Source organism: Eschrichtius robustus, chromosome 15, assembly GCF_028021215.1.
Source record: "Eschrichtius robustus isolate mEscRob2 chromosome 15, mEscRob2.pri, whole genome shotgun sequence".
NCBI classification, from domain to species: domain Eukaryota; kingdom Metazoa; phylum Chordata; class Mammalia; order Artiodactyla; family Eschrichtiidae; genus Eschrichtius; species Eschrichtius robustus.
In genome coordinates, this window is record NC_090838.1 from 91120429 (window position 1) to 91264607 (window position 144179).

The window sequence follows — 144179 nt, forward strand, 5'->3', positions numbered from 1 at the left end:
ACGCCAGTAGGTGAGGGTATCATGGACAGAACATCTGACCACTCAAGGTTGGGACAGGAATTCCTGAGGCCTGGAGACTCCTGGGTGTCACAGTAAAAAATTTCCTATAGGCTTGGTAATTCAAACATGGAATCACAGAATGTTAGGGCTGAGATGATCCTAGAAATAATAAAGTCCCATGATTCTCAAGTCAGGGAGCTTTAAAAAAAAAATGCAGATTTTCCAGTTTAATCCCCAGAAGTTAGGACCCCCTAGCCCTAAGGTGGAGGAACAATTGATAACAGTCCAAATAATTTATTTTGCAGATAAAAAAACTGAAGTGCAGAGAGAGGCTAACTAGAGTCACACAGCAAGTTAATGGTTAAACTTAGGTTGATATGCATTTATTTTGACTTCTCCTGAGTTCTTTTGCATTTATTTGGACAACAGAATTGATACAATTTATGCATGAAGCTTTTCCTAGGATTTGGAGATAAGATTTCTGAAACAGGATCCCTTCTCTTAAGGAGCTCCCAACCTAGTGAGAGGACATGGTATGTGAAATAACAATTTCACTATGGTGTGGATAAATTCTGAACAAGGACTTACTGAACTCCTGTGTGAGTCACGCCCTATCCCTTGAGAGAGTGTGCAGGCTGCAAGACAAGCTCAGTTCTGCTGGCATGGAGCTTTGGTTCTAGTTAGGGGAGAAGTTTATAAAACAAGATATTTTCCAGACAGTTGTGTGTGCTAAGACAAAATAATTTAACATGAGTAATAAGAGAGATGGTTGCTGGCTGGTGCAGTGGTGAATCTATTCTCTCTAGAGGAGGAATGTCATTATGCACATGGTCAGTGGAGGTGTCTCTGAGGATGAGACACAAGATAAATCATGAGAGAGCCATATCGAGTCGTACGGGGTTTTGCATCTGATGCTTTGGAATGGACTCTTTATCTAGTGGGCAGTGGGGCTGGTGAGGTTATCAGCACAGACATGACATCCTCAGGCTTGATTTTTAGGAAGATGCTTCCAGTGGCCGGAGATGGGGAGATTGACCCTTCAGGGGCTTTGTGGGCAAAGGAAGGGGAAGCAGGGGGGAGGGGGAGGTAGACCACATCTGAAAGGCAGTTGCTTATCCTAGGTCCTTGTTCCTAGACCACAGTCTTGGAAAGAAGAGCTACCCATTGTCACCAATGGGGATAAGTGATGCAGTGTCTCTGGTCCCAGTCCGTGGCACTCTAGGTCCTCCACCATCTCATGAAGCCCTTTCTTGGCTGAGCACACCCTCCTCTCAGCGGGTCAGCAGCCAAGTGGAAACATCCTGTACTTCTGGTCCCACCTGGGTACACTGGTCTGGAGAGACCTCCCAGAGTGTATGACTCTGTCCGCCTCCGTCCAAGACAATGTCTCTGTGGTTTTCGGGGTTTGTCTTTTCCTGCCTCCTCAGAGAAGTTTGTCCACACACGCTCTTCTCACTCTCACTTGCATTTGGCCTGCTACCCTGCCAGCTCATTCCCCTCATGGTGGAATCAAGTCAGCACAGGAGGAAACACCTCCCCGTCTTGTCTTCCGTGTGCAGTGTAGCCTGGGGAGGGCATGGCTCGTCCCCACTCCCCACCTTCCTTCCCGAATCCCTCGTCTCCATCACCTTAAACCCTCTGCATGTGCTGATCTGATCTATCAGTGGCCAGACCTGATGGAAACTAAGTCCTTCTTGTGCCCGACTTCTCTGCTTAGTGTCAGGGTGGTCTCTCTGTTCTGTTTCTTCTCTTCCCTTTGGGTTTATCCTTTTAAATTTTCCCTTGGCCCTGACTCACTTTTCCAGGCTGGTGTTCCTCCGGGAAGTCTATCTGCTCTCTCCTCGCAGCCTCCTGACTTCTCTCGCTGGAACTCTCCCCTGTGGATCCCCAAAGGCACCTCAAGCTCAATGTTTCTGTTAGAGAAACATAATTGTTGATCATTTATAGATATTAAAATTACTCCTTTCTGCATCTGAAGATGTTGGAGACATGGGGTGCTGTGTGTGTGTGTGTGTGTGTGTAAAAATGTTTGGAAATGAAGAATTTTATAAGTTGAGGAAAGTAAAGTATTTATTTGTGATAAAAGATGGAAGTTCCTGAAGAGAATGGTCCTGGGAAAGTCTGGGCGGAAGGAGTGGTTGCAGGAATGGCCAGTGAGCACAGGGGGCAGTGAAGAGAGGAATGTGCATGATGGTTAGATGTGTGTGTGTGGGCGTTGAGAGCGAGAGAGAGACAGGCAGACAGAGACAGAGACAGAGAGACAGAGACAGAGGTTGAGAGAGAGAGAGAGGGAGAGATAGAGAGAGAGAGATTGATTTTTGTCAACTGCCCAAGAAACAGAGATGTTCTGGGAAGAAGACTTCTAAGGAGAACGTTCAGAGGGACCATATGATACTTAGTAAAATTTCTTTCTTTCTTTCTTTTTCTTTCTTTCTTTCTTTCTTTCTTTCTTTCTTTCTTTCTTTCTTTCTTTCTTTCTTTCTTTCTTTCTTTCTTTCTTTTTCTTTCTTTCTCTTTCTTTCTTTCTTTTTCTTTCTTTCTTTCTTTCTTTCTTTCTTTCTTTCTTTCTTTTCTTTCCTTCTTTCTTTCTTTCCTTCTTCCCATTCCTTTCCTTCTCCCTCCCTCCCTCCCTTTCTCTTTTTTCCTTACTTTCCCTCTTTAATTTTTTCTTTTCTGTTATCACTGCATTTGTTTCTTTGTCATATTTTCCTGTCACTGTTTATTTGCATGTTTCTATTGGCGAAGACTTTTTACTTCACCAAATTTTACTCAGGCTCCTTGAGACCTCCTCTCAAATGGGCCTCAACCTTGGTCCCCATCCTGCCATCAGCCTGCCCAGCTCAGTCTTAGCAAAGAATTCTGTTAAGTCATCCTCTCATCCTTGATATCTGATTAAGTTCCTCATCTCCCAGGTTTGATATCTAAGCCCTTAATCCACCTTTAGCAAGAATCTTGTTGGTCATTTTGGTAAGAATTCCCCTCCCCTTGATGGCTTCTCTTAGTAAATTTCCACCCCCTGATCCCTCACCCTCCTCCCTAGCTTTAAATCCTCACCTGTCCTTGTTGTATTCTGAGTTGAGCTTGATCTTTCTCCCCTGTTGCAATAGTCTTGAACAAAATATTTCTTACTGTTTTAACAGATGTTAGAATAGTTTTTTCTTTAACATTGTTCTCCACACTGTGTCAGACCCTTGAGGACAGAGACTATACCATTTATTTTTTCCCCTGCCCACCCATCCCACTTAAAGGGCTTAAGACAGTATGGGGGTGTTTTAGGAGAAATTTGTTTAAAGTTCAGGGGTTAAATAACTTTATTTCTACAACCCCAAGAATAATACCCAGGCTATTTTTATGACAGTGATAATAGTTCAGAACTCTAAGAGGCACAGATAAAGCTGTTCTATAGTGAAATTATTTGTATTTTCTGCTCAAAACAAAATTACGTAATAATTAAATATCACCCACTGCTATGGCTTGAATGTTTGTGTTTTCCCCAGATTTTTTTTTTTTTACCATCCAGAAATTTTATTTAATTCCATTTGAAATAGTTCAGATTGCTAAACTTTACCCCACAGCTGCTTCCCCTCCAGCTATTTACAATGACATTTGAGTGGAATAAAATATTTTGGACATTCATAGTTTGTGACAAAACTTACCTATGTTAACAACAAATCATGGTAATTACAGACCTCATATTATATTAAATTGCTGTAGTACTGTAACCAACAGCAATAAATTTGTATTTTAAAACATGTTTATAAGTTGTCTTTTCATTAACAAAAGAAAATATTCCAAGACACTGGTAAACTGCAGAAATAGCCTTCCTATCTTTGCAATTCAAGATTCTGAGTTTAGAAGTTATAGTTTAAAATTTTTTAACACAGTCAGAATAGTCTAGCTGTGTTTAAAGCGTCTGGTAAAAACCAATACGGTTTGTAGCATCCACACCCAGCTCTAGACCTTTTTTTTTTTCTTTAGCCCACTAATGATCACGTTTTTCCATACAGCATTGAGTAAAAAGTTAAACTGTCATGCACGTCAAATTGCACGACAAAGTGTAAGTCAGTCTGGTGATGTCATATTTTACCAAAGGACTCTCTCTCCCCAGATTTATATGCTGAGAATCTAACCCCAAAGAGAATGGCATTGAGAGGTGGGACATTTAGGGGCTGCTTAGGTCTTGAGGGAAGAGCCCTCACGAATGGGATTTAGGGCCTTATAAAACAGACCCCAGTAAGATGGGTAGCCCATTCCCCCAGGTGAGGACACAGTGAGAAGGTGCCAATTATGAACCAGGAAAAGAGCCCTCACCAGAAGGCAACCATGCTGGTGCCTTTATCTCGGGCTTCCTAGACCCCAGAACTTTGAGAAATACATTTCTGTTGGATATAAACCATCCAGTCTTTGGTTTTCTGTTATGGCAACCTGAATGGACTAGGACACCCACCCAGCAACCTTATCTCTCCTCTATTGTAAATAGTTTGAAAGTTCCAACAGCCACCCTGTCAACAAGAGGGACAGAACCACCATGAACACAGCCCAGGGTGACCTTTCTTCCCTTTTATACTTCAGAGAATTGGTAGAAACGCCATCCAGTGACAACTTCTCCTGTCTTGTTTGGGGCACAAAGAGTCAAGCATCCTCTATTCTCTAACAGTTACTACAAATTAGCAACGTGCAGACATTCTCAAGTTTACACATGAGCTACCGCACTAGTTTCCCTAACTGGGGAGAACCTGACATTTTCATTCAACTTGGATGATCTTTTCAGGAAAACTTTCACTTAACTCTTTGCAAATTACCCATGAAAATATATGTACTAGGTCAGAACCTTGGGAAAAGAAAAAAAGGATTCTATGAAGAAATGACATCAAAAGATCACACCGTACGGAGTGTAGGTGCAAGCAGTACCGTGAGTCTGAGATGTCCTTCCTCCTTTAGTTGTGTAAGAAGTGACATATGCAGGACCTGCCACACGCTGTTGAAAATACGACTCAAGTGTGGGCATGTGAAGGTTTTTGGGTAGGACCTGCCCTTTCAAAGCTTCCTGTGTGACTTGCGTTTTGATCACTGGTTCCGATTTCTTCATTTCCCATTTCTTGATTTACAGAAATGAAGATGATTCTCCGGGTGGAGCCCTGAATTACAATGTCCTCCACTCTGGCAACAGAACAAATGTCCTGAAGCAGTGACAAGACCCAGAGAGAACAATGCTTTATTTGAGCTGGATATTTCTTTGGCTTATCGCAGGAGGGAAAATTAAAGGATTTAATACTTCAGGTAGGGGTTTTTCACTTTTCATGCTAACCTTGTGAGTTTTATGGTCCAAGTTTAAAGTGACAGGTATTCTGTGATACATCGGCAGCATGGCATAATAATATAGAACATTGTCTTTCTACTTTTAAGATGGGGGTAGGAGGAGAAATTATTGGGGTGAACAGCTTTCAGTTGATACCACGCAACAATGTGGAACTCAGTTACTATATCTGGGTGTTCAGTGGAAGCAGCTGAAGAGGAATTAAAGGTGGGTTGGCATGTTTAACAGGAAACCTCCGTTGCTACTTGTGATGCTGAAGACCAGTGGGAGGGAATTAGAACATGAACTTCTTTTCCCCACAGAATGGGAACCGTGAAGGAGAAAGACACCCAAGGGAGCTTAATCCCTTGTGAAACCAAGTACTCTTTGTAAATATGTTAGAATTCATCTAATGTGTTTCTGTGTTCCTTTGTTTATTGTGGTTTTCAGATTGCTCCACTGGAAAACTTCTTAGAACTTACTCTGCAAGGTGTGGGGAGGAGTTTGTCTTATTTTGTGATTTTCCAGAGCCACAGAAATCCCATTTCTACCACAGAAGTCAACTCTCACCAACCCAAAGCTCTGAACACCTGCCCTGCAGTGGTAGTAGGAACCTATCTGATGTCCAATGGTACCTACAACCTCAAAACGGAGATCCGCTAGTAGAAATTACTCGAAACTATCCTCACATCATCCAGGACAAGAGCACCCTTCATTTTTTGACCACAGAGATGAATAATGCTGGGTCATATATTTGTAGACCTAGGATTAGGTAAGTCCCAAGTACATTTTTATCTGAAAACATTACCAAATCCTTTACTATCTGGATATAACATCTGTGTTCACAGGACCTTCTTAACTTTCCTAGGAGCCCCCAGGATGAGGCCTGTTGTGTCAAGATGATCTTAGAAGTTAAACCCAAGACAAATATGTCCTGTGGGAGCTCCATATCACATGAACAACTCCTTCTTCTTGGTAGCATGGGTTCCATTTATTGCCCCGGTCTCAGCCCCCAAAGTGATACACAAAGTCCAGAGGTGACCTGGTACCAGGTAAGAATGACTTCACTGAAACTGATGCCAGAGTTTAGTTTTTATGGTAGCATCTCCTTATGTAATTTATAGAAATGTGAGTCTGAATCTGAGCTCTAGAGTTTCCCAAACACTGGCCTCACGCCTGCAGAGAAGACCTGACTTTCTAAAGCAGCTTTCCCCTAGGTAGCCACAGAGTCTGATGTTCCAGTTATTAGAACCATCCTTTTGATCAGTGCCAGAAAAATTTCTAAAATTCAAGTACATTACATGTGAGGTTAAGACATAAACTTATGAACACCCACTCATGCAGAAGACCAGATTTGTTCAATTTTACTGCCTTTGGAAAGCAAAGGGCATTGCTAGGGTGAAAGGAACACCCAACAAGCATGTCTTGAAGGGTTTCTGAAAGAAGTAGGAGACTGGAGTACTTTCCAAAGAGGACACCTCTGGAAAGACAGTTAAGGCAAGCACCTGGTGGCCTGGGTGACATGTGTCTTGCACAGGTGAGTCAGTGGGGAGGGAGGGCAGTGCTAAGAGAAAAAGGGAACAGGAATCAGGAAAAGACAAGTTTCAGAATGATTCTGAGTTATGAACCACATGTGAGTAAACTTCATAACAAAATCATTTCACATTTCCATTGTATTTTATAGTTTTTCTAAGTCCTAACAGATATATAAATGCCGCGTAAGCATCTCTTCCAAAGTCTGGGAATGTCAGTTGACCCAGGGTGATGGAATCTGGGAATAGAGTTTAAATCGTCTCCTACATTTGGAATAATTGGCTTTTTAAATATTTATTTATTTATTTGGTAGTGTCAGGTCTTAGTTGCGGCAGGCAGGCTCCTTAGTTGCGGCTCACAGGCTCCTCAGTTGTGGCTCACCCCCTCCTTAGTTGTGGCACGTGAACTCTTAGTTGCGACATGCATGTAGGATCTAGTTCCTGGACCAGGGATCGAACCCAAGCCCCCTGTATTAGGAGGATGGAGTCTTAACCACTGCGCCACCAGGGAAGTCCCTATGATAATTGTTTGAAGTTCAATACTTTGTTTTAAGAAATCATGCAAAACTTTAAATTTGACTTCCAAAGATATCTATTAATATAAAAATATCATTTTAAATTGCCCCTGATCAAAGTCCAGAAAGTGGCCCATGTTTATCTGTTGGCTTTTTGTACCTCAAAACTTAGCAATCAGAGTCTCCTGGAGGTAAAATTACCAATGGGTGAGACAATATTTCCTCACTTGATTCTCTTGAGATTCAGTGACAACTGGTGTTACTATGTCCCTTGTAGAAAGAAGGGTACAGGGAGGGTGAGTGTGTACTTAAGGTCTCAATTTTATATTTTAAAATGACACTGAAATTGTGCTGCCCTCAATAAAATCCTAATTTAAGAAGCACCTTACTAATTATTAGAGAAGTGCAGTCAAAACCACAATGAGGTACCGCCTCACACTGGTCAGAATGGCCATCATAAAAACGTCTACAAATAACAAATGCTAGAGAGGGTGTGGAGAAAAGGGAACCCTCCACACTGTGAATGGGAATGTAAATTGGTGCAGCCACTATGGAGAACAGTATGGAGGTTCCTTAAAAAACTAAAAATAGAGTTGCCATATGATCCAGCAATCCCACTCTTGGGAAAGTCGGAAAAACCTCTAATTTGAAAAGATACATGCACCCCAATGTTCACTGCAGCACTATTTACAATAGCCAAGATATGGGAGCAACCTAAATGTCCATCAACAGATGAATGGATAAAGAAGGTGTGGTATATATATATACACAATGGAATATTACCGAGCCATAAAAAGAATGAAATATTGTCATTTGCAGCAACATGGATGGACCTAGAGGTTATCATACTAAGTGAAGTAAGTCAGACAAAGACAAATACCATATGGTATCACTTATATGTGGAAGCTAAAATATGACAAAAATGAACTTCTTTACAAAAAAGAAACAGACTCGCAGACATAGAAAACAAACTTATGACTACCAAAGGGGAAAAGAGGGGAGGGATAAATTAGGAGTTTGGGATTAGCAGATACACACTACTATATATAAAATAGATAGACGACAAGATCCTACTGTATAGCATAGGGAACTATATTCAATATCCTGTAATAAACTATGATGGAAAAGGATATGAAAAAGAACATATATATATGTAAAGTGAATCATTGTGCTGTATAGTAGAAACTAACACAACATAGTAAGTCAACATACTTCAATTAAAAAAAAAAGAAACACGTTAATTTCATAACCTCTAAAATGAGGTTGGTAAGAAGAGCCGATGGTTCTGTTCATTATTTTCAGTTCACTCTTAAGAACAAAACTTCCCATGGTTCAAAAATATTTGTAATCTGGGATGACAGATGCCTTACTACGTCAAGGTAGGCTGTTCCCAAACCAGGCTTGCCCTGTTACTTAAAATGAAAATGCATTTGAATTTTCAATGATTGTATCCCTGAAATGTAAGCTATTTTCACTTTCTGGTAAGCACAAGCCACACGGTAGTTGCCAGATTTCTGCATATACTGCTCTTATGAACTAAACCCTAATGTTGTATGACATTCACAAAAGGAAGCTTTATTTCTCTTCTCTGGGGCCTTGACTGCAAATGTCAGGATGTGTTTAATGGTGACTAGGCATCTGTCTTAAAAGTAGGCAAACGATGGCTGTTGTTAAAATTGTATCTTCTGACGGAGATTTGGACAGGTCATTATTTAGGTTATGTTTCATGAATTGCATGAAATGCATGAATTGCATGTGTGTGTACACGTGCTTACACACACACAGACAGTATCCTGGAAAGTCACGGACCCCATGGAAGTAGCATATCACTAAAAGTGATGACATTAGGCAGGAAATAATACCCAGCATTCCTTTTCTTCATGCTAAACCACAGGTACTCAAGTGGAGGGTGGCTCATACTTAACATTATTTCAAAACCGACAACACTAACACTGGCTGAGAGGATGAAAACAACGGTGGTACTGAATGCACATGAAACTGCTGACCAGGGATGAACCTGCCGGTTGTATAGAACAACCAAGCGAAATAAATCCATGTGCTGTAGTCTCTGGGGGGTTCCAAAATATTTTTAATAGACACCTCAAAAAATTTAGACTTGGAGATTCTTTTTTTTTTTTTTTCACACACACACACTGTATTTTATTTTTACAAGAGGTAAATAGACTGACACCAAGCATTGTACATGGATGACCACAGCAAAAGCAACAATGATTGCAATTACCAAACACGAAAGACACTCATGCTATGTCATAATATTGACATTCAGTCCAGTAATCCTCCACTGTAACAGCTCCTTTACTTTGCAGTGAAAATTGATTTGTATATTCTTTGCCTCTGAGTCCTTGTGGGAATTTTTTTTTTTAAATTCAAACAGAAATAGACTTGGAGATTCTTAACTGAAATATTGAACGATGAAGAAGTCAGAAGAAAGGGAATTATCTGTTCTTCATTCTAATAATATTTTCCTAATTCATAAAAATCTAATGGGAATTCCCTGGTGGTCCAGTGGTTAGGACTCTGCACTTCCACTGCAGGGGGCACGGGTTCCATCCCTGGTCGGGGAACTAAGATCCTGCAGCGCAGCCAAAAATAAATAAATAAATTAATTAATTAATTAATTAATTAAAATAAAAATATAATGAAAAATAGCTTTGGCATAAGCAGACTTCGTCTTAGATGATATTACATTAATGGGAGGGCGTTCTCGGTTTTTTAGCTAAACGAATCTTTGACACCAGGCAGAATTATAACACAGGGCAGTGGGAGAGGCTCTTCTGCAAGGGCCTGGGGCACCGAGACATGGGTGCCTGTGACATGGCTGTGACGTCCTGGCAGTAAGACTGTGCCTGAATGACTTTTCCACTGGTGGTTTAAGTCAACCTCATTCACACGCCACAATGCTGACGTGGCTGCTGGGTCATCTCTGAACCCTGAGTTCCATGGAATTTTCGCACATAGACCTGCCACTTCTTCTCATTTCCTTTGGCCTTGTTTTCCTTGTCCCCGGCACCTGGTGGCATCCTGCGAGCCCAGGGACATGGAGAGCCGGTGAGTATGGTGAGACTTGCCAGACCAAAGGTTGATGCAGTTCCTGGTAGGGAAGAGGTAAAGGTCATTTAGATTCGATTTTTTGGAAGCTGTTTCCAAGGTCCATACATTGGCCCATTCGATTGTTCTCGCTGTGAAATTTCAGAATCCTGGGCAACTTCCTACGGTGTGTACAATGCTACAATCCGCAGGTTGTCACATGTGTCAGTTCTCTCTGGGACTTACTGATTGATACTCCTCCTTCTGTAATTTGTTCTTGACTGTTTCACATCCGAGCAAAACAAAGAATTTCCTGTGTGGCCTCACTGGCACTTCTCTTTCCTACTAGGATCATTTGTGATTATGTTATTAGATCAGCTTCCCATCATTCTTTTTTTTTTTTTTACTGTTTTTTTTTTTTTTTTTTTTAAATTTATGGCTGTGTTGGGTCTTCGTTTCTGTGCGAGGGCTTTCTCCAGTTGCGGCAAGCGGGGGCCACTCTTCATCGCGGTGGGCGGGCCTCTCACTGTCGCGGCCTCTCTTGTTGCGGAGCACAGGCTCCAGACGCGCAGGCTCAGTAGTTGTGGCTCACGGACCTAGTTGCTCCGCGGCATGTGGGATCTTCCCAGACCAGGGCTCGAACCCGTGTCCCCTGCATTGGCAGGCAGATTCTCAAGCACTGCGCCACCAGGGAAACCCCCCATCATTCTTGACACAAATTTCTTGCCCCTTATCTCTTTGATGTTTTGTTTGAGTTCCATCCCATAAAGTCTTGGTGATACACACTAAGCCATATTTACCTTTTTATTAAAAAAAGTCAGGCCCACTTTGCAATTACGCACCCTCCCTATGGCCCAGCTGCAGTCTGGTTCCAACTCTGCATCCCCTCCTCTGCGTTAATTTCTCATGTGATTTACGACACACCTCCACTCCAATTTCTGTTCTTTGTATGTTATTACCATGTCCTCTAGAAGTTTCATCTCTGAATTTTACCCCGTGCCCTGAAGCTTCCTTTTAAAATGTTCTCGATAGATGTTTAACCTTGTCAGTCCCACCTCTTGGCCTTGTTTTACTTCCTACCTGCAGCTGCCCAGCTCTGACCAGTTCTGACCCTCTTCTCAGCTCCCTGCCAACCTACTGGAAATTCTTTCTTGGGCCACAGGAACCACACCAGAGACTTGGGGGAGGGGAATTTCTGCTTCTACGAGTCATCAGGCAAAGGGGAAGGGAAATTCCTCAATCAGAACATGAAACTCAGAATCAGAAAAACGTAGATAGATTCTCAGGCCTCTCACGAGCTATATGGTATAGAGCAAAACACAAACTTCAGAACCTTGGTTTTCCCATCTATAAAATGGAAGACATAGAATCTGTGCAAACCAAGTCAGAGAATCCTTTGAATGTTCATACGAGATACACATGAGAAATAACTTTGTAGTCTACATAGGTAATGAGTTCTTACTATTGATATTTTGTTACTTTTGTTGTTTATCTCTTTTCTTTTGACTGCAGTGGTGAAAGATATACCACTAGTACTCTTAGTAGGAAATTGGAAAGCCAGGTGCTACACGGAGGTTAGAGGATTAATGATTATAAGGTTAATGATACACTGATACCCCATCATTCAATAAATACTACTGTGCCCCTACCACTTCCTAGACCCTAAAGATACAAGGGTGATTATGATAGTCTTTGCTTAAATTTACAAGAGTTTCCACAGTCAAAAAAGAGCTGCCAGTCATTTTTCTAAAAATGTCTGATAATGTGACTCTTATGCTTCCAAACCTTTCTTCCAACTGACTTGCATTTATTCACCCCTTATTTACAAAGACCTTATTCTTGCTGGCATGCTTGCTGTATCCCGGAGATACAAAGATCAAACACATCTACTTGCGTCAGCGCTTTCACCTTGGCCTTGTTTCCTACATACAGGCTTTGCTTCAAGTGTTCCTAAAATGTCAATTACTTTCTTCTTTTTTTTTTTTCCTTTTTCAAATTCTTTTCCCATTTAGGTTGCCGCATAATATTCAGCAGAGGTCCCTGTGCTATGCAGTAGGTCCTTGTTGGTATTGACTGATTCCTGCATATCCTTCAAGTCTCGGATTAGACTGGGGGAAGAGTCCCTACTTCTCCTATGAGGCAGAGCCACCTGTGTGTGCCATACTCTGGCTTACTGCTCAGACATGCATCCTTAGGCTGAGAGCTCGCTCAGAGAAGGGATCTGTGTTCATTCCTCCCAGTGTGTCCAGGACCAGCTAAATGTCTTGGCACAAAGGCTGCCCTCGACAACTCACAGGAGGAGACACCCCAATGCATCATTACTATAAAAGGGCTATCGTGATGATGGGGCAGAAGTCACTGATCGTGCTCGGGGAGACTTGATAACTTCCCTCCGTGAGAGTCACCCCCTGAGTTGGATTTGAAGACTGAGCAACAGCCTTCCCAATGGGGAAAGGTGGTGGGAGACACGTTGATTGAGAAAGAACGTGGTTATGTAGGGAATGACAGGCGGGTAGAGGGGCAGAAGCAGGAAATGAGTTGGGGAAGGAATGGCAAGATTAGGCTGTGAAGAATTTTAGACTTTACCCTCAAGGCAAAGGAGTGTCAATGAGAGGTTCTAAGTAGGAGAGAGAAATGTTCATAATTGAATTTTAGTTCTCACTCAACTTTGAGTCCACTAGGAGTTAAATAATTGTTCCTGAATCCCAGTCCTTCTTTGTCAAATTTAGATACATCTGTTTAGTTATTTGCTTAATGTTTTCAATTTAACATTTTTTTCTTTTATTCGAGTGAAATTTATTTAAAGAAGAAACTTTATGTAAGCCCAATACACAGAAAATCTCTATCAATTTCCAGATATATAAGTATACGTGTTTTTAAAAAATTCATTTAGGTATCGACCACTTAGACCACTATGAGTTTTCTAGAGTCTAGGGGCCTGAATCACGCTTTGGGCTTTACCAGGTTAAACAGCTCTTGCTGGGCTGTCTTGATCTCCACATGTAATTGTCTTTGAAAATGCTTCTCGTTTCAAGTAAGAATCTTACAAATATAGTTTTGAGCAGAATCTTTTATAGCTTGGGGGTATTATGTTCTGCAATGTCCTTATATCAGACTAACCTTCCCCTTCCTTGGTTCAAATTTGTGAAGTTTTGCTATAGGTGAGCTTAATATTAATAGTAATTCTCTGGTTAAATTATTTAATTTTCTTGTCTCTTGGATTAGAATGGAAAACTACTCTCTGAAAAGAGGAGCAACCCAATTGAAGTGGATGAAGTTTATGACTATCACCAAGGCACATACGTGTGTGATTACACTCAGTCAGATAACTCAAGCTTATGGACAGCCAGAGCTGTTGCTCAAGTGAAAACCATTGGTAAGTGAGGTTTTTGGTTTCAGTATTTGAGATTTCAACCCCAATTACCCAGTTAAAGTTATCTTCTTTGGCTTAGTGATATTTTTCCTTTTTTTGTGGTGAGGAAGGAGACAGTCATAGCCTACCGTCATGTAAAGCCTGGAATGTTGGTGAACATCAATTTTCCATTAACCTAGATTCCATCCTCCAAGGAAGGCCTAGTTCTGGGTCATATTCAAGTTGTCACAAGTTGGGTTTTCCATGCATTGATTCTGGTTTGTTTTGTGATAAATTAAAAAACAATATCAAAGGTTCATGTAAAGAAATAAACAAGATTAAAGATTTCACACATAAGAGATAATAAATTAGAAAACAACGTTAAATATTTCACACCCAGAAATAAGTGACACTCATGTACCTATCACCAGCTTTAATAATGGTTTTTCCATCTCACGGTTTCTTTGTCGAAACAAAACAATACAGATACAACTTGAGGCCTTCCCACTTCCTCTCTTTGCAGATGTAGCCCACTCTTAGCTTATAATCCTTTCCATTTATGTTTTATGCTTTTTCTACATATGTATGTGTCCATTAATAAAACAGAATATTGTTTTATGTTATAAAATGTGTTTTGTGTTATAAACACATGGTATTGTTCATAGACATTGTTTTGCTAAATTTATACCCGCATCAGCAATGAACAGATTCCCATTATTCCCAAGTAATATTTGGTGGTTTCAGACTGTGGTGTCAAGTGGACTCTCTCTTCTTCATACTAATTTATGTTTCCCTGACTACTAATGAAGTTGAATATCTTGCCATTTGTTTATTGGCCCATTGAGCTTACTCTTCTGTGACTTGTCTGTTTTTGGCCCAGGCTTTCCCTTGGGTCATTCTTATTAGATTTACAAGTGTAAAGCATGGATAAACTGTATGATGTAATCAATTTAAGCGTGGCCTATATCAAAACATAACCATACAGAATGGTTGACTTTGCCCTTAGTAAATATAGTAATCAATTTTACTTCCTCTTCTTTCATTGCAAGATACAAACCACGTGGAGCTTCCTGAGACCAAGTCAAACTCCCCTGCTTACTTCCTGGCCCTTGCACTCTGCAGTACTTCAGACCTCATCGATTTACATTTATATTAGATTGTTGCTTGGATGAGGGGTTAGAAGGCAAATACCCAACTTGGACCACTTGCCCCTCCAAGCGTGGTTGCTCTCTCCCTCGGGCATGATAACTCGCCCATCAAATATTCAGTGGCAGAATCTGCTTTTCTCTCTCCCAGAGGATGCTTTGCAACCTCTGTCACATCTTTTTAAGTCTTCTCTGACATCATTCCTGTCTTCCTCATTTACTCATTCATTCTTCCATTTATTCATTCTTACACCAGTATTTGTGGAACATGTGATATGTGTCAGGCACTGGCCTTGGTGCTAAGGTTGTAAGAATGAGCGCCTGGACACTTTCTCTGGCCTCCCAGGACTTACCGTCTCATGGGGCAGACAGAGAGGAAACAGGCTACTACAGTTCAGTGTGATGAGTGGAGAGAAAGGGAAGCAGCAGGGCATGTGGGGGACACACAAACCCAGACCTGGGTACCCCGAGGCTGGGTGAGAACCGAGGAGTGAGGACAAACTAGCCCAGTGAAGGTGGAAAAGATGCCGTTCCAGGCAGAGGGAGCAGCATAGTTAACAACCAGGAGATGAGAGACAGCATGGTGCTTTCCAGGGAGAAAGAGAAGGTCAGTTGAGGGTATCTGGAAGGAGAACAGACATCACACTGTTCTAGTAAGTTTGGGCTTTATCCAAGGAAAAATGGGGAGCCATTGAGGGTTCTGTGTGGGAAAGTGTCATGAATAGATCTGGATTTGAGATAGATCGCTCTGCTTATTATGTAGAACATGGGTTTGGGGGGGCAACAAGGGAGACAGAGAGAAGAATTAGGAGGCTGCTGTGGGTCAAGCAGGCAACTGCTGATGGTGGCCTGAACTAGGAGGGGCAGTAGGGATGGAGAGAAGAGAGCAAACTCCAGAAATACTTAGGAAGTTACACGTGAAAGGGTTTGGGAATTGGGAGTGAAAAGAGGGAAAAGGAGGGGTCCAGTATGAGAGCCAGGTTTTATGCTGGGCAACGAGGTGGACTTTCTATAACATATTGAGAGAAGATGGGATGGGATGGGATGGAGTTGGATGGGATGGGATGGGATGGAGTTGGATGGGATGGGATGGGATGGGATGGGAAGGGGTGGTATGGGATGGGATGGGATGGGGTTGGATGGGATGGGATGGGATGGGATGGGATGGGAAGGGGTGGGATGGGATGGGAAGGGGTGGGATGGGATGGGATGGGATGGGAAGGGGTTGGATGGGAAGTGGTGGAATAGGATGGGATGGGATGGAAGTGGAAGGGGTAGGATGGGATACATAAGGGTGGGATGGGATTGGATGGGAAGGGGTGGAATAGGATGGGATGGGATGAGATGGGATAGGAAGGGGTGGGATGGGGTGGGATGGAGTTGGATGGGATGGGATGGGATGGGATGGGAAGGGGTGGGATGGGATGGGATTGGATGGGAAGGGGTGGGATGTGACGGGATGGAAGTGGAAGGGGTAGGATGGGATACATAAGGGTGGGATGGGATTGGATGGGAAGGGGTGTTATAAGATGGGATGGGATGGAAGTGGAGGGGGTAGGATGGGATACATAAGGGCCGGTGTAAGGCATGGGTGCGGGGAGCAGCAGGTTTGAATCATGTTCTAAAAAGATGTCTCTGGTCACTCTTTGAGTAGACTTAGCCGAGGTGATTAGAAATGGCTTTATGTGTGTGTCAACAGAACATGTTGATGGAGTTTATGTGCAAGATGAAAGAGGGAAATCAATGACGGATTACTTTTCTGGCATGATGAGTTGGTAAACAGTGGCACCGTGTAATGAGACAGAAAAAATACTGAAAGAGAAGCAGGTCTGAGGAAGAAATTCAGTGTTAGGCTTGAAAGGACTTTGATTCATCAAGTCACCATGACAAGTGGGTATTCGGATAAACCAGTCTGGGATACAGGCTACTACATCGGGAGATGTGAATGTGAGGGTGGCCGCCGGCACGATATCTAAAGCCGAGGGAGAGTGGGGTCACGTGGGGATTGAGTATAGAGAGGAGAGAGCCTAGAACATCCAGCACTGGGAGGCACGGGGGAGGAGAAGCATCCCCACGGGAGATGGAGAAGTGGTGTGAGAACAGAGAATAACTATCCCAGGGCTCAGCGATAAAGTGTCCCAAGAAAGAGGGAGTGATGCACGGCCTCATATGGTGAAGCCTGGAAACTGATCCTTGGATTTGGGAAGAGAGAGGTCATGATTTACATCAGCAAGAGGGTATCCGTGGAAAGGTGGGGAGGGAGCAGTAAAGGAAGTGAAATTGATGACGTAGGCGAGAGAGCACTTTGAGGGCCAAGAACTTTCGAAGGGAAGAGGCCTGGAGCGTGAGCTGCCCCACAAGGAGAGTAGGTGGAATGAAGACCACAAGGAGAGCCCGGGGAGAAGTGATACTCACAAGAGGCACAGAGGAGGAGGAGCCCGTAACACTCAGGGGAGTGAGCAGAGAGGGGGAAGGCGAACATCAGAGCACAGAAACGTGCACCCCGAAGAGGAGAGGAGAGCACGCCCAGCGGCATCCAATGCTACTGAGAGGGAAAGCAGATTAAAAACTCAGCCATGCCCAGTGGATTTAGGTGCAAGGAGGTCACTGGTGACTTTGGCCAAAGCGGTTTCAGTGGAGTGATGGGGGCAGAAATCAGACTGCAGGGCAGGGGAAGGGAGGGAGGAAACGAGCACACAGTGCTCTTTCAACAACTTGGCTGCGAACGAAGGAGAATGACTGGGGCGGGGGTGTAGGGTGAAGGGTTTTTTCTCTTTTTTTGTAAGATGGAGAGACTGAGCATGGATTAATGCTGACAGGAAGGAGAGAGAGAGAGAGAGTCAAAGATACAGGAGGAAGATGATGTAATTGAGGGAAGGAGGTCCCTGAGAAATAAGAGAGGACAATTCCAGAACAGAGGTGATGAAGTTTCCTTTCTTAGGAGATGGGACATCTTCAGGAGGGAGTTTGACAGTGGAGGCATATGTGAAAGTTTGTGTCAGGAAGTTGAGAGATAAAATGATTCATGAAGGGCTGAGCTCACCTTTATTTTGAAACAAACCATGAATTTGAGGATGGAGGGAGGGGTGGGCTTCGATCTGGCTGACCTGTGCATTCTCTCAGGTGCGTCCTCCTTCCTGTTGGGTTACTCAGCCGGATGCACCAAAAAACAATCTTGGAGGAGAAGATGGGGTGGGGTTTCACGTCTGCAATGGGCCCGCGGGGCTGGCCTGGAAGAAGGTTCCCCCCGGGCGGATACGGATTTATCAAGGACTCACGTTTTGCTACCACCTGCAACCTGATGTCACAGTCGTTTCTGGAGGCGTGATTTTCACACGGAAACTTGAGTCTCTAGCCTTGTACATTATGGATGAAATTTGGAAAGGAAGTTCCAAAACATTTAGATCAAAGTGTGACCGTGCATTCAGATCTTCAGGAAGCAGGCCTTCAGATTTCCCAGTGCAAATAATAATTTTTATTTTCATCTTTTAGTGAAAAACACTAATCTCAAACCGGATATTCTGGATCCCATCAAGGACACCCTGGAAGTAGAACTTGGTAAGCTGGGTGGTGTGATCACCCTTGAATGATATTTTGCTTCTGGGAGCAGGTCTAAGCGTGTTACAAGGAAGAGCATCGGGATTTCAAATTAAACAGAATTGGGGGTGAATCTAGACTCGGCCACTGACTAGGTTTGTGATCTTATACAGTTATTTAATCTTTTGAAGCCTCAGGTTATAAATCTGGAACTAGACAAAATAAAACTGACCTCACAAGGTTGCAATGAGAAATATGGGATGATGTATTGATATATTAGGTGACTTGTATGTTAGGCATGATCAATAGATTTTTTTTTTTTTTGTTAAGATTCTTCCTTACTCCACCCAGGAACAGTGGGTTACACAAATTGGTTAGGTTCATTGATTAAATCTATAAATTTAACCAGTTTACCAACTTAGGTAGCATTAACCTCTACAAATACAGTGTTTGGTCTAGACGTTAAGATAAATTGTAGGAGAATACTACAACCCTTGCTCAAATAAGTTGTATTCCAAAGTAGTGTCTTCTTTGGGGTAGAGGGGGAAAGCGACTTCTTGTGGTCCCCTTTGATTTTGTCAGCTTCAATTACATCTACATCGTCCCACACAGCCAAATAAGAACTGTTCTCTTCAAAACCAAGTGCTGGTTGTCTCAATAAAATAAGTGTTCTTTTAAGTGCTAATAAGATGTTTATCGTTGTAGAAAGAAAGGTAAAAGTAGATATTATGGTAAAAGACCACTGGGTGGCGGTTTCTTTTAAATGCTAATAAGATATTTATCATTATAGAAAGAAATGTAAAAGTAGATATTATGGCAAATCACCACTAGGTGACGGTAGCGGTGTATCCTGATTATGAAATAGAAATAACAGTACGGGCAAAAATCACAAGAATGAAAGGAAGGAGGAAAGAAGCAGGGAAAACATTAATTAATTCAAAAATAGCCAAGTTACACAAGGTACCAATGAATTTTAAAGTATTACTGTGGGGAAAGCACTATTAAGGTGCAAAGGTGAGTTTTCAAATGGAGTCCCTAAACATTTCACGGTTAAAATATTGAGTTTGAGGCAGAGCACATCTGGACACCCCTTACAGAGAAAATGGGCAGAAAGAGGGTAGCGTAGTAACATGCATGTCCGTCCACAGTGCATCGTTCAAAATACAGCTGAATATCTAAATACTTCCTTCTTTAAACTACATGCCGCCAAAACCTCAGGATTTTCATTTAATACGCAAATTCTAGTTAGTATTTCTTTACTGGCACCCTTGTACTACTTCAACAGCAGCGTCGGAAGACAGAGCTGGTCCCTGAAACTGCTCATTTTCCTGGTGTTTATCCTTAAACCACATCAGAACCCGTAGTGCTGTGACCATGCCAATCTTCATTTGCAGAAGTGTAGTCACAGGTTTGAGATCTAAGAGTTGCCCAGTAGAGACAAACATCCCTGGTTTTACCTGTTTCCGAATGAGAGACAGGTAGACGTTTGGCATTGTCTGGCACACCTGTTTTACCTGCGAACCTGACTGCCTCAGGGAACAGTTTCCAGGTGGTGTCTTCCTCCTGCACAGGACAAAGTGTTCTCACGGGCTTCCTTCCTGTGTTCTGTGGCCCCTTTTTTCAGGACAGCCTTTAACTCTTAACTGCACGGCCCGATTTGGCTTCGAAATAAACTTTAAGCCTGTGATAAGATGGTACGTCAAAGATTCTGACCAGGAGTGGGAAGTCCCAACACCTGAGGGGAGAAGGTAAGAAAGAAATTAGCGAACTTATTCTTCGCAACTCAAACTAAAAACTTTCACCTGTAGAACCCCCTGAAATGTACACACAGAGCTGAAGAAACAGATGGAGTTGGTGTGGCCACTAGCGCCAACTAGTGGCGCAAATAAAAGTATAGAAATGCAGAGTGTGAGTTAATTTTAAACTTGGGGGCCAAATGCAGTTTCAGAGAGGGCCATAGAATGAAATATTTCTGGGTTTTTTTAATTGTTATTTTTTATTTTTGGCCGCATGGCTTGTGGGATCTTACTTCCCCGAACAAGGATTGAACCCAGGTCCTAGTCAGTGAAAGTGGCGAGTCTTAACCACTGGACCACCGGGGAATTCCCCCCACCTTTTTCTAAAGTAATCTTTTTATTTTATTTTTTATCAATTGTTTTAAAGTTCAATTTGTAGTAACAATTTGATGCGGCTGCTTTGCCCACCAAACTAACAAGCAGGCATAACAACCCATGCTGCTTGAATAGCCTTGGCACATGGAACAAATGGGAAAGGATTCTGCACCCCAGTCAGCCACTCTCCATTCCCCTCTGTGCCGTCCATCCAGAGTGGGGTGAGTCAGAGCCCCAGTACTGGGGTCCTTAACAGTCCAGAGCGTATGCAGAGAAAATGGCACAATAATAAGCGATCTGACCGAAAATATGAGAAATGAGGAATAGATGATGCAATCCGATCTGGAAAAGGAGACCCAGAGGTGAGATAGCTGCCTTTTTTTGTTTGTTTGTTTTTGTTTTTTTTTAGGCATATCTACAGCAGCTTTATTTACAATAGTCAAAAATTAAAACACGGTTACATTCATTCATACAATGGATTATTATTCAGCAATAAAAAGAACAAACTAACTAGGGAAGGAAAAACTAATCTAAGGTGAAAAAAATCAGAAGAGTTATTCCTTCTGGTAGGCTAGGCATTGGCTGGAAAGGGATACAAGGGAACTTGCTGGGAAGTTGGAAATGTTCTATACCCTAATAACCATTTGTCAAAAGTATACAGCTAGGGACTTCCCTGGTGGCCCTGTGGTTAAGACTCCGCTTTCCACTGCAGGGGAACAAGTTCTATCCCTGGTCGGGGAACTAAGATCCCTCATGCCATGCATGAGGGGAAAAAAAAAAGTATACACCTAGACATTGTGCATTTCAATGTAGGTAAATATTACCAAAAAGAACCATATAATGACAATGGAGTAGGTGTAGGGAATTAGTGAAGGCTTAAATGATACAAAAATAGCAGGATATTGATAACTGAGGTATCATTTTATTGTTGTCTGCATATGTTAAACTATAACTTTTAAAGAAATTAAAGAAAGAAAAAATCGTCTTATACTTACCCAGACATTTGCCAATTACGGTCACCCTCATTCTTTCCCGTAGATCCAATTACTGTTGTAATGTGGGATCTCTGTCTTGAAGTACTTCGAAGCCATTAAGTTTTATGAGAAACTAGACTTAGTTTGCAACCCAGATTAGTGGGAAGAATTTACTGGGAAGACAGGTTGGCTCAATGGAAAGTAAAACTCTAGACATTTGGAGCTAGTGTCCCTCATTTTTCCAACATCTGTTTCAAAGTAATAGCCTCTGTATTAAGCACTTCCTCCTGGTTTTTAAAACATTTCAACAGACTAATGTAATATCACTTTGAAGAGTATACATCATTTAAAAAATAAAGGATGGGTTTTGGTAACAGTAATCAAATTTAGAAAGAACTTCTAAGACAAGGGAACTCATTGGGTCCCATATTAAGCTGATACTCAAACTTGAAGGTAGTCAAGCATGGTAAAGGGAGTATGCACTAAATTTATACGTTCTTGGGTTTGAACCTCTGTTTTCCACCCATTTAGCAATGTGCACCTTAACCTCTGCAAGCCTCCACCATGCCATCTATTATCTATGGATAGCAAACTTCACTTTGCAAGGTCCCTGTAAGGAGCAAATATGGTAGAGGTGATATGCTTATCACAGTCTCTGGCAGGCAGGAAGCATCCAGTGAATAAGAGTGGGTATTGTAGGCTCCCAACAAAACAGCCTGAAACATCATCCACAGAGACAATATTCTTTAATGTGAAGATAGACTGCAGACGGGCCACTTTAGAGAATCCAAACTGTGAATCAGTGCCGAGATTCACACTTCCTGGACAGGGCAGAATGACACAGGGCCAGGAATCACGCTGCCACTTCCCTGTGGTGTGACCTTGGATTGTCACCCACCTTCTTGCCTGTTCTGAGCTGCTCAAGTCAGGATGATCACACCATTACCTGGTGGGGCTCCTGTGAGGGGAGCCATGGAGGAGATTTGATCCTCTCCTCCACATTTAGCGCTCAGGGGACCAGAGGACCGTCTGATACACACAGCCCTCAGTAGAAGCTAGTCATTTCTAACATTATTCTTAAATTGTTGTATCTATGCTCAAGGGGAAATCTTAGAGTAAGGAAGATCAGATGAGCCTCGCAAGTAATTATCATCTAGTGTAAATGCTTAGAATGATGCTTAGCTGATTCAATCATTTAATAAAAAATGAGCCACCTCTGACCATCCTCTGTCTTTCCGGCATCGCCTTGTACTATCTGATCCCACAGCTCTTCTGAAAGCCAAACGGTTATCTACTTATACGTGTTCCAAACACTGCAAATGGGTGTCAATCTGTGTCACTAAAGGGGTGTGGTATTTTCCCTCCTTTCCTAGTGTTAAATCCACCTTAAAGGATGAAGTCGTCGAGCGTGTTGTCTTCCTGAAAGAAGTTACTTGGAGTGATCTTCGCAGGAAGTTCATTTGCTTTGCCCAGAACTCCATTGGGAACACTACCCAGTCCATCCAACTGAAAGAAAAGAAAGGAGGTGAGCCTGAAGGTGGCTGCAGAAGGCATGCAACTGCTTTCACCTGGGAGGAGAGGAACTTTCCTAAGGAAGTGGCCACAGTGATGATCGCCGCTAACATGCTCTAGATGCCAGACAGCATTCTAAGTAAGCGATGTGCTTGTGCTGATTCATTCAGTACCTTGACCGAGGCCACACAACTAGTAAGTTTCACATTGGTGATCCAGAGCTGGTCCTCTTACTAATATTCTGCATACGGGAGCTGTGCTGGAAAAGCCTATCATTCATTCATTCATTCATTCACTCCTTAGTTCATTCACTTACTCACTCATTCATTCTACAAAGACCTACAGAGCATGCCCTATGTGGCAGGTATCGTACTAGGACCTAGCTCCCTTTCCTATTTTCCTCCCCTGGCTTCCAGATCCAGAGAATGTGATGGTCTGGTATCGGAGAGTGAAGGAGAAAAAAGAGGGGAGAAAGAGTATTCTTGTTCAGTTTAGGGGCGATATGTGTATATCACAGATCATAGCCTTTTAAAGTCAGAGAGGAAATTCCTGGTAAGGAAGAGCTGTTAAATTTCTTCAAGAAGATGCTCAGAGATGGAGGTGATGTCATTCATTCATTCAGTTAATAGAGGTGAGAGAATAAGCAGGTTTTGAATGCTTGTGAGGCTTAAATAAGACACATTTGGTGCTCCTGGTGCATGCTCCATAGAGGTGGGTCAAAGGTGCCACGTGTTAGGTACGGTGGAGGTGAGAAAGTAAGTCAGATGTGGCTCTGGGCTTCAGGGAGTTTAGACTTCAGTAGGGTCGATAACACGTGAAAATAATTTACAGTATGCAATAAGAGGGACACAAATGGGTTGTGTGGAAGCTTATAGGAGAAAAAAATTTTAGAAAGTAGTTTTTGTCAGTTTCCCAGCCACCCCAATCAGAAACTACCCATTACCCTGGGTTTTCTTGAGTTCATTTTATGGCAATTCCCTCAAGATGTGATTTAAGATGTGTCCAGATTCAAGAGAAATGTTTCCAGTAGATTTTGATAAAAAAATAATAGGGCTGGAAAAGGTGCTGGGCAGGCCTGAATGTGGCCTTATAGGGGAGGCGGGTGTTGGAGGGGACTCAGCCCCTGTACCTGCTCACGGCGGCCGCGTCTCCGCAGTGGTGTTCCTCTACATCCTCCTCGGCACCGTCATGGCCCTGGCAGGTGTGCTGACCGCAGGTGCGCTCTTCTACATGTACTGGATTGAAATAGTGCTGCTGTACCGAACCTACCAAAACAAGGATGAGACCCTCGGGGGTAAGATGACCCAACTCGCCTCAGAACTGACTTAGAGGGAGGGGCTTGAGAACTGGATGTCCCACGATGGAGGAAGTCATGACCCTCAGGCTCTGAGACCCTCCTGCAGGTCTGGCGGCTTCACACCTGGGAAGGGCTGGGAGCCCAGGGGAGAAACAAATTCTCTTCATCCAAGTTACTAGGAATCTCGCCAACGATGTTATTGTAGGGCACATTGGACTTGAAAATAACTCTCCACTCACCAACCTGAAGCAAGATGGCGGATGACTTACCATCTCCATGCCTCAGTTTTCTCTTCTGTAAAGTAGGGTTGTAATCACAATCACAATGAATGCAATGTGGGTTCTTTGAGTTAAGACATATTGAGCATTTAGAACAGCATGTAGCACATAGTAAGCACTCAGTGATGCCAGCTCCAGCTCTCATTACCTCTTGAGGACTGAGTGCACGCCAGGCTTATGTATCAGCTGCAGTAATCGCCACTGAAATCCTACAAGCCAGGCAGAGGCGTGAAGTCTGTGCCCCCAGTGGAACTGCTAGGGGATGTTAGAGGTTGGGATGGAATCCAGGCAGTTTGGTTTAGAGCCCCCATTAGCTATTGCCTCAGTTAACTCCTTCTGTAAAGTGAGGGGCTTGGAGATGTGGAAATGTCCCTAAAAGAGTGAAGTTCTGTAAAATACTAGCACTAGCACTATCCATGAAGTCTCTGTCAGTTTTCCCATGAGACGGGTTAATAGCGTTTATTAACATTTGCTTCTTTAGACTAGAAGAGCTGCTGGCGTGTTTTTCTAGTCCCGGAAGGCTCAAAGGTTAGAACGTTGGCAGTTTTAGTGAATGATTCTATTGCTTGGAAAGAGCAGAATCCCTTCTGCTGGATTCCAGGGACAATTAAATACTTACCTGATTGGGATGCCTCTTTACACACACACCAGTGGTTTCCCCACACTAGGAACTCATTGAAGAGCTGGCAGATCACTGGGAAAAGGGGCAACAAAGAAATGCATCAATCACACTTTTCTTTAGACCGGTGATTGAACATACGCACTAGAAGTCCTTACGCCAAGAGGATTTTGAGGTTATTTTTTAAATAGCTTTTTAGCTTTTTTGAATTGAACAAATTATCTAATCACTGTCTTAATTGTTCTCCTAGACAACTTCATACTTCTTTTTCTAAAATGCTATTTTTCTTCAGATTCTAGAGCTTGTACAGAAGACTCAATCTACTGTGAAACATCTTATTTTTATTTTTTGGAGGGATGTTTTTTACCTTAATTTATTTTTTAATTGAAGTATAGTTGATTTACAATGTTGTGTGAGTTTCAGGTGTACAGCAAAGTGATTCAGTTATATATATATATATATATATATATATATATATATATATATATATATACACACATATACATATATGGATTCTTTTCCATTATAGGTTATTACAGAATATTGAGTAGAGGTCCCTGTGCTCTACAGTAGGCCCTTGTTGGTTGTCTGTTTTATATATAGCAGTGTGTATATGTTAACCCCAAACTGTGAAGTATTTTAAATGTGTCCCCTCTCGTTTGCACAGGCAACGTTTTAGTAATCTGACAGGGAGGCAGAACCCAGTTTTCAAGCACAGTGATTCAGTACACTCTGTGGCCAATCTAATGTTTTTCAGCAAAAAGACTGTTTCCTGTGAATATCCCAAAATTTAGAGAGGCATAGGATGTCAGAATTGTGGGGATCATCTAATTCTCCCACTCTCTAATATTATTACAAAAGAAATTTAACATTTTCAGGTTATAGAAAAATCCTAGTTTGCTGGAGTGTCACAGGGATGTGGAAAAAATCAGGGTGACTATGGTGTGTCACACAGGAACTGCACAGCATGTACCTGCTGGCCACGCCCCCTGAGCCACCGCCTCCCCACATGGCCAATGAGAAGCATCTTAGATGCACCTCCAGGACCTCGCTCTTCAGCATCCTCCTCTCTTGACGCCAGACCACCTGTGTTTCCCTCTTCCTTTTCTGTTGCTGACACTTCTGTCAGCTAAAGCCTCTTAGGTTCACGTTGAACAAACTGCCAAACTGCATCAGTAACAGCACTGCTGTTTACTACTTTGTAATAATACTATTTGTCAGGCATTGTGCAAAGTGCTGGAAGACGAGCCAGCTGTGTCCAACTCCAGAGCCCGTGGGTTAACTTTTGAGATTTTCTATGGCTTCCAGTTAGTTCTTTAGCACATCCCAGAGTCTATGTGCATTTATAATAGTTGAGTCAACAGAGGCATATGAGACCTTAAAAATACCCTAAAACAAGTTCCAAAATACAGTTTTCCATCTAAAAGGGAAAGGAATGAATATTATCTTGTGTCTGCTATAAGTCCGTCACCAAATCCTTCCTATACATTATCCCAGGCGACCCTGACAGAAGCATGCCGGGGAGCTATTATTATCTCATTTTACATATGGGGATTCAAACACAGATACATGTGCTGTCAGCTCGCTAATGCACTGGGTCTCTGCAGTGCTTTGCTCACTGGGTATTATCAGGCTTTGGTGGAGGAGACTCCACTTTGATGTGTGACTAATGAGACAGCAGCGCTGCAGAGCAGAAAAAGCTCAGAGGAACTCCTGAGAACATGTGATTTAATCAGAGAAGGCCCCAGCCGTTTGATCTGACGTCAGTGAAGGTGCAGGAGAGCCTCATCGATTAGAATCTGATTCCGGGTGAACAATCAATACCCCTCAGCAGTGTGATTCTGAAATGAACACAGATGCTGCTTTTCATTTAATAAATCAGCGCAGTAAGGATCCCAAATCTTAATTCTTATCCATTTACCATATGGTTCGAGCGTATGTAGGTATGCCACGGGAGTAAAAAATCTGTCAGTGGCTTGCATTCTTTATTGTGCTTCTTCCTCAGATAAAAAGGAGTTCGATGCTTTCATATCCTATGGGAAATGGAGCTCTCTTGAGAGTGAGGCCACTTCATCTCTGAGTGAGGAAAATTTGGCTCTGAGTCTATTCCCTGAAGTTTTGGAAAACAAATATGGATACACCTTGTGTTTGCTTGAAAGAGACGTGGCCCCAGGAGGAGGTAAGTCCTGCACGCCAACAGAAAACGTAGCACAAGAAGGAGAGTTACGTGCAAGCACTCTCTACGTTGTCTTGTCATTCTTTCTGTTGGGCTATTTATCTTCTGGAAGGTTTCATGAGCTTAGAACTTCTGGGGCAACAACACAGAAAAATGTGTGTTTCAGAGACACGCTCCATCATCAAAAAAATCCATCTTCAATGGATATATGCATATGTCTAACTGAACCACTTTGCTATACACCTGAAACTAACACAACATTGTAAATCAACTATACCCCAATATAAAATTAAAATTTTAAAATTTAAAAAATAAAAAAAATTGCCACAGGGGGAAAATAATCCATCTTCAGGAAAAAAAAATGTTGGAGCCCAGGGAGCCTTCCAGAATGAAGATCTCTTTTCTGGCTCCTCAGCAGGAAGTTATCTCTGTCCTCCCAAACGGGTGGTCCCCTGTTTTCTGGGACTGTGCCTGCCACAAACTCAGGACTGGGTCCAGCAGGTTCCCCAGGCCCGGGCCCAGTTCTGGGCGCGATCAGATATGCAGACCTCATCCTGTCCTGCTGACCTCCTCTGCCTGAGATGCCCCACCCAGGAGCCTGGGACATTCCATGCCCCTCTCTTATCCCAGCCAACCTTGTTCCAACGAGCTTTGCTCCTAGAGGAATTGGCAACTTGAGGAGACAGAACACAGGGAGGAATGTGAAACTGACAGTCACTAGACTCTGGAACATATCTTCAACTGTCCACAGAGTTGATTTAGTAGAAGTGATCAAGAAAACCAGGCTTCCTTTCCTCTTTGCCTAAGAGTGCCCATTGCAAGGAACCCGCTGGGTGGATCTGGGAGATTCAGGGTTATTGTGACTCAAGGTTTAACAACAACAATGTCATGTATACACTGATGTGTATAAAATTGATGATTAATAAGAACCTGCTGTATAAACAAACAAACAAACAAACAAAAAAAACAACTAATACTAAACTTTCTTTGGGTTATTTGTATGGAAATATGCTAATATAAATGTTTCAGACATTACATGAAATTTCTAAAAATCATATATGTTCTGGTATAATGTAATAAGTCATAATTCTAGTTATTACTTTAAAATGTATATCTCAGAAATAACTAAATTTCCTTGTCAATTGCATTATTATGAACTTTTATCAAATCTTTAACCGTGGTCATTAAAAAAAAAAAGCCAATAACAATGTCGAATAATTAAATCTTTTATTTCCAGTGTATGCGGAAGACATTGTGAGCATTATTAAGAAAAGTAGAAGAGGAATATTTATCTTGAGCCCCAGCTACGTCAACGGACCCAGTGTCTTTGAACTACAAGCAGCGGTGAACATTGCCTTGGAGGATCAAACACTGAAATTGATTTTAATTAAGTTCTCTTCCTTCCAAGAGCCGGAGTCTCTACCTCATCTAGTGAAAAAAGCTCTCAGGGTTTTGCCCACTGTCACTTGGAGAGGCTTCAAATCAGTTCCTCCCAATGCCAGATTCTGGACCCAAATACGCTACCACATGCCTGTGAAAAGCTCCAAAGGATTCACGTGGAATCATCTCAGAATTATCCCGAGGATTTTTTTCTCTAGAAAAGACTCAGTAAAACAGAAACCACTGGGAGGCGCTCCCAGCCTGAAGGACGGTGAAATGGGCCCTGAGCTTCCTCCTCCTACACCCCTCCCGTCCTGTCCCTGGTGAGTAGAGACAGACCCTGATGGATAGAACACACGGCGTGGATGAGGCTGATATAAAATAGGAAGCATTCTGCCAGCCCTGAGCAAGCGTGGCAGGCACGGGAATGACACGAAAACTATGGTGGGAGCCTCTGATTTCCTGGACAGAGGGAGAGCGAATTCAGCCCACACGGCCCCCAAGATTTTCCTAGTGGTCTCAGCGGAATCAGCAGATACAGCCACTTGGCTTTGTGGCTATGGACTGTCACATCTTCTACGTATTGTTCACATCACTTTATATATCTTTGCAGTCAAATAAATGTTATTTTATTAGAAACAAGTGATTTAAACTTTGCCTAAACCGTCTCTGTGAAGGAGATAGTTCTTATTCCGTGTTCACCCATTCACTGGAGCACAGAAAGCAAGTAGGAAAGGCAGAGACCAGGGGCCAAGGAGCAGACAGGGCCACGGTTCTTCTCTACTGTGTCCTCGTGAGAACTAGAAGGAAGAGCCCTTTCCTCGGGACCCGTGTAGCCCTGAGCCAGGACACAGGGCTTGGGGAGAAGAGTGGGGCTAATTTCAGCTCATCCTTGTCGCCTTGGCCTTTGCGCAGGGCATGAAGTACACAACCTTACTCTGGGCCACAGGAAGTAGGAACCAATTAGGCCAAAATGATTTGGAGGAGACAAGGAACAGACCAGCAGTTATGTGCAAAGTAGAAAGGCAGTGACAGGAGTCAGAAGCCAGGGCAAGAGTCTGGGAAATAAATGTCTACATTGGTTAAAGGACAGCAAGATTGGGGCTTGAACAGCGCTTAAGTCTGAGCCTTTGCCTCTCGAGGCTGGTGGTCCCCATGTGCTTCCTGACTCTCTGGTTTCGTTGAGTTCCTCCTAAGTGATGGGCCTTAGGCTAGAGGACCAAGTAGCTGTTCCACGTAGACGAGGCTCCTTTCATTCTCACCAGTGTGTTTTCCTGATGAGAGTTCAATGTGTGGTTAAAATGGTGTTCTAGTCTCATATGAAGGTACAACACTCATCTTCCCCGATAGAAGGGCGCGATTTATTTGAGCAATAAAGAAAAGCAATTTCTGGACTCATTCACATTTAATGTGTCCCATCCGCTTGTACGAATGTGATCCAGGTTTGGAGGGGCTCAGGGTCATTGCCATCTGGCCACTGCTGGGTGCCTATGTGAAAGGCTGTTGAGGTCTTTTTGCACGGAGACACCCACATCACAAAAACCACTGTGGTTTTGGCACCAAGCAACATCCTTGTTGGGAATTTCAGTGATAAAGTTAAAGATGAGTTAAAGGGTATAAATTATTCCTGGAGGAATTTTCTTGCGGGAAAGCTCATTGTAGGGTCTCAGAAGGGAAGGATCGACACTGTCATTGTGCCGTTGTGTCCTGGTGATGACTAGAATCCCTGGTTTTCCTGCCAATCACTCTCAGACATCTAAGACTCAGAAACCCCTTTTGGCCAGTTTGTCCAGATTTATTTTATTCTAAAATAAGGATGGCTGTAGCTGATATATCCAGAGGTCCAGAGTGGTGTTCTTAGCTTAACCAAAACTCAAAATGATCCCCAGATTTATGCATACACACAAAAAAGAAGCTATCTGGGTCTATCATTTACAGAATACACTCTTGCAGGTGAGTGGGTACGCTAAGGATGACAAATTAACATTTAGGATAAGGGTTTATTTACCATTTCTTACGTGTAAATCAGTCAAAACAAAGTGGACAACCAAAACAAGTTTTCTATGTACAGAAGACTGATGGTAATTAAACAATTGATCTCAGTAGAATACAATGAGAAGGAATAATGGATTCTCACCACACCTTCTAAATAAGGTGTCCATCTATTCTGCTTCCGGTTTTACACTGGTTGTCCGGGTATAATTTTCATAGACCAAGTATAATTTCTTACTCTGAAAATGTGCCCTACTTTGGATGGTGGTCATCTTACCTCTGGTGCACATTGTAGAGTAGTCCTTACTGACCCTGGATGATGTCTCAGGCGATCTCACAGCTTTCCTGGTCTCTTTTGGGTTTTAGTACCCACATTTACTATCTATATCATTTCCAGATTGCAGCTCCAGGTAACATGGAGTAAGCACACAGCCCCCTACCTTTCCCACTCATTGTAGCTATGAAACCTGAATAAAGTGCATATAAAAATCGGTTTGAGGATTTTGAAAAGTACATCAAAGCAGGAAGATTGGAGAAGACAGGAATTCAAAGTTCCACGATTTTATTTTCCTCCAATATCTCTTGGTTTAGATTCAGCGCAGTCCAAAACCCGGAAGTGGACATTAGTGTTAACACTAGTTCCAGAAGAAGCCCTCTAGTTCTGCCTTGAAGACTGGGAAAGGTGTTTCCTAACACTCCCGTATAGTTTCCTTTCTATGTTCTCTTACTTCCTAGCCCCTGTGCAATCCTGTGTTGGCATCAGTGACATCAACAAAAGCAGAGACAAGAGGGGTCCTCAAGAGCCTATATCTCTGTGGGAGGGAGAACTGTCCATTTTGATACAAGGAGCTGTGGTCTCAAGGTGTGGCAAATCTCTATTGATTTTTTGTGTGTGTTTCTCCTACCACTTGGCTGGGGAGGTGGAAGCAGTGGGGGGAAGTGCACCGCAGGGTGGAGTACTTAAAGCACCGGCACTCTTGCCAGAGAACTACAGAGAGGAGGACAAGAGACCTATAGAACCTGAAAGTACTGTGCAGAGTGCTGACAGAGAGGAGCTCAGGAAAGCAAACCCATAAAGTTGCTTACAAACTCCAAGGCTCATCCCCAAGCTGCATATGCTTGAGTCTGACCCTAAATAGAACACCATAAACTCTGAGAATTGAACTATAGGATAGACTGCTTCCTGAGTTCCAGGGACAAGTCTAAATAGAACTGAAGGACAGTGAAATAGAACTGACATTGAAACCACAAGGCTGGTTAGAATTTTGGGCTTGAATCCAACTAGGTCAGTTGCCTGCTTAAACAAAAATAGCATTCTACATAGGATTTCAACAGGATCCAGAGTTGCATGACATAATATTTTAAATATTTGGGATACAATCCATTGAAAGCAAAATGTTATAACCTTTTCTGATGGAATTTTCGATGTAGGTAGGTGTAATATATAAGTCAACTACAACATAAAAGGGACAGAGTAGGGGAACTTGTGTGGTGGTTCGGTAACTACATCCTACTTGAAATGGTAAAATATTGATTCTAAGAAGAAAGTGAAAGCATACTTTAATCCCTTGAGCAACCACTAAAACAAACAAACAAATGAAAAACAAGTATTGTTAAAACATAATAGATGAATTTAAATGGACTGATAAAAGTGTTAAAATAACCCAAAAGAAGAAAGGAAAAGGAAAATAGAGGAACAAAGAACTGAGGAAATAAACAGAAATCAAACAATAAAATGGTAGACATAAATCCAGATATATTAATAATTATATCAAACGTCAAATATATAAACATAGTAAGTAAAAGATCAAGATTATTAGAACACACTTTTTTAAATGACTGTATTTAAACTATATCCCTCTGTAATAAAAACATTTCAAATATAATGATATAAGCAGGTTGAAAGTAAAAGGTTAGATATAAACATATTATAAACAATAATTAAAGGAATGTTGGAGTGCTTATATTAACATCAGCTTAAGGAGACTTCAGAGGAAAGGAAATTAATTACCAGAGATAAAGATGATAAAAAGATGAATTTGCCAAGAAGACATAACAGTCTTCAATGTGTATGCACCTAACATCAGAGCTTCAAAATACATGCAACAAAAACTGACAGAACTAAATAAAGAAATAGACAAATCCACAACATATTCTCAAATAAATTCTCCTCAAATTGATTTAGAAGTTTAACATAATTTCCTTCAGTATCCAAGAAGAATTTTTTGTAGATCCAGGCAAACTGATTCTAAAATTTTAATGGAAAAGTAAATAACCTAAAATGATCAAAGCAGGGACTCCCCTGGTGGCGCAGTGGTTAAGAATCTGCCTGCCAATTCAGGGGACACGGGTTCGAGCCCTGGTCCAGGAAGATCCCACATGCCGCGGAGCAACTAAGCCTATGCGCCACAACTGCTGAGCCTGCATTCTAGAGCCTGCAAGCCACAACTACTGAGCCCGTGTGCCACAACAACTGAAGCCCGCATGCCACAATTACTGAAGCCCACGCGCCTAGAGCTCGTGCTCCGCAACAAGAGAAGCCACCGCAGTGAGAAGCCTGTGCACTACAACAAAGAGTAGCCCCCACTCGCCGCAACTAGAGAAAACCTGCACGCAGCAACAAAGACCCAACGCAGCCAAAAATAAAAACAAATAAATAAATTTAAAAAAAATTATCAAAGCAATTTACAAAAGAAAATAAAGTTGGAGGAATTACACTACTCAACTTTATAAATCAGTATAAAGTTACAGCAATCAAGACAATGCTATATTGGCTAAGTAATAGATCAATAAAACAAAATCAAGAGTGCAAAAATACACCCATACAGATATGGCCTGTTGAGTCTTGATAAAGTGTAAAAGGTAATTCAATGAGGAAAGGACAGAGTTTTAAACAAAGGGTGTTAAATAACTGGCCATCATATGCAATAAGTTGGCTGTCATATGCAATAAGATGAACTTGAAACCTTACACAAACATTAACTCAAAATGGACCATAGATCTAGATGTAAAACTAAACCTATAAAAATTTTAGAAGAAAATATGACCTGAGATTAGGCAGAGTTCTTAGATATGACACCAGAAGCATGACCTATAAGAAAAAAGATTAGTAAATTGGATTTCAAAAAATTAAAAACATTTGTTACGAGAAAAATACTGTCAAAATAATGAAAAAAACAAGCCTTAAACATGTAGAAAATATTTGAAAATCACATATCCCATGAAGGATTTGTATCTAGAATATGTAAAGATCTCTCTAAATTCAATAATAAAAAGCAAACTACCCAATTTTAAAAAAGGAGCAAAAAATTTGAATAGACAATTCACTAAAAAGGACACATAGATGGCAAATAAGCCCATAAAAAGATGTGCAACATCAATATCTATTAGGAAAACGTAAATTAAAATAGCCCCCCAGAAAAGAAAAGAAAAAAACTGACAATACCAGATGCAGATGATGACATGGACACGTGGAGCTCTCATATACTTCTCCTGGAGAGCAAATGGTCCAGCCATTCTACAAAACAGCTTAACGACTCCTTACAAAGTGAAACATCCACTTACTATATATTCCTAGATATCAGTCCCAGAGAAATGAAAATTCTGTTCACATACATACACATACTCTGTACATGAATGTTTATAGCAGCTCTGGTCAAAATCAACACTATCTGGAAACAACTCAACGACCTTCGACTAGTGTGTATCAGTTTGGGTCCAATCAGGAGACAGAAACCGCACAGTAATTCTTAAAGGGAATCTTTAATATAAACAATTATTTGGCTATAAGAGAGTGAGTATAGAGATGTCAGTAGAACTCCGGAGTGTCTTGGGGCTGAAGGAGAGTAGGGAGACAAACTTGGAAGGAATCCCCTCCCCAAGTCTGGGGTTCGGACATTGTTAGAGAAGGTGAGATATTGCCCACTGAGTGGCAAAGTTCTCTTAGTTGCCTGGGCCAGAGCTAGTCCATAGTTGCTGGAAAGCAGCCAGCAGACTCCCAGGACAGAGCAAACCATGGCTGGTGGACGGGCTTACGGCACGAATGGGGGCACGGCTGTGGGCATGAGGTCTGGAGCACCCGGGTCCGCATTGTGGGAGCTTCAGGGACCAAAGTTTTGGTTTGCAGGTGAGCCAAAGCCGCGGCAGGGGTGCAGGGGGGGATGCGGAGGGCCACGTGGGCCGGAGGCTTGGACCGTGCAGTGTCCCTGAGAGGCCAGGACTGCAAGGTGCCTGAGAGGTAATCTCCTCTGTGTGCACAGCTTGGGCAGGGCACCAACAGATGTCACACACCCATGCTGCTGACTGATGGTGCAGCAACAGGAAGAATGACACAAAACACTGCAGCTGGAACCAGGAAGGCCCTCCTGCAAGGCCCCTCCAACTCCCTCCACTGATGGAGCTCAACTTTGTACTCACCGGAAGGGATAAATGCTTCAAAACTCCAGTCTATTCCATGGAGCAGATACTGAATGGTGAATATGGGGCTCAGAGGTAATCAAGTGATACCTGGCACAGGGTACATCAATCAATCAATAGTTGCACGTGCAAAAATTAAACACTTCATAGAAATAAAAAAGAATGTACTACTGAGACACACAACAGCTTGGCTGAATCTCAAAGCATAAGGCTGAGTGAAAAAAATCTAATTTCAAAAGGTTACATTTTTCCATTTATATGACATTTGCAGGAAGCCAAAACCGTGGCAGAGAAGAGATATGTGGTTTCCAGGGGTTAGGGGTGGAGGAAGGTGTGAAAAGGGGACACACAAAAGGAGAGTGCAAGAAAGTAACCTGCCTCTCTTGGTGATGATGTGAATCTGTATGTGTTAAAATTCATACAGTTGTACACCAAAAAGGTCGATTTTGTTCTATGTTAATTTTAAAACAAAAATTTTAAAAGACTAGTTTAATCTAATATCAAAACTTTAATCTCCGGTCCAGTTCAAACTTCTCCTTTTACCCCAGCTTAGGTCCAACCGGCAATGGGACAGAGAGTGTGGTCTATTTTTCCCTCCTGTTCTGTTTTCTCCTGTCTGCTTCTGCCTTTTTCTTCACTGTGTTTAGAGGGAGGAGAAAGTAAAGGAGAAGGAGGGGAGATTTTTCTTTAACTCAGATGGTGCTCTTTGAAATTCTCTCTTACTGGTGGAATGCCCTTTCTTCTACGTGATGCCAAACATCTAGCTCCTTCTGTCTGAGGCATTCTTGTGGGTTCTTTGGACACCCTCCCCCAACCCCCAAATCCCACCAGCACCTCCACTGCTCCTGGTGCACCTGACACAGGTCATGCTTTCTCTGGATACCCCTCGTCTCCTGCTCCGTGCAGTGAAGCCCCTCATGGTCAGTTTTCCCACTGTGACTCACCCACCTCATGGGGAATCAGATGCCCACTTTCCCACCACTGCACCTACTGTTTCTCCTCTGCTCCAGCTGGTCTCCTACTTTCACTGATATCCTGCTGAGGGTCAGCACCAGTCTGATCTTTGAATTCCAAAGGAGAAATGAATTCCCAAGAATTTTTGGGGGGAGGTGGGATGAATTGGGAGATTAGGATTGATATACATACGCTACTATGTATAAAATAGATAACTAATGAGAACCTGCTGTAGAGCACAGGGAACTCTACTCATTGCTCTGTGGTGACCTACATGGGAAGGAAATCCAAGAAAGAGGGGTTATATCTATACATATAGCTGATTCACTTTGCTGTACAGCAGAAACTAACACAACATTGTAAAGCAACTATACTCCAATAAAAAAATTTTTTTTAATTTTTTAAATTAAATTTAATTTTTTAAATTTTTGGCTGCATTGGGTCTTTGTTGCTGCGCACGGGCTTTCTCTAGTTGCGGTGAGCGTGTCTACTCTTCATTGAGGTGCGAGGGCTTCTCACCACGGTGGCTTCTCTTGTTGCGGAGCACGGGCTCTAGGCACGCGGGCTTCAGTAGCTGTGGCTTGCGGGCTCCGTAGTTGTGGCTCAAGGGTTTAACTGCTCCACAGCACGTGGGATCTTCCCAGACCAGGGCTCGAACCGGTGTCCCCTGCATTGGCAGGCGGATTCTTAACCACTGCGCCACCAGGGAAGCCCCTAAACTCCAATAAAAATTAATTTAAAAAAAAGAATCTTTTTTTACCCCTCTACATCCCAGTCCCACAGATGCTGTTGGGATGACACATCTTCAGCTCTGGGAACCTTCAGTCTTCCCAGCCAGCAGACAAGCCCCATCTCTATGAGTTCTTCTCTTGGAGCTCTCTCACTTGGATTGAGTCACAGAAAATGGGATTCATCAGTGGTTTACTGGCATACAAGTGGGTTCCTTGAAGATGAATTGTGAAAAAAGGTCACAGCTATGCTTTTTCCACATCCATCTGTGTCCTTGAAGCCCAATTAGAGGAGAAGGTTGGAAACCTCCTCTGGCCCGTGATATCGCTACATCTCACTAGCCTGTATCTGTCACTTCCACTTAACCAAAATGCCTGAATACCCACCAGCAATTCTCCTGGGCTAACAAAGGCAGCCTCTCCCCAGTGGCAACACATGGTACCACTCACCATCGAGAGAATCAGTGCTCCTTGACATCCAATGTCAAAGTCACCCTAAGGGAATTGAGGAAAGAAAGGAAAGGAAGTGTAATTTCAGAAAGTAGAGAGGGAGAACCAACCTACTAGGCATTCTTAGTACCAGTGATGGTGGCAGTGGATTGGGGAGGGAGGTGACGCTCCTGAAACAGAGAAGAAAGAGGGGGGAAAGTACAGATGCTAGCTCACCACATTAGTCTGGGTTCAACTAACGTTATGACTCGTCTTCTGAACAGCTGCGACTGGCGATAATGTGCGTAAGTAGAGTAAGATGAAGCATTTCATTTTTAATCACCTGCTGTCTTATTTCAGTCATCCGGTTCATTCATTTAGGGGATGTTGCAGAAAAGAAATTGCTTAGGAACTATGGTGAATACAAAGGGATAGAAGGCTTCTGCCTATATAGAGTTCATAATCTCTTTGAAATAAAATGAATCTAAAATTCATCTGGTATCTAATATGTACTAAGCATTTCCCTCTGTCATATGTTATGTCACTGGATCGTCACACCATCTTTAAGATAGTCATCATCATCACCATCCCCACCACCACCATCACCACCATCACCACCACCACCACCACCACCATCATCACCATCACCACCATCACCACCATCACCATCATCATCATCACCACCATCACCATCACCACCATCACCACCACCACCACCACCATCACCGCCATCACCACCATCACCATCTTCATCATCACCACCATCACCATCACCACCATCACCACCACCACCACCATCATCACTATCACCACCACCACCACCATCATCATCATCACCACCACCACCATCATCACCACCACCACCACCATCACCACCATCACCACCATCATCACCACCACCACCATCACCACCACCATCACCACCACCACCACCATCATCACCATCACCACAACCACCACCACCATCATCATCATCACCACCACCACCATCATCACCACCACCACCACCATCACCACCATCACCACCATCACCACCATCATCACCACCACCACCATCATCACCATCACCACCACCACCACCATCATCACCATCACCACCACCACCACCACCATCATCATCATCACCACCACCACCACCATCACCACCATCACCACCATCATCACCACCACCACCATCACCACCATCACCACCATCACCATCACCACCATCACCACCACCATCACCACCACCACCACCATCATCACCATCACCACCACCATCACCACCATCACCACCATCACCATCATCACCATCACCACCATCATCACCATCACCACCACCACCACCATCATCACCATCACCACCACCACCACCACCATCACCACCATCACCATCATCACCATCATCGCCATCACCACCGTCATCACCATCACCACCACCACCACCACCATCATCACCATCAACACCATCACCACCACCATCATCACCATCACCACCACCATCACCACCATCACCACCATCACCACCATCACCATCATCACCATCACCACCATCATCACCACCATCACCATCACCACCACCACCACCGTCATCACCATCACCACCACCACCACCACCATCATCACCATCAACACCATCACCACCATCACCATCATCATCATCACCACCATCACCATCACCACCATCACCGCCACCACCATCACCATCACCACCATCACCACCATCACCATCATCATCATCACCACCAACATCATCACCACCATCACCACCACCACCACCATCATCACCATCACCACTACCACCACCACCATCACCACCATTACCATCACCATCACCACCATCACCACCATCACCATCATCATCATCACCACCATCACCATCACCACCATCACCACCACCACCACCATCATCACCATCACCACTACCACCACCACCATCACCACCATCACCACCATCACCATCATCACCACCACCACCACCATCACCACCATCACCACCATCACCACCACCATCACCACCATCACCACCATCATCATCATCACCACCATCACCATCACCACCATCACCACCACCACCACCATCATCACCATCACCACCACCACCACCACTATCACCACCATCACCACCATCACCATCATCACCATCACCACCATCATCACAATCACCACCACCAACATCACCATCACCACCACCACCACCATCACCACCATCACCACCATCACCATCATCACCATCACCACCATCATCACAATCACCACCACCAACATCACCATCACCACCACCACCACCATCACCACCATCACCACCATCACCATCATCACCATCACCACCACCACCACCATCATCACCATCACCACCACCACCACCATCACCATCACCACCATCACCATCATCATCATCATCACCACCATCATCACCATCACCACCACCATCACCATCACCACCACCACCACCACCATCACCATCACCACCACCACCACCATCATCACCATCACCACCACCACCATCAACATTATCATCAATAAGGCAGCTGAAGCTTGGAGGTGTTTAGGACACAACCAGGATCACACAACTTCAAGCTTCTCTCCGCTACAAAATCCCTATTCCCTTAGGGCAGCAATCACATTAGAATTGTAAGACCATGACACTAACCCTACTCTGGAGTGAAGACCTGTTCCATTTCGAAGACCACCTTCATGCCCAGTCCCTTCCACCTGCACCACCATGGTGCCTCTCCTCTCCACCTCACAATGCGGAGTCTCCCAGAGTTAATTACCCCCTTCTGCAGCACCCTCTGAGTAGTAGAAGTTTGACTTTGGGAAGCAGAGACAGAGCTCGGCTTTTCTGTCCTGAAAACAGGGTCAAAGCTCTTGACTTCACTCCAGCTCAGGATGCAGGCTTTCAATTTAGGGGTATGATGTGCCAGACCTTGATCTGAGGTCATCCAGCTTAATTGCTAGTTGTGGGCTTGGAAAGCAAGTCATGTTTCTGGACAGCACTGACCAATTCTCTATCACTGCTTTCTTCTTCTTCTTCTTTCTTCCTAAAAAAAGAATAAAATTCGAGCCCCCAAAAAGTAACAAGAGCTCAGAGGCAAGCAACAAATACTTCAGTTCCAGAAGTGCTGTGCAGATACTTCCAGTAAGGTCAATTATAGCGCATACTATGGGAAGGAAGAAAAGATGAGCTGATCATTTTGTTTAGAACTATTCTTGGAGGGAGATGATTTTCTACTTCACCATGGGAAGGCACAGAATAGTCAGTTTTGCTCTTGTTTGTTTTGGAACTTTTCTAAGACAAAAGTTGCTTTGGGAAACTGAGGGTAAAAAGGAAAGAAAATCAACCCCCCAAAACTCTGCTTCTAGCTGCACAGCTGAAGCCCTGGGTGATAGGTGGTTCCCTGCTGGGTGCATCACCCCTTAATTAGTCGAGGGTGGACCGGATTTGGTCGCTTAAAATATAAGGGATCCACTGGGGGGAGGGTGTCGTTCCCTCCCCACCACTGGACTCTCAGTAGACAGGTTTAGAAGAGCAGATGACAAGGATCCCAAGGGTTCTTGGGACCTGGCACCAAAGACGGTCAGAGCAAGCAAGGTTTCTACTGCTAATACAGCTATCTGGATAATTAGACCAAAAGCTTCAGATAATTCAGTAGCTTGCTGCTGACCTGAAATTCCAGAATAATTCCTTTAATGCTCTGCTTTGCAAGTAAAAGCTGAGTGTTTTCCTCCTTCATATTTCAAATCTCTTTTTCTATGTGCAGTTATAGTCAGGGAAGTGTCAGCAGTTCTGTGGTGCTCTGATGCCTCATGAATTGATCTTTCCCAAGGAATTAAGTTAGCCAATAATTATCATTTGGATCTTATTACCATGTAGACACATCAGGAAGTACTTGTTTCAATTAAACTATGAGGATTGAATTTAAAAGGCACCTTCTTATCAATTGCCCTGACCACTCCCCCCAAATGTCTGCATCCTCTTGGTTCTAATCAGGGAAACCTGCACCACGTAAAACGTGTTCCTGAAACATCACGTTCTCTTCCTGAGAGAACACCTTTTCTTTCCTCTTATCCTCAGAACATATGACAACAATTCTTCATGTCTGTTCAGTGAAGAAAGCCCTCCTCACCTTCATTCCATCCTCTCCCCCTTTATTTTACGCTCATACTTAGTGCTTTTTATGTGCCAGGCACTGTTCTAGGCACTTTATGAATATTAAGTCATTGAATACACAGAACACTTGTATGTTTATTCTTTTCCTTACATTACAAATGACGGAACCAAGGCACAGAAAGGCTGGGTAACTTTCCCAAGGTCACACAGCCAAGTAAATAGAAGAGCTGGGGTTTGAGCCCAGATCATCAGGCTCTAGCACCTGTGTCCTTAACCACCCCATGGCATTGCTTCACGAAGAAGCTTTCTCAAGATACAGATTTTCCGGCAAGACTTGCTAGCAGTCTACCTTAATTTTGACCCTTGGATGGAAATGAGTTTGCTCTGATACTTTGAAGGAAGAATTTAATTTTTCCAGATCGTGGAACAACTGAGGCTGGTGTGAAAAACTTTTCCTTTCAACATGGATTTCAGCATCTATCAATCAAGTGCAGCCCTTTGTGCCAGGCACTGCAAACTCGAAGGTAAGCGTGGCAACCCTGCTTTGATGAGTTCACCGTCTTCTGGAAGGACTTCCAAGAGAAACCCCCTCCCAGAGTGGAAGGAAGTGAGATGCTTCTGCCCTGGGTCCTAAAGAGCAGAAACATTCAGATTAAGGGCAGTGATGGGGGATAGAATTGGGTTATTCCAGTCTAAGGGAGCTATATTTACAATTGTGTAGGTTTGAAAAGAGAGGTAAGGGCTTCTCCCAGGAAATTTAAGTAGTTTTGGGTAAGTGGAGCATGAGACGTAATCAAGGATTAGAAACCCTTAGATCATGCTAAGGGATGAATTGATCAGAGAGGCGTTTTTTGTTTTTGTTTTTTTTTTTTACCAGACCCGGTTTATGTGCTATCACCTCCTCCCGCCCCTGGGATTTGCTGGGCTCCACCTGCGTGGGCCTTGACCACCTGCTCTGGCTGCTATAAGCTTGCTTGCTCACCTGGTCTCACAACAGAATGTTCTTCTGGGGCAGATGCCTTTGAGCCAGCGCACCAGTAGCTATTGTTGGAACACTCGCCTCTCACCCAATAGATGGGCGATAGTCTTAGGGAGCTAGAATGCCCAGGATTTCTCCACGTGCTTTGAGGTCACCTTTCATGACCAGTGACGAGCAGCATCATGTTGTTTCATGCAAGAACCTGCAGCTCATCCTCCGGTTCTGACCCCTTGGGCTGCAGTATCGTATGTATATGTGGGGTGGGCCGTATCAATGGCTCCTGCAGGATCAAGCCCTCCATGGTCTTAGCCCGGCTGGACCCAAGGAGGCTATGGCTCCTCCTCCTGCTTCCAGGCCAATGTGAAGCCCCCTCATTGCAAGGTGTACGATCAGACTTCCACGGGTACTCCGTAAACACAGCCAGAATATATGGAGTTAACGCCCTGTGGGACAAAGGGGGAACCATTAAGAGATGGGAGATCGGAAGGACCCTCCGGATAAATCCTTTCTCTTCTTCTGCATCTCCCGTAGAATTTTCTGAAGCGTGGTGATTCCACAGGGCTTTCTGGAAGATGCCCCATGTGACCAAGGCACCAATTGCGTTTCCTTGTGAAGTTATGGCTGCTGAGTAATAACAAATGAACCCCCTTCCCTGTCCCACATTTTACTTATCCATTCAACATTTGATAGGCATTTGGGTTGTTTCCACTATTTGGCTGTTGTGAATGATGCTGCTAAAAATATTCATGTACAAGTTTTTGATTGGATATATGTTTTCATTTTTCTTGGGTATATATTTATGAGTGGAATTGTTGGGTCATACGGTAACTCCATGTTTAATATTTGAGAAACAGCCAAACGGCACCATTTTAGATTTCCAATAGCACTTATTTCCACCACATCCTTGATCCTTGCCAGCACTGACAACATTGGTTATTACCTGTTTTCTGTTTGTTTGTTTGGTTGGTTGGCTTATTTTGCCCAGTATTCTAGTGAATGTGAACGATATCTCACTGTGGTTTTGATTTGTGTGTATTTCTGTATGTATCTCCCTTATGACTAATGACGTTGAGCTTTTTTTCATGTGCTTATTGGTCATTTGTATATCTTTTTTTGAGAGATGTCTTTTCAGATCCTTTGTCCATTTTTAAATTGGATTATTTATCTTTTTATTATTGAATTGTAAAAGTTATTAATAGATTCAGAATACAAGTCTCTTACCAAATACGTCATTTGAAAGTATTTTTTTCCCATTCTGTCCGTTGTCTTTTTTCACTCCCTTGGTAGTATAGTGTTTTTTGTTTTTTAGGTTTTTTAAATTTTGATGAAGTCCAATTTATCTACTTTTTTCTTTTGTTGGTTATGGGTTTTGGTGTGTATGTAAGAAAGTGTTGTCTAATCCAAGATCATCAAAATTTACTCCTGGTTTTTTCCTATGAATTTTAGGGTATAGCTCTTACATTTAGCCTGTGATCCATTTTAAATTATTTTTTGTGTATGGTAGTAAAAAGGAGTACATCTTTATTCTTTTATATGTGCATATTCAAGTTTTCCAGCGCCATTTGTTGAAAAAGTCATTTTTTTAAACCTATCAAATTAATTGCCTTAGAACACTTGTCAGAAATCAATTGACCATAAATATGAGGGTTTATTTCTGCTTTCTCAATTCTGTTCTATTTAACTATATGTACTTTCTGATGAAAGTACCACATTATTCTAATTACTGTAGCTTTGTTTGTAGCAAGTTTTTGAAATTGGGAAGTATGAATCTTCCAACTTTGTTTCCTTGTTTCAATATTTTTTTGGCTCTTATAGGCACATTCCACACGCATCTCAGGACCAGTTTGTCAATTTCTAAAATAGAAAAAAAGACACCTAGGATTTTGATAGAGATTGTGTTGAATCTGTAGATCATTTTGGGGAGTATTGCCATCTTAACAATATTGTCTTTTGATCCATGAACAAGGATGTCTTTCCCTCCTTATCTGTGGTTTTCCTTTCTGTGGTTTTTGTTACCCTTGGTCAACCTTGGTCCAAAAATATTAAATGGAAAATTCCAGAAACAATTCATAAGTTTTAAATTGAGCACTGTTGTAAGTAGTAGGAAATCTTGAGTTGTCCTGCTCCATCCAGCTCAGGAAGTGAATCATCCTTTTTTTCCAGTATATATATCCTCCCGTTGGTCACTAAGTAGCCTTGTCTAGGTTATCGGCTTGATCATCCGGGTATTGCATACAGTGATTGTGCTCAGGTAACCCTTATTTTACTTAACAATGACTCCAAAGCACAAGAATAGTGATGCTGGCAATTCAGATATGCTAAAGAGAAGCCGTAAAGTTCTTCCTTTAGGTGAAAAGGTGAAAGTTCTCAACTTAATAAGAAAGGGGGAAAAAAATCATATACTGAGCTGGCTAAGACCTACAGTAAAAATGAATCTTCTATCTGTGAAATTGTGAAGAAGGAAAAAGAAATTTGTCCTAGTTTTGCTGTCACACCTCAAACTGTAAAAGTGCTTAGTTAAGATGGAAAAAGGCATTAAATTTGTACAATAAGATATTTTGAGAAATACCACATTCACATAACATTTATTACATTATATTGTTATAATTGTTCTATTTTATTATTAGTTATTGTTGTTAATCTCTTACTGTGCCTAATTTATAATTTAACTTTATCATAAGTAGGAATGTAAGGATAAAAACGCAGTATATATAGGGTTAGGTACCATCGGCTGTTTCAGGCATCCAGTGGGGGTCTTGGAATGTATCTTCCACAGATAAGGAAGACTTCTACATTTAAATCTTCTTTGACTGCTTCCAACACTTTGTTTTTCAGAATACAAGTTTTACATCTCTTTTATTGAGAGTATTCTTAATAATTTTAGTTTTTGATGTTATTGTAAATGGCATTGCCTTTCCAATTTTTTTTCATTTTGTTCATTTTACTGTAAAATACAATTTACTTTTGTATGTGTCATATCTTGCAAATTTGCTTAACTCATTTATTAGATTTAACAGTATTTTAGTCAATTATTTAGGATTTTCTATATAAGAGGTCATGTCATATGTAAATGAAGATAGTTTTACTTTTCCCCTTCCCATTTTGACATCCTTCATTTGTCCGTTGCCCTGGCTAGAACCTCTACTAGAATGTTGAACAGAAGTGACAAGATTGGACATTCTTATCTGGTTTCTGATCTTATGAGGAATTCATTTAGTCTTCATTATTAAGAATGATGTTGGCTGCAGATTTTTTATAGATGCCCTTTATAATATTGAGGAAGTTCCCTTTTATTCATAGTTTGTTGAGTATTCTTAAAATCAGTGTTAGATTTTGTCAAATGCCTTTGCCTAGTCTACTGAGATGGTCATGTGGTTTTGTCCTTTATTGATATGATGTATTATATTAAATGACATTTGTATGTTAAAACAACTTGCATTCCTGGGATTAATCCCACTTGATATAGGTTAAGTTTATAATTGCTATATCCTCTTGATGAATTGAACTTTTTATTTTTATAAAATGCCCCTCTTTATCTCTAGTAACATTTTTTTCAATCTTCACGTTTATTTTGTCTGTTATTTGTATAGCCACTCTGGCTCTCTTAACATATTGCTTGTATGGTGTACCATTTTTAATCCTTTTACATTCAATCTACTTGTATCTTTGAATCTAAAACTGTATCTTCTGTAGACAGCATAGAGTCTCATTTTTATTATTGTTGTTAAAAAAATGGACATTTTAAATAACTTTGTAGTTACTCTTGATACTGATTCTCCCCCTCCCCTGCCTCCAGCTTTTGTTGTTGTTTGATTATCTGCTTATTTATTTGTTTAGCAACTTGGATGAACTATTTCAGTAAAGTCTATTTCCCTACAGCAGACTTTAATGTTGCCCTCAGCCAGTAGAGCCTTGGGCATTCTCATAATCCCCTTGACCTCTTCCTGTCTCACCCAGGATGACAGTGAAACCAGGGTTCTCTTTTACTCTCACTGATCTCCCAGTTAAGCTTCTATCTGGTCTGCTGTCTCTGTTGATACCACTCCACACCCAGTAATTGCTAGCCGAATGATCGATCTACTGTTTTCTACATGCCTTGGGTCAGAAATTGCTCCACCGTCTGATTCAGTTAAAGTGCAGGGTAATTTTCACAGGAGTAAACTTTGAGGCCAGTCTTTGACACTTCTCTGACCCCACAATGGCTCTTCACGGACATTTCTTTCCATAGTTCTTCTTTTAAACTGCTAACTGGTCTACCCTTTCGTGTATAGATATCATGGAGCAACCAGCTCTTCCTACTTGCTCACTATCTAAATGTCCATTGTTTTTGACAGTTCCCTTAGGCTTGAACTTCCCTACACTCTGTTCCAAATAAAGCAAGTTCCCTTAGTGATACTTATGGAGTTCTCTGTTCTATAGGCTGCCTCCCACTTTAACAGAACCTCCATTCCACTGCTCTGAAAAGGGATACAGGAACAACAACCTGCTTCTTTTAGAGAGACACCCCGGCTTTATGAATGGGGTGCTGAACAGGGGCAGTAGCTCCTACTCTTCTTGGCTTGTCTCCCTTTGCACAGAAACTCAGCCCTATGAGGAAGCCAGGGTGAGAGGGTTTGGGGCCCATTATTCTTGGCCTGCCATGCCTGGGGTAGAATTGCAAGCCTGTGAGTAGGGGCTTCTAGAAGAGGAGATCTCTCAGTCATATTTGCCTGCAATAGAGCTTGTGCAACACATTGCTTGGGGCGGGGAAGGGGGGTTGATGACAAATACTGACAGCCTGATTTTCTGGGTAGAAACTGTAGCCCTGGACAGGGAGCTGGGGTTACAAGGGAGCCCCATCCTCTTGGCTGTGCCCACCCAGAGTAGAGTTTTCCTCACACTGAGCTGGGAAGTAGGAGAAGGAAACAGTCCAGGACACAGACTCCTGCAGGTTTTACCAATATTTAGAAGATTGTCTTCAATTGCTGTATGCTCTCAGTACCATTTCCAGAGACTGAATGGTTGTTTTTGATTTTTGGGTTTTTTAATCTTTAACAATTCTCACCAGTGATGATTTTTCCACTAGGGAGAGCATCTAGGGCTCTCATGCTGTCATTCTGAAAGTGCTTTTCCCTTGCTTCCCTTTTTTTCTTACTCTTGCTGCCTTTGGTTTACAGAATTCATGTAATCTTTGTCTTACACTGTTTTGTAGGGAACCTGGATTAAGAAGGCACTTTAGAAAGAATATTCAGGCAGCTGTGTGAAAGTACTACTGCATGGGTGGAAGTGATACCAAGAGTCGACCAGGTTGACGAGAAAACCTCATCCTGGAAGAAGATAGCAGGATGCCACAGAACTCTAGTTTTTCTTCTGTTACCCTCCCTATATTGGCATCACTTCTCTGACACCATCAGCTATCAATTGATTAAAACATGTTGTCATGTATTCACAAAGATTCAGAAATTTAGAGCAGGAAAAGGATACCTGGTAGAGCATCTTCATTGTAGAGATGAAAATATTGAGGCTTAAACAGGTAAAGTGACTTTCTCAAATTCAGTCAGATAATTAATGTCTGAGGACAGAGGCTTCCTGATGCTTAGTTTTTGTCTTTCCACAGAGCACCATGGGAAACTCTCTCTCTCTCTCATTTCTTTTTAGAAGAAACATAAAATAAAATTCAAATAAAAAGATAAAATATCTATTATAAAGAAGTTGTCCATTACAAGGCTATTCATGTAACCTTTTCTGAAAAAAAAAAAATTGACCCAATATAGCCATCATCTTGTGGTTCACCTGATAGTCTCGTTTTAGTGACCGGATCTGGTCAATTTTAGAGGCAAACTGAGAAGGAAAGAGAAGAAAAAAAATCCAAATGTGAGCTTTTCATTCTATTGCCTTACGAATAATAATTCTCATTCTCTGTTGAACATTGTTCATCACTGCAACAGAATTCTTATCCTCAGATAGAATAATAGATGTGATTAATAATAAAAACTAACATTTATTAAGCATCAGTTATATGCCAGATACTTTACTTGCTTTATCTCATTTAATGATCCTAGCCACTCGATGAGGTACATATTATTCCGTTCCCTCTTTTTAGACAAGGACGCTTTGAAAGATAAGTGACTTGGCTACAGTCATCTGGCCAGATGTAGAGGAAGTAGGAATAGATTCATGGCATCCATCTCGAAATTCTTCCATAAACAGTCTGTTATACTGCTTCTTTTGAACAAATAGGCCGTAATAACACGATTCTTTAAAACGAAAAGTTTGGATGTGCCACAGAATTTTTCAAAACTGGTTTTTAGAGGTATTTCATCGAGCTTGTTCCTCTGCTTGTTCTTTTTTTTTTTAATACTGTGTAAAGTTTATGAAGCGCTAGAGCTTCGTGTTTTGAATTACTGTCCGGACATATTCTATGCTGCCTCCTCCTCCTCCTTCCTCTTTTACAGTGACCACATGGCACAGTTTTCCAGCACTGTTCTGGTTTCCAGCTGTGGTCTGGCATGATTATTAATAGGTCTCCTGTACTTTCAGAAGTGCCCTGGTTTGGATGAGAATTGCACGGTCATTCATCCTTGAACCGGCCAAGGTGTAGTATTGTGGCTGCCCACTAGGTGTCAGCAGTGTAACCCCCAGAGAACTCAGGGAAAGCATTTCATTACAAAAGTCAAATCTGAGCAAATAATTAAGTGTAGTTCAAGAGCTACCTGCAGCCTCGGCCATTCAAAACAAGTGAGCTAGCAGGGGGAGGAGAGAAGGAGTGGGAGCAGAACAGGTAGCTCCTTTCCTAGGATCTGGAAAAGAGGGAACGATTCTCTTCCTGGTTAGAAGGGCTCTAGTGACATCTGGAATGAGCACCGAGGTGCCCTTTTTAATTTCCACTCACAAAGTGAAACCAGTGTGCAGTGAGGTGAGGAAACAGCTTTGAATGAAGAAGTATTTTTGCTTCACAAATTGTTCTTCAAATCACGATCGGATGAAGGTCGCACAGGTAGTTCCCTGGGCTTTCTCAACTCTACTGAATGACTAGATGCGTTGGGGCCAGAGGCTGAGTTGCCTGAACACAAATACTTTAAAGGTGATTCGAAAATATCTATCCTCAGAACTCAATGACGTGCTCGGACTCTTCCTGGAATGACCCACGGACTGTGCGTATTTCACCTGTGACCCAGGTGGATGTTGCCGCTCTCTGGAAACCCTCCTCACTTCAGAAGTGCAGCACCCAAGGGCACACACAGTAAGAGAAGCCCGCAGCATGGGTTTTCAGATGCTTGTGCCTTTCGGTCCTTGGAATGGGTTGTTCTTGCTAGTGGCCCTCAGGTGTGGTGGAGCACATTCTGATTTGAGTGAATCCACAAATTCCTCTGCCCAGCACGAGCTTAACGTTCGGTTTGCTGCTGCCGGCTCTGAGCCAGCTGAGACGGTATCTGTTTTCGCACTGGATTATGACTATGTGCAAATTCCTTACGAGGTCACCCTCTGGATACTCCTAGCATCCCTTGCAAAAATAGGTAAGGTCCCAAACATCTACCTGGTTTTGGGAGTTGTTTTCCACGTGAGATAAGGTGTGTGAAAATGCCTTGTAGATGGTGGATTAAGTGGATTTTAACGCTTGCTGCTATTACATAAAAAATTCTATTCCTGAGTCAAGGGAAAGTCATAACTGATTTTTGTCAAGCCATTTAATACTTCAGGTTGTGTTTTGACATTAAAGAGCCTACTTTTGGGCTCTCGGTTGTTTTGATTTCCTCTCCTTTCAGGGTGACAGCCATGTGACATTATTTGGCATATAAAAATCTCGAGTTCTATGCTTTAAGAAATACAGAGTAAAGTATGTCGAGCTTGGAATGACACCCATTGGAAATTTCAGGAACATATAATGATTCTTCTGTAAAATGTGCTTCTTTCATTCTTGGCCATGGAACCATGGGCTTCATCAACGACGCCCATTGTTTATTCTTTAAAAGTGGCATGTGCTCCTTGCAAATTGACAGAAAGCAAGAAACAAGGCAACCAGAAGCAACTCCTATCACTCAGTGATGGGATATGGTGGAACAGAGATGGTATCTGTCAGTAAAATCTTTGTTTACACCTGAGTCGAATGGAGCCAGTAGAGCACCCCTGGTTTCCTCTGTGACATAAAGTGGATTCAAGTTAATAGATGAAATTCTAACCAGGGTTCTTTGTGCCCAAACCAAAGTGATGGTTTCCACTCTGTGACCATTTAATCTCCAAATTCACCCCCTTGTCTCCTTAGAAACAGCTTATTCCAGAGTGGAAAACTGATACGAATATCTCAATTGTCAAGCATAATGTCTCCTTTGCTTTAGTTATGAACTTTGTTATTTGAGTAGATAAGATTGCCTCATTGAAATAGACCCTATGAATCATGTTAGTGCTTGTTTATATGTTTCCTCTGGAACAGCTGTGAAATATGGGGTGAGCCATGAAATCGGGCAGTTAACTCCTTGGCATCAGGATGTTGGGCTCTGTCTTTTCATCTATCTCCCTGCCCAAGGGTGTTGGGGGCTGCTGGCATATTCATTAGGTGCCCATCATAACTGCCGCTCATTTTGAGCTCATAAGATGTGAAGATAGAATGAAATTCTTAGTTTGAAGAGCTCTTGTGCAGTTTATCAAATGACTAAATGACACAGAGGGTTGCACATTATTTCTGAGAAGGGCTCAAGTAAAAATGGGTTTCCAAAGGGATGATATTCTCAGTTCAGAGCTAGGGGTCTAACACCTTTCATGCAACCACGTGGATACTGAGAATGTTCAAGTTGGTCTTATGTGATCTTGAGTTTTCCTTTGTCAAAATGCCAGAGATTCTGACCCGACCCACTCCCTTCCTTTTCACAGTAATGGGTGAAGTTGGCCTGGAATCGGGAAACTAGCTGATTCCACTGACTAGCTCTGTCTTTCTTCATCTCAGTTCATTCATCTGTGAAATTATTTCTGAGATCTCTTTTTGGTACAAATAAGAATTTTCTAATGGAAAGAGGCTTCTATTCTATATCAGTGAACCTCTCAAGGAACAAAGTATATGTTTTATATTAGCATAATATACAGATTGTCCTTTAGAGGTGCTGTGTGTGCCCAGACTACGCCTACAAGTTCAGAGTCCTGTAAGGACGCTATTGTTCATAGAATTGCTGTTTAAATCTTCTTGATTTTCATGTGGATGCAACTCAACATACTTTAGAAAAAGAAAATAACTGAAGTAGGTTATCAGTTGGATCATGCTTATTCAGGCACAATTTCGTATTTGCTGGTCTTTAAGAATTCAGATTATTTTTATATTGTACATGAAAAGAAGGTCAAATTTACTGAATATATACTGTGATCCAAGTACTGGTCTTGTAGCTTTATATATGGTAGCTTGTTCACCTGGGGCAGAAAAATAATAATAATGACATAAAACTTTAACACTTAAGGAAACCATACCGCTTTTTTAGATTCTATATTATAAATCTTGAATCAAAATATAATTAATAATCACTAGTATTCATTTATTCCATCATTCTATCAAGACACATTTATTGAGCACCCAGGCAAGGTGTAGGAATGATTGTGGTCCCCAGCCTCAAGGGCGAAGATGGGTGAATCTAGCACTGCCTTATAGGTGCTCCGACAGGGCCATCTTTGACTTTCAGGCTGGACCTTGTTATTCGTGACCTTTTAAGTTTCAGGCCAGGGAACTAGAACCTCAAAGTGACTGACTCTATTGTCCATTATGGAAGGGGAGAAGAATTTTGAAATGTGAAATTCACGTAGCATTTCCCTTAAAGGGCCCTGCTTACGGGTTAAACCCTCTTCCTGCTATCACTGTGTAGATGCAACTCGGCTTCAGGCAGGTGACATTGGATCCATTTCAGGAAACTAGATCCCTGGAAGCAGGACCAGACTGGGGAGACAGAGGGCCTGAGAAAATCACACTATGGGCTCTTCCGCCTACTTTACATATTTAAAAAGTTAAGTGTGGTTAAAATAAGAACTAACTGAAGAAGGAAGAGGAGAGAGGAGAAGAAGGAAGCTGTTATTAGGAAATGGAGAGAGCAGGACTTTAGAAGGAGGCCTTAAGCTGGTCTTGAAGCCAGTGGGCTGAGTGGTTTGGAATAATGTCTCTTGATACTCCATTGTATTAACCTGCCTGCTGATGGTGGATGGAGAAGTTCAAAGCTGTGGTCAGGGAAACCCACGTGTTCTTTGGGTGGCTGAACCTAAAACTTCCTAAGGAGACATTCCATGGCCCCAAGGCCTATGGGAGGGAGCCTACCTCCTTAGCCTTGAATTTCAGGCCCTCCATTGCTTGGCTCAAAATCAGTACACTTCCAATAGCCAGGACATGGAAACAACCTAAATGTCCATCAACAGAGGAATGGATAAAGAAGATGTGGTACATATATGCAACGCAATATTACTCAGCCATAAAAAGGAATGAAATCGGGTCATTTGTAGAGACATGGATGGACCTAGAATCTCTCATACAGAGTGAAGTAAGTCAGAAAGAGAAAAACAAATATCATATATTAATGCATATATGTGGAATCTGAAAAAATTGGTATAGATGATCTTATTTACAAAACAGAAATAGAGACAGAGACATAGAGAAAAAACGTACGGATACCAAGGGGGAAGGGGGGATGGGAGGAATTGGGAGATTGGGATTGACATATATACACTACTGTTATTATGTGTAAAATAGATAACTAATGAGAACCTACTGTATAGCACAGGGAACTCTACTCAGTGCTCTGTGGTGACCTAAATGGGAAGGAAATCCAAAAAAGGGGATATATGTATACGTATAGCTGATTCACTTTGCTGTACAGCAGAAACTAACACAACATTGTAAAGCAACTATACTCCAATAAAATTTTTAAAAAAATATCAGTACTCTTCCCCATTAAAATTTGCTCTGGCCAGAGGAATCTCCTCAGTGAATGTCAAAAATATCTGGCTGGGCCATCCCTGTCTCTCCCCTCTTTCTCCTGGAGTTCCCCCCTCCTAAAATGCCTTCCCTCTGTTGTCCAACTATATAAGTCCCACTCATTCTCCAAAACCTGTTCAACTTCTCCTTCCCATGCAAGAACTTCTCTGATGAACACCTGACCTGTTCATTCATTCATTTATACACTTAAGATTCTTTTAGCAATTAGACATGCTGTTATGGACAAGACATCTTGCTAAGCGTTTTGGGGAGATATAAAGATGTGTGCCATCCTGCCTGAGTTTGAGGAGCTTAGAGCTTAGTAGGGGAGAAAAGTCATGGACCAAAAATGGTAGAAAGGGATCGTTGTTAAACAGGTACAGATAAAATGTTACAATAATTCAAAGGAGGACATATTATTTCCTTGGGAAGAGATTGGGAAAAGCTTAACCTCAAGGATTGAGCAGGACCAAAATGGGGTGGAGAGAAGGACAATGCCGGCAACAATAATAATACATAAAGACAAGAAAGGAGGCCTCCTGGATGAAAAGGCGTGAGCTGGGCTATAATGTAAGATGCATGAAGACAGTGCAGAGTGTGTGGGATACGGACTCGGGGAGAGCCCCAGGTGGCCTGCTGTGCCTGGATCTCTTGTCATATTTGTTGATATATTCAATATACACTTCTTTGTATACTTATACATTATATTGGCTTTATCTTCTTATTTGTTAAGAACGTTTCTAAAATTTCATCAATAGTTGGAATTGTAGAAAACATGTTTGGTCCCCCACCTCACAGGACTTACAGTGGGTTGTTCTTGTCACAGGGATGCTTAACAAATATTCTCAGTTTAAATTCTATGAGACGCTTTGTGTGCCTTCAGAGTCTTAGGTGGGGAATTGAACAATCAGATTAACATGGTGTAGAATAGTCATTTGACAGCAGGATGTGGAATAGACCGGGACGGGGAGGGAGAGGGGGGAGATCAGGAAGACACCGCAGTAAGTAGGATGAGAAGTGGGGAGGTCCTCAGTGAAGGCAGCGGCTGCAGGAGTGAACAGGAGGAGACGGACTTCCGGGGCAGCCAGTGGGAGACATAACTGATGAAATAGGTTGCCAATTGCACGAAGGGGCAGAGGTGATGGGGTCCCCATAAGAATGCGATTTGATTTCCTCTCAAGTGGCTGACTGGGTGGCAATGTCATTGGTTAAATAAAGGAAACAAAATAAAGACTTTTCATTTTTATTCATTTGTTTGTGGTGGAGAAGGAAGTGAGGTAAGGTAAGTTTGGAAGCAGCTGGGGTTTAGGTCACTGTGATAGACTCTTGCAGGAGCTTCAAAGGTGGGTTTTACGTGAGAGCAGAAGAGTTCCACCGCTCAGATCCCTCGGGATGGGGAAAACAGGAAGGAGGAAGCAGGAGGGCACGGCTGGCTGAGAAGATGCGGGAACCTGCACTGAGCATGGGAAGCACTTCATCACGTCAAGCCGCAGCCGCACTTGCAGCTGCTGCTACAGATGGGCGCTGAGGCTGGGCCCGGAGATGCCGCCATCTGCGTGGCTTTGCAAGGCCTCTTGCACACCCCTCCCCTGGTGTCCTGGGGGCCAGAGCCGGGTTCTCTGCCAACATCTAAACGTGGTTCTCTACTCTCCGCAGGCTTCCACGTCTACCACCGGCTGCCGGGCCTCATGCCTGAGAGCTGCCTGCTCGTCCTCGTCGGGGCCCTGGTGGGCGCCATCATCTTCGGCACCGACCACAAGTCGCCTCCGGTCATGGATTCGAGCATCTACTTCCTGTACCTCCTTCCGCCCATCGTCCTGGAGGGCGGGTACTTCATGCCCACCCGGCCCTTCTTCGAGAACATCGGATCCATCCTGTGGTGGGCAGGGCTGGGGGCCCTGATCAATGCCTTCGGCATTGGCCTCTCGCTCTACCTCATCTGCCAGGTCCAGGCCTTTGGCCTGAGCGACGTCAACCTGCTTCAGAACCTGCTGTTCGGGAGCCTGATCTCGGCCGTGGACCCCGTGGCCGTGCTGGCCGTGTTCGAAGAGGCGCGGGTGAATGAGCAGCTGTACATGATGATCTTCGGGGAGGCCCTCCTCAACGACGGCATCAGCGTGGTGAGATGCGGCCCCCCACCGTCCCCAGGGAGACAAGGGGCCTGGGGGTGGAGAAGGCCGGGCAGGCCTGGGCCTCAGCAGGACAGGGATGGGCCAGGGCAGTGTGGCCGCAGGTCTGGCCACTGCCCTTGGGATCTGCACGGCGCCCACGCTTGCTCACTACGCTGTTTGCCATCCACTGGCTTCTTTAAAGGAGAAGCAGGAGAGAGGAAGTGTGATTCTTTAGTGAATTCGGTGTTTCACTGAGCAAGCAGAAACCGTGGCTAAAGGCTCTTCTGGGTTTTCACACTAGGACAAGCAGTACTTGTACTTTTATTTACTCTTAGTCATGGGACCTCACCCTCCTTCCCTTTATGTGCTTTTTTTTAAGCTCTGTTTTAGATGATGAAGTTAAATAAAAGATAGGGGTAGGGAGAGAGATGACGGAGGATTTGCACACATGCATTGGCTTGTATATCAGTCTCAACTGCGTGACTCCCAAGGAGAATGTGATAGAGCAGCTTTGCTTAGGAGTCCTTCCAGAGAGAGGCCGAGAAGCGTTTACAGGCCAGATCAGCGCAGAGCATTAAGGCCCAGAGATGTCTTTGGCTAGAGGTGCTGAAATATTCCAGATTGGCTGCTGCATTGCCCAGTTTCCTTACATTATTGCAAGCCTCCACCAGGAGTTAGTCTATGTGATTTTATATAAACTTTGGTGTACTTTTCTTATTCTTACATTTATATCACGTGACATAAGTAATACTGGAATGCATTTTCAGTGTAAAAGACTTAAATAGTACAAAATCATACAGCATAAAACACAAAAGCCTCCGCCTGACCCTCTTCCCTCCCCCTTGGATCCAGTTTGCTTTTCCCTCCCCATTTTTATCATGGACACATGCATATACGTACGCAGATAGAGATGTATTGATACATCATTCTACATAAAGTGGGTGGCATTAAATCATATGTACTGCTTAGATGTAACAAATCTTGGACTTCTTTCTAGGTCTTTTCCACTGTTGCAGAGTGCTTCATAGATTACGTTTATAAAGATTTATTTAACCAGTTCTTGATGGATGAATATTCAGGTGGTAGTCAATTTTTCACTTTAAAAAACAGTGTTGCGATAAGTATTCTTGTTTCTGCGTGCATCTCTTTTCGCACTTGTGAGTCTTTGTATAGGATATATTCTTGGAAGTGAAATTTCTGGGTTAAAAAGTAGGTATACTTAAAAATTTGAGAGATGCTGCTAGAATCACCTCCTCTTCATTCAAATGATGAAGGAGGGATTCCCACCAGAAGGTTATGGAGTGACACCAACGCTAAACAGATGAGACTAATGACAAGTGTGTTTGTCACCTATACTCACAGCCCGGGGTAGGGGGCCACCGCACACCATGCAGGGCCACATGGGTGCTGCACTGGGGAACAGAGTGAGCTCTCAGGGACTGCGGGAGGAACTAGTAGAAGGATGGGGTACCTCCTGGTTCCTAGGGGATGATGTGATTGGCTTATTATTTTTATATTTAACAAACTTTCATTTGGTACCTATTGTGTTCTGGGCACAGTGCTAACTGCTTGGGTGGCAATGATGATGAATGAGACGAGGTCCCCTGCTCTCTTTTTTTTCAATGTTTATTTTATATTGGAGCATAGTTGATTAACAATGTGGTATTAGTTTCAGATGTACAGTAAAGTGATTCAGTTACGTATATATATGTATCTATTCTTTTTCAAAGTCTTTTTTTTAATCCCTTTTTTTAAAATTTATTTATTTTATTTCTTTATTTTTGGCTGCATTGAGTCTTCATTGCTGCGTGCGGGCTTTCTGTAGTTGCGGTGAGCGGGGGCTACTCTTCGTTGCGGTGCACGTGCTTCTCATTGCAGTGGCTTCTCTTGTTGAGAAGCATGGCTCTAGGCACGTGGGCCTCAGTAGTTGTGGCACGCGGGCTCAGTAGTTGTAACCTGCGGGTTCTAGAGCGCAGGCTCAGTAGTTGTGGCACACGGGCTTTGTTGCTCCGCGGCATATGGAATCTTCCCAGACCAGGGCTCGAACCCATGTCCCCTGCATTGGCAGGCAGATTCTCAACCACTGCACCACCAGGGAAGCCCATCAAAGTCTTCTGAGTAATTCCACAGGCTGTCAGGGAACTAACTGATCCCCAGTACACAGGGATATACAAGTACTGTGGTAAGGAGAGTTATTGGGCTGGGGGACCTTACCGTGGGGTCAGATTGCAGGGGGAACTTGCAGTAGAGCCATTCAGGACCCTTCTCATTTTACCACATATATTAAACCTTAATTTTAGTTTTTATGTATACAGCTGCCAAGATTTTCCAGAAATCTTTATGGGCTTGCATTTCCATACACGGTGTATTAAGTGCATATTTCCTTGTATCACTGTCAACAAGGGGCATTGCTTTCTTAATGTTTTCCCATCTAATGAGCAAAAACGGATAACACATGTTTGCTATAATCTGCATGATGATATTAAGCATCTTGTCAAAGATTGAGGATCATTAGCGTTTCTTCCGCTATGAATTGGAAACTCGTGTCCTTTCAGGGTTGCCAGACTTAAAAAAAATACAGGATACCAGTTAAATTTGAATTTCCTATAAACAGTGAGTAATTTTTTATCAGTACGTCCCAATTATTGTATGCAAATACTGCTTCTTGTCAATTTTTCTTTGAGACCAGTTGCTGTTTTATTTCTTTTTTAATTGATTTGTAGAAACTCATTAAATTATCTAAACTTTAAGCTTTAGATAAACTTTAAATTATCTAAACTTGAATGTTACATAAAAAGCAAATATTTTCTCCCATTCTGTCACTTAAATTTTTTTAAGTCATGTGTCTTCTATATGTAAAAGTTTTAAATGTGTATGTAGTCAAACCTACTAACGTATTCTTTTATTGCCCTGGGTTTCACATTTTGCTTTCCAGGATTGTGCCTAGCCAAAGAACACGCACACATGGTTTGTTTTGTTCTTTAATTTTTCTCCCTTTTACAGTTAATTATTTAATTCACCTGGCACACAATTTTTTTAGTGTTGTTATTCATAATTTTCTTTATTTTTTCTTTTCTAAATTTTAATTTATTTATTTTATTGAAGTACAGTTGATTTACGTTGTGTTAATTTCTGCTGCACAGCAAAGTGACCTAGTAACACACATATATACATTGTTTTTTAAATTCTTTTCCATTATGGTTTATCCCAGGATATTGACTATCGTTCCCTGTGCTATATATCAATAGTAGGACCTTGTTGTTCATCGTGGCACACAATATTTTATCATGAGGACTTTATGCCGAGATGGATAGTACTGGGGGAGAAAGCATTTGAAAATAATCCAAGATATCCGGGGTGGATTCACCAAGTGGAGGAGACCCACACTTGAAGTCAGAAGCCAGGTTATTTATTCATAATGAGAATCTCTAACTATTGAGTGAGATACTAGACTCATCAGACCTGCCTGTCCTTCCCTGCTGGGCGAGGATCTCAGAAAGCCAAGTTGTCTGCCGGTTGCCAGGGGAGCCTGGACTCCAGCCTGCTATTCCATTTACGTATCTCATTTCTCAGTGTGTGGCCCTCAAGCCACGTGCCTCAGAATCCCCCAGGTGGGCTTGGTGAGCACTCAGATGGCCAAACCTCAACCCAGGACCACTGACCCCCACTCTCTGGGACCAGAGCCTGGGAATCTGTATTTTTAACCAGCACCTCAGAGGATGGCTGATGTTTGGGAACTACTTGTTCATGGCCTTTAGGTGGCGAGAGCTGATATATCTTGATCTAAAACGATGCTACGTCTGGGAAAGGACTGGGCTAGGTTTGTCTCCACCCATTCTTTCTTCAGGTGCTTTCTTACTTTGGGTTTTGTTACAGTGGAATAAGTCCCCTTGGCTGGGAACCGATTCCACCTCCTAAGGCACCCCTCTGAGCCACGATGCCTCCGTTTCACAGTTTATCCAGAGAGCATCTCATTTTACTCATATCCAAGTTCTTTGGGGTCCCTTGCTGACTGTAACCCCACGAAAGCAATGCCCTTGAGGGTGTTCATCTGTGTCAACATCAAGGCCACCTTCTGGCAGCCCGTTCTGAGATAATTATGCAACTTTCCCTTCCTAAATCATTAGGGAAATTTAGCAATGACAATATCACCTCACTTAATTTTCACAGACCAAGCTCTTTCTTGATACAACCTACAGACCTTGTTGCCGAGACATAGTCTTTGTTAACGAGCCACGAGAACATGTGGCTCTGTTCCCTCTGTGGTGCTGCCTCTGAACTTGAGACTCGCTTCAGCCTGAGTTTTCTCTAGACTTTACATCTAGAGCCAATCACGGCCTGGGGTTTCTTTGCTAACTGCATTTGTTTGACTTTCCCAAAGTTTAGTTGTTTCCACTTGGACTTTTTTTTTGAAATGATCATTTCCAAATAAAATTGTAATTTTCAGCTGACCAGAGTTACCTGCTTGAGGGCACTGCTGTGACCTCCACGCGGTGAAGCTGTTGCAGAGCTGGCTCCGGGGTGGGGATGGAGGTGCCCACACGTCACTCGGGGTCACCCTGGGGTCACCCTGGGGTCACCCACAGCACAGTGATATTAAGTGTGTGCTGGGGCACTTCTGCGTCCCTGCGTGAAACTGGAGAAGCTCGGGGCCGGATGTAGAAAGCAGTTTGAGAGCAACTGGTATTTAATGCAGTGCAGTTGTCTTTTGAGCCAAGGGCCTTGGACTCACCCTTTCATCGAGGAGGGAGCCTTCCCGAGGGCAGCCGTCACAAGCGGGCTCTTTCAGCAGAAGGTCTGAGTCATCCAGACAGAGACCTGTGATTAGTGGGTTACGTGTGACAACTTTGCAGATCCTTATCCCACGAAAAGAGCTGCCTCTCACTAAAGAGGAGACGCTCCAGAGGAGATGCAACCGTCGAAAGAGCAATGAACCTGACCCCCCAGGTCTCTTGTCCACTTATTTCTCCCTCTCGCTGAATATTTTAGGTTATGACTCCAATCATGAGAACTTCCTTATGGGCAAAGGGAGAAGAGACAAAACCCCAGTAGCTTTCAAATAATAACTAGTATCCCCAGTTGAAGTCTCGTGGCCAGCATCACAGCAGTAAGAGAGATGCAGCCACTATATCCAGGCCCTGTATGGGGTCACTTGTACATTTATTATTTTATTAAATCCTTAGATTTTACTGTGAGGCTGAATTAATAGTCACATTTCACAGATGAAGAAAATAAGGCAAAGGGAGTACAATAAATTGCACAAGGGCATCCTGCCTGGCCATGACAGACCGGACATGGGTGCCCAGGTCTGTCTCTTCCCAATCTCTTTTCTTTTATTCTTACCTTTTGAATTTTCAACTCATGGAGCTGAGAGGAACAGGAGAGAGCCAATATGTTACCTATGAGGAGACTGGGCTCATGTCCAGTTGGTAGGAAATCCAGGGCTCTTTCTCCAAAACAGAACTGGCTTGTTTGGCCAAGTCCAGTATGCGGCTCCGGGAAAGATTCTGGTCATCTCTGTGCCGAATTTCTGTAAAATTGGGATGACGGTATTACTTAGCTCATAGGGTCACTGGAAAATTCCCATTAAGCTTTCAGTATAGTGAGTGTTCAGCGTGCAGTGAGAACTCCAGGCATGCTGGCTATTATTTTGTATCACACCAACTCAGGGACATGCATGGTGGTTGGCTCCCTCTTAACAAGCATTTGGTTTTAAACAAGGCACTGCTTCATGCATCGTAGGCAGATTGTCCTTATATGTGTATTCCTCCCTGGTTTTCCTGCATCAGTTTGCTGAGTAAGCAACAAGGTGATACCACCAAGGTTTCTATCATCTTGCCCCATCACCCCCTCCTCCACCTCACCTGGGAGGTGCCAACATCTCCCCTCCTCCACCTCACCTGGGAGGTCCCCGCATCCCCCCTGAGATTGGAACCCAGGCAGCCTGGCTCCAGAGTGTCTCTGCTCCTAACTCCTACTTCATGCTGTCTCTTTACCCCTCCCTCTCTCCCCATCACTTTCTTTTCCTCTGGTTTTCCCTCCTTCCTCTGGTGATGTCTTCATTTCGCATCTTGCTGCCACTCTAGTCCATTCTCTAGGCGTAAGGTGGACGCGAGAGTGGTAGAGGGCGCGGCAATAAAGTTTCTGTGCAGGACCCTTGGGCTAGTCACATTGGCAGGTATTTTATCTGCTTTTTCTTCTTAGAGCTTTATAACAACCCACTGTGGCGGGATTGCTGTCCCCATTCTGTGAAGGAGCAGTATACAGTGCTTAAGAGCAGAGGACCCCCGGACCCCAGATGTCTGTCAACTGAAAAAAATTGCACAACGTGAAAGTCGTGAGTTAAGTTGTTTGGGGCAAAATGTGGACCATAGCCTGGGAGATAGCCTCTCAGAGAGCTTGGACAAACTGCTCCAAAGAGGTCAGAGGGGAGGTCATATATATGTGATATTGGTGAAGGGGGTTCGTGGAGTCAAGCACACACTTTGGCAGAAGGTTGCCGCTAGTCACGAAGAGCAGATGTCACCGTTAGTGATTTTAGTGCTTTTCTAGATATGAGAAGATGCAAGAAATTGGGCTCATAAAATCTTCTCCTGAAACTACCTACCTGGAGCACAGAGAGCCTCATTCCTGATCTCTGCCCTGAACTCCTTTCAGGGGGTGTTTGAGGTCAGCGACTGCAGAGGCCGTTGGTTTCATCCTTGTAGAACCTGCCGGCGAGCAACAATTTTCACTTGGCACGTCTGTGCTCACATGTCTGTGCTGACCCTTCTTGGTCCTTTGAGCCTCTCAGGTGAATTACTAGATCTCCAGGTGCTTAAGTTTCTTCATTGTTATTTTTATTATAAACACACAGACTGTCAGAGAAGTCATTTATTGAATATAATTTATTCTATGCAGCTCAATAAACAAAAGATATAGTGAAAAGCTGTCCTCCACTGCTTTTCCCAGCCCACAATCAGTAACAACAGTTTCTTAGCATTGACCTTATACCTTTCATTCAAGTTGCCCCCTCTATTTATTATGCATTCTTATTGCTGGCATTAGAGCCTGGATTTCCTGATCCCTTATTCTAGAATTCCTTTGACCTCTTCTCATCTCCTCTTTGCATCCCTTTATCAGCCCAGCTTTGCTGACTAGTTCCCTGTCGACCCTCATGATTTTTCTCCGAAGGCCTCCCGCCATCATCGTAGGACCCAGCAGGTAGCTCTGAGCCTCAAAGATGCTGATGACGCCTACAGAGGGGATAATTGAATGATGGAGGGAGTGATGGGGACTAGGAAAGGCTGTGCCCAGGCTGTGCTGTGACCACAGCCCTCCTCCTCTGATTCCCAAGAGGGTCACTCCGTTTGAATTGGGATTTGTCAGGGAAGCTGCGAGCAAACCAGGGGGCTCTCCCTCTGACCAGCTCCCATCATGGAACTTTGGAATTGCTCCCTGAGACTAAAGGCTAGAGGTGGGATGCAACCAGGGGTAGGCACGCAGGGAGAGAAGGGTCTCAGTGTCCTTCCTTGCCGCACCTTCGTGGAGCCATGTCTGTGGACGCTGTCCTGGGCACTGTGCGCGCAAAGATGAGCTGAGCGCCTCTGCCCATCACTCAGTGGTGGGGGACAGTCATGGACCCTGCCGGTGTGAGGATGCCATGGCGAGTTCAAACCAAGCTAGCTGGCAGGGAACAGCTTGCCAGAGGAAGCTGTGTCTAATCCGGGAAAGATTTTTAAAAACATTCATTTAAGGGTGAATTTTCCTCCAGGATTCTCCCTGGTTTATATTTTCCTACCTCAAAGAAGTCCTAGCTCCAGGAACATCCCATGCAAGAGGCAGTAAATTGTGCCCAAGAACATGGAGAGTGAGGCCAAATGCCTTAGTTCTAGTCCTGGCTCCTGTACTAGTAAACTGTGTGACTTCAGATGAGTCACTTAACCTCTCTGGGCCTCAGTTTCCTTTCTGTAAACTGGAGATCAGGTTGTTTGAGGGTTAAAGTGAGTTGATACAGGTAAGCATTTAAAACAGTGCCTGGCACAGGGTTCAGGACAAAGTGTTTCTAATATTATGATTTATAAGAAGAAATATATATTTGGTCTTTGTCCCCATTCAGGGCACAGAGCTCATTTAAACCCTTGAAATTTCCTAAGTGAAGAGAGCTGCCTTTTGTTATGCTAATGCGGCGAATTTTGGAAAGCCCCTAAGTAACCTAAGGAAGGGGGCTGGTTGTCAGTGGAATGGACTTTGTGATTAAGGAGTTGGAGCTTTCTGTCTCCCTCCCTAAACCACCCCCAATCTCCACCTCCAGGAAATGAGCTGGAGATTGAATTCAGTCACCCATGGCCAGTGATTTAATCAACCAAGTGCAAGTAATGAGTTCTCCATAAAAACTCTAGAGGATTGGGTTTGGAGAATTTCCAGGTTGGTGGAGATTCGGGGAGGCTGGAGCTCCTGGAGAGGGCATGGAAGCGCCTCACCCCTGCCCCATAACTTGCCCTTGACCCATAACTTGTCCTAAGCATCTCTCCCACCTGGCAGTTCCTTTTTTTTTTTTTTTTCTTAATTAAAAAAAAAAAAGTTTTATTGGAGTATAGTTGATTTACAATGTTGTGTTAGTTTCAGGAGTACAGCAAAGTGAATCAGTTATACACGTACAGATAGGTCATTACAGAGTATTGAGTAGAGTTCCCGGTGCTATACAGGATGTCCTTATTAGTTGTCTATTTTATATACAGGGGTGTGTATGTCAATCCCAATCTCCCAATTTATCCCTCCGCCCCTTAACTCCTGGTAACCATAAATTTGTTTTCTACATCTCTGTAACTCTATTTCTGTTTTGTAGATAAGTTCGTTGGTACCCTTTTTTTCTAGATTCCACATATAAGCGATATCATTTGATCCTTTTGTAGTAAACCGGTCATCTAGTGAGTAAAATGTTTCTCTGAGTTCTCTGAGCCATTCTAGCAAATTAATCGAACCCAAGGTGGGGTTGTTGGAACCTCTCAACTATGGCTGGTGGGTTAGAAGCCCAGGTGACAACCTGGACCTGCGATGGGCATCTGAAGCGGGGGGAGAGGCTGTCCTGGGGGGCTGAGCCCTCAACCTGTGGGATCCGACCCTGTCTCCAAGTAGATGGTGTCAAATTGAGTTAATTGCTTGATGGTCTGAGAAAGAAGCACACACGTCGGAACCCGTGTCAGGGTCGGCGTGTTATTTATAGAAGTCCACCTCCATGAGTGCCTGAGAGCCGCAGAGCCTTCCTCACAGCCTGAGCGACGCCCCATCTGTCTGGACTTGGCGGTCTCAGCTTTTCCGCGAGAAGCGCAGCACACAGACCTGAGCAGACTCTCTCTGGGGGAGTGTCGGGCAATGTTTTTCTTGTTCTCTTTTTATCTCCTTATTTACCTTCATTTTTTGCACGTTCCTAGGAAAGGAGGAGAGAGGCTGCAGATACCTTTACAAGTAGACAGTTTCCTCTGGCCAAGAATGTGGGTATATACAAGGGAGGCGTGAACCCAACAAGTGTAATCTTGAGCAAGTGACTCCATCCTTTTGTGCCTCCGCTTCCTCATGTGTAAAATGGGAATGTTCAGTCTGACCCCAGAGGGTGTTTTCGAGGAGGCTGTGAAATCAGACACACAGACGCCGGCACCTAGTAGGTGAGGAATCAGCGTCCCGTTGCCCTTCCCGGGTTCGAGGGGAGGTTCCACGCAAGATGGACCATCTGGTTGGTGCCTGTCGGCCTGGAAACGGGGATCAGGCCCAAACCCCAGATGGACACTAGGTGCACCACCCTCCTAGCGCCAACAGGGAAGCGCCCACCCAGCCCAAGGCCCAGGCATCTTCCTTCTGGACCGACTCTCATCAAAGCCTCTGGAGGTCTGCCTGGTGAGCTTCTCCTCAGCTCACAGCGGCCACTGGTCATCAGTTACGGCACTGGCCGTGGGGCCCGCGGGGGTGCGTGTGATGCAACGCACACAATAGCTTGGGTTGGCGCTTGGACCAAGTCGGGGAGTGGGAGGAGCTGGGAGAAATGAAGGGCAGAGGGCAGCCCAGGGTTGGCCCCAGCAAACAAGGATGTTCGGGGGGTCAGACGTTCACCAACAGAGAAGCCAAATTTGACTCCTAACCTTCCCCAACTAGGAGACACCTTTACCTCCCCGTGCCTGGGGTTTCAGCTGTGGGCTCCTGTTAACCAGAAGCCTGAAAGATCTGCTCCTTGGGCCCGTATAAATAATTCAGAGATGCGCTCAGGCAGTGCAGGGTCACAGAGGGACACTTCAACCGTAGGTCATTGGAATTCCTCAAATCTGTTTCAGAAACACTGGTTTGGTTCATTGTCTTCTGGTTGAAGAAACAGACTAATTGAAGTCTGAGGGGTACAAGTAGGTTTTCCAGCAGCCTGCGCTGTGAGCCCCTGGTGGGTGGTTAGAACTAACTCCAGTTCACAAGGGCAAGAAGAAGAACGGATCCTTGCCTGGTTACCAAGTTGTCCTTCCTTTGGCAGGAGGTAGGGTTGAGCAGCTATTGGAAATGGATTTGGAAAGGAAACTCTTCTCGGGAGAAAAGCAAACTCTAAGCCTGGGACTCCAGACAGCCAAGAGAGTTTCCTAGTTCAGCGGTTTTCAAGAGACTCTCCCGCCCCAAAGAGCACGCCTGCATGTGTTCTCAAGGGTGTGTCAGGTGTGTCAGGCTTTGGTGTGGAAAAAAATCTGCTCAGGGTCATGTGAGCAGTCCCAATAGCTGGCCGTTTGGAAGAGATGTGAGCAGCTAGTCTGTTCCCCCGTGGCTTCCTCAATGATTATGTAAAACGAACAGTCTCTGGCAGAACCTGTCCTGCGGGCCGGCTCTGTCATATCACATCCAGGTGATGGGTCAGAGACAGAGCCATTGGCTCTTTCCCCAGGCTGTGGTTTGCCCCAGTTCCCTCCTGCTCACCTGGGATCACGTAAGTGAGCATTATCCTAGCAGCATGGGAGAAAACGGAGAGCTCGCGAAATCCAACTACTTTATTTCAAAGTTTAGTCCTGTTTGATTGAGCCAGAGTTCCCTTGAGTTTGAATCTTTCATTTATTCATTCGTCATTCATTCATTCATGAAAAAACATTACTGAGCAGTACTTTTTCTCAGAAACTGCTCTTTCTGTAACAGGGAAGAGCCAAATCTGACTACATGTTGGCTCTGTTTCTTTTACTTTAACCTTTGCTTTCCGCTGCTTTTGTTCACTGAAAGGATACTGTCTATACACAGTGGCCTGCCTTGGGGAACCCTGCCCCTCTGCCTGAAGGTTAAACCAAAGTGCCTTTGTTCAGGGAAGCATCCGGACTGTGTCCACCTGGGAATGGCTGCAAGGAACAAGAAATTAACACATCCCCTCCCCGAGGCTGGCCATTCCAGGGGATATTTGCAAATCTCATGGCCTTTTTACTTTACTTCCCCATCTCCTCCCCCTCTCTGTGCTATAAAAGAAACTGGCATCCAAACCCCGAAAAGATGGTTATTTTGAGACATTAGTCTGCCGTCTTCTCGGTCTGCCCAGCACCTCATCTCCAGTTTATTAGCCTGTCTTGCGGCCAGCAGAGCAAACTTGGACTCGGTAACATTTCCACTGTGCCAGACTGACCCTCTCAGAAGAAGCAAATCACAGAGCTAGTCTTCAGTGAATTGACATCTACTGGTCACAACTGATGTTTGCTTTTATAGTTTAAAAAGTTTGGAGGTTAAGCAGCCTTAAAATGACTTTTCCTGTCCTGCAGGTGTACTAGCACCAGGTGGTGAAAGTCAGTCCTCTGGGCGTTTGCTTCAAGTTGGCATGGAGGTGATGGGAGGGGAAGATTGCACAGACTTAGAGGGGCCAGGCTGGGTGGTTCCTTGAAGAGATCATGGCTGAGGAACAGGGGTGGGTGTGGGTGTGTGATTGCTATTAGCTCTGAACTGCTAAGTTTCATTTACCTACAGGCCACTGAAAAGAAATTTTCCGTAGTTTTAGAGACAGAAGTCTGGAGCCTGGGGGAAAGATTGGTGGAAGATATGTATGTAGGAGCTATTGGCAGGTAGGTGGGAAGAGCAGCTATGAAATATGGCCCGTCCTCTACCCTTCTGTTCTTCAGGCTGAGAAGAATATGTTCAGACTTTTTAAATTGAAAAGAATTTCCTTAAAGAAACATCTTTGCTGCGCCTTAAATCAATAAAATTCTGCTGCTTACTTCTCTTTGTTAAATTTTCTGACCTCCGCTTAGGTCATCTTCCTGGCCTCTCTGAGATTATAAGCAGCTAATGATCAAGGATGTCAGTCCTAAGAGAGTCGGGAGATCCTATGTTTAATCTCCTGTCCTGAGTTTCAGATCTTTTTTCCCTTCCTTTAAGGAGTGAAGTATAAAAGCTTCTTCCCTTCTGTCCCTTATTTTTAGCTTTTTTTCTTTTTAATTGAAGTACAGTTGATTAACAATGTTGTGTTAGTTTCAGGTGTACAGCAGTGATTCAGTTATATATATATTTTTCCAGATTCTTTTCCCATATACAAAATGTTGAGTATAGTTTCCTGCTATAAAGTAAGTCCCTGTCGGTTATCTATTTTATACATAGTAGTGTGTATATGCTAATCCCAAACTTCTAATTTTTCTCTCCACCCCACTTCCCCTTTGGTAACCATAACTTTGTTTTCTATGTCTGTGGGTCTGTTTCTGTTTGGTGAATAAGTTCATTTGTATCATTTTTTTTTAGATTCCAAATATAAGCGATATCATATGCTATTTGTCTTTTTCTGGCTCTATCATTCTGGCGACTGCTAGGTAGCTGCTGGGTTTCTTATTTCTTAATTTCCTTTAATAGTCAAAGAAATTGGTTGCCAAGGAACTGCTCTATGACAACTTAATGTGCCAGTGCCCTTTCATACAAAATGGAAAATTAACGGGATTCATTATTTAATTTCCTGTGTCAGGTTGATGAATACAGTTTGTGTGTGTGTGTTATTCTCTGTACCTTTCCAGCATCTGATGTACAGTGAAGATCATTTCTGCTGTACTGTGCTGTGACTCTGAACTTACAATGTTTTTTTTTTTTTAATAGATCTTTATTGGAGTGTAATTGCTTCACAATACTGCGTTAGTTTCTGTGGCAGAACAAAGCGAATCAGCCATATGCATACACCAGTGCTTTTTTACTTGTGTAGAGTCAGTACTTAGCCTTTTTTTTTAAGGAACTGGGTTTATGGCAAGCTCAAGCAATAAGGATTAATTAAAAAGATACACAAGACAATCAGGAAGACATAGATCTTCTATTAGTCCACTAAGGCTGCCATAACAAAAGACCACAAGCTGGGTGTCTTCAACAACTGAAATGTATTTTCTCACAGATCTGGAGGCTGGAGCCTTTCTTCCTGGCTTGTGGCCAATCACTTGCTGTGTCCTCACAACGGCCTTTGCTCTGTGTGCACTGCTGGTGTCTCTTCCTTTTCCTTATAAAGACACCAGTCCTATTGGATTAACGGCCCCACCCTTAAGACCTCATTTTAACTTAATCACCTCTTTACAGAACCTATTTCCAAATCCAGTAACATTCTGCAATTAAGACTTTATGAATTTTCTTTAATAATTTTTAAAAATTTATTTATTTTATTTATTTATTTTTGACTGCGTTGAGTCTTCGTTGCTGCGCGCGGGCTTTCTCTAGTTGTGGCGAGCGGGGGCCACTCTTCGTTGCGGTGCACTGGCTTCTCACTGCAGTGGCTTCTCTTGTTGTGAAGCACGGGCTCTAGGGGCGCGGGCTTCAGTAGCTGTGGTGCGTGGGCTCAGTAGTTGTGGCTCACGGGCTCTAGAGCACAGGCTCAGTAGTTGTGGCACATGGGCTTAGTTGCTCCGCGGCATGACCAGGGCTCGAACCCGTGTCCCCTGCGTTGGCAGGCGGATTCTTAACCACTGAGCCACCAGGGAAGCCCAAGACTTCAACATATGAATTTTGAGGGACATAATTCAGCCCATAGAAGACCCCGCAGTAACCCAGGAATAGGAAGTGCTTTATGAGGGGTCTCACAAAGGCTGTAACTAGAACCTAGCTGGTTTTAGTGATTTCAGATCTTATCTTACAGTCAGGATGGACCAGGTTATGTTCTGGTAATAAACATCCCTCCAAACCTCAGTGGCCTACAGCAACAAAGGTATATTTCTTACTTACACTTCTTGTCTTCTATTGGCCAACAGAGCCCTCTATCTATTCTATTCTATTCTATTCTATTCTATTCTATTCTATTCTATTCTATTCTATTCTATTCTATTCTATTCCATTCCATTCCATTCCATTCCATTCTATTCTTCAGGATCTGGGCTTATAGAGCAGCCATCTTGAGCACTGCCGGTCTCTGTGCCAGAGGGAAGGAGAGAAGATTCATGGAAAGCCTCACCTCAGCAAACAAACGCCCAATCCCGTAAAGGACATATCCTTTCTGCTCAAAACTCATTTAAACACAAAATTTGGCCAGGCAGAGTCACATGGTAGAGGCTGGACATGCAGTCCTATCAGATGCCTTGAAGGAAAAGAAATACTGGGTGAACAGTACTAATAACTATCACATTCTTACTCCAGAGCCCCACCATAGATGCAACTTGGCCACTTGCTCAGACTCTGCTGCATTTTTGTAGATCTTTGCATTTCTCTTCCCTCTCCAAGTAGCTTCCACATAATCTCCTCCATCATCTGTCCCCTACTCCTTAGTTTTTATTATTCACAGTTTTTTGGTGCTCATCACCCATCCCTCCTTATGGCCTCTCATAATCTCTTAATCTGCCTCATTGGACTTCTCTGTTCATCCACTCCTGGTCCATTATCTCCGTACTTCTCAGAAGACATGGCTGCTACCGCTCCTAGCTGGACAGAGGGTTTCACCTCAAGCTACTTCATGGTCCCTAGTCTATGAGCACATTTCTCAAGGGTCTGTCAACTCCTATTCTTGAATGAGAGGTCTCTGGTTGAAAGTACTGTAGCCACACAAGGCTCCTTCTCCTCCTCAGATGCTTTGTCATAGATGTTACCCTTACAAGGAGCCAAGAGCATGGTGGGGACTGTGGTTATCAAGTCTAGGAGGATTGCTAGTCAGAAGTATGCAATCAGTTATCATTAAGCTATCAGCTCTCAATGTCAAAGAAATCCAGGAGATTTAATATTGTGAAGAGCTTTTTCACTCCAGTTCTTAAAGATAGTTAAAAGTCAGTACGTTTAATGAACCTACATGGTTATAAGTTTTCTTTATTTATGTGAAGTGGTATAATGTTAACCCAGAGTGTCCTGTAAAAAGTTAAGAATGTTATATTGTAGAGTGCCAGTGAACATAATGCAAAGAGGTATGGCCAATAATAAAATTATAAAAGAATTCTAAAAAGTATTCAAATAATCAAAATGAATGCAGGAAAAGAACAAAACCAGAGGAGGAAAAGAGAAAACAGGTAATAAAATGGTAGATCTAAATCCAAGCATGACAATAATTATACTAAATCTTAGTAGACTAAACACTCCAATTAAAGGTCAGAGATTATCAGAATTGATTATAAAGCAAGACCCAAGTACATCCTATTTGCAGGAAACACAGCTATAAAGATACAGATAAGCTGAAAATAAATGGATGCAAAACTATACCAGACATAGGTCTACCAGGCTGGTGTGGTTATATTAATGTCAATTAAAATAGACGCAAAGGTGGAAAATTTTACAAAGATAAAGAGGGATGTTTCATACTGACAAAAAAATGTCAATTTATCAAGAACACCTAACAATTATGCATGTGCATATGCATGTGCAATTATGCATGCACCCAGTAGTAGGGCCATGAAGTAAAAATGGACAAATTTAAAGGAAGGAAATGACAATTCCACAATCACAGCAAGAGTTTTAATACTTTTCATTTAGAAAATGATAGAACAAATAGGCAAAATGTCAGCAAGACACTGAGGAGCTGAACACCATCAACCACCTTATTCTAACTGATATTTATAGAGCGCTGTGCCCAGCAACTACAACCCATACATTTTTTTCAAGTTCAAATACCATGTTCATCAAAAATGACCACATATTTGACTGTAAAAAAAAGCCTCAATAGACTTAGAAACCATGCAATCAGAGTGTGCTCTCTGTCCCCAGCAGAATTAAATTAAAAATAAATTACATTAAGGAATATCCCAATATTTGGAAATTAAACAATACACTTCTAAATAATCCGTGATTCAAACAAGAAATTACAAAGTAAATTAAAAAGTACATTTAACAAAGGGTAATGATGTACCAGAGGAAAATTTATGGCTTTAAATGCTTATAGTAAAGATTTTAAAGTTCTAAAATCAATGACATATGTTCTACTTCTTCAGGTAATTTCTTCAAACTAAAGAAAGGAGAGCAAGGTAAATCTAAAGTAAGTAAAATAAAGGCAATAGTAAAAATAATAATGAATGATAGTAATAGAATAAATAATAAATTAAAAGATATAAGACATCTTGCCTGTATCTTAAGGAAAAACTAATACTTATTCTTCAAAAACGCTTTCAAAAATAGGAGTGATCACTTTTCAACTCACATTTGAAGCCACCTTTACCCTGATACCCAAAGATAATGCAAAGAAAGAAAATTACAGAATGAATATAGACTAAAATATAGTTAAAACATTAGCAAATCAATGTCAGCAATATATAAAAAGGATAATAAGTCATGGCCACATAATGTAAATACATCCCAGAAATAGAAGTTTCTTTAACATGGAGAAAAGTTTATTAATGCAATTCAGTGGAATAAGTGATTGTATCACTAGATGCAGAAAACCATTTGACAAAATTCAACACCTGCTTATGATAAAAACTCCTGGCAAGGTAGAAAGAATAAATAACTTCTTCAACCTGATAAAAGATATTTATGAAAAACCTACAGCTAACATCACATTTAAAGGTTAAATATCAAACACTTTTCTTCTAAGGTCAGGATCAAGGCAACACTTCACTCTCAACTCTTCTATTTTTAGAAAAAAGCATAAAGACAAGGTCACTAATGAAATAATATATATGTCTCTATTTGTGAATGACATGATGGTTTATGTAGAAAATCCTAAGGAGTCTATAAAACAATCACTAGAGTTAATAAGTAAATTTAACAAGGCCATGGGATATAAAGTTAACATACAAAAATCAAAACACTTTAATACAGTAGTGGCAAACAACTTTAAATACTAGTGGCAAAAGGAAATGTTAAGATTCCATTTATAAGTACTGTCAAAACAGAAGTACTTAGAAGTTCAACAAAGTTGTGCGAGACCATTTCACTGAATGTTATAGAACATTGCTGACAGGAATTAAAAGACCTAAATAAAATCATGTTTGTTAATGGAAGACTCAATATTATTAAGAGGTCAGTTTTCTCCAAATTGATCTATAGATTCAATAAAATCCCAATCAAAATCCCAGGAGACTTTTTCTTGTAGAAATCAAATCGACAATCGGATCCTGAAATATTACTGGAAATCCAAATGACATAGAATACACAAAGGAATTTTTAAAAAGAACAACGATAGAAGACTTATTTGAAGACTTGCTTTAATGTACAAAGTTACAATATTGATTAAACAATAGACGTGACATTGTGGAAGAGAATGGAGAGTCTGAAATAGACTTACACATATATGGTCAACTGATTTTTGACGAAGGGACCAAGGCAGTTCAATGGGAAAGGAAGACCTGGAGCTGAAATAACTGGATATCCAAGCGGGAAAATATGGAAATTACTCCTTACCTCAAACCAAATTCAAAAATTACCACAAAATGTATTATAGACTAAATGTAAAAGCTAAAATTATAAATCTCCTGGAAGAAAACACAGGAAAAAATCTTTACGATGTTGGAGTAGGCAAGGACAGAAAAAGGACAAACAAGAGAAAAAAGGTAATAAATTGGTTCTTATCAAAAGAAAAAAAAATTTGCTTTTCAAAATACACTATTAAGTAAACAAAAAGAAAGCCACAGAATGGGAGAGAGTATTCATCATGCATGTATAAAAGACATACAGGATATGTAAAAAATTTTATAGCTCAAAAAGAACTCAAAAAGGAGTAAAATATTTGAACAGGTACATCATAAAAGATGGTATATAAATGGTCAATAAGTGCATGAAAATATGCTCAACATCTTTAGTAATCAGGGAAATGCAAATTAAAATCATGATGAAATACAGCTATACACCCATCAGAGTGGCTAGAGTTGATGGGATATGGAACTACTGGAAATCTCATACATTCCTGGCAGGAATGGAAAACGATCCAATGTCTTTGGAAAACAATTTGGTAGTTGCTACAGACTGAACGTCTGTGTCCCCCGGAAATTCATATGTTGAAATCTAATCCCCAATGTGATGGTATTTGGAGGTGGGGCCTGTGGGAGGCGATTAGGTCATGAGAGTGGAGCCCTCATGAATGGGATTAGTGTCTTCATAAAAGAGACCCCAGAGAGCTCCCTTGCCCCTTCTGCCATGTGAGAACACAGCGAGAAGACAGCTATCTAAGAACGAGCAAATGGGCTTTCACCACTGAATCTGCTGGTGCTTTGATCTTGGACTTGGCAGTCACCAGAATTGTGAGAAATAAATTTCTGTTCTGTATAAGCCACCCAGTCTATGGTATTCTATTATAGCAGCCTGTATAGATGTAGACAGCAGTTTCTTACGTTTTTAACTTGTATCTACAGCGCTGCCTGCCCTTTCTACTCCTGTATATCCAAGGGAAATGAAAACATAAGTCTATGCAAAAGAGTCGTACGTGAATGTTCATAGCAGCAATATTCCAAGAGCAAAAGCTGGGTGGTGGGCAGAGCAGGAAACAAATGTCCTTCAACAACTGAATGGATGGACAAATCGTGCTTTAACCATATAGTGGAATACTACTCAGTAATAAAAAGGAATGAGCCACTGATCCCTGTAACAACAACTGCTGAGTTGAAGAAGCCAAACACAAGAGAGCCTGTACTTTATTATTCAATTTATATAAATAAAAATTAATCTATGGTGACAACAGTAGAATGGTGGTTTCCTGGTGTCAGGGTTGGAGGGAGGGACGGACTTTTAAAAAGGAATGAAGAACCTTTCTGGGTTTGTGGAATTGTTCTAGATCTTGACTGTGGTTATTTTATGGGTGTATACAGTGGCCAGAATTCATTTGTTTTAGATGCAGCTTACCATATGTAAATCATTCCTCAATAAAATTGATCAAGAAAAAAATATCAGCACATTTGAAATCGACTCTCCACCTCTGCTAAGGCTTGGGTGGTGGGCTGCTGTCCTTGATCATCATTCTGTGTGTTGAAAGGGCTTTGCAAACTTTTACAGTGGTATTCATAAAGGGTTACCAGTACTATGATCTTGGGAGGTTGGTGAGCTTGTTAAATGTAACAGGAAAGGACCATTTTCTGAGACTTCTCTGAACCGGTTTTTTTTTTTTTTTACAGCATCACGTCTGACACCAAATGTGTGCGTGTTTTTTCCCATACCAACTAGTTCTCCAACTCTCCAGACACCAGCTTGGTGTCTTACAATTTCATTCAGTTCTAACACTAACCACCCAGAATTAGCACAAACCCCAAAACCCCACAGGCTAAGGGCTCAGTCCCATAAGACTCCCCGACTTCAGGCACCAGTTCCAAGACTGGACCTCTTATATGTCTGACTGACTGGTTGTAAAATTGGGGTTCCCACAACCCCTCCTCAGGTTTGCAAGTTTGCTAGAGCAGCTCACAGAACTCAGAAAACCAGTTTAATTTCTATGACCCATTTCTTAGAAAAGATGCAACTCAGGAAGAGCCGAATGAAAGGGATGCACAGGGCGAGGTACGTGGGAAGGGGTGCAGAGCTTCCGTGTCCTCGTCAGGGGCACCGCCCTCCTAGCACCAACCTGGAAGTGTTCTGAACCCCGTTGTTTGGGTTTTTCTGGAGGTTCTATTATGTAGACATGACTGATTAATTTATTAGCCACTGATTATTTTTTTTAACTTTTTATTTTATATTGGAATATAGCCGATTAACAATGTTGTGATAGTTTCAGGTGCACAGCAAAGGGACTCAGCCATACCTATGCATGTATCCATTCTCCCCCATGGCCACTGTTTATTGAAATCAAGCTCCAGCCCTTCTCCCCTTCCTGGAGGTTCAGGGGTGGGGATGAAAGTTACAACCCTTTACTCACTTGGCTGGTTCCTATGGCAACCAGTCCCCCTCCTTGGGGCGGGGTGTGGGTGGGGGGAAGCCCAGGCAAGAGTCACCTCATTAGCATAAACTCAGGAGTGGTTGAAAGGGGCTCATTACAAATAACAAAGATGTTCCTCTCATCCTTACCACTTAGGGAATTACAAGATTTTTAGGAACTCTGTGTCAGCTACTGGGGACAAAGACAAAATATATATTTCTTATTATGTCCCAATATTGCACCTCCCCACTGAGTGAAGAGGGTAAATCTAATCTTGTTTTCCCTTAGTGCCAAGGACGTGTTTGAGCTTTAGCATTGGCTGAGTTTTCCCTTTCAATATGTAAAAAATACACATGATTGTGATTTGAAGGAAGTCCAAAGAAAATCTTTCACAACCGTAATGACATCCAGAGCCATATAATTTGAAAGATAAGAATTGTTTTTCATGCAGTCATATGGATTTTGTCTGTAAATGTAGTCTTCTTAATTATATGTACTACTTTAGCTTCTGAAACTGCCATGGCCTCTTCCTGGCAGGGTGCACTTGTGTCCGGGGACAGGGCTGGCCCCGTTGACTTTCCCAGGCCCTAGGAACAGACGGGGTAGCTACTTATAATCTGGAGAGCTATGCAAAAGAGTTTTCGTTTGTGGCCTCAACATGCAAATCTTTGAGTCTCAATCATATTCCCTGAGTTTCCTCTGGGTTTGAGAGTCAAATAAACTCCCAGGTCCCAATTAAACTCATTCAAACTCGCCTTTTTTGAGTCTTGTGCAAGCATCTGGCTCCTTGGAACATGATCACAGCTCCAAAGGTGCAACATCCGGGCTTCTAAGACCCATGTGTAGGTTGCTCCGAGGTCAGGCAGAAGGTGAAACTGAACTAAACCAAATCACTGAGTTGGGATACAACCACTAAAGTTCTTTTGGATTTGTTTTGAAACCATAAATCACAATTTTCTTGCAAACACTCAGCCAAGATTTTTCTTAGAACATGGCTTCACTTTGCTTAAATAAAATAGACCCATATTACAGCAGTTTTGTAAAATATGGTTGATACACAATGAGACAGCTAGATATTGTTCAGGCCGTCCATGCGTCAGACACACAGAGTGCGTTAGATGCGCAAGAGATTTATAGGGGAAACTCTTGCCAGAGAAAATGGGGATGGAGTTCAGGGAGAAGGAAGAGCAGAGTGACCCCAGGGGAAAGAGAAGGATGGAGGGGAACTGGATGCATTTCTACAAGAGTTTATCAAACCCATCAGGAGTCTTCAGGCTACGGACACCCATCAGAGGAGTCCCGCACCTTCCAGAAATGGACCTGCCTTAGTAACCCTGCCACACTAGGTCTTTGGCTGAGATATTATATTATATATAATATTGTATATATATATGTATATATACATATATGTGTGTGTGTATATATATACATACACACAATGTTTATAGTGGTTTTCTCGGGAAATAGTAAGTAACATTTTTGTATGGGGGGAGGTTCCTTTGTACTTTTATATTTTCCAAAATTTCTGCACTTCGGTATGTGTATTCTTAAATCTGGTTTGAGATTTCGACAAGTCTCTCTCTCTCTTTTTTTTAAAGTAATCCCTTTCCTAATTTCAGAAATTGGCAATGCTCATGGTGCGGGGGCGCACGTGCACGCTCGTGCATGTGTGTGTGTGTGTGTGTGTGTGTCCTTGCTTGGGCCAATTTGCACCAAGCTTCCTGATTCTTCTTTTTCACCTTCCCCAGATTCTCCTTCTTCCAGAAAATTCACTGGAAACATCTCTTTGGGATAAGAAACAAGCCTGTTTATAACCTTCTGTCCACTTTCCCTTACCTAAGCAAGTTTGTAGTTACTGGCTGATAATTATTGTACACTAAAAATTGGGAACTAATCCAGACACAGAAAAACATGTGTCCTGGGCTCTCCAAAGAAGCATAATGGATCCATTTGGAGGACAAGCCCCAGATTAGGGTCTTATGAAATTCAAAATGAAGTTGTGCCCTGAAAGGATATATAACTAAGATCTTCTAGCCTATTTTACAAGTTAATTGCGTTGTAAGGTCATTTTGGCTACAAAAGCTGCATTGGGTTCAATAGAGTCCCTTCCAAAATTCATGTCCACCCAGAACCTCAGGATATGATCTTATTTGGAAACAGTTCTTTGCAGATATAATTAGTTAAGATGAGCTCATTTTGGATTAAGGTGGGCTCCAAATCCAATGACGGGTGTCCTTATAAGAAGACAATGTGAAGATGCAGGGGAGACACACCCAAGGAAGACTATATGAAGACAATGGCGGAGACGGGATTGATGTGTCCACAAGCCAAGGCATGCTTTCCAGATTGCGTCCCCCCCAGCACCTTCAGAGGAGGCATGATCCCGTCCACCCCTTGATTCTAGACTTCTGTCCTCCAGAGCAGTGAGAAAATAAATGTTTGCTGAATTAAGCCACCCAGTTTGTGGTACTTTGTCACAGCAGCCCTAGGGAACTAACATAGAAGGCGATGTGACAAAGCTGCTCTGGAGAGGGGCACGAGGACCAAGAACTCATGAGCAGAGGGGTCATTGCGTGCCTTCCTCGTGTTCCCTCCCCTCCATCAACAAGGTTCACTAGATGAAGCACCCTAGATGGAGGTTGGTAACACCTGAGCTACGTTGAGGACTGGTCCTCTCTGCCAACTCACCTTCCAAAGCCAAATGCTGGGCTGGATAAGATTCTTCATCTTCATGTGCAAACAGATAGCAAAAAGTGTATAAAGAGTTTCCTTCATGGCTCCGGGTCTCCCAAGAGCAGAGATGCTCATCCTCATAGACTAGCTGGTTCTTCTGCTTCTCTCTGTTGACTAGAGAGTGCAAATGAGATGAAGGGGGGCTTTGTTTTAAATGCACCCCGACAGCTTATGATCATGAACATGAACAAGATAGCAGCCTAGGGACCATTTGCAGGTGATGGTTCATTGCCAGCCTCTCCGTGGGAGAACGTCGATCTTCAAACACAAAGGTGATGTCATGGGAAGTCAGCAGAGGCCATGCACCAAGTGGACCTGGAGGGGCCAGGCCTGGGAAGGGGACCTGGGAAGAAATGGCTGCAGCTGTCTGCAGGTAGCAGACCGTGGCTGAGGGGTCAGCATGAGCACAGGGCAGCTAGCAGTCTGGTAAGCCCTAGGGGTGAAGCCAAGGCAGAATCCAAACGCTGTCAGAGCACCCTGAAGAACAGAGGGGCCGCTGAGTGTCTCTGTCAGGAAAGACGAATTGGGGATGGAGAGGGAGCGAGCAGGAGGCAGAGAGCGGGGTGATGCCCAGAGGTGAGGGGAGAGCGGAGTGTGAGGGAGGAGAGGGAATGAATGGGCCGTAGACCTACCCGCGCTGGAGGGCCCACGGCACTGCTGCAGTTCTTCAGCACACAGGATACCATCCCGGACGTGGTTTCCTTGAGTTTATCTTCTGCCCCTGCTCTGATTTTGTCTCGGTCTAAGCGAAGTTGATAGGTGTGTGCTGTGGTTTAGCAGGACCCTTCAGGGTCTGGGGGTCTCAAAGGTCTTCATTTCCTGCACTGATCTTACTTTACCTGTTTATGTGTCTCACTGTGTGGCAAGCTGCCACTTTGCGGAAGTTCAGTCCAAGTTCTGGGTTGCCAAGTGGCATGAAATAGCGATAAATCGATCCCTGCAGCTTCATATGAATGTGGAAATAAGCAGCGAAATAGTAGGAAAATTGAGAGTGTGTATCACACGGACTGGAGTCGTTTGGGGGATTCTAATGAGATGCTGTATATGGAAAGCAGGTGGGGTCCAACCAAGAAAGAGAAAGCACACCGTAGGTTAAACAGAGAAATTTTAATATCAAAATGATTAACTGTAATAAAGGAATAGCTACGAGATATAAGAGAACTTTTTAGGGTACCCTAGGGCTGAGGGATGACCCCCAAAGGAGGACAAACTTGGAAGGGGTTCTGATCTCCCTGGAGAAGGTGTGGATGGGCCACTGGACAGCAGAGAAGCTGGCTGATTTAGCCAAGCTAGAGCTGGTCTGGACTTGATGGGCGAGCAAGGAGGGCAGACAGGGAGCAGTCTTCTGCAGTCAGTGGCACTGGGCAGTGGGAGCCTGGGCTCAAGAGGAGCCAGCAGGCTGCATGGCTGGGTTCACAGAGGCAAGGCTGCTGAGGTGGACCCCTGGCCACAGGCATGCTGCACCAGGGCCATGCTGGGGCTTTTTTGTCCTGTGTCAAGAGATGTGTGGATAGTTCATCAGTCAGGTAGAGGATGCAGGGTGGCAGAGGGACCACTTTCAGGCCCTGTGGCTCTGACAGGACCCCCTGGAAGTTCTCACGCCCACATGGCTGACTCTCAGCCCTCCCACGGAAGTTGCAGGAAGCCCCTACCTCCTGAAATGCCCCTCAGTTGAGCAAGCTTAACGTGGTGCTCATTTTAAAGGAGAAATAAAGGAATGTCATTGTATATTACCAAGCCTATGTTGAAGGGTGCATCCGGAGCCAGAGGAAATCAATTGATAATGACACAGAGCTTAGCGAAGAGACCGGCACATAGTAGGTGCTCAGTGATTGAAAGCTGTGAGAGTTATACTTCTTACTCGGAGAAACTGAATAAATGTAAATTATTTGGAAGGCATTGAAATGTTAGGCAGCCGTGTTAATATTTCTTGTTATGTAATTTTTGTGGTGTATTATTTAACTAGATACAAAGTTAAGAATCTGTGTGTAAGCTGTTTCTCATTTCTAATTCATGTTTACTTCTTTTTTTTCATTTTCTTTTTGTCTAGGTCTTATATAACATATTAATCGCCTTCACAAAGATGCATAAATTTGAAGACATAGAACCTGTGGACATTTTGGCTGGATGTGCCCGATTCATTATTGTGGGGTGCGGGGGAGCGTTTTTCGGCGTCATTTTTGGATTCATTTCTGCGTTTATCACACGTTTCACTCAGAACATCTCCGCGATTGAACCCCTCATCGTCTTCATGTTCAGCTACTTGTCCTACTTAGCGGCTGAGACGCTCTATCTGTCTGGCATCCTGGCGTGAGTACAAACCAAGGACCAACTCTCATCCAATGAAAGAGAGTTTAGGACCACATCTTGTGGACCAGCCTTTGAGAAAGACCTGACTCCTAATGCTAATCTTCAAAAGCGTTTCAGGATTCAGGTTTTTTGAACTTTTGCAAAATCCAATTCAGGTCCTTCGCCAAACAAATGTTCTCTCCAGCATTTGCTTTTGCTCTGTTCTGGTGATTTTCCTGCATAGCAATTATAAGGTCAATTTATAACGCTCAGAAAAGCTGGTGCAAAGAGCTGGGGCAGGTTCAAGGTTAAAGTCTCACTTCAGTCGTTATGTTTTTCCTTGAAAAATGCATTATTTTAAAGTTAAAGGGAAGCATGCCATGAGCTACTATCATTCCTGGGCTCTGCCTTCTGCTATTTCCTTCAAATCACATCACAGCTCCAGGACCGGTCAGTGTGGAGTGAAACTAGGTAGATGGGAGAAGACTAGAAATTCAGATTGTTTTTCCTAATGAAAATATTTTTGAAATGTTTATCCTTGTGTAGATCTTGGAATGAGGCTTCACAACTTGGCTTATTCTATCTGATCATGTTGCCTTCTTTATGACGTCATCCTCATACCCAGCCACTTGGGCAAAATGTTATTGTATAGAAATATTTATCTTCATTAAATACAACAGTGTAAAGTCTAGGCACTCATCGTTTTCCCACCTTAAAAGTTAGCAAACTACTAAGACAAGACAAAGTCCTTTCTTTCCCATCCAGATTTGCTAAGTGGCTCTAAAACAAAACATTTTAAAGGAAAAATTTCTCATTAAAATTTTGTAGGAAACATTACAACATGAGGGGGTCTCGCTGAAGTATTCTTTCTAGGTAACTGCACTGGGTTATTTTGGTTTAAGGCAGGCGAAGTAGAGAGTACGAGGTGGGGCTGACAAAGCTCATGATGGGGGTGGAGGGAGCAAAATAAAAACAGTCCTGCTTCTGGCTCATGCATGAATTGTGTGCCATTTTGTTGCGGGAAAACCATGTCATGCCCACCTTCCCTACCACACTCAACTTGTGCAGACCCCTTAGGGAAGAAGAAGAGGAAGAAAGAAAATCTCAGGAAAAACCTGCAGCCAGAAAGAGGACTGGAGAAGATGTCCTCTCTGGATAAAAACAGGATTTGTGTCTCTGTGCCATCACCAATAGGGAGGACTTTCCAATGAGGGGCAAGGTCTTGTGGCTTCTCCCTGAGACTCTTTTCCTTTTGCAGAATCACAGCCTGTGCAGTGACAATGAAAAAGTATGTCGAAGAAAATGTGTCCCAGACATCCTACACGACCATCAAGTATTTCATGAAGATGTTGAGCAGCGTCAGTGAGACCCTGATCTTCATTTTCATGGGCGTGTCCACCATTGGGAAGAACCACGAGTGGAACTGGGCCTTCGTCTGCTTCACCCTGGCCTTCTGCCAGATCTGGAGAGCCATCAGTAAGACACAGCAGGGCCCGGAGAGTCCCACCTGCTTCTTTTTTTATTTTTCTTATTCCTTCCTGCAAGGTTAAAGCATAAGCAATGAGGTGATGCCAACTGGTTTTACTGGTTAGGGGGGTTTGGGTACCTTGTAGTGACCAGGAATGTTCTCCGTTTGCTTCCTCAATCCGTTCAGAATAATTACTGGCCGATAAGGTTCTGCACTGAAGCAAGGCTGGAGGAGGAGCACCTTTTTTTAATTGAGAGAAAACTTTCACATCTATGCATTTAAATATAACTCAGTACATTTATCCCTTGCTCTTCACTTCTTTGCCAGTTTATGAGTTCTTGCACCTTAAATCAGATATAGATTATACACTGCGGGCTTTCTTTTATACTTTTGTGACAGGAAAAGTGAGATCTCACAAACCGTAGTCTTTGTAAGGCAAGTACTGTTAGAAAACAGTCTCCTAAATATTACAGGTGGTTTTAGTCAAGGGTTGAGTGTGATATATAGAAAACGAAGGAAGTGAATCTCTATTTTTGAAAAGTGCTTAGTAAAGGCAACTCTACAATGTAACTGGTATCGACCCTATAAAATATGCCTAATTTAAAAACACGAGGTGTCTTGACTAATGGCTTTTAATTTAACTTGTATATTTATGTTTCTGGAGCTAGAAAGAACACTCAGTACTGAACTACAAGATATGCTTTACCTTTTGATTAGAAGCGATTATATTTTTAAATGACTTTAACCAATATTTGAAGCATTTTTTTACATGACTTGGATCAGTATTTTCAAGCCAATTGCTCAAAGAGAAATTAGGAGAAATGGCTCAGAACTCATCTTGAACATATCCATTCTAAATTTAGAATGGTTTTTAGGATTTAGGCAAGAATAACAAGAATGTAGAAATATTAAAAAATTCATAAAAATAACTGAATATATGTGCCTATTGGGTCTCCAGGAGAGAAAAGAATTAAGGATTCTGTGATATAAATTTATAATCTCACAAGTCCTATCAGTATTACTAACTAGCTGTTTGACCTTGGACAGATAGTTAACTACTCAAAATCTTCTTCCCCAACCACAAAGTGGTGGGTATGGACAGATTTCGTAGGTCCCTTTCAGTTCTAATACTGGAGGGATCTACAGGAGAGGAGGGTTAATGTCAAGAGGAGCACCACCTCAGAGCTTCCGCCCAGCCAACAAGCATAGAAACCAGCTGGGGGATTAATGTTGGGGAGACCTCACGATGCTTCACCCTTGGTGACCAGCCACCCAGCTCCTTCATTTTCCATCCAAGGGAAATGATGTAACAGTTCCCAGGAGAATGACTTGGCCACGTCACAGCGAGGGACAGAGCCAGGTGTCGGCGTCCAGCTCTCCCACTCCTGCCTGACTCAACGTAGCTAAGAATAGTTCACACTCATGAAGGCTTATAACATAGAAGGTCGGGCTTTATGTTATTCATAGATATTAAATTATTAAACCTTACGTCCACCTTCCGGTGTAAGTACTCAGTACCTCCAGAAAGCAGGTGAGAAGACTGCGTACATGAAAAGATTGACTTTTGCCCAAGGTCATAGGACTAGCTTGTGGAGGAGCCGGGACAAACAAAACAAAATGAGAAAAATTAAATTTTACTGTTTCCTGCACTGTCAGTGTCCCTGCTTTCAGAGGATGCTAGGAAAGTATAACAAGAATGTAGAAATATTTAAAATATTCATGAAAGTAACTCTGACTATATGTGCCTGTTGGGTCTTCAGGAGAGAAAAGAATTAAGGGTACTCTGATATAAATTTATAATGTCACATGAAGTCCTATCACCGTTACTAACTAGCTATTTGACCTTGGACAGACAGTTAACTACTCAAAAGCTTCTTCCCCAACCACAGAACAGTGGGTGTGGACAAATTTGTTAGGTCCCTTTCAGTTCTAACACTGTGGGGATCTACAGGGCAGTAGAGTTAATGTCAGTGATGCTTGCTGTGATGTCTGTGCGATTAGAAACCACATGAGGATACCGAGAGGTTTATTGCTCTCCAGGGAAACCTCTGCTTTGATGAGTCAGAGCATCAGTGAAGGGACCTTTCTCACTAGGAACCACTGCCCGGGTGGCAGCTCAGCCACATGGGGATGAAAAGCCAATGTGGTAGAAAACACCTCTGTGTTTTCAGCAAGCTCTCCTGCCCTCCACCTTCCACTTACGGACAGTAAGAAGCCCCACCTTGGACCCCTTGCCAACTTCCTTTCTTTTTTGCATTGAGCCTCAAGAAGAACCAAACCAACCACAAAAGATCTGCTCACCTGCAGAGACCCCAGGCACTGCTAGGGCTCATCTCACCTTCAAAATCACACACCTCCTCTGCTGACCCAGTGAGAGTATGAGCTGATAAAAATGCTTCTACCCTCCAAGGGATACCCTTGCTTTTCTTGGTTTTGAAAGGCTGAGCAAAATTTATAAAATAGATTAGAAAATATATACCATTTCTTATATCAAAAGTATCAAGATTTATTACTTTAAATACACACACACACACACACACACACAGAGGCAGTCATGCTGGGAAACTACCAGAGAACACTTCTGACTTGAAGCACTGCTGTCTCACAACTACCCAAGAAGTAAAAAGTTTTGTAAGCTGTTCTGTTTGGGATGGACTGCCATGGGTGTGATGGAATTAGGTTCCCTTGTTTTGTGGGCACATGCACACGACTTGGGTTCACTAACGCTGCTGTGTCTCCTCACTTGTGACCCTCTGCTCTAATACATATTTCCCCCCTTCTAGGCGTGTTTGCTCTCTTCTATATCAGTAACCAGTTTCGGACTTTCCCCTTCTCCATCAAGGACCAGTGCATAATTTTCTACAGTGGTGTCCGAGGAGCTGGAAGTTTTTCACTTGCATTTTTGCTTCCTCTGTCTCTTTTTCCTAGGAAGAAAATGTTTGTCACTGCTACTCTAGTAGTTATATACTTTACTGTATTTATTCAGGTTGGTAGATTTCTTTCATATTTGAAATAAGTCGATTCTTCTCAGGATTGTGTATTAACTTAGTAAAATACCAAGAAAGGGACACTTTATCTGATTTTCAGACAAGTGCCCAATACCCAAACTAAATTCCCAAATATTTCTAGATCATGTTTTTGGTCATCCTGTAACCTCTACATTTTGTGACCTTTTAATTGATAAAACATATTAATCAAAATATCCCCTTGTACAGGTGAATGTCTATTGCTGAAAATGAGATAACAATTAGTACTAAATAGTTTTTTTATAGCTTTTATTATAATAGTTTTTATTATAGTTTTTATTATAGTATTAGCTCTCAGCAAACTAATGGGAGGTTCTTTTAAGGAATGAAACTAAATCCCTGCTTTAAATTATAGACATCAGGCCTATTTTTATTGCAGAGTGTAAAGGTATTAAGTAAGAACTAAAGTAAACACTGGAGCATTTATCCAGGAGAAACTAGTACAAAACAAAGACATTAAAATTGGAAGTTCTAAATTTGCAATAGATTTGCTCTCTATCCTGACAGTCTTCACTACAACAAAATGCTTTATTTTGTGGTTTATGATCTAGGGAATCACAATTGGCCCTCTGGTCAGGTACCTGGATGTTAGAAAGACCAATAAAAAAGAATCCATCAATGAAGAGCTTCATACCCGTGTAAGTTATCTCTTGGTCATAATTAATAAGTTGATAAGATGTTCCCTCTTTGTCACCTATGGGAGTGATTTAGAACTTTGATGAGGTGTGTATATGTCACTAGACATGGCCTCTTTCCTCTCCAGCTCCACCAACAGTGACTGTACTAGCTTCCTGGTGCTGCTGTAGGAAATTATCGTAGACTTAGTAGCTTACATCTTACAGTTTTTATCTTACAGTTCTGGAAGTCAGAAGTTCACAATGGGTTTCATTGGGATAAAATCAAGATGTAGCAGGGCTGTACTTCTTTCTGGGGGTTCTAGGAAAGGGTCTCTTTTCTTGCCTCTTCCAGCTTCTAGAGGGTCTTGGCATTCCTCGGCTTGTGGACCCATCCTGTCTTCAAAGCCAACAATGACCAGTCAGGGCTTTCTCATGCTGCATCACTCTAATACTGACTCTTCTGCCTTCCTCTTCCACATTAAAGATCTTTATGGTTATACTGGGCCCATGTGGGTAATTTAGGGTATTCTCTCTATCATAAGGTCAGCTGAATAGCAAGCCTAAATCCATCTGCTATCCTAATTCCTCTTTGAATAAAAAGTAACATATTTGCAGGCCCTGGGGATTAGGACCCTGTACATCTTTGGGGACCATACATTCTGCCTATTGCATCTGTCCTTTGCCCTTCAAAGACTCATGTCTGTTCCACATGCAAAATACATTAACCGATCCCAACATCTCAGAAGCCTCAATCCACTATAGAATGAACTCAGAGACCAAAAATCTCACCTACATCTTGTGAGTTCAAAAGACCCAACTCTCAGCATCTCAACCATCTAAATCAAGGATGGGTGAGGCTCTGGGTATAATCCATCCTGAGACACAGTTCCTCTTCACTCTGAACCTGTGAAACTCAGGAAACAAGTCATCTTTTCCCAAAACGCACTGGTAAGACAGTCATCAGATAACGGCTATAGATATTCCCTTTCCAAAAGGGGGAAACATGGACAGAAAAAAGGAGTCATGTACCCCAAGCAAATTTCCAAGTCTGCCTGGGTTTCCAGTCCTGGTTTCCAGTCCTGGGAACAATCTTCTGTGATTCTTTGCTCCACCTTCTGTGATCTCCCCTCCACCCTCTGAGTCATAGTTCTTTTTTCATGAACAGTAGCAGGTGTTTGTGACTTATTAGTTTTGTTTTGTAATTTTTATTGGAGTATACTTGATTTACAAGGTTGTGTTAGTTTCAGGTGTACAGCAAAGTGAATCAGTTATATGTATACATATATCCACTCTTTTTTCGATTCTTTTCTCATATAGGCCATTACAGAGTACTGAGTAGAGTTCCCTGTGCTATACAGTAGGTCCTTATTAGTCATTTATTTTATGTATAGTAGTGTGTATATGTCAATCTCAATCTCCCAACTTATCCCTCCCCCCCTCCTTGCCCCCTGGTAACCATAAGTATGTTTTCTACATCTGTAACTCTAGCGGCTTATTAGTTTGATCAGCCTGCTTCTTGCCTGTAAAATTTGGGGCCCAGTAGCTTTCTTTCATTTCATCTTCTCTCTCTCCCTTTTGGGTCCAAGCTAGCAGTGTTTCTGTCAGGGTTCAACAAGGGGAGCAGAACTAGTAGGAGATATATATTAAGAGCTTTGTTGTAAGGAATTGGCTCACCTACTACGGGTGCTGGGTAGGCAGGTCCAAAATCTGTAGGACCGGCCATCAGGAAGGGTGGATTGGAACTCTCAGGCAAAAGCAAGTGGCATTTTCTTCTGCTTTATTCTTCAGGCCTTTCAAGTGATCAAATCAGACCCACCCAGATTATCTAGGATAAGATCCCTTACTTAAAGGCAACTGATCAGTGACCTTTAATCCTATCTACCAAATACTTCCACAGCAACATCTAGACGGGTATTAATAATAACAGGGGAGTAGCCTAGCCAAGTTGACACCTCAGAAAACTATCACGATGAATAATGTTCAGAGTTGCCTGACTTGCTTCTAAAATCATTGTTCTAAAAAAGGAAGGAAGGAAGGATGGAAGGAAGGAAGGAAGGAAGGAAGGAAGGAAGGAAGGAAGGAAGGAAGGAAGGAAAGAAAGAAAGAAAGAAAGAAAGAAAGAAAGGAAGGAAGGAAGGAAGGAAGGAAGAAAGAAAGGAAGAAAGAAAGAAAGAAATCATTATTCTAATGGAACATGGGATTTTCTGCTCTTCCTGAACTTATAATAAAGAAGGGGTAACAGCTTCCACTTCAGCAGACATGGCCTAGTGGCAGTTTTGGTGAAAACATCCAACTCTGACAAAAGTGAAAATGAAGTCGATCATGGTTTCTGCCAGTTTGTTTTAAGTCCAACACAGTATTGAAGGGATGGCGTTTCATGTGGCTACAGGAAATAGAAATGAGAACTAATGTATGGAAAACATAGGGTGAGAGGCTTCAGCTCTGTTAATGAAGAGTGTTTGGACAGTTGCTTGTATGGCTCACCCAAAGGTGAAATGGATGTGTGCAAGCGATAACCGGAAACACTCGGCATAGTTGCTGTACAAGAGATTCAGGCTTGGAGGGGATGATTGGCCCACATAATTTGGAGGTTTCTTTCATGCCTGAACGTCCATAACTTTAATGCTGGAGAAACTGATGAAGTCTTTCAAAAGTCAGACCTGAATTTCATGGCCAAAGTCACCTTAGGAAATAAAGTAATTTTAATTCCAGGAAACGCAAATGAAAAATTTTCAAGGCCATTTGGAACTATTCAACAGATGGGGATAGGGAGTGAGCGTTTTAAAATAAGTAGTGCTTTAACCCAATTGAAGATTTTTGTCTCTATCTTTATCCCCTCTGTTCATTATTTTAAGAAATTAGCCATATACCTAAGACAATAGAACTTGGATATTTCACCCCTTTCTTATTTTTCTTTTTCTCAAAAAAAGGTATAATTATTGGTAGAGAGTACATAATTATTTCAGAATTAATTTAGTATTTTAATCTATTTTGCAAAAAAAAAATTTAGAAGCCATGTTAAACTTCAATGATTACAAATTTAAATTATCTGTAAAGTAACAAATTATGAAGAGACTGTGTTTTTTCCTAAATTCCTATAAACAATTTGGATAAAGCAAACGTAGTATAATTAGCTTGGATGGTGAAATGTGAATACTGAGACAAAATGATCAGATAAAAACTGAGGCGTGGGAATTCCCTGGTGGTCCAGTGGTTAGGACTCTGTGCTTTCACTGCTGAGGGCGCGGGTTCAATCCCTGGTCGGGGAACTAAGATCCCACAAGCCGTGTGGCACGGCCCACCCAAAAAAAGAAAAAGCAAAAACTGAGGCATATAGATAAATTTTGTTGTTATATGTTGCTATTATAATAGAATACCTGTAGAATTATATTTTCAGGAGCGGTATAAATTGGATACTGGCATATTCTTTTCTTTCTCAATGAAATTAAAAGAATAGTTAATTATTAGGCTTTATATCCATGTGATTTCAGTAATGAGAAATTTCCTAGATCATTCTAGAAAAATAGTATTCAAAGCAAAGCCGGTATCTTGTTTTCATTGCAAGTTATGTGCTTTATTAAAGAAATTATCTACAGAGCCTTTGCATCATGAAACTAAGTGGTATTACTGGGAAAGGCATTATAAGCGTCAGTTACATGAACAGAGTGATAGAAAAAAGGGTATGCTCCTGGAAAATAAAGCCCCCTTTGTTTTCCAAGGTGTATTAACCTTCCCTGTGTGTCTTGTAGGGTTAACGTTTCATCAGCAATCATTTTTCTGTGTTTGGTTTGGCAGCTGATGGATCACTTGAAAGCTGGAATTGAAGATGTGTGTGGGCAGTGGAGCCACTACCAAGTGAGAGACAAGTAAGGAAGCAGAGGTTTCACCACCGAGGAGGGATATATGTGACATGGGGAACCTCAGAAGTTTCCACTGGAAGCTAGGTAGATGGGATAAGATAAAACTAGAAGGAATCCTGAGGAAGGTGGCCAGGAAGATAAAGGGCCTGGGAGCCATGCCATACAGGAAGCAGGCAGAAGTCCTGGGAAATGGAGAGCTACCAGGTGGAGGAAGCAGTGAACTTGGGCTTGGTTGCTTTAGAGGAAACTAGTACAACTGACAGGTGGAAATTAGAGACGCCAGATTTAAGTTTAAAACAAGGACAATTTCCCAGTGATACGAGAAGCACAACCAGGGAATGACAGGCTTCAAGAGGCTGCGAAGGAGGGTTGGCGAGTCATCAGGGATCCTGGGGAAGAGATTCCTCCATCGTGGGGGAGGTCCTTCCCGCATAACGATTCTGTAAGGATGCCGGGGGCCCTCTTCTCCACCACATCTCACATTTCAGAACTCGTCCTCTTCTGGATTTAGTCTACAGCCATATTTCTTAATGATGTGGCCCTGAGGAGCGTTTATTGAGGATGAGGAATACGAGATTTTTGAAGTTTTACACTGCTGTTTGGAGGATGGAGGCGTTAGCAGTAGTTCAATTAACCAAATGGTAGACATTTCCAACATATTGATGTTGGTGATGCCAAGAGAGACTAGATCTTAAAAATTCTGGCTCTTGCACGGTGGTGGCACAGAAACTGAGAGCTTTTGAGTGGGATTTTTTTTTTTTAAGATTTTTTGATGTGGACCATTTTTTAAAGTCTTCATTGAATTTGTTACAATATTGCTTCTGCTTTATGTTTTGTTTTTTTGGCTAAGATCATGTGGGATCTTAGCTCCCCGACCAGGGATCAAACCTACACCCGCTGCATTGGAAGGCAAAGTCTTAACCACTGGACCGCCAGGGAAGTCTCCTGAGTGGGATATTTTTTTATGAGGCAGAAAGAAGCGTCGTTTTAGCAGTCCTTACAGTGTTAAAATAGAATTTAAATTCTGTGACTATCCACCGATCTAGAATTTAGGCCATGGATTTTTTTTTTAAGTTCAAATGCCATAGTTATTCCAATGAAGCATTATTAAATATTCTTCCATTTAGCCGAATCTATACCTAACTTTCTAAACTATGTCAAGAGCAGTAAGACACCCTCACTGTGTTCTAGGTCTTCACAATGTAGTGCATGTGGTCCTGGGGGTGGGGTGGGGGAGAAGAGAAAGAGCCTGAACAAATAATTATGGTCAATATGGTGCATGTTATAACAGAGGCAAATGCATAGAACTACAGTAATACAGAAATGGGAGTGAGTTTGGAAAATAAATGAGTTCTCCAGGCAAAGAAGAATGGAAAGCCTGCCAAGTAACCGCAGTAGCAGCAGTGTATTTCCATCTGCAAAGGCAAGGGAGAGCGTGTCATGGTTTGGATATGGGAGAGTGACAAGGTGAGAAAAAGGTGAGAAAAAAGGAGGACATGGCTGGAAAGACAGGGACACGCTTTTATGGTACAGAGCTAAGGAGCTCTCTACAGCCATTAACACTATAAAGTTCTATTTGACCTTTAAAACTCATATCAAAAGGCTATTAAATAGGAGAGTGGCATGACCATACTTGACTTTTGGAAGGCAAACTACAACAGCCATATGGAAGCTGGATTAGAAAGAGAGGAATTATCTGTCACATGATCTCCTTAACTGTCCTGTTATCACTATTGGTCTCATTTTATTTTATTTATTTATTTTAAACTTATTTATTTATTTACTTTTGGCTGCATCGGGTCTTAGTTGCAGCACACGGGATCTTAAGCTGCAGCACACGGGCTTCTCTCTAGTTGTGGCGTGCAGGTTTTCTCTCTCTAGTTGTGGCGTGCGGGCTTCTCTCTAGTTGTAGCATGCGGGTTTTCTCTCTCTAGTTGTGGCGTGTGGGTTCCAGAGCGCCTTGACTCTGTAGTTTGCGGCACACAGGCTCAGTAGTTGTGGCCCACAGGCTTCGTTGACCCGCGGCATGTGGGAAGTTAGTTCCCTGACCAGGGATCAAACCCACGTCTCCTGCATTGGAAGGCAGATTCTTTACCACTGGACCACCAGGGAAGTCCCTAGTCTCATTTTAAAGATGAGCGAACCAACTCCAAGAGGTCGATTAACCTGTTGTACAGCGCAACCTTGATGTGGGTTCAGGTCTTTTGTTTTCAGTGAGCTGCAGAGCTTTCCGACTAGTGAGGGTAAGGGACCAGCAGAAGGGGTACTGAAATACTTCTGGGGTAGACAGGCTGGCTATGGCGTAAGGAGGGGAAGATGAGGAAAGGGAAAATGAGAATGACCATCAGATCTTCAGACACGGAACCTAGGGAGGTAACAGTGCCGTGGTTAAGCTTACAGTCTGTAGAAGAATGTTTGGAGTTAAATAACAGATTCTGTTTAAGATGCTTCAGATACTCACTCAGCCCCTGTTTGGAATTTAGTCTCAAGCTCAGGAGGAAATCGTGGCTGTGATAGAGGTTGTGAGTTGTCAGTGAGTATTTGGTAACCAAAGCCGTGGGTGTGGGTGAGATGACTACCAGCCGGTGAAGAGGGGAAGCTTCCTGGGGACGGGACTCTGAGAAGCTTCCATGCCTCTGGGGCAGGTAAGGAAGAGCAAGGGCAGAGGAGACTTGGAAGAAGTCGTGAGCAAGGCTGGAAGGGAGGCAGGATGTGCAGGGCTCAGAGTAAGTGACCGAGTGGCCCATCAGAAGAAGCCAGTGGCTGATAGGGCAAGGGCAATGGCAACCACCGGCCTTGACCAGCCCAAGGTCAAGGTGAACCCGAACCCGGGGTGAGGAGCATCAGAGAAGTCCTGATGGGTGGGGTGCCGATGGCCGTAGATTGAGGAATAAACAGCAACAATAGCTTCTCATGAAGAAAGGCACAAAGCGAGAAGGCTGAGGGCTGACCCAGTTGGAGCCAGAGTGAGCCTGGTATGAACCAAACCCAGATCACAGAGCCCAAGGAATCACAGACTGCTTAACCCAGGGGAGCCTCGGCTGATAAAGAGTCCATCCGCCTCACAGGCCAGGAGACTAACCGACCACCAGATGAGCCAGCATCCCAGTGTAAATCAGGCGGCAAATTACTCTTTGCATGGAAAATGATTGAAGGTGTGGACAATTCCTCCTCCAAACAGATGGTGGACTCTGAAGGCACCGTATGCGCCACGTGGCTCGGTCTCATGGGTCGGCCGGAGCTTTGGCGCAATAGTCAGCGTCCGTCAGCGTCTGGCCTATTCAGACGCTCCATCACTCAGACTGTCAGGGTATATGTGGGTTCTCCCCACACCCCGCCTAAGTGGCAGGATTCAAAACGATCTGCAGCGTAATGGGCAAATCTACTGTAACTACCAGGCTGTTTAAACTTGTGGGCTCTGGTTGAACAGGCCAGCACCACTGTCAGTGCAGCTGCCACGGTTAGGAGCTACTGGGAGGGTACAGCAGACTCCCCGACCCCGTTTCGTCTCCCACAGTTAGAACTCAGCTGGCATCCCCAGCTCCCCACTAATGCCCACTTTTTGCCCCGATTACAGCTTGTCCCTTCCTTTTGTTTGGTTGATTTTCAATGTGTTCAGGTCACTAGGCCATTCTTTCTTTATTTTAAAGAATGTATAGATGCTATGATTATTTTTTTCAAAAATGTGTTCAAAGTCACATGTGTTCCAGGCACTGTCGTGGTGTTTTTCAGAATAAAGTTAAGTACAGCTTGTTTCTAGAAAAAGTATATACTTACGTAACACATACAGAGATTGAAGATTTCCAAACTGTTGGTTTCCGTTTTTAGGTTTAAGAAGTTTGATCATAAGTATTTACGGAAAATCCTAACCCGAGAGAACCTGCCAAAATCGAGCATCATTTCTTTGTACAAGAAGCTGGAAATGAAACAAGCTATTGAGATGGCAGAGACCGGGATACTAAGTTCTACAGCCTTTTCCATCCCCCATCAGTAAGTGACATCTGCCCTCGATCTAGACTTTCAGTGTCAGAATTACAGGGGGCACTAACTCATTGTTCTATTTAAAGGTTCTATTAGGAGTGAAGAGGCAGAGATATGACAAAGGAAAAATGGAAGAAATAAGATCTAAGTCTTGGCATCTTATAGCTTGGTCCATGCTCGATCTGTTTCACCTAGTTTCTGAAAATTACTTTCTAGCAAAAAGATGAGAGTTTTTTGACATCTTTCTTTGGGAGGGCAGGGCAAATGAATTTATAGAAGATTTTCAGCATATGTCACAAGTCTTCCTGTTTAGACATGTCTACCCTTTAACCCGTGCTCGTTTGCTCCTGCTAATATTGCCGTTGTCTTTCTCCCATAAGTCATCTCTCTTCCTGTCTTCTATGAGGAGAGACCAGGTCAGCATCCTAGGATACTAAGTTGGATTTGGGCATGAGTGGTAGAGGAGCAAGAGGTGTGGTGATTGGTGGGATATTTAAAGAGAAGGCCGTGTTTGTAATTGTGTCTCAGGCAAAGATCTGTGTGCGTCTGTGTGAGACCAGCTGTGAACAGGAGCAAGGAGGGAACTGGCTACCAGTGGAACAGAGGGTGGGGTAAGACTGGTACATACCCCATCATTACAAGATGATGCCCTTTGAAGCCTGGTGCTTCAGTTGGAGCATCTGGAAACCAATTGTCCCAAGAGCTGGTTAGACATTTTTTAAAGCTGCTTTAAGTCTCTGACATTTAACGAGAACTCCTTGAATGTCATAAGAATTAATTCACCCCCTCCCCAAAGATGCCCAGTTTTCTCCCAAGAAACGGTTTATGAATTGGGGAAATTAGTCACAACGTATATTTAGCATAAGGAACACCAGCCCCTCCATCCTGACGTCTTCGGAAGATAATGAGTTTCAATGATCTCCCCACCTCCTCACCTTTGAAAAGCAAGTTGAGAGAAGAGCTAAGAAGAGATGGCAATGAAATTGTCATTAACACCTGAGTGTTATTTCTCATCGTTTACTTGCTAATGAATCAGAAGCACCATCACCTTTTTTACATGGGGAAAATTTCCAGCCAGGGAAAAATCTAAAGTAGCATCCCTGAGGGCATCTTTGTGTAAACAGAAAGCTTTCTGCCTTATTTCTCAGTGAGTTGGTTGGTTTGTTTTGGTGCTGCCCATTACATGGCTTTAAGGAAATTTCTGGTCCTAAAATGGGAATGTGCTAACAAATATTTATTGGCAACACCATGCTGAGCCATATGAGAGCCTGAGGCAGAAAAAAGTAATCGGGGATACTGATCTTGTCTTTATTTAAAATGTTGATATATCACTCACCATGGATAATTTTGCGTTCTTTTATTTTCTACGATATTGCCTTCAAATCCTACTTCACTTGATTCCTGAACTTTTGGGCATCCCCTTAGCCAAGGGGAGTACTAGGGCACCTGTTATGTGCCACGGCCTGTGGAAGCAGACGGTCCCTGCCCTCGGGGAGCTCATCCCTGGAGCGGGGTCCTGATGGTGATAAAATAGGGCACACAAACATACGATCATAAAGCCCAGGGAGCTGTGAGAGGGTGAGAGGGAACCTCATCTGGTCCCCAAGCATTTGACCTGCTCACTGAAGGATGGATGAGAGCTAACTCAATGCTCAGCAGGAGGCCTGGACCTGGTCGGGTGCAGGCAGTTTAGACCATGAGGAACTTCCTCGACCTTCTACTCACTAGTGATGTAAGCGCTTGGTCTAGGAATGTAGGGGTGCTTATCTCAAATGAGAATCAGCCTCTCATGTGCCAAAATATGCCTTGAATCTCTGTACATTACGTTGCACTGGTCATAAGCAGGTGTCCCAGTTCCTAACCTCAAGGCAATTTTTAAGGCAGTTTCATTTAGAGGATGCCCTGTGTTGAGTGAATTATTTTTCAGACATTGACTCAAGATTAGTAAGAGAGCCTTCTAGGTTGGAGACATGTCTTCCCCCTGTAGCCCAAACCGGTTAGTTAACCGAGGTGGGAGAGGAGATTTTTTTAAACCGATATTTACTACAAGTTTAGTATTTAAATTGCATTCATTTGATCTCATCAGAAACCTGTCGGACGTCAAGCAAAAAGGAATTCCTCTCCTAAGATCAAAGCAGTGATTTCTTAAAAAACAAACCTTCATACAATAATAGGAAAAAGAAGTGTGTACTCAGCTCGCTTTTTGTGACTCCGTATGAGAGGATAACAATAAAACGCACAGATATTTTTTTTCTTTAGAAGTTTAAGCAATTGTTCTACAAGAGGTTTAGATTTCCAAACTCTGTGACCTTCAGGAGAACGCTACCCCTAGAAGCTGTCTATGGCACGCTGCAGACAATGCTGATTCTAGGGAATTCCTTTACTTTTACATACATTATTTTATTTGACTCTCAAAACAACCCTATGGAATAAATAGACTATGTACTTGGATTATTATTCTAACTATGAGGCACCTTGCTTTACCCATGAGTAGGAAGTTCTTAGAAACATCAGTCGGTAGAAGCTCAAGCCGATTAAAAAATATTTGGTTACTAGTAAAGAGATATTAAAATATTTATAATAAAGATGTTAAAAAAGAAGAAAATGAAAGATAAAAAATATATATTTATAATAAATGTATAGGCATAACACACTACAGCTGTACGACTTCAGGATATTGTCTTTAGAAACTCCCAAATAATTATAATGTCATTTATTAAAAAGCACAAATTAATTTATTGCAGTTGAAGAATTTTTAAATTGATCACATATTGACAGGTGTAAGCTCACAGTCATGCATTCTGACACCAAAGACACTAGTATGAAGATTCTGATGCCATGTTCACTTCCATGATGGGACGTTGCCTTGTAGGGAGCCGGGCCCACAGCTCTGCATTCTTCACTTGTTCTCAGTGTTGGTCACCTTGGTGACCTTTCTAAGAAGACACAAGGCAACCACATACACAGAAGAGCTGTTGGTACCATTGTTTACTTAGTGGGCACATCCTTCGGTCAACATACATTTCCCTGGATTTCATGTATGAAGCTACTAAAAGAGGATGGATTCTTCCAAAGAAATCAGGATACATTTGATCTTTTGGGACTTCATCTTATGGCACGAAGATAACATCTACTAGATTTCATATCTCTATTGCTGTGTTTAGAATCGAAACCTCTTTTTACAGCATTATAGCATCTGATTTTTTTTAAAAAGTTAAGGGAAATGTGAGCCTTTTATTCAAACACATTAAGATTCAGATTTCCCCAGTTTGATTTCAATGGCCATGAAATTACCAGTGGTCTTTTATTTAAGGTAATAGAGGCTTCTTTTACATCTTGTTCCAGTGATGAGACTTTCACTTTGTAATTTTACTTTTTTGCCCTAGAGATTACTAAGATTCAGTTTTTCTGAGGATTGTATCTTTCCTGTGCTCATGATATGATCATTTCAGGAGTGATTTTGCTAACGAAGTAGCAGGTAGGAAAGTCCATGCATCAGTAATTGCCCGAATCAATAATTCATCCTTCTGATTCTATAGCTGCAGCTTCTCAGTGAGAATAAATACGAGGCAATGCTACCGGGAACCCTGTACTGCACATCCAGCCAGCAGCCTAAAAGGGCTTGAACTAAGTCTGGTCCTTCCCAGAGTGGTTAATCATAAACTGGGGAGAATGCCAAGTTAGATTTCCTATCTCAGGTTTAACTTTACCATTTCCTTTACCCATAGTTTTTTCCTATTTGGTCATTTTATTATGAACACACAAAGTGGAACTATTTGTTTAGCTGCTGTTTCTGTTTAGCAATAGATTCCTTCCACCATAAACAAGGAATGTGTTCAGATTGCGGCAATGCGTGGGTGTACCTAAATCAGAATAAATTTTATTTGAGGGACATTTAAACAGTTAGGTTGAAATGCCCTGATAATAATGTTTAAATCACCGAGGGTGGTAACTGAATATCAATAGTGTTGACGTTTGCAGCTCTGCGATATGGAAACTGATTTCAGTGATTTTGTAGGAAGGGCATTAGTCAGTCGACAGATCGCATTGCTAAGTAAATGCTGGCGTCCTGGTCCTGTGATATCCAGCATCCAAGCCCTTAAAAATCTTTTACTCATTCATTGTGCATTACTTACAAAAATATCCTTGCTATTTATGGCGATATTGCTACTAATGTTTGGGGAAAGGGACTTAAAAAGTGGCCTGTCTTGAAACCAATAACTTCTTGTCTCTATGGTCAATTATCCTAAGACCTGTGCAAGCAGGTAACAACACATCAGCACACGTGTGCATTTCAAAACTCTGCAGCCAGAAAAGAAAAAAAATCACAGCTCTGTAAGGGTTTATACCAATATGTCAAGGGAGGTAATAGTACTAAAAGATGGGTTTAATTTTCTTTAGTTCTCCTTTTTTTGTTGTTCCTATGTCCTACAGTGAGCGTATATTATTCATACAATAAGTTTTTAGAAATTACCACCACTAGACCGAAGTGATTGAAATCAAATATGTGTGTCATATGAGAATTCTGCACATAGCGATGTCATGACTGAAATCCTCAGAGGACAATTGTTCATTGACTGCTAACCTGGCCATGACTTGGCTTTTGAGCTCTTTTTTTGGGGGGGGGAGGGGTGCTCATGGTGAAGAAGGCAGAAAGAAGTCAACTGCTTCTAGAATCTCAGAGGGTCCAGTGTCTCTGAGCTGGCCTGATTTTCATGGTGGCAATGGTTTAATTCTCCTCATAAAACATGATTTTAGTTTCTTACCATTATTCTTTAACCAGAGATAAATTCCCTAAAGGGACAATTCCAAGATAAATGTACTTATAAAGGTACTCGTAAAAATTCAGTACTGCAGAGATTAGTGCTGTTCAAAATGTGGGACTAACATGGTGTTGTCCGTGAGCCTTGAAGGAATAATCTTATTTCTGTTGAATCTAACAGTGAAACATTTGGTTTGCCATTTGTGGTATCCTTTCCAAAAATGTATTTCCTAATCATTGATTTTTATTGTTTTTTACAAACGTGTCTGTTCATAATAGATACGGAGGAAAAAAGTAACTGGTTTGCCGTGACTTTAAACTCCTTTTTAAAAATGGGTTAGAGAAATTCCCATATACAAGCTATAGGCAAAGAAGCCACATGTTCAAAATGTAAGTCAAGACACACGTGCTGACATTTCATATGAATTTACTAAAACAACAGGAAAAGTTATGTTAAAAACATAACCTTTATGTTTATCAATTAGAAGTCCTGAAAGTAAATTGATGCTTTTGTGGTCCCCTTGCCAAGATGGAAGAATAATGCTTGGCTTCCCCCCAATGATGTTTCCAGGGCCCAGAGGATACAAGAAACCAAAAGACTCTGCCCTGAAGATGTGGAGTCCATGAGGGACATTCTGACACACAACATGTACCAAGTTCGACAAAGGGTGTGTATAAGACGTGTCCCTGTTCCCTGTCCTCGGATCCAGTCCTCCAGGAATCAGTTCTTGTTCATGTTATTCTCTCCAAAGCAGTCTTCTTGATGAACAATTTCTCTCTGCTTAGTTTGGAGAACAGAAAGTTAATTGTTATGTTTCTGCAGCAAAATTGGCACCCGTGGTATAAAGAGAAATGCAAATCCAGTTGCTGGCCCTAGGGGTCAGGCTGCCCTAGCCCTGCAGCCCCAGAGTTTTCCAGAACCAGCAGGGCTCCCTCCCCCTCCAGAGACAGAAAAGCAGTGACACTTATCCACCACGGAAGAAAGATGGCCTCAGGATGCCTGTGATGGTGGAGTTGTCTCAGCGTGGTTGACTGTAATAGAGCTTAGAAAACTGAGATGGTTTAGATTAGAATATCGAAACCACAGTGCTGAAAGCCTAAGGTAAAAAAGGAGACATTTCAGGGACTTCCCTGGCGGTCCAGTGGTTAAGATTCCAAACTTCCACTGCAGGGGGCATGGGTTCGATCCCTGGTCCGGGAACTAAGATCCCACGTGCCACTCGGCCAAAAAAAAAAAAAAAAATATATATATATATATATATATATATATATATATATACATACACACACACACACACATATATATATATATATATATATCCACAAAAAGGAGACATGTCAGACATAGTGTTTTTCAATTTTGGAAAAGGGTATGGAGGCTATACTAGCACTTGGGACCTGGCCCAAAGTTCACAGCAAGAACATTTCAGGGGCAGTAAGTGAATCCTCCTGAAACTTTGATTTAATCAAATGGTATCTTCATTTGTGTCCTCTAATTAGGAGTTATTTAAGTTTAAGGATTCAATGGAACATCCCAATTGTTGAGTAGGGTTATAAGTGAGTTCACTGTGAGGGCCTTGGTTTTTGTGACCATGTCATGGGACTCCAAGAACTCATCTAGTCAAAGTTCCTCCTTCTCAAGTAGAAGATGCTGAGGTTAGAGGAGTTGTTTTTCTGCCTTGTTTAAGATCTCAAAACAAATTTGAGTTAAGAACCCAGGTCTGCCAGCTACCCACCCACAGCTCTTTCCGTGACTTCAGAATTACATGATCCAGGGCAAGGGAACGTTTTCTGGCTGCTGTTTCGAGAAGGTCAGTGATGAAGGGGAATGTGTCAGCAAAAAGGCCCTGCACCTGCTGGAGGAACACAGGTCAGCAGCACTCATAGCACACTTCGAGTACATTCAGCAGCTTTCAAATCGTTCCAAGTGAAACTGTTTCAGCAAGACTATCACATTCCGCCTTAGATAAGTAGTTAAGAGCTTCCTGGTTTGAAGGATGCCAGCCAGCTTAGTGAGGGCCGGAGTCCAGAGGGTGCCTGGTACTCAGACTTGCCCCATGGTGGTGGAGGTTGAGTTTAGGGAAAGTCCAGAAATAGAGAGAGAGACTCTGGAACTCCAAGCCACCGAAAAACGAGGCTAACTGTCCATTCTCTCTTTTTTGTCAGGTTCCTGAATAATCGCCTTTCTTCTTCTTTTATTGATGCCTACTCAGTCTGACCTCCAGGTTTCTCCCTTCTAAGCTGTGCAGGATCCCCCTTCCTTGTTGATCAAGAAGAGCCAATAGGTGATGGAAAGTCCCACGGGGAGAACACACATAGTAAACAGAGGGGCCTCCACCCCTGAGATGGCTTTTGCTTCCACTTTTATTACTTGGGAGAATGAGACTCACCAGTCCTACCCTTTCTGTCTTTCCTTTCTCATCCTAACCTTTAAAAAAATTTTTTTTATAATATATTTTATTTAAACCACTATATCAAAAATATTATTTCAACACATCATAAATTTTAAAAATTACCAATGAGATATTTTGTACTCTTTTGTTTTAAATTAATGTCTTCAAAGTCAGTGTATAGCTTATTCTTACAGCACATTACGATTCGGATTAGCCACGTTTTTTTTTTTCCTTAAAGCCTCCTTTATTTTTCTTATTTTTAAAAAATTTTTATTTTATATTGGAGTATAGTTGATTAACAATGTTGTTGATTGACAAAGGTGTACAGCAAAGTGACTCAGTTATACATATACGATGTATCTGTTCTTTCTCGAATTCTCTTCCCACTTAGGTTATTACAGAGTACTGAGCGGAGTTCCCTGTGCTACACAGTAGGTCCCTGTTGGTTGTCATCCTGTCTTTACGTCGTTCATGTGACTCCTCTCCTCCGCCACGGTTCTCTTGCTCTCTTGAAGGAAAAACCAGAGATGCAGTCCAGGACAACTGTCTGTCTGCTTTGTTGCTAGTGGGAAGTCTACAGTTTTGAGGCTTGTCACAAAAGGTGACATCTGTAGTCCTCTAGCTTGGGTGAAAGAGATTCCCGTTAAGCACTTTGTAAACGTCTGAGGACCATGCTGGTCTGTGGTTCAAGACAAATTTTCACTGGCCTCCCTGAGGATAAGGAAGACATTTTTCATAAAACTAAACTGATGCAATCTGAAAAACTGTTCTGTATCTAAGATTATGCCCGTCCTACTACTTTGGTTAAAAGACTTTTTCCTTTTTGAACCGATGGTGTTGATACTAATGGGCTGATTTTTTGCACGTATCTTTGACTGGCAACATTTTAAAATAGCAACCTTCTAGAAATTGCCAAAGTCGTTTTTAAATTCCCCTGATCCCTAAACACTCAGTAATCGCTGGCCTAGCATAACAAACATGACCTGGGAAAGAGAGTGTGTGTTGGCTGGAGGGGCACCGACGTCTGTGGGTACCTCGGGGGTGATCACTGTGGGAGGGTCACAGGGGGACAGCACAGATGGGGGGCACCACCCTGTGAGCCAGAGGCAAGGCTCCCACCGCAGCTTGGTCCTGATGGGCTAGCCCCGAGCACAGACCTTTCCTCCGGGGCCGCAGCTTGTGCCTGTGTAACTGAGGCAAAAGCTCAGAGGACCTGGGCATCACCTTCTCGCTCTACTAGTCTTTGTTCTTGGTTTTTCCATGGTCTCCTGAGGCTGGAAGTTGTACTGAGATGTCTGTACATGTTTGACATCCCCTTCTTTCTACAGACCCTGTCCTACAACAAATACAACCTCAAACCCCAAACGAGTGAGAAGCAGGCGAAAGAAATTCTGATCCGCCGCCAGAACACCTTCAGGGAGAGCACGAGGAAAGGTCACAGCCTGCCCTGGGGAAGGACGGTAAGGCGGGGACCTTGACTCACCTGAGCTGGGCCGGTCCCCGAGCAGGGCCTCGTCAGGTGACTACGTCAGTATTTAAACAAACAAACAAAACCACTACCTCATTGCCAGAAAAAGACAAAACTAAGGGGGTACAGGACACCAGACACCCCCTTCTCTGGGCCTGGGCCCTTTGGAGCCCAAGGCATCGGTCCCCGGGGTATGTGGCAGCAAGCTGCCCCCCAGGATGGTTCAGTGACTCGACCATACTCCCTGGGCTGCGAGGCTAGACTAGCTCCCACGGCGGCCACGGCTGGACATTCCAGGCGACCCTCCGTGGACGGGGACCCTGGTTCTAGGAAGCTTACTTCTCCCTCAGGGAGATACAAGGAGGAATTTGTTCTCCCCACGTCTCTTGGACCCTATCTTCATGGTACCCACTACGCATCTGAACTACTCCATCTGAGGCCATATCCAAGCAATCTTACTGGGACTCTGAATGGAGGTTGGGTCTGGAGTAGCCCCTAATCTCGACCCTAATGTCAGGAGAAACTTTGAGAGGTTTATCATGGTCTATTTTATCATGAGAGGGAAAGGACATATGTTGAAGGCGGAGACATTTTGTTTTCCTTAAACAGAAGTAACTGAAAGGCAGTGACCCAGAAAATATGCTCCAGAGTGGGTCTGTATCTCACTTTGTTTGTCGTGTGAAGCTGTCAGTTGCGTGCCTAACTCTGCTTTTTATTTCTCCTTGTTACCCACAGGCTGGTACCAAAAACATCCGCTACCTCTCCTTTCCTTACAGCCATCCTCAGCCAGCAGGCAGAGATGTGAGGGCGGCTGAATTCACAGGTAACCTGCATCCCTGGCTGCTTCTCTTTTCTGGAAAGGTTCAGATGGTAAATAGTTTCAGGCTTGTGGGCCAAAAGGCAAAATCAAGAATATTATGTAAGTACATATATGACAAGAAAAAGAGAACACAAGTATTTTATTAGTTGAATGCAGAACTATAGTGATGAACACTGAAATTTGAAATTCGTATAATTTTTACTTAACAGAAAATATTCTTTAAAAAAATTTTTTTCAGCCATTTAAAAGTGTAACAACCATTCTTAGCTCAGGGGCCATACCAAAAGATGCATCACGGAGATACACCTGGGGGTCATCAATTGCTGACCCCTGTCTTAGGGAAACATAAAATGGGCACTTCTTTGAAGTGGTGGGATTCTCCTGTGGTTTATAAATTAGCAGAATTCTCCAAAGTTGGCTAAATTTTACTAAAATAACTTCACCAAATTTACTGATTGGATGTTTCCCATTTAATACCTATTACTTAAATAAAATTCTTAAAGTCATTGAAACTGGCTATGGTGCTCATAAAAGCTAAGTTATTATTTTTTAAACATGTATATAAAATGATTTTCTATTAGCATAAAGTGGCATATAATATATATGATATGCCATGTTCTCTAGTTTAATATTCCTAAATTTTTAAGACTTGGAATCTCATTGGAAATTTGAATAAACTAAACACATAGGATTTGAGAATTAAATCTTTGAAGAAGGAATATAATTATTCCTTACAATGAAACTTTATTTTTTTCTGATATAAAAACATGCTCGACATAAAATCAAAATCAGCCAGTGGAGAAAAGCATAAAAAAATTTTTTTAAAGCACTCGAAACTCCAACACCCAAGATAATCACTATAGGACATTTCGGTAAACATCCTTCTATAATTCTATCTATATCATCCTGATCTCTACCCTACCTGGACCTGATACAAACAAACAAACAAAAAAATCACAAACACACAGCAAGGTATTATACATAAACTCATAATACAGTCATTGTTTTTCAATATTTATAAATTGTCTAGTTCACTCAACCATATGTTGTGGACATATTTTAGAATCAATAGATATGAACCTAGTAATCATTTCATGACTTAATAATAGTCAATTATATGAAAGCCCCATAGCTTATTTAGCAAAATCCTTATTAACAAATATTTAAGATGCTTCCAATATTTAATGAATATAAGCAATTATATCTAATAGTTTCTTTGGATTACTTGTGATTGATTTTTGCTCAAATAACCAATTACTCCCTTAGTATATTTTCCTGGAAGCAAAATTTTTAGATCAAAAATTACGTATATTTAAATTTACCTTCAAATCAACAATTGTGAGAAAGGTAATTTCTGAACGTTATCAGCATTACTGGGCTATTTTGAGTGAACGTTTGAGTAGTCTACTATATGATGGGATAAAATCTATATACCACAGTTAATTTTTATCTCAGTCTTTTTGATTTTCAGTGAGGTTGAACGTCTTTTCATATTTTTAGAGGCAACCGTATTTCTTTTGAGGAAGTTTTTGTTTCTGCCGTTGCCCATGTTTTCTGCTTTTTTTTTTTCTTAAAACGAATTTGAAGAACACCGTACAATACGAATATCACCCATTGTTTCATATTTGCTGCCAATAATTTTTCCTAAAGTTTCGCATTTATCATTTCGTTTTTAGATATACTTGTCTTCAAATTTTTGTATTCTGATTCATCAAATCTGCTCGATCTTCCACAGAAAAATTAGAAAAATGATTCACCTAGTAATTTAAAATCTAGAACTTTCATGGTTTAATTTTTTCAATTTCAAGCCAAATGGCTAATAGTTATTTTGATAATAAATATAAAGATATTTATCTTTGTGTAGGTTTAGACAGAGACACATTTCAAATTGTTTTCAAATGGCCATGCTCCTGCCCCAGCACCTTCTTTTCCACTTTTGTTGTACTAGTCATTTACTCCTAAACTAGAAAGTTTTAGACACTTAATTCTGTTTCATCGATCTAGTCATCTATTCCCAGGTCACGCTCTTCTAAGTAGTATTATTTTATGTTAAAAAGAGCTATAACACAAACAAAAGCAAACAAACAAAACAAAAGAACACCAGGTATAGGGTGTATAATAGATTAATTTTTAAAACTCTTCCTGGTACAAGCAGCTGGAGCTATTTATGTTGCTTGAGTGATAGAAAACACGAAAGCCTCACAGTCATTTCTTGAGATGAACGTCAACATCACAAGCTACGGTAGCAAAAAATAACCACACAGCAGCCTCAGCTGAGCACTAATGTACAAACACATTATAAATAGAACACAGCAGGATAGTAAAAGAATACTACACCTTACAAAGTAGGACTTATCCCAGAGGTGGGGTTGTTTAACATTTGGAAATGCATTTACATTATTCACCAGATTAATAGGTCAAAGCGTCCTTTCAATAGATCCCCTAAAACACATCTCACTCCCGCTTTCAATAGAAATCATAAAATCCTAGGAAAACATATATAGGACTTATATGAAGACAACATAAAACTCTCCTTTTCCACGCTTCATTTCCTCTCTGTAAAGGGGAGAATGTTGGTACCTCCCACATACAAAAGTGTTGCCCTGAGTGAAGCCATTTGGTGCAGATAAGACCCTTAGAACAGTGCCAGCAACCAAGTAAGTGGACAAGAAATATTAGCCATTATTAATTTTATTACTAGTGAGGGGTAGCGAAGAAGACTTGACTTGGGTAGATAGGGGGGTTCTTGAAAAGAAGACGGTACTTTACAAATGTCAGTTCTACATGAATCAATCTAGACGTGGAATGAAATCTTAGTCCCAATGAATTTTTTTTTCTTTCAAATGTGCTCAACTGGTTCTAAATTTCATTAGGTGAGCAAAAAGAGTGGGTAAGCTAGAAATCTGTGAAGGAAAAGTAATGAAGTGGGACTTATTTTATCAGTTATTCTTAAGTTTTAAGGAATTATAATAATAATCAGGATTAGACTGAGATAGTCCTCCATGGGTATCTGGGTACAATTATTTGCACCCACCTTCTCTCCAAATCTGAAGCCTTTACGCACCAGGACGAGGTCACGGAATGGCTGGAGGGGCTCTAGGGGAGGACGTAGAGGGAGGTGCAGCGTCCATCAGGCAGTCCCCTGATGTCCCCCTCAGCTAACCGGGCTGTGACGTTCAGAGCACTGTCCCTCCTCGCTTCCCCCTTGTCCTCCCGTGTTAGGACACCCCTTCTCTAGATGTTTGTGTGCTCCCTGCTGGATTGCAGGCTCCACACACTCTTCCAAGCTCCTTTGCCTTTGGGGCTCCCTTGGTGTTGTAAGTAGAGAGGTCCTGCCTGGACAACCCTCCTAGAACCCAGGAGCACGGGGGAAGATGAGCAACTTCTGTGGGTGGAGTGTGGTGATGGGTGCCCTACTATGCGAGTGTATCTAATGCCACAGAACTGTACACTTCAAAATCGTTAAATGGTAAATGTTATGTTTTGTGTATTTTACCACAATTAAAATGAAACAAAACAAGACCATGCGGAGGGCAAGGTCTGGGTCTCTAAACAGCCTTTGTTGTATCAGGTGTGGGTTGGGCTCAGCCCTGCCTAAGCCCTTTCCCTGTTTCTCCTTCACCCACCCCCCCGGTGCCCGTGTCCAGAAGTTAAAGCTCTCAGCCAGGTGGAAGGTAGAGGAACGGACACTCAGATTTTGCTGCAAAGGTTTCCATTGACCTCTCCCTGGAACTGCGCTGCCTGGCGCCAACCTGGAGGAGGACCGTGCAAATAGGAGAGTCCCCACCCTCCCTCCTTCCGCCTTCCACTTTCCAAGCAACTCCTTCCTCCCATTTTGGACGGATCTAGTGACTTAAGTTGAGTGGAAGCTTGCAAGTCACCTGCCCAAGCCTCTGCCTCATTCTAGGACCCCACTTTTCAGTAACCAGAAGGTGGTCAGGAGACGCAGCTAGAATCTGTCCTCTGAGGGGGGCCATAGCTCAGAAGGATGGTTGGAAACCAGGAGGGGGGCTGAGGGGAGAGAGAGGAAGGAACGGCTCTTGGGGGCAGAAGGGCCAGCCGTTGTTTTCTTAGTTAGTGTTCCAAACGCCAAAGGATCAAGAGGAACTCTGGTTCCAGACCAGACCGTAAAGCACAAATTAAAGGGAAGTCCTGAAAAAATGGACAAATATTTTAACTTTTTTTTTTTATTCAAAGCAGCTGATTCCCCTCCTCCCACCTCCCACCCCCTCCTCAGCTTCCAGACAACCTTCTCAGGATAATTTGGTCACATTTTGGAAAAATAGTATTGAACAGGATATTTTAAGTTTTTCTGATGTCCCACATTCCAAACACATTTGGTCAAGTATAAACCTGTGTACATATTAGTTCTAGCTGTGAAGTTTTTGTTTTGTTTTCTTGTTTTGTTTTTTAGAAGGAAGTAGAGAGTGGGAGAAAGACCCCTATTTCAGATTTAAATATAGATGTCTTAAAATACCTAAGTTTTCAGGAGAATATTTAAAGGGAAAATAAATGTATAAGGTTAGAACTTGAAGAAATGAGATTTGTGAAAAACAGTCCCCTGAAGGCATGCGCACAGTGAAGGAGGGAAAGGCAATGTCCCAGACATGGTTTAGGTATTTGGAGGGGACATTACATAGGTACCCAATGGCTGCCCTGCATTCCTGACGGAGCTGTCCTGACCCACACACAGCTTTTATAAAGGAGACAGGGACAGCCTGGAGAGAAGCAGATGCCAGCTGCTCAGACAACTGCAGCCCCACCCTCACTGTGGGACACTGACAGTCACTTAACCTCTTAGAGACCTCAGCCTCCTCACCTGTGAAATGAGGCTCACAAGTTTCCTCCTCTCAAAGCGCTGTTGTGAGGATTAAATGGCATAACATGTAAAGAGATCAGCACAGAGTAAGTTCTCAGTAAGTGGACGTTCCCATCCTTCTCATTGCCGTCGTGGGCCAGACGCACCCTGTTCACTCCTCACCTCCTCTGAAAGGAAGGCATCATGGCTATTTTGCTACTCGTGACTCTCCCATCCCTGTTTCTCTAAGATTAGCTATTTCAAGGTCAAAAGGATGAAACTCAGATTTAATGATTTCTGGTAGCCACTGATTAAGAAACAAACCGAGAGTTAAAAAATGAAAAAACAAAACCAAAACAAAACAAAAACCCACAAACAAACCTAGATAAAATCCACCCTTTTCCTATCATAGTACCTTGTAACCTTCAGTTTAGCGTTGGTCTTTGACAACACAAAGCATCTTTTTGTGCTTTACGGCTAATGGATCTGATTTTGTGAGAAACACTCCCTCACTGCCCTGGGAGAGCCTAGCCGGACACGCGGGTTTCCGTGCATTTCTGCTTATTTCTCACACCGCGTCTATAGCTTCTACTACACCCCACCTTGGGGTAGCAACCTCGGAAAGGGAAAACCAAGCTGATGAGAAAGGTGAGTGTGGGAGCTGGAACAGCAGGAGGACTCTGCTTCCCTCTGAGTTCTCTCGCCTGGTTATGAAGTCTCCACTCTCTGCTCTTAAGTCCTTCTTTCTTCCTTCGATCATCCTTTCCCAGATCACGACGGCAGTGACGCAGAAGTCCCCTCCATCATGTTCAACACACACTCTCCAACGGGGTCACTTCAGGAAGGACGACGGACGCAAGAAATAATCCCGATGAAGAGCTTGCACAGAGGAGGGAAGCCACCCCACTTGGGTTATCAAAGAAATAGGAGCCAAGAAGAACAACTGGGCAGGGGCAGAAGGGCGGTTTTGAGGCCCAAACCGCTCTTTCACGCAGTAGATGAGGAGTTCGAATCTGGGGAGGAGAGTGAGGAAGAGGCCTCAGCCATTGGGTCCCGATGGTCAGCGGAGCACAGACCCGGCAGGGACCTCCACAGATCCCATAGCCCTTTGCTCCAAAGAAAGTAATGTCATGGTCCACAGGATTGTGTTGGGTTTTTCCAGAGTCCATGTTCCGATTATTGCGAAAGAAGGATGTTCAGAGTTCTGAAGAGAGCAATTGAGTTTTGTTCTTGTTTATTTTTATTTTTTTGATGTGGACCATTTTTAAAGTCTTTATTGAATTTGTTACAATATTGCTTCTGTTTGTTTTTTTTTTATAGTTTGGTTTTTTGGCCACATGTGGGATCTTAGCTCCCCGACCGGGGATCAAACCCGCACCCAACTGCATTGGAAGGCTAAGTCTTAACCACTGGACCGCCAGGGAAGTCCCTTGAGTTTTGTGTTTGTTTCTGGTTTTTGGAAGCTATTATGACTCTCTAAGAGGCAAGGAGATTTTTCAGATGACTGGGAGCAGACTTGCAAGCTTCTCCACGTTCTTAGCTGTGCTTAGGTTGCTTTGTAGATGAATCCCCTGTGACAGACAGACGTCAGTCACCCCAGGAACTATTCACTAAATGTGTCATTCATGTAATTTATTGAGATACAAACATGATTGGTCAATAATTCCCCTTGACTCTGTGCATGGGCAACTTCTAGTCAGGTCAGAACCAGGAGGGGCTTTGGAAACGGCCTGGCTCAGCCCCCTGTGTTCACAAATAAGGACACCTTGCCCAGATCACGTGGTGAGGTGCTGCCTTCACAAGCTGATTGTTCTCCCTCCCAAGAGAATGCATTCAATTTTGATTTTGATATGCACTATGCAATAAGTTATATGTCTGGGGAGAGGTAAAATTGGTCATAACATTGCTATATGTAATCAGTAGCAATAATAGATGTGCTACAGAATATAGAATTAATCTGTCAGCTGTGGGCTTGTAGTCTGTTTTGTACTTGGAATGCTTATTTGAAAAATAAGGATATTAGAAACAAAACGGCCATAAACACGCTTTAATAGCAATGACACAAACAATGGGTATTTATTAGATGTGCGTTTGTAGGGTGTGACATTTTCCCCCAGGGTTTGCAGCTAATTTCCAATTTAATTTTCCATCCTCATCATCCCCAAACTTGACCTTGAACTTGAACTTCACACTCCAGCTCACCAACTTTGCTGCCTAACTTTATCTTTCCACCCTCCTTCCACTCTCTTCCTCTTCTCTCTCTTCTGGCCACCCACCCATAGGTTAACAAGAGTTTACAAGAGCTATCGATTGTGCCAACTAACTAATCTGCACTAATCAGTTAGCCAAAGTATCATTTATCATTGCCACGTTTGATATCTATAAACATCCCCAATTGATTTAATCTTATGCATATTTAAAGGCAACCGTCCAGTGCATCCCAGGATTCCCCAGACCTGACTTGATCCCCTTAATCAGAAGCAATCAAGTGAGCCCCTTCCTCCTAGGAGAGCCCACGCCATTTTGCATAGGTCACAGGACTTACCTGGGAATTACACTTATACATGTGCATGTGGGTCGACCGTGGCCTGAAGGACACAGAGGATCCCCAGCCCGCTCTGGGGATTGGTAGAGGGTGTAGTAGGTACCCCGGGAGTGCTCTGGGGTATCAGTTTCGCATGATGAGTTTTTCCAATAGGCACCAAGCAATGCAGCAGAGAAGATTTCCTCTTGAGTGTTGAGAAAGCTCTGGTTCTTGCTCCCTACTCAGCTCAGGAAGGGGAAGAAACCCCTGGGGATCTCCTGGGCCTGGCCACTGGCTTGCTGAGCAGTGCACCTCATACACCAAAGGCAGAATTTGTTGTTTTATCTTTAACCTCAAAAAATCGGACACACATAACAAACGGATGGTTACCAAAGGGGAACGTGGGGGGAGGGATAAATTAGGAGTTTGGGATTAACATATACACACGACTATATACAAAATAGATAACCAGCAAGGACCTACAGTATAGCACAGGGAACTCTGCTCAGTACTCTGTAGTAACCTATATGGAAAAGAATCTGAAAAAGAATAGATACATGTATATGTATAACTGAATCACTTAGCTGTACACCTGAAACTAACACAACATTGTAAATCAAATATACTCTAACGTAAAATTAAATTTCAAAAAAAAGGAAAATGTTAAAAAAAATCCTACAGCTCAAAAAAAAAAAAAAAAAAAAAATCAGACACACAACCCACAGGATCCTACTTCTCTCCATAAGTTTTTTGTTTGGTTTTTTACTTTCTCAAACCTATTCCTATTGCTCGCCTGAATGGTCTTGGATTTCAGTCAATTCTGAACTTGGGTAAAGAGGCATTTCCTTGTATTCATCCTATGCAGAGACTTTCCACCTTAAAAAGGATTCCACACGTTTTCTGGTGTTTGGGATGTGGTAAATGTCCTTATTTATCCTCCTCAAACCTGATGTGATGCCATGGGACCTCTTCTGTCTTTAATCAACTTGGTAAAAGAGAAACATAGGCTGTAGAAGGGAGTCTGCCATGACAAAGTGCAGATGAGATTCTGGATACTTTATTGTTCTTGCTTCATGATTTTCTCTCGCTCATGACGGCCATGTACTTCTGTGCTTCTCTTCTTGGAAAAAGCTACAGGGTCACAGGCGGTAGAGCTGTAATTACCACCTGAGTTCAGTGATTAGAATGACCCTTCCTACATAGGGGGTGAGTGCTGTGCCAGGTGTGCGGCAAAGCTCAGGTCTTCAGCCTGCAGGGAGGTTTGCAGAATACTCTTCACCTACTCGGGTGCCTGCCACTCAAATGATTTGGCTTTTTAAATCAATATAGTTAGTTCAGAGCTCAGGTTCAGAAGTCAGACCACTTTTAGCTGTGGGACCCTGGGCAACTTAATTATCTTCCCTAAGCTGAAATTTGCCAATTGATAAAATAAGGTAATAATTTTATCTACCTCCCAGAATGATCGTGAGGATTAAATGAGATAATATATGTAAAATGCTTAGCTTAGTGCTTGATCATTAACGGCTATAATTATTTAGGCTAAAATGTACGTGTTCATGAGAGAGGGCATACATTGGTTTAATCACATGAAGAGTGATAACAGACATCTGAGACCTTTCTGAGAGGCAGTTTGATTGACATAACAAAGGATACTTCGGGGCACTGGGAAGAAGATGTGACAGAATTAGAGAGCATTGAAAACCATCATCACAACTCTACCCGGTTGAGTCTCCAGCCATCCATCAACCAACAGCAAAACCAGAAATAAGGTCTGGATATGGATTCATGGTTTTCAAGCAAAGCTCATTTATGTTTGTGTCATTACCTCAAAATTACTGCATTTTCTTGCTTTGGAGACAGTTACCCTGGTGTCCAATTCTAATCATCGTTGATTCTCAGAAGTCAGTGAGTTGAGAAGCCCTGTCTCTGCATATTACGATAGGCACCCAGTGAGAAAGGGAAAACTCCTCTTTTTGGGGGAAACATCAATGGGCTTTCATTCTTCTACTTGGAATCTTTCCTATACGGAGATCTGTCCTCCAGAAAAGTGATTCCCTTAACTTATAAATATTAACTAGAGAGATAGGTGTTTAAGAATTTTAAGCACGGGAAAAAAATAGCTTCTAGTCATAACTTTCTAAAATTAGGAAAAGTTAGTTTTTAATAAATAAAATCAGCTAACGTATTGATGTTGTCTAAAGTTTTTGCAAGTATATTTTATCCATGAATAATACGGGTGGTTTCTTGTAGTTTTTAATTGTTCTTTCCTGACTAAACTCTGTCAAGTATCTTATGTCTAACTCCTCCTGAGAAAACCCAGCCATGCAGACAGAAAGCTCCCTGTTAGAACATCAGTCGCTGTTAATTGTTAATTGGGCCATAAGCCAAGGGGAATAAAAGAGATGCCTGCCTCAGTGCTAGCCATTCCTCTAATTAGCAAAGGATATGTTGTTTCATCTGGCCACAGTATTTGATATAATAAATTCTTTTTCTTTCTGAGACTCTAACCAGCTTCCAAGCCAGGGATGCTCAAGAAGTATGACAGGTGAGAAGTCACAATTTCCACCCCCCAGGCTTCTTACTCAACAAGGTAACTGGAACCATGTTGTAAAATGAACCAAGAGGGTCACTACTCTGTTTCCAGGCAGAGTAATACAGATTGCGAATCAAAATGGGTGGTCCTAAAATCAAGGCACATACTCCGTGGGCTAAGATATCAGGCTTGACTAGAACAGTCATAATAGGCAGCATTTACAGAGCGCTTACTACATGTCGGGCACTATTCAAGATGCTTTTATACGTAGATGAAGCATCACCTGTCTTTGTTGTGTTGTTGTTGTTTGTTTGTTTTTTGGGCGCACCGCGCGGCTGGCGGGATCTTAGTTTCCTGACCAGGGATCGAACCCGTGCCCCCTGCAGTGGAAGCTTGGAATCCTAACCACTGGACCCCCAGGGAATTCCCAGCATCAGCCCATCTTAAATGAAAGGATACAGGTTTAGAGAGATGCAGTAACTGGCCCAAGGTTGCCCTGCTTCCAAGGAAGACCTTGGAAACCAGGTCTGTCTGGTTTATAGTCATTGACGTAAACGTTTTCCCTGAGAAGAATTGATAAGTGTCTCAAATCCGCACATCGTTATATTTCTCACTTGGGAAGGATCCAATGGGAAGAAACAGAAACTCCACCCTGCCAGAAAAGAACTTGGCTTTAAAATGGAAATAAATACAGTGGAAGATGATGTGATTTTGAAAATGTTTTTACAAACTTAATAGATGATCTGAAAATCAGATGACAAGCAAGATTGATCATTTGTGTCATTAAGATTATTTTCTGAAGACAAATAAAATGTTTTGTGAGCGATTTTAAACTGAGTCTCTTTTGAATATTGATTGTATGTTGTTTCCAAAGACCTTTGTTCTTGGTTCCCAAATGAGGTCCCCACCCAGACAATCTCCACAGCCCTGGGCGACTCTGAACCACTGCACTATGCTATTTACTTAACGATGGAAATATATTCTGACAACCCACTGACAGGATGGAAGAGGGCAGGGAGAATGACTTTGTATAATATTTAAAGAGGAACATATTCTTGGTAACTGTACCATTTATTGAAAGCGTACTTTGTGCCCTGCTTTTCACTAAGAACAGTACATACACATTTTTAAACGTTTAATTCTTAAAACAATCCTTAGAAGTAGTTATTATGACTGTTATCCCCACTTTGCAGAGAAGACACTGAGTCTCAGAATAGCTTTCACCAAGACACAGAGCTGGTCCAAGTTTTCATCAAAGACACACAAATGGCGGTATATCTACGTTGAGAGCTGTCTGACTCCAGAGCCCCTCTCTCCATCCACTAAGCTGTAGTAACAGCCTCCTAGCTGTTGCAAAGAAGACACTGAGTAACCTGAAAAGATGAATATGCCTTCTGCCACCACCATATGAATTCTTAAGATCACTTCACGAAATCAAGTAATAGTTTTGGTCTTGTTTATGGGCTACTGCCACTTCCCCAAGGTTCCTTTCTGTCTTACATAATGCTGAAGTGCTAACTGAAGCTGACAGTGGCTATAGCCAAATTATTGATCCGGGAGTCTGCGTATTGGATTCAGGGCAGTGAAGTGGAAACGTGAATTATCCTTTAAGCAATTTTTTATTCCAATATTTTTATTCCTATTTGCATATTATCTTTGTGAACTAATGGAAACACTAGAAATAGAGCCAGTTAGAAACTTTAAAAATAAGGGGTCACCTAGCACCATGGCCCTGGACCAGTTTAAAAGGAAGGAAGGCCTCACAGGGTTTCATTTGTTTTGTTTCCTCACAGGAGTTTTTCTGGGTAACTAAGAGCAAGTGAAACTCGGATTCTGGGTTTCGCTGGTGTACTGTTTCACGGGTGAAGGCTGCCCTTGTTCTGAGTTTGTGCTTGTCCTGGACCTGGTTCAGGAAGCAGCCCTGTTATCTGACTATGCTATCTTCAAAAGGGCTTGTGTGTATGGGGAGGGGGGTGTCCCCAGAGTTATAAATGCAGAAGTTAAAAAAAACCACAACGAATCAGAAAGAGGAAAGGAGGGAAAAATTCCGTCCTCCAAAAAGGGGATATTCTTAAAACAAGAGGACAAAAGGACAGGTCCTCAGCCAGGGACCCACCCACGGGAAAGTCACACAGAGCAGGGCAGTACAAGCCAGCAGTCTTAAGAGCGTGGGGTTTAGCAAACAATGCTTGCCGTCCTCCACCCACACCCCCGGAACTGAATTTCAAGTTCTGAATGTAGACAATACCGCTGGAATTCCTGCAGTTTCACTGCACCACACACACGGGGCTTCAGGCAGCTCTCTGTTAAAAATACCTGGAAAGATTAGGGAGTTTGGGATTGACATGTACACACTGCTATATTTAAAATGGATAACCAACAAGGACCTACCATATAGCACAGGAAACTCTGCTCAATGTTATGTAACAACCTAAAGGGAAAAGAATTTGAAAAAGAAGAAGAAGAAAAAAAAAAAAGACTGATTAGGTTGGTGAATAACAACATGTCAAACTTGAAAACACCGGGAAAAAAGTCCGGAAAGAATATTCATTACACCTCATTCATTACAGGAATGAAAATGAATATTTGCAAGGTAAAATACATCTATGGTGAATTAAGGTAATTCTTCCAGGCAGAATGAGAGAAAATAAGCTCTTTGAAGAGGACCTTACAGAGGGGGGTTAGGAATCTCATAATGACTTGAGGAGGGAGGATGAATTTGTTGGAGGAGAAAATGTGTGATTGGGATTACATCTCATTAGAGTCTTCCTAGTGCTTAGGGTAGACTCAGGAAAACTTCATACCCAGAAAGAGAGTTTTATATTTGATAAATTATTTTCAAGGCCAGGGAAGCTGCCCCCTGTCTGCTTTTAGGTTATAAACTCTTTGAATGCCAGCTATAAAGAAAGCCCTGGGGAAATGTTGTTGCATTCATGTCCTAATAAGTCCTAAGATCTTTATCCATTCCTCTGTCGATGGACGTTTAGGTTGCTTCCGTGTCCTGACTATTGTAAATAGTGCTGCAATGAACATTGTGCTACATGACTCTTTTTGAATTATGGTTTTCTCAGGGTATATATATGCCCAGGAGTGGGATTGTAGGATGATATGGTAGTTCTAGTTTTAGTTTTTTAAGGAACCTCCATACTGTTCTCCATAGTGGCTGCACCAATTTACATTCCCGCCGACAGTGTACGAAGGTTCCTTTTTCTCCACACCCTCTCCAGCATTTATTATTTGTAGACTTTTTGACGATGGCCATCCTGACCCGTGTGAGGTGGTACCTCATTGTAGTCTTGATTTGCATTTCTCTGATAATTAGTGATACTGAGCATCTTTTCATGGCCAAGACGTGGAAGCAATCTAAATGTCCATCAACGGAGGAATGGATAAAGATGTAGTATATACATACAACGGGCTATTACTCTGTCGTAAAAAACACTGAAATAATGCAATTTGCAGCAACACGGATGGACCTAGAGATTATCATATTAAGTGAAGTAAGTCAGACAGAGATAGACAAATACCATATGACATCACTTATATGTGGAATCTAAAAATGATACAAATGAACTTATTTACAAAATAGGAATAGACTCACAGACATTGAAAACAAACTTCTGGTTACCAAAGGAGATCAAGGGGGAGATAAATTAGGAGTTTGGGATTAACATATACACACTACTATATATAAAATAGAGAACCAACAAGGACCTACTGTATAGCACAGGGAACTATACTCAATATCTTGTAATAACCTATAATGGAAAAGAATCTGAAAAAATATATATATGTGTGTGTATATATACATATCTGAATCACTTTGCTGTACACTTGAAACTAATACAACATTGTAAATTAATTATCCTTTAAAAGTATGCTTTAATTTAAAAAAAGGAAAAAAAAAAATAGTCCTAAGATCTAAGTGTCTTAGAGCAGTGGTCCAAGCTTGGTTTAGCGCTCTATGGTCAGTTCTTGCAGAGATTCGGAACTCTCTCCAGGATGTCATTGAGTGTGGGCAGCCGGCGGTAAACTCCTGCCCCCTGGCCTGTCTGGGGGCGACCCCGCAGCCTCCTCTTCCAGTGGAGCAGCATGGAAGAATTCGGAATCAGAAGGTCCGGGTTGGAGGAGTAGCTCCATCACTTGGAGTTTGTGCGATGTTGACCAAGTCCTTGAACCTCATGAGTTACCCCATGTAAGTAAATTGAGGGTAATGACATCTACTCTCCCTACGCTCTGAAGGGCTTGTGACTTGGGAATGAGGCCAAGAGATTACCAGACTCTGAAGTGTAGAGCCTGCATCAGTCTCGAGCAAGCAGAAAATTTCTGTGGTTATGAAAGTACTTCAGGAATAAATATAACACAGCGGTTAACAGCTGGAGCCCAGGAGTAAAGCAGACCTGAATTTGAATCCTTTTTTGTGGCTTTGTAAAACTTTACGTAGGCAACTTGTTTTTTAACCTCTTCAAGCTGTTAGCAGAGCTCTTGTGATCTACTTAGTGCACAGTAAACTTTGCCTATTACCACAGGGAAGGTGTTACTATATTTTTGCAATTAGGGGTGGGCAAATGGAGTCAAACTGCTAGACCCTGTGAAAGGGTAAGGTGTTTTTTGTGTTTTTTTTTTAAGGTAAAATCATGACTCTCAGAAAAAAAAAAAGAATAATTTGTTAAAGATTATATTTAACTCGTTAATTAATGAGGGAACCAATACGGTGTATCAAAGGAAAATTCAAAACGCTCCTCATTTATAGGCAATCAGGAATGCTAAAAAGAAATTACTGATAGATGCAAAATAAGCTTTTAGCACAGAGGAAGAGAAATCAATTGTCTCTCCCCCCTGACGGAATCCACTTGCCTGTCTATGGACAAAGAACACTTGCAATGCTATTAGTTTTCTACAATTTATAGAGTTGTAATCAGCTGAAAGACTAAAACAACAGCGCTTATTAGCTGATTAAAGTTAATCTAGAAATAAGAGAAAGTGACCTTTGTTGTACTCTAATGTTGTGAATTTCAATTCCCGTTTGCTAAAAACCGACGGGAAATACTATAACCCAGAAAGTTCCTGTTTCTCTGGCAAAGGGGATCAACATCATTCAGATTACACCTATCCCTTGCTTTTAGAAAGTTTACGCCATTTTGCTTTTATGAAAGACCTGTTTTATAAGGTCCTGTTTTAAACAGGTCCTGTTTTATTAGGACCTGTTTTCGCTAACCGGAAGAAATCTGAAGAGGATTTTTGCTTTTATGAAAAAAGCCACTAAGTGAAAACAGCTTTCAGCGTTGGTTTTGCAGCGATCCCATTACAGAGGCAGCGTGCACCCGGAGCACCTCGGAACCACCAAGTTCCTTCCCTGGGAACCACGCTCGGCATCTCAGCACCAAGCCCCCATGGCTTTGAACTGTATCTGATTATCTGTGCTTTATCTCGCTTTATTTTAAGCATCCATTAGCAAGAAGTGTCCTAAGGTAATTGCTTCTTTGCTTTACACCATTTCGGCTTAGGAAAATTTCACACTGAAGGCTCTCCTTTCAGATACCGGAGGAAACCGGTATTGCCTACTCCTCAAACTTGCAACGAATTCAAATTTGACTCCTTTGTCTTTTCAGCAGGCTTGACACTGTGATTTCAATAGATTTGATACTTAAAGAATCCATGTAGGACTTCCCTGCTGGCGCAGTGGTTAAGAATCTGCCTGGCAATGCAAGGGACACGGATCCAATCCCTGGTTGGGGAAGATGTGACCAAATGGCATACCTATTTACACCACCATCAGAAGTGTTTTAAATGTTCTTGTTATTTCGTATGTATACCATTCTTTGGTATTATTGACCATTTTTTTCCTCTAAAAAAATAGTGTACAGACTATTTTGGAGAAAATTATAAAATGTTTTGAGATTATATTAATGAAGACCCAGTTCAAGTGAGAGGATGGATTGGAAGACTCAACGTAATAAATATATTAATTCTCCCTGAATGTGTCTGTATATTTAAAGAAATCTAAATAGAAATATGAACATGTTTAATACAGGATTGTCAATATTTAAAAATTTTAAGAGTAAAAGGAGACTTTAAAATTAAAATTTATATGAAAGTGCAAAGTCTCAAGAATAGGCAAGGCACAGAAGAAGAAAGAGGAGGAAGAGGAGGAGGAGGGGGAGGGAGAAGAGGGGGAAAGGGGGAGGGAAAGGAGGGGAAAAGGAAGAGGAAGAAGATGTGGAGGACTAGTTAAATTAGATCTCAAGTCTTTTTATAAATCTACAGTAATTAAGACAGCACAGTCTTGGTGAAGGGGTAAATGCATTGACAAATAGAACAACGCTGAAGACTCTAGAAATGGACTCACCCATCTATGTAAACATATTTTCAATTAACGTTCGTGAGAAAACCGGCTTCCATCAGAAAAAAAAATTGAATTGCCATCTTTCATCCTACATAAAAATCAATTCCTAATTATCTAACACTTAAATATGGTAATATGGCAGACTTTTCATTATAAATAAGACCTTTAGGTCTTGTAAAGCGCAATATTAATGCGGTAGGTAGCATTCTAAGGTGGCTCCTGTGCTAGGCTGGCTGGATTATGACCCCTGAAAGATGTCTATATGCTAATTCTAGGAACCTGTAAATGTGTTACCTTACAAGACAAAAGGGATTTTGCAGGTATATTAGCTTAAGGATCTGGAGATGTAGAGGTGATCCTGGGTTACCTGGGTGGGTCCAGTGTAATCACAAGAGTCATTATAAAAGGAGGCAGCAGGGTCAGAAGGCAGAGGAGAAGATTCTGTGATGAAGGATGTAGAGATTAGAGTGATATGGTCATGAGCTAAGGAATGCCAGAGGCCTCTAGAAGGCAGAAAAGACAAGGAACAGATTCTCCCCTGGAACCTCCAGAAAGAACCAGCCCTGCTGACACCTTGGCTTTAGCCTCATAAGACATATTTCAGATTTATCACCTCACGTATTGATACTATAAGAGAATAAATTCGTGTTGCTTTAAGTCACTACACGTGAGATACTTTGTTACAGCAGCAACAGTAAAGTAATTCAATCCCTAAGATTTCCTATTAGTGTAATACCCTGCATAATCCATGGAACTGTGAATAGGATAGATTTTACTTCTGGGATTCGGTTATGTTATATGACACAATTGACTTTAGGAGATTATCTGGGTGGGGCTTATCTAATCATCTTTGAAAGCAGAGAGTTTTCTCAGGCTGTTCACAGAGAGGATGCAAGAGAGAGGCATTCAACTAGGGTGAAATTCTCCATTGCTGCCTTGATGATGAAGGGGCCGTGGGATGAAGAAAATGTTTAGGTCTAGAAGCTGAGAGTGGCCCCTGGCTGACAGCTAGCAGGGAAACATGAACCTCCATCCTACAATGGCAAGGAGCTGGATTCTGAAAAATAATAATAATAATAATAAATGATAATAGTGGGCTTGAATGCAAATTTTTCACCAGAGTCTCTAGATGAGAACTCAACTTAGCATGTATGTATATATATATATATATATATATATATATATATTTGCCATCCGCAAACTGGACACCCAGGAAAGCCAATGGGACAGTTCCAGTCTGAGTCCAAAGGCCTAAGAACCAGGAATGCCAATGATGTAAGTCTCAGTCCAAGGGCAAAAGAAAATCGATATCTCAGCTCAAGCTGTCAGACAAAGAGAGAGAGAATTCAATTTTCCTCTGCCTTTCAGTTCTGCTCAAGCCATCAATGGATTGGATGATGCCCAACCACAGTGGGGAGGGCCATCCATTTCACTCAGTCCAACAATTCAAATGCGGAGGTCTTCCAGAAACAACACCACAAACACACCCAGAAATAATGTTTAACCAGATATCTGGGCATCCTATGTTCCAATCAAGATGAGACATAAAATTAACCATCAAACTTCTGACCTCAAAAATTGTGAGACAATAAACTTGTGTTGTTTTAAGTTGCTATAATAGTGGTAATTTGTTACGCAGCAGTTGAAAACCGATACACTGTGTGTTCCAGTTCTATTTGATGGTTGAGTGCTGTTTGGCTTGGTGGTTCAGGTAAAACCCCATTTATGATGGGCAACTCAGACAGCATGGCCACCTGGTGTCCCATAATCAGGCACTCTCAAAAGAAATGCAGTTACTTGCTTAAAAGTTATTTGCATGGCTTAACTCCAAACTCTTAGGGGGTTCTGCTATGATTTTTCTACTAGGACTTGCCACAGGCTTTAAAGGGCTCTGATATTTCATAATATTTTAAGCATCATTGAATCTGTGATAGCATAAGGGTCAAGAAGAAGAGCTGCTTGTTTTGTAACCTTAATTATCTGGAGAGCCTTCTGTTTCTCTGTGCCTCACTCAAATTTGGCAGTTTTGTGAATCACCAGGTACATATATCAGAGAAGTACTTACAAACGCCTCATATGTTACCTCCACCTCCCAGGGTAAATATTATAATGAAGCCCTGGGCCAGCCTGATTGTAGTGTTGCAGAGTTGAATCTCCAATTAAATGCTCAACCCTACCAGGTCACTTATGCTAAGAACGGGACAAGTGTAGAAACCTGAGACCTGAGATGGCAAAATCTGGGTAGACAAAAATGAGTCTGAGAACTTGAAGCTGCAGACCATCTTCTGCATCCATTAATAACAGAAGCAGTCTCTGTCTTCTCACTACAAAGAGCCAGCTTTCCCCTGTATGAAAATATGTCAATAACTTTACCAATGTTTATGGTAAACAGAAAAGTGAGGCAGCCACAGCCTTAGAAGGGCATGGTGAGTAGTAACTCAAAGCCATCAGGGATGTGGTATGAGCCATCCCACCAGAAAAGCCACCTAGATGAGCAGAAATGTTAGATGACAGTGAGGGGAATCGAGAATGAGTAAGGCAGGAGGAAGATGAGGGTATTAGTTACAGCCCCAAGACCAGCTAGAGGGTTGGGGGCCACAGTTCATCCTACTAACCTTCCTCTTTTAAGATTCCCTTGGAATCCTGAATTTGCTGTCCCCAGATAGGGGCAACTTATTTTACAAGGCAAGTGGATTCAAGTGGTGCTAAGGGTGGACTATATTGGATCCTGTAGTAAACTGCCCAGATTCCCCCTTCAAAATTTTGTACTCATACTGCCAGCTTTCAGGGGTGTTGCTCATTGATGGCTGAGTCCTTCCCCAGAAACTATCCTCAGGTGAAGAGAGCTGCCTTGTGAAAGTCTTCTCCCCCTCTATAGGGGCTGACTGCGTCCAGTGACTCATCTGTATGGAGACAAAAAGGCCATCCCTCCTACATAATTCAGGACATTTCTGAATTTTTCAGCATCCGAACACCCTGTGAACTCAGCTGAAACTTTGTTGCAACTACATTGAATTTAACTTCTCTCTGTGCCCAAAATGGCCTCCACCTGTTTCTCCAGACACCACTCTCCAAAAAATTTTCTGCACACAAAGCTCCGTCTCAGAGATTGTTTCCTGAGGAAGCTGACATAAGAAAATGGATCTGGGAAAGTAACAGTGGATTATTACAGGCTTACTCGTGCTGTGTCTTAAATTGCAGCTGCTGTTCCGGATCTGGTAGATTTACCGAAAGAAATTAACAGAAGCCCTGATATTTAGTATGCAGTTATTTAATTCGAAAATGCCTTTCTTCTCTATTCCAATAAATAGGGAACACCAGCAGCAGCTTTCTTTCACTTGGAAGGGGTAGTTGTATACTTTCACCATTTTGTTTTAGGTTATAACAACTTCAGTTCTATTCCATAAATTAGACTTTGGTTATTTTACCATCCCAGAGGACATGCTTGTCCACCACATTGATGACATTCTGATAAGGCTAGGTGACCAGGAAATAGCAAAGAGTATTAATGTCTTGCTAAGACATATATGTGTAAGAAAATGGGTACTTCATTCAGTAAAAATCCAAAGGTCATCCAAGTAAGTCACAAGACGGTGATAGTTATTAAAAAAAGCAGGGTAGGTACATCAAAATAAATAGGCTTAATTTATTTGCTTATTTATGTAATTATTGTTTGTTTCTTCTGTCTATAGTGTAAGTTTCATGAGTCCTAGGAGTATCATGTTCATGAATGTATCTTCTAGCCCTGGCTAGGACAGAGTCTAAACCATAATAAATACTCAGGAAATAGTTATTAAATGATTTAAGAAATAAATGAATAAATACCATCTAGCTAGGCTTCTTGATATATGGCCTGCTATGACGCACACCAATGAGTTCAAAGTTTACTATTGTTTTTTCTAGAGTCTAAAATTAGTGTTTGAAATATAGCAGCTACTCCATTAATGGTAATTATTCTTTTGAAGTAGAACAAATACTATCATTTTACTTTTAGGAAAATAACTTGTCTGAGACTACCCAGTTAGTGAAAACATGTGATATTGGTGATAAAAATACAGATTCTGTAGTCAGAATATTTTTAATTGAAAATATGGTTTCATCTCCTCCAGCAGGGTGACCCTGAGCAAGTTACTCTACTTTTCTGTGGCTCATTTTCCTTACCTATAAAATGGGGGTAATAATAGTTAATATCTACTTTCTAAGATTGTGGAGAGTTTTTCAAATGCCACTTAAAGATCCTAAAACAATGTCTGCCACGTGGTAGGCATTCAACTACTTTTTTTTTTTTTTTTTACAAATGACCAATTCATTTGATCATATATGGAGATGTGGTTTCTGCAGTCATAGGGTCTCAGTCTGGAAGTCAGACTGGGTTTTCTTCTCTAGCCTTTCTCTAACCCCACACAGGGGTCTATTAACCAGTCTGCCACTGAATCACTCATTAGCTGCTTGAGGGCAATTATCAGGTTTTCTTTATCTTTATTTCTGCAAAGCCTAGTATGGTACCTAACACATTTAGCAAAACGATTTTCACCTCTACATTAAACAAACTCAGATAAAGGAGTCACGCATACCAAGTTCTTACTTCAGCAGTGTTGCTTAAATACAAGACTTTTGTAAGTCTTCTGAAAGAGTGTTTGGTTTGGTATAAGATAAGGAAATGAGCATGAGTTTCCCTGAAACTTAGACATCTCATACGAAGGACAATATGGAAACCAAGAAATAACAATGGTAAATATGACTCAGAAAGAGAGGTAAGGAATCATACTCAGAAAATGTAGCAATTCACCCCTGCACAGACTGGTAACAAGAAAAATAGGTTGAGCACAGGGTGGGGAAATGTTTGTCAAAGGAGGTTGGAAAAAAACAAGACTGGTGTTTTTGATATGAATGTGATGTTTAGAGCACTTGTGCCTCAGTATTTTGCCAATAATCCAATTACACACAACCTTTGTAGAATACAAATGGAGAGGACATTTGGTAGAATTTTATGAAAGCTTCCTCAAATACATATACCTCATGGCTGCTAGGGCTTATTTTAAAGTAGTATGCCGAGTGGGGAATGAAACAAGAATTGCAAAGATCAAATGTGGGGGAAAATGCCAAGAAAAGGAGGCATCAAAGTGTTTATTTTGGGGGAGTTGATACCAGTGGTTAATTAAGAGTGTAGCTCTGGAGCCTGAATACCTGGTTTTTTATATAAGCTTTTATATTGATTGGTTTTATGATGTTGGGCAAGTAATCTTTGTTTTTCTCATCTCAGAAATGATGATAGTGGTCATGTGAGTTGGGAAATTAATACACTTCTTGGAAAGCATTCAAGATATTCATCAATAGTAACTGCTCAATCCATGTGAATTGCTATGATTATTTCCAAACAAAATATGAACCTCTTTCAAACTTCCTTTGGCCTGTCAATAACACTGATAAACTAGCACACTGTCATTATTTAAAGTACACTTTAATCTAAACTAGAATGCAATTGACCCCTTTTATCCAGGAGAATTATAGAACCACTTCCAGTGAAAGTTGTGGTATACTGAGGTAGGGAAGGAGTCCTCTGTTGAACAAACTCAGAAAACCTTGGCTTTTCTTGGCTCACTATCTTCCATCCATCACATGTTAAAGACGCAGTTGCTTGTCACTAAAACATTTTCACACCTACAAATCTCCAGTGCTTGCAGTTTGGGTGCAGCTACCGAAACTCTGTAGGTTTAAATGTGTAAGTCCAGCCATACAGCTTCCACATTGACCTACCTGAATTTGAATAGATAAATCAAAAATCACTATGTATGTATGTGTGGGTCTGTACCTGGACCCTATAGTGGAAAAGAATCTGAAAAAGAATACACACACACACACACACACACATACAGTAAGTTCCTTACATACAAACATGTTCCATTCCAAGAGCACGTCCGTAAGTCCAATTTGTTCATAAGTCCAACAAAGTTAGCCTAGGTACCCAACTAACACAATTGGCTATATAGTACTGTACTATAATGAGTTTATAATACTTTCCACACAAATAATACATAAAAAACAAACACAAAAAATAAAGAAAACATTTTTAATCTCACAGTACAGTGCCTTGAAAAGTACAGTAGTCCAGTACAACAGCTGGCATCCAGGGGCTGGCATCGAGTGAACAGGCAAGAAGAGTTACTGACGGGAGGAGGGAGAGGAGGTGGGAGATGGTAGAGCTGAAGGGTCGTCAGCAATAGGAGACGGAGGGCCAGCTGCAATTTCACTCACGCCTGACGTGGATGGCACAGGTTCTGGTTCCTTGCTGGATTCAAGTCTATCTACCCTCTTGAAAAAAACAATCCAATGATGTCTGTGTAGTAGGTTATTCACATCTTTGAAAGTTCACAATTTGAAGTTTCGTATGTGGGAGACTTACTGTTTATGTATAACTGAAGCACTTTGCTGTACACCTGAAACTAACACAACATGGTAAATCAGCTATACTTCAAAAAAAAAATAAGATGGCATGGAAAATTTGTTCATCTCTTAGCAAAGGAGCCCTCTAGTTTGTCGTCCACATGTGTTCCAGTGAATGAGCCTGAAATAGCTCTGCAGCCAGGCTCTCAACGCTGCTCTCAACTTGATCTCAATGGTAACAGAACGACTGTGAAAACTGGGATCAAGTATTCAAACGAGTCATGAGAGGAGAGTCAAAATTCAAGCAGGTATTATTTGATATCGGTAAGAAAGAGGAAGTATTTGAAAAAAAATGGAGATTCCATCAGGTCTAAAGAGCTTCAGGGTTAAATGAAAAAATATTATGTATCTTAAGATCCAATTAAAAGTTTGCATTATGGTGCAATTTCTGAGGGTCCTTCCCAAATAGTTAGTCCTTATACAATTAATTGTAAGTCTGGGACTACCTGATTACTTCCACTGAATATTGGGTTCATGGACCCAGCTACCACATGTAGGGTCAGGTATAATCCATCAGCATCAGGGACAAGGATCGGTCATGTCCTGAATGAAATCTCTGGTCATTAAGAAACTCGCCTGGGGCTTCCCTGGTGGCGCAGCGGTTGAGAATCTGCCTGCCAATACAGGGGACACGGGTTCGAGCCCTGGTCTGGGAAGATCCCACATGCCGGGGAGCAGCTGGGCCCGTGAGCCACAATTACTGAGCCTGCGCGTCTGGAGCCTGTGCTCCGCAACAAGAGAGGCCGCGATAGTGAGAGGCCCGCGCACCGCGATGAAGAGTGGCCCCCACTTGCCGCAACTGGAGAAAGCCCTCGCACCGAAACGAAGACCCAACACAGCCATCAATAAATAAATTAATTAATTTAAAAAATTTAAAAAAAAAAGCAAATAGTTGAAAAAAAAAGAAACTCGCCAAGTTGAGAAGTCACCCCCTAAAATTGTATAAGAAAGTGACCCCCAAATTGTGTGAAATGCCATAATTTTTTCCTTAATGGATAAATATCTTTCAATGGTGGGAAAGCTTAACACTAAATATAGAAAATATTTGTGAGATCTAATCTGTGATATTGATATCTTGAATTAAGGAAACTGTGCATGTTTGCGACTATATATTTGTATGGTTTGGGATTTTGAATTGATAGAGACAACAGATTGGCCTTAAATTCCAATATAAAATGAATACTTAAGCACTTGAAACAGTCCCATGATTTTTAAATAGGCATCTTAGCAAGACTACAAATAGCAATGGAAAGTTTAAAAGGATTGAAGTTTCTCGGACTTCCCTGGTGGCGCAGTGGTTAAGAATCTGCCTGCCAATGCTAGGGTACACGGGTTCGAGCCCTGGTCTGGAAAGATCCCACATGCCGCGGAGCAACTAAGCCCGTGCACCACAACTACTGAGCCTGCGCTCTAGAGCCCGCGAGCCACAACTACTGAGCCCGCGTGCCATAACTACTGAAGCCCACGCGCCTAGAGCCCGTGCTCCGCAACAAGAGAAGCCACCTCAATGAGAAGCCCGCGCACCACAACGAAGAGTAGCCCCCACTCACCACAACTAGAGAAAGCCCGCACGCAGCAACAAAGATCCAACGCAGCCAAAAATAAATAAAATTTAAAAAAAAAAAAATCTGAGTTTGAAAAAAAAAAAAAAGAGGATTGAAATTTCTCAACAATTATAAGTTTGATTCGTCAGATGAGGGCCAACCTTAAATGTTTAGAGAAATAACTTTGAATTTGAAATGTGTAACTTTAGTAAATTTATTATCAACTTTTTAAAAGCAAAGTAAACCTCCAAAGAGCTTTTGCATGTACAATACTACCCTGCAGGGCACCAAAACACACATATTTAATATGAACTAATCTCTTGCTATGCTTTCTGCCTGTTTGCCTTTCCATTTGGCTGTTCTTCAAATCCTACTAGGAAATGCCTTCAGGCTTAAGGATGGCAGTGTGGAGCTGAGGACAGAATCACCCGGTGACACCCCAAGACCACAAAGAGTTACCAGGGGTCAGCACTGCCAGGCTCTAAGCTGAAGAGAACCAGAGGAGGCTTTGGGAAACACTGGAAAGTTTTCAAGAAACTTCAGAGGACCTCTGATTTTAATTTGGAGAACACCAACTCGTATGCCTAAGTACGTGCTGTACCCTTCCACCAGAGGGACCCAATGTTTGGTCTTGTTATCTTCAATGATAAGGGATTAAGGTTTCGCGTGTGTTTCTGAGATTACCTTTTGTTATTCCGTGCTTGCTGGGGTTTTGTCTTTCCCTAAGGGTGAATTCCCTGCATAATGGCCCACTCCCTTCTCTATGTGGATGCTTTAGCTGGCAGAAGAACTGAGGTTGAAATTTGAGATTGGCTTTATGGGTGGGGTTCCTGTTTGTTCAAAGCCGCCTCCTATCTTTCGCCTCTGAAGCCACCAAAGAAAACTCAGAAGATCCTGAAGTGACCCTTAATTAGCTCAGCCTGGGGAGGAGGCCCAGAGGAGCTAAAAGAGAATGCCTTTCTTTTTCTGGATGGCAAATACAGTCTGGCTGAAAGGCTTTTATGGATTAATCAGTTCTCCCCAGTTTGATCTATTATCTGGGTAAAGGGAAACAATCTTTCCTCTGTTCCTTTCAGACCAGGGGCCAGACTTGGAGTTAGTGGTTCCTTTAGCTCCAGTAGCTGTGCTTCTGGTAGTCCCAGACATCACCTTCAGATGGCTGGTCCCTTCCCTTTGGGGGAAAAGAAGTGGAAACCAGCAGGGCTGGCCCCCGGGAAAATAAAGGGGGCAATTTTGTCTAAAGCGGTCCAGCCCGTTGTTGCTGTGCAAGTTCCCCCCTCCTCTGGGCTTCACCCTGCCCCCTTCACTTTATGTAAAGATTCCCTTCTCAGGAAGGCTCTGAATGTGCACCTTCCATTTTGGTGTGTTAGATGTCTCAGAGCCCTAGCATTTGAGCCTCGCTTGTGAAGAATGAATTTCAGGCATCAAAGTGGTTGAAAACAGGGACATCCCTGGCAGTCCAGTGGTTAAGACTCCACGTTCCCAATTCAGGGGGCACGGGTTCGATCCCTGGTCAGGGAACTAAGATCCTGCGTGCCGCGTGGTGTAGCTAAAAAAAAAAAAAAAATGGTTGAAAGGGGTTTTTGAGGGAAAAAGGGACTTCCTTCTCACTCTAAAAACAGCTTCTTAAAAAGAAATGTGATATGCTCAGATCTGGCTACCAATCCAAACCAAAGCAGTGATCTGAATCAGATCTTTTGAACTGAACTGACTTGAAGTAACCACTTTAAACCCAATTTATTGCAATAAAAACTAGAAAGCACTTCTGAGTGTCTCTTTAAGCTTAGTTGAAAAGAATATGAAAATATGAAAAGAAAAGAAAAGAAAATTGTTTTTGCCACACAATTTTAAACTGCCTTTTTTGGGGGGAGGTCTTTCAATAGAGGCAATTGGACAAGTTGAAAGTTTGAAGGTTATTTTCTGGACTTTGGACACAGGAAATATTTTCTTAGGAACAAGGGTAATTACATGTAAAAATAACGCTTGTCATACCAACATTTTATCTTAATGATTCTCAAACTTTATTGTGCATGAGAGTCACCTGGGGAATGGGCTCAAAGCACAGGTATCTGCACACTCTCCCTCCCATCTCCCCTGAAATGACCCATTAGGTCTGTGCTGGGGCCCAGGCATCTGCATTTTGAGAAATACGCACAGTGTCCTCTCTTGGGTAAATCAGAGGGTGGCATTAACCTGCAGGGCCATGGAGCCCACCCTTTTTCCTGGCCTTCGCTGTGTGTGGGACTCCCACAGCCCTTCCTTCTCCCCTTGCCTGCTCTGCCCATTCCCCTCGGCCACCAAGCTCCGTGCACCACGCATCGAATCCCTGGACCTGGACCTTATAAGATTAAAATGGTACAGAAGTTTTCATAGGAAGCAGAATAAATAGGTTAGCACCTGTTCATCTGGAAAGTCAAAAATTCCCCAGTAAGACCCCAGACTCAGAAGGGCAGAACCGGTTGGTACCATGGGGACCGTGGAGTGCTAGCCTCTTACTTCAGAATCACGGAAAAAACATATGGGTAAGAGTAACACCACCTGGCCTTGACGCCTAAAGAAAACGTCCTGTCACAGTTTGAGAAAGATAGTTTTAGGAAGATAAATATATTACCCGACAAATGATGGATTAAAGATAGACAACTTATTATCAGCAAATAAATCGTGTACAAGATTTTAAGAACATTCTGGAGACATTTATGCATGTTGCAAACATGAAGAAATACTTAAGGAAAATTAAGTATGTTCAGACTCTTCTCTAACATTCGAGAGAGACCTGTATCATCTCTCCCAAGAGGATTTCTTTTTTCTTTACTTAAAAAAAAAAATCGGGCTTCCCTGGTGGCGCAGTGGTTGAGAATCCGCCTGCCAATGCAGGGGACACGGGTTCGAGCCCTGGTCTGGGAAGATCCCACATGCCGCGGAGCAACTGGGCCCGTGAGCCACAACTACTGAGCCTGCGCGTCTGGAGCCTGTGCTCCGCAACAAGAGAGGCCGCGACAGTGAGAGGCCCGCACACCGCGATGAAGAGTGGCCCCCGCTCGCCGCAACCAGAGAAAGCCCTCGCACAGGAACGAAGACCCAACACAGCCATAAATAAATATATAAATAAATAAATAAAATTTAAAAAAAAAATCACTGGTTTGCTGAAAACAGACATTTCTTCTTCAATGAACAAGTGGAATGAAGCCTCAGCTCTCCTGTAAAGTAAATGTCAATGTTATAACAAGAAGCGCGGTGTGCAGCTCTCTGGAACATCCAGCATAGATGGGAGATCAAACACATTCATGAACAGAAAATAACCAGGCGTGGCACAGCCAATAGCATGCGCTGTAGCTGGGGAGAAGGACCCAACACTGTGAGAGGTAGAATCATCTACTTAGTCTCTAGTGATAGAAATCAGGATCTAGAGGCACACTTCTTCATAGCTTTGTGCCTCAGTATCTTTGTCTATAACATAGAAATGATGTTGACAGTAGTAATACCTACTTCATAAGGTTATTCTAAAATTTGATGAATGCACATAAAATGTATGACAACCAGTATAAGAGCTTAATAAATAATAAGATCTTTATTGTCACTGTATCCTTCCTTATTTAATATTTTCTACCATTCCACACTTTCTCTTAACTTGACTAACTCTTACTAACCCTTCAAAACCCTGCTTAAATCACACCTCCCTCAGGAAGCTGGCCCTGATTCCCCCATCTGATTTTGGAGTGCGCTCCTGTCTGCACTGATCACCCCATCCTTGGTCTCCTCCACGAGACCCCATGCTCTTTGAGGACAGAGAGCAAGACTTTCTTGACTGTGTCCCCAGGGCCTAAGAGGATGTCCAACATAGAATAAATACCAAGCAACTATTTCTTCACTAAACGAAATGGCTTTTCTTAAATAAGGAAGGTGGGATTTTATACTGAATCTCAAAACGCAGGTAGAATCCTAAAGGACAGAAATGGGAGAGGGAGAAAGTCTCATGAGTGAAAGACTATTGGCTTACACGCACATTCAAAAAATGTTGTAATCCCCTCTTCCTGCTGGTCCTTACCCTCTGGTTGGAAATTTACTTACAAGAGTGCAATTTTAGTTTAGGTGTTGATGTCTACATTGTTACCCCTTTGCCAAACTACAGAGGCCTGACACAGAATTTCCAATTCATAAGGTTATTATTGTCAGTAAATCTAATAATAACTATTCGGAAGCATAGCCACCCCATACCAGTGCGTTGCACTTATATTAATCTAACACTTCTTTTCTGTCTTATGCTTTGGAATATGTGCCCCCGGAATGCAGGGATGGTGTGTTGCTCACCACTATAACGTACACCAGGAAGTGTCTGGTCTAAGTAGCTTCTCAATAGATGTTGGCTGATTGAATGAATGAATGAATGACTGGGTAAGAAGGTATGAATTTTTTTAATTAATTAATTTATTTATTTATTTATGGCTGTGTTGGGTCTTCGTTCCTGTGCGAGGGCTTTCTCTGGTTGCGGCAAGCAGGGGCCACTCTTCATCGCGGTGTGCGGGCCTCTCACTGTCGCGGCCTCTCTTGTTGCGGAGCACAGGCTCCAGACGCGCAGGCTCAGTAGTTGTGGCTCACGGGCCCAGTTGCTCCGCGGCATGTGGGATCTTCCCAGACCAGGGCTCGAACCCGTGCCCCCTGCATTAGCAGGCAGACTCTCAACCACTGCACCACCAGGGAAGCCCGAAGGTATGAATATTTTTCTCAACAAAATGATTTATTTTCACTTCCCCACCATGCCTTCTGCATTCGTGTATTTCTCCCTCTGCTTGATCGGCATTCTATAGGTGGTTAACCTACTTTACACAAATATCTGCTTGCTGGTACTGTCCCTTTCAGTTTTATTTCAGATGCTCCCTTCTTCATTCTAAAGCCTTACTAAATCCTGCAATATAAATGATTGTCTCTCAAGTCCTGTAATAATCTCAAGCCCTGTAATAGTGATCACCTCTGTTATAGCAAAGAGTGCATGCCACTTGATTTTTCTCATCCTTATCCAGATCTTAAGCAACTCATCTTTGTACCTTGAGCTTGGAGTGGACTCATTCGTGATCATATATATGAATGGCATGACCATTTTTTATGTTGCTTCACAGGTAATTTTTAAATTATGAAACTAATGGCTTTAACATATTCAGCATATCAATAATACCTTGTATGTAGATTTATAATTACTTATATAATGTATTGTTAGATATTTATATTGATTTATTTTCCAAATATTTTTATTTGTGAACATTTTAAAAAATGTATACTCTTGTTCTATTTTCTGATTTTAATTTTAAGAAAAGGTACTGTTTGTGTGGGTCTCCTCTGCATTTACATATGGTTCTGTAATTTTTAAACATTTAGTTTTCTTTCATAGTGTTTAAACATAATATTACGTATATCATGTATTATATTAATATTACTTGGTTGCTATTACTTAGGATATGAATGTTTAAAGCTCTTAAAAAAGTATTTTCAAATTATTTTTCAAATGTTTTCTGCCACTTTATGTGGTCTCCAGCAATGGACAGATATACCAGTTCCATTTACATCTTTACCAGTACTACACACTATAATTTTTTAAATAATTTCATACTGTAACTTCATTATTGCTTTCATTTGTGGTCTTCTACTATAAACAAAGTTGAACAATTTTCAATCGACTTACACTCTTTTCTTTACTTTCCCATACTTTGTCCATAATGTAGTGGAAAATATTTTAGCAATTTTTATGCATTAAAAATAATCTCCACAGATATCAATAAACTACATTTTCATACAACCTTTTTAACTAAAACCGATTCTTTTCATGCACTTCATGTTCACATAGCTTAGAGCTCACGTTAATGAAAAGAGTAGTCACTTCACTTGAGGAAGAAGTAAAAATAAAGTTGTGTACCTTTCCCTGTTGGGATGAGAACCAGTGAATATGCTGGGTAGAAAGGTCTCTTTGTAATCAATTACAGAGCAGGGGCAGAGGCAGGAGGCCCAGTTTCTGTTTGAGACCAAACGAAGGGAAAGGGAACCCTCTTGTCTAGTGACACAAAGCCAGTCAAAATCGGCGCCTTTCCCTCTTTTCCCTACCCCACATTTGTCTGCATATTTAACCTGGCAAAAGTACTTAACCACCCAGAAAAAACAGCTTCTCCTCTACTGACATAAATCTCATTTCACGTGACCCACAGAGAGCGGTTGGCAGCCTTCGAAAGGGTACCAGCTCACAACCCCACCATTTCCTCCATTTCTGTGAAGTGGGCTTTTTCTTAAACCATTTATAAAATCTCATTTTCAGTGTTGGATGACAACACAATTTGATGACCACAGCTGAAGGCATCCTTGGGCAGAAGCTGTCCACCCCGGCTGTGCACTGGACTCTCCCGGGGGCTGTAAAAGATACTAATGCCCCCAACCCCACCCCCATGGTTCTGATGTAACTGGCCTGGGGACTTCTAAAAGACCCTCAACCAAGGTTGAGAACCCCTCAGCACTCGGGGGGCGGGCGGGGCATGGATAACGGATATGGGTTGACTGTTCCCTGATGTAGGGACCTCCATTCATAAAAGATGGATAATAACATATGAGTTTATTTCTCAAAGGAAGAGATTCATGAGGATTATTTGGTCTGCTTACTTGCTTGTTTTGAAGAAATGCCTCCAAGGTATTTTGAAATATAGACAGGATTAAAATGATACGACTTAATCAAATCTTTAAAAAAGTAGTGCTTCCTGTTTGAGATGTTACATAAAGCTGTTAAACACAATGCCTACCAAAGGCAAAGAGGATATTTGCGCTTTTGCCAGTGATCTGGTCCAAATTCACTGGTTTAGCCTGTTTAACTGTATCCTCTTTTCCTCCTTCCCGACATTCCCATGTGATCCAGACCACATCCTTTACCCACCTCTTTACCCCTACTGCCTGGCCATAGTGCCTCATTCCATCCAATACATGGTTGTTGACTGACTGATTGACTGCACTTTTCTATTGTTTTGGGAGCTGAAGAGACGGTTATTAGTAGTAGTGCCACAGTGACCTCTCTTGATGAAACCAGAAAGTGCAGTGAGAGAAACTCCAGAAAGGAGTCAAACTGAGGTTGAAATGTGAGCTATTTCCAGTCTCAGACGGAAATGCTATCAGAGGTGAACGAGCTTAAGGCAAAAGGGGAGACGGCAGTGTGCTCTGCAGCCCAGCCCAGCATTTTTCTTAACAGCTTGTCTGATTCTGTCTCTCCGTGGCCACGTTCCAGAGGCACGAGCTTAACTTCACTCTTTTAAATGGTTTCGCTAGTTTTTCATCATTTAAAGAATTAAATATTTCGTACTGTGCGTTGGTTTTTTATGAGCTACCCAAGGTACTCTAGTTAAGGAAGTTTAAAAACTCCATGTCACATTTTTAAAAAGTCACGGTGCTTTAGAGTAGTTTTAAAAAACTATTCTTTTAATTTTTATTTGTTCTCATTGTTTGTGTACTGATGCGTGGAGCCATGCATCCAATTCCACATCTCCAACTCCCCCTAACTTCCCACATATTCCTATTACTTGATGTCAAGCAAGAGAAAACGGAAATGGAAGAGACAGCCTCCCATGACATGGTCAAGGTGATAGCTTTTATAAGCCATTTAAGAAATTCAATACAAGTCAAGACATGGAAACAACCTAAATGTCCATCGACAGATTAATGGATAAAGACGATGTGGTACATAGGTACAATGGAAAATTACTCAGCCATAAAAAGAAATGAAATAATGCCATTTGCAGCAACATAGATGGACCTAGAGATTATCATACTACGTGAAGTAAGTCAGAAAGAGAAGGACAAACATGATATCACTTACATGTGGAATCTGAAATACGACACAAATGAACTTATCTACGAAACAGAAACAGACTCACAGACACAGAAAACAGACTTGTGGTTACCAAAGGGGAGGAGGGGTAAGGGAGGAATGGATTGGGAGTTTGGAATTAGCAGATACAAACTATTATATATAGAATGGATAAACCACAAGGTCCTACTGCATAGCACAGGGATCTATATTCACTATCCTGTGATAAACCATAGTGGAAAAGAATACGAAAAAGAATGTATATATATGTATATCTGAATCACTTTGCTGTACAGCAGAAATTAGCACATTATAAATCAACTATACTTCAATAAAATAAATAAATATTTATTTATTTATTTTTAATACATTTTTATTGGAGTATAGTTGCTTCACAATACTGTGTTAGTTTCTGTTGTACAACAAAGTGAATCAGCCATATGCATACATATATCCCCATATCCCTTCCCTCTTGCATCTCCCTCCCACCCTCCCTATCCCAGCCCTCTAGGTGGTCACAAAGCACCGAGCTGATCTCCCTGTGCTATGCAACTGCTTCCCACTAGCTATTTTACATTCGGTAGTGATTATATGTCGATGCTACTCTCACTTCGCCCCAGCTTCCCCTCCCCCTGCCGCCGTGTCCTCAAGTCCATTCTCTGTGTCTACGTCTTTATTCCTGCCCTGCAACTAGGTTCATCAGCACCTTTTTTTTTTTTAGATTCCATATATATAAATATTTTAAAAGAAATTAAATGTAAGACACTTTAATCCAGTGAAAGAAGTAAAAATGGGAATGCAAATCATAAACACTTTGCTGTGGGAGATCAGTCAGCCAAGAGTTAACTTGGACTCTGGCTCTAAACTAAGTGCTTGAATTTTAACCTTTGCACTGACTGAATCCCTTAATTTTCTGCCCAATTAACTCGACTTTCAGATGGGACTACACACAAAGCATCCCATATGGACAGCCGTCCTGTTTCCCCATCAACAAGGAGGTATAAAATGGCTTATCTGCGTACTGATAACTTAGAGGTTAAAGAAAGAAACAGGAGGTAGGGTATTTATTTGGCTGGAAATGCGATATTAATACAAATGTTATTTGAACAAAATGATGATTTTAGAGGTGGTAATGAAGGAAAGAGTCTACAAAACACCAGGTGAAAAATTCAAACATTTTATTTCCTGAATGGAGAATGGAAACACACTGGATCTTTTTTACTCCATGGCCAACTTTGGGGCTTCAGCTGTGGGATCACCTTCAAAATGGGCCAAGGTTGTCAACCTCCTCACAGCAATTAAGTAAATCTTTAGTCACAAAACCGTTTTAGATGCAATTCAAAATAAAGAATTCCATGTCAAATTATCAAACTATTTTTGTAATAAGACTGCAAGTTTAGTCTATTTATTTTCCTTCACACACCCTGTCCCCAAGACTTTCGAAGAGTGCTAAAAATGATACAAAAACTGAGTAAATAACAATAACAAAGTAGAAGCAACAGAAGAAAGGAAACTCAAGATAGGGCCAGAAAATGGAGCCAGAAAAGAAGCTAAAAATATGCATAAACATGGTACCCCACGTGCTCTCTTACACTTGTATGGGCCACAAATGTGGCTCTAAGACTTCCAGCAGCCAGGGTGAAAACAGTAGACTGATCAAGGGCTCCTGTGCAGACCTTCTAAAATAAAAACAAATAGTTTCACAGAAGACAACCAAGGCTTCCTGGCATTAAGACCAGGAGAAAACAAACAAACAAAAACCTTATGTTTGGTCTCTGTGAAAAAGAAGCTACACAACAGAATAAACAATGTCCTCAACAATATATTAATACAAAGTTTCATAGGACTGTTCCTTAAATTACTCCTCAGGGCCCAGTTTAACTTGAATTCCAGGTAAACAATCGAGACACTCCCACAAAACAATTATTCATTGTTTAACTGTGATACAAATTTAGCCGGCACCCAGTATATTATTTGTGAAATCTGGCAACCCTGGATAAAGGCCTCATATAGAAATGCAAATCCCTAGGTCTGGGCGTGTTTACAGTATTGATCAAAGTATAAAACAGCTTGCAGAGACCGGCAGCAGGAAGGTCAGGGCTACAGCTTAGTGATCTTGAGTATCCACGGGGAAAAATATTCGCACAAATTCAGAAATTAAAACACTTGATAGGAAAGCACTTTTTGGGGTAGTTGAGAATTAGAAGAGGTTTTATTTTAAAATGCACATAGATCTACTATATGGGCAGGTCATTACTGCTCGCCTACAGTTTGTGGAATACTAGTGTTTTTGCTTGTTTATTTTTTCTGTTTCTGGTGCCATATAAAATGATTGGACACCAATGGAGATTAATTTCTTAAAATAGAGCTTCCGATCAATCTAGTGGAGTGTGGGAGCCTATATAATGGAGCACGAGAACCTAGTAAGATGTTCCAGATGTATTTTAAAGCATGAATTGCTAATAAAAAGGAATTTGAGGGCTTCCCTGGTGGCGCAGTGGTTGAGAATCTGCCTGCCAATGCAGGGGACACGGGTCCGAGCCCTGGTCTGGGAAGATCCCACATGCCACAGAGCAACTAGGCCCGTGAGCCACAACTACTGAGCCTGTGCGTCTGGAGCCTGTGCTCCGCAACAAGAGAGGCCGCGATAAGGAGAGGTCCGCGCACCGCGATGAAGAGTGGCCCCCACTTGCCACAACTAGAGAAAGCCCTCGCACAGAAACGAAGACCCAACACAGCCATAAATTAAAAAATAAATAAATAAAAATTAAAAAAATAAATAAAAAATTAAAAAAAATAAATGTCATAATTTTTTTAAAAAGGCATTTGACAAAAATGACGCTGCACAAGTTTTTAAAGTATTTTTAACTTTGAATGCATTAGAACTGGCTACATGTAAAATAAAGCTCAAAAATATTTCTAAACACTATTAAACTATTTAGTACCACATTTTAAAACTAATTGTAGATGCTTAGGAAGAATATGCTGTCACCAAAGCCATTTGAGTCCCCCCCCCCCTTTTTTTCCTAGATAGATTGCCCCTATCATGGTTAGTTGTTATCAGGAAGGATAAATGTAGCTACTTTATTCATTCGATAACTTATTCTATTAATTTTAGTCTGAAAAAAATTCAAGCATTGCTTGTTCTCAACGTAACTACTTAAACACATAATCAAGATGGGGGATTGAATTTTCTCTTTCTTCACATTCAACTCACTAAATATGCTTAAATATAGTTTTCAAAATCTGCCTTCTAAAACTTTGTACATGTAATAATAAAATGTACTCCCAGTACTTTAGAATTCAAAATTAATCCCTGATTTGACAATCAAGAATTTTATTGAATTCACAAAACAACATTTTGAGTATAAAATTTCTTGATGTTTATTAATCTGTTGAGACACTGGTCCATGAAGGGGTCAATTCTCTCAGGTGGATTAGTGGCAAGTTTCTTTACGAAGCTATGTGAACATCAGTTCATCAGTATTGAGGGAAACAACACAACTTATCCTAGTTAAGTTTGTATTGAATCTTTGGGTTGAAAATAAAGTTGCTCTCTCAGATCAGTCCTGTCTTGGGACAAAAAGCGAATTAGCTGTTTGATTAGGAATCTGCAAAGCCCATGAAAATTCTTGACCCACTTTCGCTGGTTCTGATGTTCCAATCACTTAACTTCTCTGATTCCCAGTTTTGGACAGGAAACCCCAACATGGAGTTTCCTGTCAGTAAACATTATATATGTTATAAAATTTAATTTATATACGTAATATGAAGTGCTTATGGTTATTATGGATTTTGCAATAATCTAGCTTTGCTTAAAGAATTTGACTATTCTTCTTTTACCGATTATTGCAGGTATTTCCTTCAGTAAAAGATAAATGTTGGGTATTCAGCTTCCAAACATATGCAACGTAAAATTCCTTTTATTTTTTAAATTTAATTGAAAAAAGTATTACAATATGTGTTTTAAAAACACTAAATAGGATTTACAATGAAAGGTTTCTTTCCTACTCCAAACCTATTGTTCACTATCCAGAAGCAAAACCGACTGAGAGTTTCTCGTGGATCCTTCAAGAAAATGTCCACGTATGTATATAAGCATAGATGTTATATACGCCTTTCTTTTATCCACTCTTTTGTCTTTAACATATTTACTTTAACACATGTGTCCATAGTATACATGATGTTTTACAACTTGCTTTTTTAACACAAGAGATTCTTTGGAGATCTTTCCATATCTACAAAGTTTTTAAAAACTCTATATTGTTTCATTGTTTGGAGGTCCCATCTTTTGCCTGACAATGTTTCTCTTGATGAACACAATTTAAATTGCTTCCTCTGTCTTCTGCTGTATAAGCAATGTTGCCAAGATCACCCTTGTAAATCCATTTTGCAAGTATGTGTTAGGAGAGCTGTAGGTGAAGCCTTAGAAAGTCAACTGTGATTCAAAGAGATAACACAGTTTTAAATGTGTTAGACATTGCCAAGCATCCTCTAAATAGATTAAATCCATTTACATGCCAACTCACAGAATAAGAGACTACTTTCCAGCACTCTTAGTAACTCACTATGGGTATTTTAATCTTACGTGTCTTTTAGTCTTATAGGTAAAAGAAATTATACCTCCATATTGAATGGACTTGAAGTTCATCAGTTATGGATGAAGTTGTAGTTGACATTTGTCCATTTTGGGCTGCTCAGCACCCTTCCCTCTTTGCCAGTCCTTTTTCACACTTCGCAGTCACTAAAGGATCACTCTTTAGAGGACTGTGGCTTCCTGTGCCTTTGGATTAGGGGGTAGAGTCCAAATCTCTGGAACCTGTGTGGTCCAAATCATCCCTACTCCCCATTCAACAAACCAGGGGGTCCCAGGTAGGGGACAGTCCCTTGGACAGTCGGACCTTCTGGTGGCCTCTGATGCTGGAGAGAATGACCCAAGGGTGAGGGCGCTGGATGAAGCCACAGTCACTCTAGGGGCCGCTGCTGTGTGCGTGCCCTGCGCCTGCATGTGACTTTGGCTGTGGTTCTTGCCACACAGTGCCCTGTGGCCGTTATCTGGTTTGGAACATACGCTGTTACTGCTCTGAGCCCCAGATACCTTCCCGATGCATTCACTTCCTCTTTGAGAAAACGAACATATTCCTTCTTTTGTAACCAGGGACACTGCCACAATTATATAGAGGTTCTGTATAATATTTCTCTAAATAACAAGTCCTTTAAATAGAGTCTTCCCAGTGCATGAAAATGATTTGACAACTGATTTATACACAATTTCCTCAGAAATTCATCTATGGTATTAAGCAAAGAAAGTGTAAATCATAAAGGAAGAATGATTAGGGCGAACCCAACTAGAGGGCAGTGATATCAACTCTCATTAAGGATTGGGGCATTTTAAGCAAAACTATTAGACCATAGTATAAACTGGGGCAGATGTGCATGCACACACACGCGCGTGCACACACACACGCACACACACGCGTGTGGGCACACACACACAAGTGTTCAGGATTTAGAACACGGTACAGAGTGATGAGAACTAAAGTTTGTTGATCTCTGGGTTCCAAGATTAGTAAAAATAAGGACTCGGCCCTAAATAGAAATAGTTTCATTTCATTTCATTAGCTAGTGTAGAGGATCACAAGGGGCCGTCCCCACATATGCCACTTTGGCACATGGATTATTTTGAGCTGGAGGCAAATGAGAATCAACAGATACAGAAAGAAGCTGTCTCAGAGCTTCTGTTATCTGAATAAAAGCAGCAACTTCTGGGAATGAGGACTGCCATCAGTCCCCTCTCCTGGGGAAGCTTTGTGGCCGTGAAGGAGAGAGCAAGCAGGCACCGAAACGGACCTTACCAACCAACCTCGCTCAGATGCCTTATCGCCCATTAGTTCCTCCTACGTATTTACCTTCCTACAGTTTGCAGCCCCTAGAAGCCTGAAAACCATTTTCTTTTGTCTTATCCCTTCCCTACACCTTTATTTCTCTTTGTTAAGATGCTGCGTCGGTCCAAGTTCTAACCACCTCTGAGTTACTCATCACTGAGTTTCTACCCCAGGTATGTGTGCTGCGCATGTTAATAAGCTCTGTTGTTCTCTGGTTAATCTGTCTTTTGTCAGTCTAATTTTCAGGCCCCAGCTGGAGAACGTAGAAGGGCAGGGGGAAAAGTCTTTCTTTTCCTTCCTTACACTAACAAGCAAACAAGCAGAGCCAAGGCTGCACCAGATAAAAATGCCCAGTAAGAAGATGCAGTTGCTCAGGGTCTGGCATCTGGTCAGGTGCAGAGCCCAGGGGAAGCCGTTCAATTCGAGGAAACCTGAAGTCTTGAGAGTTCTACCTGTGTTCTGCCAGGCAGAGAAGTGTCTGCCGACCTCAAGCATCTCCCTGCCTCATGCTACCTTGTAAAGTTACGTCTTGTTGAGACAAAATTGTGTTCTACGTGTTGCTGTTTTTCTTCTTGAGGCAATAGGTCTTTGGAAGATCACGCTGTGGCTCCCTGAGGACCATTCGAAGCATTCACTCGTTTCACAAATACCACGTGTACTCAGTAAAAAGCACTATTTCTTTTCGTTATTAAATTTTGTGTAGGGAGAACACCTTCTCTTATGGTTCAGCTTATGGTAACTATCACCTTGAAGTGTAGTTTTGAAGTTTGATGATTTCTTTCTTTCTCCCTGTGTGACTGTGTGCATTTCTCTGTCTCTGTCTCTCTCTCTTTCTCATCTATCTGTATATTTTCCCTACCCTCTTTGGCCAGGACAAGCTTTATTGATGTTGATATGTAATTTAAATACAATAAATCACAGAACTTAAATATTGAGTCTAAAAGTTTTGTCAATTGTATACACCCATTTAACCACCACCTACCAAAGATAGAAGACATTTCCAAAACCCCAGAAAATCCTCTCAAGCCCTTTTCTAGTCAGTTCTGTGCCCCTCCCCACCAAGAGAAAAACCACTACTTTAATTTCTATCACATAAATTCATTTTGCCTATATTGAACTTTACATAAATTGAATTGTACTATTTATGGGTTTGTGGGGTTTTTTTTGCTTCATATAGTGTTTTTGAAATTGATCCAAATTGTTGTGTGTGTCAGGGTTTCCTTTCTTTTTACTGAGAAGCATTCCACTAGGAGTATACAATTTGCTTATCCATTCATCTGTTAATGGACATGTGGGCTGTTTCCAGATTAAGGTAATTATGAATAAGGCTGCAATAAGCATTCTTCTCTAAGTCTTTTTGTGGACAGATAGTCTTTACTTCTGTTGAGTAATACCTAGGAGAGAAATTTTTGGGTCACGGGGTAAGTTTATCTTTATGAGAAATGACAAAGGAGCTCTCCGGTGTGGTCGGGCATTTCTGTACTCCTACCAGCAATAAATGAGTGTTCCAGTTTTTCACAGACTCCCCAACATTTGTTTTGTCAGGTAGTCAGGTTTTGGGGTAATAGCTGCACTGGTGTGTGTGAAGTAGTACCTCATTGTGGTTTTAATTTGCATTTCCCTGATGGCTAATCGTGTGAGCACCTTTTCATGTGCTTATTGGCCATTTGTATTCCTTCTTTTGTGAAATGTTCCTCCCAGGGTGAAGTGGGTTTTGGTTTTTTTGGTGTTTTTTGTTTTTGCCATTTTAAATTGTTTGTCTTTTTATTTTTGCTTGCTATTAGTTCTTTTTTTCTTTTCTTTTTTTTTTTTTAATTTTTGGCCATGCCTCACGTCTTGTGGGATCTTAGTTCCCCGACCAGGGATCGAACCTGTGCCCCCTGCAGTGGAAGCGTGGAGTTCTAACCAGGAAATTCTTGATATATTCTGGATTTAACTCTTTAGCAGACATATGTATTGTAAATATTTTTTCTACAGCTTCACTATTTTTTAATGAACAATGGCAAGTATATATCACAACCATTCTCTGGAATAGCTGTACCCAAACATTCAAGTGACAGACATAACAGGAAGTTACTGCTGCAAGAATTGGGTGTTAAAAAAACTACCCCAAAACTCAGTGGCTTAAATCCATAAGGCTTTATAGAGCAACAATGGGTCCAAGTCAGCTGAGGTCAGCTGAGCTAGGCTGGGGTTAGCTGAAGCATCCTGGCTGGGGGACCTCTGCTCCATGGGTCTCTTATTTTCCTCTGGAATCAGTGGGTCTGCACAGCCATATTCCCCTGGCTGAGGCTGAGGCACAAAAGGACCAGCAGAAACACTCAAGGCCTCTTGAGTCTTAGACTCAGAAGGACACAGCATCATCTTCACATCAATCTATTGACCAAAGCGCATGTTATGGTTGAAACCAGAGTCAAGAGGTAGGGAAATGTGCCCTGCCCACAGTTAGAGACCTGTGCAAAATTATGTGACAAATGACACCGATACTGGGAGGAATGGAGAATGAGAATAAATGGAATCTGTCATAAACAAGTAAAAGTCATATGTTTATAAATGCATTTTAAGAATTTATGATAGAACATAGACATTATAAATAATTTATAGACTATTTTGTCCTCATGCATCACTGTACTGAGTGAATCATTTTCTTCCCTCAACCCGACTTATTTCCATTTAGTCTTCAGCTAGTCCTAAAATGATTTGCTTATCTATGAATTCATGAATTTATTTAAGAATTATTTGGAACATTCCCTCCATGCCAGGCGCTGTATGCCAGGTTCTAGAACCACAACAGTGAACAAGATAGGCAAAGTTTCTGAAATTCAGAAGTGGATACAGACAACTAAGTAGGAAGTTTCAATTCAGTAGGATGCTACAGGAGCCCACTGGAAGGGCGGTTTACCCAGACTCATAGTGTGAAGGAATTTTTTACAAAGAAAATGACATCTAAGCTAAAGCCTAACCAATAAGTGTGAGTTAGAAAGGCAAAGGTAGAGAGGAATGGGTTAGCATGTGCAAAGGTGATGGAGGGCAGGATGACTTACAAGTTAAATTAGTTGGATGTAGCATAGTGGTTGAGTGGAGAGATCTCCATGGCCACAGAAGGGAGAGTAGATCTCAGATGTGGAAAAACAGGAGGCAGGGAGGCTATTGCAATATGTAGGCTAGAGGTGATGGTGGAACAAGTGGGTGGATGCAACAGGGATGCAGGGATATGAATGAATTCCAGTGATATTTGGAGTCACAGTGAGAGGTGGTGGAGTTTGATTCTATGTAGGATTAAGGG

General features: G+C 42.0%; 2 protein-coding genes across 2 annotated transcripts; both read left to right on the forward strand.

The window, feature by feature from the left end:
- Positions 1-5210: 5210 nt before the first annotated feature.
- On the forward strand, positions 5211-29047 carry IL18RAP (interleukin 18 receptor accessory protein). Its single transcript, XM_068564180.1, is given in 11 exon segments — positions 5211-5280; positions 5747-6068; positions 6165-6348; positions 13617-13767; positions 18381-18446; positions 20050-20173; positions 22884-23035; positions 24179-24316; positions 27222-27395; positions 28630-28979; positions 28982-29047. Coding segments are annotated over 11 exon segments (1797 nt in total).
- Positions 29048-49603: 20556 nt separating this feature from the next.
- On the forward strand, positions 49604-108915 carry SLC9A4 (solute carrier family 9 member A4). The gene is made up of 12 exons (XM_068564536.1): positions 49604-49859; positions 54938-55401; positions 80358-80617; positions 81855-82072; positions 84848-85050; positions 85642-85728; positions 89503-89573; positions 93396-93557; positions 98882-98978; positions 102032-102163; positions 102907-102994; positions 108560-108915. The coding sequence occupies exons 1-12, from the start codon at positions 49604-49606 to the stop codon at positions 108913-108915; spliced, it is 2394 nt and encodes a 797-aa protein (XP_068420637.1).
- The last annotated feature ends 35264 nt before the right edge of the window (positions 108916-144179 follow it).

What these genes read in the sequence shown, in the direction of transcription:
- SLC9A4 (XM_068564536.1), top strand. Translation starts at nt 49,604, where the DNA reads ATGGGTTTTCAGATGCTTGTGCCTTTCGGTCCTTGGAATGGGTTGTTC. An exon ending in ACTTTACTGTATTTATTCAG is followed by an intron (nt 85,051 to 85,641) that starts GTTGGTAGATTT and finishes TTTATGATCTAG; the next exon opens with GGAATCACAATTGGCCCTCT. An exon ending in GAGGGCGGCTGAATTCACAG is followed by an intron (nt 102,995 to 108,559) that starts GTAACCTGCATC and finishes ATCCTTTCCCAG; the next exon opens with ATCACGACGGCAGTGACGCA.